Source organism: Suncus etruscus, chromosome 6 (assembly GCF_024139225.1).
Source record: "Suncus etruscus isolate mSunEtr1 chromosome 6, mSunEtr1.pri.cur, whole genome shotgun sequence".
Classification (NCBI taxonomy): Eukaryota; Metazoa; Chordata; class Mammalia; order Eulipotyphla; family Soricidae; genus Suncus; species Suncus etruscus.
Window position 1 is genome coordinate 81,110,884 of NC_064853.1, and position 144,179 is coordinate 81,255,062.

General features: G+C 38.8%; 1 protein-coding gene and 2 non-coding genes across 4 annotated transcripts; 1 reads left to right on the top strand and 2 right to left on the bottom strand.

Annotated features, from left to right (window-relative positions):
* Positions 1-17,437: 17,437 nt before the first annotated feature.
* On the bottom strand, positions 17,438-108,603 carry NCEH1 (neutral cholesterol ester hydrolase 1). 2 transcript variants are annotated; one of them, XM_049775242.1, is made up of 6 exons: positions 108,392-108,603; positions 46,164-46,415; positions 43,845-43,851; positions 42,964-43,033; positions 21,479-21,650; positions 17,438-18,209 (listed from the first exon to the last, which is right to left on the bottom strand). In XM_049775242.1, the coding sequence occupies exons 1-6, from the start codon at positions 108,527-108,529 to the stop codon at positions 17,592-17,594; spliced, it is 1,257 nt and encodes a 418-aa protein (XP_049631199.1). In that variant the 5' UTR covers positions 108,530-108,603; the 3' UTR covers positions 17,438-17,591. The 2 variants fall into 2 exon arrangements, with proteins under 2 accessions (XP_049631199.1, XP_049631198.1); XM_049775241.1 differs by lacking the exon at positions 43,845-43,851 and having other exon boundaries at positions 46,187-46,415.
* Positions 20,105-20,211, bottom strand: LOC126013172 (U6 spliceosomal RNA). Its single transcript, XR_007497500.1, has one exon. It is a non-coding gene; the product is annotated as a U6 spliceosomal RNA (small nuclear RNA).
* A 17,543-nt stretch (positions 108,604-126,146) lies between the features above and the next one.
* On the top strand, positions 126,147-126,335 carry LOC126012768 (U2 spliceosomal RNA). The gene has a single exon (XR_007497164.1). It is a non-coding gene; the product is annotated as a U2 spliceosomal RNA (small nuclear RNA).
* The last annotated feature ends 17,844 nt before the right edge of the window (positions 126,336-144,179 follow it).

Genomic DNA, 144,179 nt, shown 5'->3' on the forward strand with positions numbered 1-144,179 from the left:
AACTGTATGCAAGGCAAATGCCCTACCCTCTGAAATATTATTTGGGCTCTGGAGTTAAATCTTTATTTGGGCAAGAGTAAACAGCATTTCCATATTCTTCCTCTACAGTCTTCTGCTATATCAACTGTGCTATCAAAGGAATCACAACACACGTTCTATATTTAATTACCTTCTGCACTGTCCTAAATTAATGATATACTATTTTTAAATGTTCTAATTCCAATAAAAAGGGCCTACCATACAATAGATCAAAGGGACTAAGTTGGTTTTTCCTTAGAAGTTATCCTTTATAAGAGGAGACCTAGAGGCACAAATGAAAGTTGGGGCCGGTGAGGTGGCGCTAGAGGCAAGGTGTCTGCCTTGCAAGTGCTAGCCAAGGAACAGACCACTGTTCGATCCCTCGGCATCCTATATGGTCCCCCCAAGCCAGGGGCGATTTCTGAGGGCTTAGCCAGTGTGGCCTCATTCCCCCCATTCTTCCCAGGTAACTTGATTTTACCTGCAAGACCCCGCCCATTCCTGGGGGGAGTCTTGGAAAGGTTAGATAAGGCTTTGACCAGAGAGGAGTAAGGGCTTTTTGGGCCTTTTGGCTTTTGGTCTTTGGCCAGGATGGAGAGGAATAAGCATTTACCTGAAAGGAGAGCTATGGCTGAGGGAGCAAGAATGCAGGGCTGAATGCGGAAATGGTTAGCAGCCACATCTGTTGTCTAGGGCTGAATAAAGATGTTATCTCTCTGGAAGCCTTCCTGTAAGTGAGTTCAATACCCGTCGCTTTCCTGGACCCAGACCCGCTGGTTAATGGGGGATGGAGCCACGTGGCCAGGGCCTAAGAACAAAGGCCTCCATCCACCATCCAGCTTCATCTTAAGAACTGTTTTTGCAACAAGCCAGGAGTAACCCCTGAGCATCAAATGGGTGTGGCCCAAAACACCAAAAAAAAAAAAGTTAAAAATCAGAAGTTTTTGTTTGTTTGTTTGTTTGTTTTTGGACCACACCCGGTGACACTCCGGAGTTACTCCTGCTATTCTCTCAGAAATCACTCCTGGCTTGGGGGACCATATGGGATGCAGGGATCAACCAAGGTCCATCCTGGTTCAGCCACGTGCAAGGCAAACACCCTACTGCTGCACTATCGCTCTGGCCCCAGGGAATCAGAAGTTTCTTGGCACAATTTTCCGAATATTTTTTAGGGCATGATCAAATTTATCCTTTTTTATGAATTCCTTTTTACTTTTTTACAGTTGCTTTATTAGATGTGAGCATGCATAAGTATATCACATATTTTATACATACAGATACACACAGATTGATACAAGTTGTGAGAATATTAGAGCATGAACACAAGATCATCTGTGATCAAATCTAGGCATTGACACCTGTAAGTCATCTGCTCTACAAATTGAACCACATCCCTAGCCTCTTTCTCCTCCTCCTCCTCCTTCTCTCCTTCTTTCCTTCTTCTTCTTCTTCTTCTTCTTCTTCTTCTTCTTCTTCTTCTTCTTCTTCTTCTTCTTCTTCTTCTTCTTCTTCTTCTTCTTCTTCCTTTCTTTTATTCTACTTTTTCTTTTCTTCCTTCTTTTTCTTCATCTTCCTTTTCTTCTTCTTCCTACTCTTCTTTCCCTTCTCCTTCCTCTTCTTCTCTTTCTTCTTTTCCTTCCTCTTCTTCCTCCTCTTCCTCCAACTCCTCTTATTATTATTCTATTCCTGGATAACTGGGACTCCATTGATTCCTATGATGATTCTGTTGAGTTTATCAAAACTACTACTTTTACATGTTCACATTCTTTGACTATTTTATCCATTATCTGATCATTTGCTTTAAGGTTCTTTTCCAATATCTTCTGCTGTATTGAGTTGTTCTGCATCTCATGTTTCAGGTCATTGATTGTGTCCTCAGCTAATGTTACTCAGTTGGAGAGGCTTTCCATTGAGGTTTTAATTTTATCTGCTGAGTTTTTTAGACCTGTTATTTCAGTTTGAAGTTTTCTGATTTCTATCTTCATATTTTCTTGATTCTTATTTGTGTTCCATTCAACTCGATCTATGCTTTCTTTGAGTTCTATGAACATCCTCCTAGTTCTTCTATAAACACCTTATCTGAGAGAATACCTAGCTGGTTGGTACTTTTTGGGTCATCAGAGCCGTCATCTACATTCTCTATACATGGGATTATCCTGCATTGTTCTCCCATTGCCACACTTGTAGTGTGTTTTTTTTTTTTTTTTTTTTTTTACTATGTGTAGGTGTCGGGTCCTGAAGAGATTATGTTCTTTGTAGTCTTCTTGGCTGTCACATGCAGAAAAGCAGGAAGGGAGCAAAGCAACAGCCCTTCATAATGACACTTTTATGCCCAAACACACAGCAGGAATCAGCCCTCACCTTTATTGAGTGGGCACAGCTTACTGGGTGTTGGGCTCTGAAGAGATTATGTTCACTGTCATCCTCATGACTGCCTCACACAGAAAAGCCAAAATTTATCTATTTTTATAAGAGTGTGCATCTTGTTATTGATCAGGTTGTATTCATTGTTCTTTAGTAATGGGGAAACTTTTTTGAAATTTTTGTTTGTTTCATTACTGGATCAATGCAGGGCCTCACATATGCTGGAAATGTATTCTTACTTTGCATAAGGTCAACCTGTCTTCAAGCCCTGCGTAAGATATGGTCCCCTGAGCACCACCAAGTATGTTCCCATCCTAAAATGTCTGAATCTCTGTTTATGTTCTTCACTTTGCCTCAGTTGTCAGGATGTTCAGATCTAAAGCAAATGGTAAGCACAGTAACTGTTTTTTTTTTTTATTTCTGGTCATTACATTTTATTGTTGTTGTTTTTTTTCTTCTTTGCCTTGTTTTTGAGCTCCCTATTTCTATGTTGTTATTTCATTGTGATTTTGTTTTTTTCTAATTTTTATTATAGCACCATGATTTACAAATTTGTTCATAATACAGTCACTTCAGGCATTCAATATTAAAATTCCAATCACCCCACCAGTGTGATCTTCCCTCCACCACTGTCCCCAATTCCTCATCCACCACCCCCTTGTAGGCACAAAAAATTTACTTCATATTGTTTGTTATATAATACAAAGGTAGAAGGAATTATCAAAATTCCCAAGGGTCCACTTGAAATGATTGTTAGAGTCTCTATGGTGTTACTAAAGTCATTGTCTAGGGGATTTACTGGGTTGTGGTTGATACTAGTTGAGCCTTCTGTGTTTCTGTTTAGGTTCACTGAGCTTGGTGACTTTTCCATTATATTTGCCATTATCCTACTGGACTGAAACTATTATGAAATTTTGAAGTATAACCCAGCCTCCTAAATCAGGAACAAATTTGGTAGCTTGGCAGTTTGATAAGATTAAGCTGTAGAGCTGAACTGTTTCTGTTGGAGGGTGTCAAATGTGGCTGTGGGCTGTCTTCATGCAGAAAGGAAAATCTCTCCCCACCCTTCTGAAAAGGCTCTAGAGTTTTCAGCCCAGAACAGACTTAACTGGGAAGAGTCAGTGGCCATCATGTTCTTTTCTTTTCTTTTCTTCTCTTTTCTTTTTTTGTTTTGTTTTTGGGCTACACTAGTTAATGCTCCAGGGTTACTCCTGGCTTTGCACTCAGGAATTATTCCTGGCAGTGCTCAGGGGACCATAAGAATACCCGTCTGAACCTGAATTGGCTGCATGCAAGACAAATACTTTACCCACTGTATTATTGCTCTGGTCACGTCATTTTCTTTCAAAGCTGGGCTGTTTTTCTCACAGGAAGATGGCAGGTGTGGGCGGGGCTTCTGGATCCTCTGTTGTTAGAGGAATGTGGGGGGAGCAGGGGTTCTTGGTCCACCCCATTCAGAGAATTGGCCAGAGTCACACTTTCAAACAGGATATATGAATCCTATTTTGTTTTGTGAATGTAATCATTTTCTCTAAAATGAAAATTTTAAAGGTTGTTTTGTTTTGTTTTTTTCGGGCCACACCCGTTTGATGCTCAGGGATACTCCTGACTAAGTGCTCAGAAATTGGCTTGGGGGGGACCATATGGGACGCCGGGGGATCGAACTGCAGTCTTTCCTTGGCTAGTGCTTGCAAGGCAGACACCTTACCTCTAGCGCCACCTCGCCTGCCCCTAAAGTTTACTTTTTTAAATACAATTTATTTGTGTTGAAATATAACCTGGATTTTTACTTACCTTTTCTTATTGTTTTTGTTTCTATTTGTTTTGGAGCCAGGCCTAGAGGTGCTCAAGGGTTCTTTCTTAACACTGTGCTCAGGAGACATTTCTGGTGGTGCTTAAGGGGAATACGTGGAACTGTGGATTGAGCCCAAGTTTCTTGCGTGAAAAAATTTCTTTACCTTTTTACTAAAAGTAGCAGAAATTTTTGAGAAATCTATTATTTTTAATTTCTGGGTAAAACACAAACAACAGTCTATAGACTGTTCAGAAGTGCCCTCTGCTGGTCAATGCATTGACTTAAAAATATTTTATGTTTTCAGTAAAATATTACTGTAAAATATTTTATTTTATCGGCTCAGGATATAATTTGTTGGCTAAATTATATTTTAAATGCATTAAAAGAAATAAAACAAATGCAAGGAAGGGTGTGTGTCCCAAAGATTTAATATTAAAAACCATTTTCATAGTTGCACCAGGCCTAACTGTAAGTCATGGCCAGAATACTATGCTTGATGCTTGATGTGGCAACAGTAAAACACTTTTTCAGCAAAGGTTTATGGAACACTTTTTCTGTGAGCAGTACTGTGTCTCGGGCATATAACTATGTCACAAAAGTGATGATGACCTGACCCACTACAAGAATCTCACAGTCTTTTGGGAGAGTCTGGCTCACAGTGATCATGCCACCTATTGAATGCAAGGGTGAGAGCTCAGAAGGGTTGCTTAACTTGCCCTGAAAATGAAGGTGCATCCTGGGAGAAGCTAACAAAAGAAGTTAAGGAAGGACAAAACAAGGACATTCTAGAAAAATAATTAGGTAGGCAAAAACAGAAGCTTTCTCAGAACATATGCAGAATCATGATAGGCCAGTGTAGGTCAGATCTAATTAAGCAAAATAATCATGATGTCAGACACGATGACTTATTATGTGTTTAAGCTGTTCTCAAATGTTTTAGTCCCAGGTTCTTGCATTTTAAAAACTTTATTATTTCCTGAGCCAGACTCAAGGAGTGAGAACCTCCAGTTATGGTACAAACACCTCTCAATTATACTTCATTATTATTATTATTAACACAGTTAATTCTAAGCTGTGGTCAGGGGCCACCAGGGCCACATCCAGCAATGCTCAGAAGACCATGTGTGGCTGGGGATTAAACTCTGGCACTGTTTACACTAGGTATGTGTTTAAGTACACTAGGTAAGTACTTAAGCTATCAACCCAGCTCAGCCCTATATATTCCTAGAAATTTTGGGGATACTCAAAATGTTTTTTCACTTAGATCTTATTGGTTGAAGTTTACTACATGAAAAATGAGAACAGAGAAATTGTAGGCATAGTTATTAGCTCATGTAATATATCTTGTCCTATGTGATATTTTGATAGAAATAAAAGGAAACACCTGAAATTTCCTAAATATAAATGAGTGAGAAGTGTGGTATTGTTTTACAGTTTTGTAAAACCAACAGCATATGGCTTAAGACGCAGTTGATTCTCACATTAGCCTCTGGGTTTCATCTGATATATCATTACATGTCAAACCACAGCTGGAAAGCCCCATTATTCCTTCAGAGAAGAAAAACAATGACAAAGGAATATAATGTTGTAGTATTGTTAGGAAAGAGTTTTATTTTTGTGGGTCCCTCAGGGTATGAGTAAGACTTAGAGGGCTGCATGCAGGTGGATGTGTAGTAGGACAATGTACCAGGGAGAATTGTGCTTGTCATGTTAAATGCATTGGACTTACCAGAGGATTTTAAGTTTGTAAGTATAAGTTCAGGCTTGGTTACAAATCATCACTTTTTTTTTGTAGCTATGGGGGTGGATAGAGACTGGAAAGAATAAATGATAAGAAAGTTATTGCAATTCTTTGGGCAAAAAGTGGTGAGGAATTCTGAAAGGGCAGCATATCCAAGGAGTAAAAGAAGAAATTAATTTTCAAAAATAAGCAATAACTAGTACTGATTGTATTCATTTAGTACTTGAAAATTGAAAGACTAGTGGAAATAAGAGAAAACTGTCACATCTACCAGGGTAATGAAAAAATGTGATACGGTCAAGTAAAATAGCTTTTATATAAAGATTTACTATTAGAGAAGGTAAAATCATGAAGTTATAGAGTGGCCCAGGAGAAGTATGTAAAAGGAGGTTGAATGCACAAATCTGAATCTTGTGCAAGAAAGATTTCATAAAATTTCAGCCAAATATCCTCATATAGAAGCACCCCTTTCAAAAAACTGTAGGGATCTCTTTCATAAATGCTCATAACTGTTGCTTTTCTACAATACACAAAAGTTGACTTTATACAGATAGTGCAAGAGGCTATGGAACCATCCATGCTTTAGAGGCAGGAGATCTGAAGCTCTGAGTTTGATCACTGACACTGTATGGTCTCCTAAATTATAAGTGAAACCCAATCCAGTGGTCCCAAAGTACTGATAGGTATGACACACAAACATCAACACACAAGTTTAAAAAATTGTACCTTTTAAATGCATTTGCTTATTTCCATGAGCTGTCTAGTCATTTCTCCTCCACCGCAATTCCTCCTACTTTGTCATTTGGAATATAGCTGAAACTATTTTTAACTTTCTTTGGGTAAGGGTTGACACACTATTTAGGTGCTATTCAGGTGTTGTGTGCTCACTCAGTAGTGACATCTGGTGAAATAATGTTAGGAGACACTAGGCACCCCATTTTGCACATTCAGAATGCTCCATCTTAGATCCAGACAATGTTATTAAAGTTATTAAAATTCCATTAAAATTGTTATTAAAATTATAGTTCCAGACAAGGAAAGCTTATGTAGAGGAAAACTAAGTTATTTACCCAAGACTTGACCTCAACTGCCAGCTCCATAGTGAGCCTTCATGGTTGTCCCATTCTGCAGTATTCTGCTTATTGTGACCCAAATCAACATTACATTTAGCTGATAATCCTCTAAACTAAACTAAGTCAAAAATCACATAACCACTCAGGGCTCTTCTTTTCTTTTCATTTTTGGGCTTGGGGGTACATCCAGTGATGCTCAGATGTAAGTCCTGGCAGTGGTTGAGTGATTGATAATATGAGGTGGTGGGGATTGAACCAAGCTTGTTGCATGCTAGTTAAATAGTACAGCTCTATATACTGTGCTATTATTCCTGCCCTGGGCTATTGGTTTCAACTTAAGTTTCAGAATAATTGCTTGTCCTTATCAGCAATTACAAACCCAATCAACATTTCTGGGTTTTTTTTGGTGGGGGGGGTTTGATTTTGGTTTTTGGGTCACACCCATTAGTGCTCAGGGATTACTCCTGGCTCTGTGCTCAGAAATCACTCCTAGCAGGCTCAGGGTATGCTGGGAATCGAACCACCATTTGTCCTGCACTGACCAAGTGCAAGGCAGAAGCCCTACAGTTGTGCCCAGCAACATTTCTGTGTTTAGATCTGAACAAACATGACATATATTTATAGAATTAAAAGAGAGTTTCCTTTGGCAAAACATAGTTGACCATATCTTTAGAGTTAAGAAAAAGAAGCAGTGGAAGAATTAGAGGAAGAAGAGGAGGCTACATCAACATGTTGTTGAATGAGAGTAATGAAATGAGAATAAAAACACAGATTCAAGCACTAGCTTTATTCACATTAATTTACATTTACACTTTCTTCCATTAAGGGATGTACTTCTAGGAGAGTCGTAGAAAGAAAGTCAATAGAGGTAATGCTGTCTAGAGTAGAATAATTATCCTAAAGTAGAATATTAAAATAACAAATCTATGGTAACATTTAGAAGCATTATTTTTTTTAAAAAAGAATAAAAATTATCTCATGATTTATTTGGAATAAAGAATACAGAATTTGATCCCCTATTAAAGGAAACATAAAGGGAAGATAATTGTAAAAATGGTAAAATTGCTTGGCTGGTCTAACTAATTCTTTTGGTGGGGGGTTGGGCCACACCTGGCGACTCTCAGGGCTTACTCCTGGCTGTGTGTTAGAAATCACTCCTGGCAGGCTCAGGAAACCATATGGAATGCCGAGAACCGAACACAGGTTTGTCCCGGGTCAGCTGCATGCAAAGAAAATGCCCCACCACTGTGCTCTAGCCCCCTAACTCTAATTCTTTTTTTTGGGGGGGGGGCACATCCGGTGATGCTCAGGGGTTATTCCTGGCTATGCACTCAGAAATCGCTCCTGGCTTGGGAGACCATATGGGACATCGGAGATCGAACCTCGGTCTGTCCTAGGCTAGTGCGCACTAAGCAGATACCTTACAGCTTGCACCACTTGCTCTGGTCCCCCTAACTCTAATTTTTTAAATTGATTTCCACTGACCACTGATGGAATGTACTATATAGACCAGGGGTCTCAAACTCGCAGCCCGCGGGCAGTTTGCGGCCCTCCGTAAAACATTTTGTGGCCCGCAGCCGGCCTTCAAATATCGCAGTATTCGCGATTATTCTTTTACCAAATAATCGCAATAAAAATCGCATTAGTAAGAAAAAAATTGCATTAAACATTCGCATACCCCAAGCAGTTCCGTTCGGGGTATGCAAATGTTTAATGCGATTTTTTGCGATTTTTTCTTACTAACGTGATTTTTTATTGCAAATATTCGGTAAGCGAATAATCGCGAATACTTTACGCCTAGCGCAGATATCATTTCCACTGCTCCTGTCCGCTGTCGCTTTTTTTTGTTTGTTTGTTTTTGTTTTTGTGAAATCCCTATGTGGCCCTGCTTCACCCCGACTTTGCCTCCTGCGGCCCCCAGGTAAATTGAGAAATCCCTTATGCGGCCCTGCCTCACCCCGACTTTGCTTACTGCGGCCCCAGGTAAATTGAGTTTGAGACCCCTGATATAGACCATTATATTATGGCAGGGTGTAGTCATTTACTTAACAGAGCAAAACTTCAACACTGGTTAAGAAAAATGCAGATAGGATTTGAGTTCAGAAAACAGAAAAAAATTTTTTTGAGGTCTTTAAAAATAATTTTTTAATCAAGGAGATAAAATATTGACTTAATTATTTTTAAATAATTTTTATTGTGACCAAAGTGAATTATAAATCTTTCACAGTAACAGTAATATTTAAGGTACATGGTGATAATAAATCTGTACTTCTGGCTCTATGCTCAGAAGTCGCTCCTGGCAGGCTTGGGGGACCATTTGGGATGCTGGGATTCGAACCACGGTTCTTCTGCATGCAAGGTAAATGCCTTACCTCCATGCTATCTCTCCGGCCCCAGAGTCTGATCATTTTTTATTTCCATTCAATGTTCATACGACTCTTTGGTCTGCCCTCCATTCCCCCGTCCCTCAATTTATGATGCAGAGCAAGATGATTCATGTTATGTAGTTCTGTTGGAAGAAAACAAACAACAGCAACAACAACAACAACAACAAAAAACAACTGGGAGGATTGCTTCTAGAATTTATAAATATCTACTTAAAAAAAAGAAAGCAAAAAAGCAAACAAAACAAAACAAAACAAAACAAACAAAAAAAAAGACAACAACCCAAAACCAAAACAAAGACAAAGACGGGAAAAAAAAAAATCAGCATCGAATAAAAGGCACCCGGCTTCTAAAAACAATCACCATCATATAATAACCACAAGAACAAAAGTAAATAAAAAAATTGAAATAATAAGAAAAGAAGAAGAAAAAGAAAAAAAAATAGAAAAGAGAAGAAAAAAGAAAAAATGGTTTGACAAGGCTTGTGCTTTTTTTTTTTTTTTTTTTTTTTTTTTGGTAAAGGCACAATAAGTATTGGGGAAATTAGACAGGGAGTTTCCTTGGCCTAAGAGATACAGGATTTCTCCACCCTTGAAGCATACTGCCATGGGAACTATTAACAGAAAAAATAATTTATCTGTCCACTTAAAAACATATTTTCTGGTGCTAGAGAGATGGCACAGTGTTAGGGCATTTGCCTTGGATGCAGCAGACCAGGATGGACGGTGGTTTGAATCCTGGCATTCCATCAAGTCCCCAAGCCTGCCAGGGGTGATTTCTGAGCACAGAGGCTCTGAGCATTGCCGGGTGCGGCTCCCCCCGCAAAACAAAACAAACAAAAATATTTGCTGTAAAGTCTGATTAGTTAGAAATAAGGCCAGAGGACCAGAGAGATAGTGCAGTGGAATCAAAGTTAAGGCACTTGCCTTATTTGTGACTGAACCTGGTTTATCCCCTGTCACCACATATAGACCCTGAAGCACCACCAGAAATTATCCCAGAGTACACAGCCAAGAGGAAGCCTTGATCACCACCAGCTATGGCCCATACTTCAACCCATACTTCTAGGCCTAGAATTACTTTGACTATTTGACTAAAATATTCAGCCTTCTCTTAAGAAGCAAATTTATAGTTGACATAAATTATACACTTAAAAAATAACACCTAAATGCTTATGAACTCAAATTTTTGAAAAAAAAAATTGATTAAAAATTATATTTTTTTTAAAACTTTATTTATTGACTGGTTTGAGGGTCACATCTAGCAGCACTCAGGGGCACTCCTGGCTCTGCACTCAGAAATTGCCCCTGGCAGGCTGGGGAACAATATGGGATGCCGGGAGTCAAAACTTCTAGGTCGGCCAGATGTGCTATCTCTTTAGCCCCTGTGCTATCTCTCTAGCCCCCAAATTATTTGAAAAATTCACCATGTATTCAGTTCTAAATGCTGAGGAATGAGAAATGGGCATGACAAAGTCCCTGCCGTCACAGGAAAGCACATAATCAAATACTGAACATGAACTATGAAGATAGAAAGCAATGCCATCACAAGGAGTGGGTCTAGGGCTGGAGAGTGTTGACAGGATAGATTGAACAGACAATCTGAGGAGGGGGAGCTCTGGATTGGAAATGGCAGCAATGGGTCAATCTGGTGAAAGGCTAGAGGAGGAGTTTTCTAAACAGAAACCACAAAGTCACCAACCCATTCCACCTTCCTCATTCTTTTTCCCTCTCTCTTCCTGTCTTTCACAAAATGCTTGACTGGGTGGAAGGATTGAGCATTTCATGTATGTCTACTGGAAGTCATATTTACATTGACACTCTTCAAGGTTTGGAGAATCTTGTGCTAATATCATTATTTTCTAGATGTCTAAATTGAGGATCCATTGGCAAATATTAAAAATTATTTTAAAAGAGGGACTAAAGATCACTACTATAATATTAACATATATTTTGACTCAATAGCTAGTACAGGAATGAATGCCTAGCCTTATATTCTGCCAGCTCTGGTTCACATTTCTGGCTCCAGATTATATTTTAAACTACCTAAAGGAGAATTATGAAAATCATTATTGGATTTCTCTAGCAAAATATAAATAAATTTGTGAAGCACTGGTGAAGATGAAAGTAACTATAGCTGAATAGGAAAATCTCATGTACACAAGCATATGATCATGTGGCATCTAAACAAATGACTCACTTTTGAAGTTTTATAATTCTTACAATAGTAATATAAACTATAACAAACTCAAATATGAAATAATGCAAGTTGTGATGACAGTGTCAACTGGAGGACTTCCATTCAATAATGTTGATGCTCTTTTGCTATTCTGTTTATGACTGAAACCCAACTTCGAACATGCTTGTAATTATGGTACTTAAAGATTTATATTAAAAAAATCTAAAACTCATTTGCACTTAGATCATCCCTTTCAAATGTTTGCAGCTTACTAAAGTGCCAAACTAGTATCAGGGCCTAACTTTTTGTTTTTGTTTTTCAGTCACATCCGGTGATGCTCAGGGGTTACTCCTAGCTATATGCCCAGAAATCGCTCCTGTCTTGGGGGACCATATGGGATGCTGGTGATAGAACCAGGTCCATTCTGGGTCAGCCTGATGCAAGGCAAATGCCCTACCACTGTGCTGTTGCACTGGCTCCACAAGCCAGTGTTTTTGTTTGTTTGTTTGTTTTGGGTCACACCCAGCAGCTCTCAGGGGATACTCCTGGCTCTGTGCTCAGAAGTCAGTCCTGGCAGCCTTGGGGGTCCATATGGTGCTGATGCTTGCAAGGCAAACACCCTACTGCTATGCTATTATTGCTCTGGCCCCAGGGGCTTTTATAAAATATTTTAGTCAGTCCAATGTGTGCAACATACTAACATTGTATCCAGATGTGAATGCAGAACTCAAAGTCTATCCAGATGTAAATGAATATAGTGAGACCAAATAGAATAAATATATTTTATCACTCAGATGACCAAAATACTATTTCTCTTATATATAGAGATGAATAGACATCTGGTCTTCTTCTACAGTTCCTGACCCATAGCTCTCAGAGCATTGTAATTTCCTGTCTGGAAAATGATAAATTGTCTCTTAGTAATAAGATAATATCTTGGGAGCTCCTAAAGATGGAAGTTCTTTGACAGAAGAACCGACCTCCCTCTATTCCCACCCAGATCTGGGAAAAGTGGAGAGGGGCTAGCAACTGACTTCAATTGACTATACCAATGAGTTAATCAATCATGCCTATGTAATGAAACCACCGTTAAAGTAAAAAAGATGGAGCCTCAGAGAGCTTCTGGGTTTGTGAATACATGGAAACTTAAGAATGGTGTTCCATAATGACAGTTGGAACTGATCACCCTGGACAAGAACTGGATGCTGAAAGGGGATAAAGTGACATGCATACTACTCCTTTATTAGCAATAGTGCAAACCAGTGTCAAAAAAGAAAAGGACAGAGGGAGAGAGAGAGAGAGAGAGAGAGAGAGAGAGAGAGAGAGAGAGAGAGAAAGAGAGAGAAGGATGTAAAATGCCTGCCCCCAAGGGTAGGTTGGGAGGGTGGGTCTGAGGGAAATGTTCACAGGTGAAGGTAGTGTACCTTCTCTGACTGAAATTCAACTATGAACAGTGTTCTAACCACAGTGCTTAAATAACTCTTAAATAACTTATAAAATAAAAAATAGAATGGTGATCCTGGGAGGGCAAGAAAACTCTAATCTCCTCCTTTTGTTATAATACCCCCTACACAAGGACATATATGTGTGTGCATTTATCAGTATGTATATATTAGTGCTCTAATGAGTAAAAATGTTTTCTGAGGTTTTTGTCCTATTCTAGCCAATACATTAAATCTGGGAGGGAGTACTCAGAGTGATGGTACAGTAGGTAGAATAGTTAACTTGCATGCAAACAACCCAGGTTCAATCTTTTGGTATCACATCTGGTCTTCCGAGCCTGCCAGGAATAATTCCTGAGCATTTCCCAAAATTAAAAAAAAAATACATCTTAGGGGATGGAGAATAGTACAACAAGTAGGGTATTTACCTTGCATGTGGCTGACCCAGGTTTGATCCCCTGCATCCCATTTGTCCTCCAAGCACCACCAGGAATGATCTCTGAGTACAGAATCAGGAGTAACACCTGAGCACCACCAGTGTAGCACAAAAATAACTAAATCTGAGGGTGTTGTCTGTAAACCTTTGATCTGTAATAGGCCAATCAAGCTGAGTAACAATCTGGGTTTTCAATGGGTTGTTGGGAGTCTGAAGAAGGCTTTAAGGACACCTCCAATTTTCCATTTGTCTGAAGCACAGATTGCTTCTTGGATTTGTGGCTGGCATCTGGAATCAAAGGAAGTTTAGGGACAGTGATCTCTTTGCCTATGGAATCTGATGCCCTCTCCAGAGAGATAATATCAGAAAGTTGTTAAATTGCCAGTGTGGCTATGGAGAAGCCTCTAACTGCATTCATTTGAACTGGTTCCAATAAGGTAGCACCACTCATTCAAGAAACCACTTAACATGTAAAAGTCAGCAGAAGTGCTTCAGTGAGAAGAAAATTAAAAAAGAATTTAGCTAGGGGTCTGGGATACAGAAGAGTGAACAATGAGAATCAGATAATGAAACCAGGGAAAGCAAGAGACACATTTCCAGATTGAACCATTTTATTTTCAAACATGAAGCAAAATAGACATACATACTTAGCTACTTATTTCACCTTATAAAATATATTTGCTACTAAAATCCTTCATAAAATCTGCTTTCCCCTTTTGCTGTGGGAAATCAGCAAAAAAGGTAGAGGTTAGAATATCATGCACAAAACATTATTATTCACCAAGAATAATTATTATACAATGTTAAGTTCTTAATAAATCTCTCACAATGATAAAACATTAAAATTAATTTGATTTTCACTATATTTTGTAGCACTTGAAGAGTTTCTTCATATATTAATCAGTTCATAATAATTACAAAGACTAGATTTACTTTTCAAAAAATAAGAAAAACTAAACCAGAACACTAACTAAAATATATCAATCTGCAGAGCATAAAGTTCTTTTGTACATATCAAGCTAAAAAAAAGTCCCAAACCAAGATATCTTGAACATAAGTTCTGTCGACTTCCCAAAGGAGCACTTTAGTACTCAAGTTTTTGGTTGGTCTAAACTCTTTTAAACTTCATTTTGGTGATCTAAACTCAGACTTTTATGTACCAGGATTTTCAAGTGCTGTGATTCCAACAAGATTTTCATCCTAGCAGAGTGTGAGGTGAGATATAGTGCAGGTCATTAGACAATTTATTCATATATATAAAAATTTCCATGAAACTCAAGTATTTCATCAGAAACAGTGGTTGATCCCTCCCCCCCCTCTTTATTCCCCTTTTTGCTGGAGAGAGCCCTTTAGAGATCTGGATTCAATGTTTATATGTAACTGCCACACAATTTGGCTCACAATTCTAGGGCTTGGGATAACAGGGTGGGAAACACCTTAAAGAGCTGTGCATGTATAATCTTTGCTTTCTTAGATGTAGGTAACCTCAAAATGAGGCTCAAACATTGGTTTCTTCAAATGGTGTCAAAATAAATAGCACTAAATGAGTAGGGTAACTAACAGTAAGAACTAAAATTTCTGTTTTTAAGGAATCATCTTTGATGGTGCATGCTGTACAGATGGAATAAGGAGTTTTAAAAGACCATTCAGAGCTGGAGTGATAGCACAGTGGGTAAGGCACTTGCCTTGTATGCAGCCAACTCAGGTTTGATCCCTGGAATACCACTAGGTCTCCCCAACCATAGCCAGTAGTGATTCCTGTGCACAGATCCAGGAATAACCCCTAAGCACCACCAGGTGTAACCTCAAAAAAAACCAAAGGGGGAAAAAAAAAACAAAACAACAAAATGGTTGGAGTTTTTAAATAAAATAATTCAAGTGATTCTAGAAGAAGGGGGAAAAAAAAACAAACAAGAGATGAGAATGTGACTTGCCTAAATACATGATCAAGTTAATTTGCATGATTATATAAATACACAGCACACTCATTGCTGCATTTACTTTTGGTCTGTATGTACAATGTTCCTGGCTTTTACAGTAAATGAAAAATAAGTATGCCTATGTTTATTGTATCACCAAGAGCAGAAAGTATTCAGTTTTCAAATGAGAAAAAGGATCTACTTTCTCTTCACTGATGGCCTTCACCTTCCCGTCACTTTACTGGGCCCTATTACTGCTCTCTGCTATCCTTAAAAGTTGCATGGGTTTGGGCAGAAGTCAGAGCAGCAGGAAGGAGGGTAATTAACTCACATCAGACTTTAAGTTTTCACTCTGCCAAAAATATTCCCACTGGCAGTGAAGGCTGTCCTGAAGTGAAGCTTGGGTTATTATAACTTCTAAACCTGGCTGGAGAGTGATACGGAGAAATGAGAATGCCAGGGGACAGTATATGCCTGTAAGCCAGAGTAAAAGCTAGTATTTCTTCTAGTCAGAGAAAGCAGAAATAAGCAGATGTATTTCCTAAGATATTGAACTTAGATGTTTTTACTAAATATTGTTTTGTTTCTAGTTATTTCATCTGCATATTTATATAAGCATAAAAATATTTAGGGCTAGTATATAGTAGTATTAACACTATTTGATATTTTTATAAAATGATAATAGGATATAATTCTAAGATTATATTTTAAACCTAAGGTAGCTTTTTTTTTTTTTTTTTTTTGGTCTTTTGGACCATACCCAGCAATACTCAGGGGTTACTTCCTGGCTCTGCATCAGGAATCAGTACTGGCAGGCTTAGAAGATATAGATGCCAGGGATCAAACCTGAGTCAGCCACACTCAAGGCAAGCACCCTACCTGCTGTACTAGCACACAGCCCCTAATGTAATTATTTTTTTTAAAAATACCATTAATTTCAGTATTCATTACAGAATTACAGATACTATTCTGAAAAATTTTGTCTAGTGACATATGTTAATATTAAATAGCTTTTAAAAATAAACAACACATAATATATACCAAAATAGGTCCATTTTAAATCCAAGTAGGTGAAAAATTGTATTTTCAAGAACAAACTAGGCCCTTCAAAAGTAATTTATAATTTTATACTAGTATGAAGTGTACTTTATTTTTTGACTATGTTAAATATATTTATACTGCTCTTGATAATTTTATGTCAGAAGCGTTCATTATAAAACTATTAGCATTTAATTTATGTTTTTCTTATTCTGTAATGGAAGATTTACTCTAAATCTAAATAAACTTGCTCCCAAAAGATCTCCCTCAAGGAGACAGCATAACTAAGAAACGTAATAAGATATAGATATCCAGTGCATGCAAGCTCACATTTTCCTTTTTTTTTTTTTTTTTTTTTTTGGTTTTTGGGTCACACCTGGCAGCGCTCAGGGATTACTCCTGGCTCTATGCTCAGAAATCACCCCTGGCAGGCACGGGGGGACCATATGGGATGCCGGGATTCGAACCACCGACCTTCTGCATGAAAGGCAAACGCCTTACCTTTATGCTATCTCTCTGGCCCCAAGTTCACATTTTCTAATAATAGTGGTAGGAAGTAACTTTCAAGTATCATCATCATCTAGCTGGAGTTTATGATATTATGATAAGCCATCTCATAAACAATATAAAGGAAAGAAGTCCTTTGAGAAATATGACCTTGTTAGAAATGTCATTGCCAAAATTCCCATAGGAAACAAAACCATCCATCTGTAAATAACAGAGGACACATGGTACCCAACTCTGATCTTCAAGCGTACCCATTTAACACTGCTCTGAACTCCAAGTAAACTCTAGTAAATTGAAGAAGAGCCATTTGTTTTTTAAACTTCATAAAGTCACTATTTTGCCACCCACAGCTGGAAAGTTTTCTTCTGAAAAGAACTTCTTGACAAAGGAATGACCCAAAGCTTTTCCCAGTTCCCACTCACTCTCACTTTCTCTGACTGTGGGTATAAGTAGAAGTTTGGCTAAAACAAAAACAGAGACTGGCCCACTTTAAGAACCAGATTCAGTTGTTTCTGCACTTCTGTTAGTCAGATGCATTAAAAAAATTTTTTTTATTCAGGAAAAAGTCCTGAGGGAGTAGAGATTTCACAACTTCTAAATGACAAGAGGAAATTAGCTGACTGAAAAGTGCATGTGTTTCCAAAGCAAGTACAGGAGGTTCAGAGGGGCTCAAGAATTCTAGGCATGTTATTCCTTTACAGATTTTCTTTTAGCCATTTGAAAAAACTATTCCTAGTCCGAATTCCCACTGAGAAGTGTGTTGGCCATCTGGTGAAAATCATGCACCCGTGGAAAGCATCCTCAAAGTGATCAAGGGTGACCTCCACACCTGCACTCTCCAGGCGCTTTGCATACATGATTCCATCATCCCGTAGGACGTCATGCTCACATGTCAGAATGTAAGTTTTGGGGAGGTGCTGCAGAACTTCCTGCTCTGCGATGAGTGGGGAAGAACGGGCATCCAGCAGCTGAGGGATCTCCTTGATGATCCTGGCATTGCCAGTAGTTGGTAGCACTGGTTTGTAGTTCTTTTTAATGGACTCAGATAAGAGTGAGGTCCAGTTTAGCCGGGCACGGAGAGCAGCGACCTCATGCACATCAAGTGAAGTGTGATTGTTAGCTATCATCTCCTGGATAAAGTCGTAGTTGCCTTTGAAGTAGTCTATCCAGTACTTTACCATGATATATCGGGGTAGGATGGGGGTGTTCACATTTTGCTGGTAAGAGGGTGTGTTAAAGTCTAAAGCTTGAAGAACTGGGTAAATTAAAGCTTGCACTTTGAGCTTGTTTTTGAAGTTGGCATCTTGATTAAACTAAAAAAGAGGAAGCAAACATATCATTTCATTTTCTATGATCGTCTTTACTGAAACTTCACTTAATAAAGTTATGGAACAGCTCAATCTAAAGCAGTCAGTTAAAGGGGTAGAAGGTTGATTAAAGTTCTACCAGGCATAGCAGTTTTTAAAATAAATTAGCCACCTTCAGCCTATCAAGTTGCTGGTTACTTACTGAGAAAGGTGTGTTATGGCTCATGTGCTGCCTGGGTACGTGGTAACCCAGCACATGCCACCTGCACCCTTCCTCTTGAGATAAAAACTTTCATACTTTAACACTGGGATGTATCCCAAGGCTCCCTGTGCCTTTGGAGAAGCCCATATTCTTTCTTAAACACATTACTCTCTTTATTTCTCTCCTTTTCCCTACTTTTCCTCAGAATTTCTAAATAAAATCTCTCTCTCTTCCTCTTCTTTATTTTTTTTTCTGGGCCATACCTGACAGTGCTCAGGAGTTAGTCTTGGCTCTGCACTAAGAAAGTACTCCTGGAAGGCTCAAGGGACCATATAGGATGCCAGGGATCGAACCCTGTGTGGAAGGCAAACACTCTACTCATTGTGCTATGGCTCCAGCTCTAAAATAAAACCTTTTTACACACACACACACACACACACACACAGCTCTAATGTATAAAATTGGTGGTTTTGAGTGACTAACTCTCCTAGAACACTTCATTTGTATTTATCCTTTCGAACACCTCATTGGGCCTTATGAATGGAAAAATGTGAATTTTGTTTAGTTTTGCATCAAATCCTGGCCTGCACTGGCCCCCAAAGCATTGACTTGTGACCATTGCAGACAGGAGGGGAAGGAAAGCTAAGGACCTCAATCTGTCTTCTGTCAGTTTTGGTGCTTATGTTTGGTTCAACACTGAGGACACAAAGAGAGCTGACATTGTTCCTCCAGACTACTAAGTAGTATAGAGGAGTTGGTGGAGGGCCCCGTGATTTGGATTGTGAAGGTAAAGGAACCCCCACACCTTAATGGCTCTCATTTTCCCCAGGTCTCCCCAGTGGTTATATTACCTCACTTTGTAATTTTGTATATAAAGTGACTCATTTTTCTTTAACAACGAAGAGACAGCTAACTAGGTTACTAGGCAGCTAAAGGATCTTCAAATTAACTTTAGCTGCACACCCAGCCTTTATGAGCCCTTTCTTTAGAAAAGATGTCATGGTTTTATAAAAGTAAGAAAAAAAGATCATAAAACACACCATTAATATGTGCCAGGGGTTGTTTGTATATCATGGCACTAAGTTGGCCACAGCAGAACAAGCAGGTGATTAATCCTCATTTCTTCTGAGGCTCAGAAAGATAAAAAAGACTTATCCAAAGTCTGGTAGCTCACAAAGAAGAAATAGGGGTGGGGGTGGGGGGGGTAGGATCTCATTCCTGGTTTTGATTGGTTTTAAAGTCCCTGAGGCTTTTCACTGACCCATCACTTTCTTCTTACCACAAACATTTGAACATACCAGTAGCAAACTTTCCACTACCCAGTGAAGAACCACGCTCTTTAATTATTGTAGAGGAAAAGAAACCAAAATACGGGCCGGGAGAGATAGCACAGCGGTGTTTGCCTTGCAAGCAGCCAATCCAGGACCAAAAGTGGTTGGTTTGAATCCCGGTGTCCCATACGGTCCCCCGTGCCTGCCAGGAGCTAAGCTATTTCTAAGCAGACAGCCAGGAGTAACCCCTGAGCACCGCCGGGTGTGGCCCAAAAACAAACAAAAAAAATTAAAAAAAGAAAAGAAAAGAAAAGAAGTCAAAATACTCTACAAATACAAAGTTAGAGGCTATTTGAGAATACCAAAAGAAACTTAGAGACAAAAAGACAGAGATGTTCTTTTTTTTTATGAGTTTGTTTCTTTTATTTAAAAATATGGAACACTTCACGAATTTGCCTATCATCCTTGCGCAGGGCCCATTCTAATCTCCCCTGTATCGTTCCAATTTTAGTATATGTGCTGCCAAAGCAAGTACAACAGAGATGTTCTTTTTAAGTAAATTAATCGCTAAGAGGGCAAAAATGGACTTATCTTTAGTTTACACAGTTGGCAAATATTTAGGCATTGTTAGATTTAGAGACATTGTTTTCAAAGAACTTAGCCAGGTAAAGCTCAAATAAACTTAAAACATTTAAAGTGCTTGAGCTATTTAATTTTTTATATTAAAAACTTTATAAAACAATTTTTTATTTGGTTACAAGTTCTAAGGCAATCTTTTCAAGCAATTGATATTTTTTATTTTCTTTTTTTGAAGCAATTGATTTTTATTTGTATTTATTTATTTATTTATTTATTTATTTATTGTTTCTGTTTGGGGGGGATCATACCTAGTGGTACTCAAGGCTTACTCTTGGCTCTGTGCTTAGTCTTGGGCTTGCAGGCTTGGGGGACTACATGGTGTGCTATCGACTGAACCTAGGTTGACTACATGTAAAGCTAGTGCTTTATCTACTGTACCAATGGAATTGGTTTGTAAACAAGAAGATCCCAACTTATAAATCAAAAAAAAAAAAAAAAAAATAACAGGAGTAGGGCCCGGAGAGATAGCAAAGCGGTGTTTGCCTTGCAAGCAGCCGATCCAGGACCAAAGGTGGTTGGTTCGAATCCCGGTGTCCCATATGGTCCCCCGTGCCTGCCAGGAGCTATTTCTGAGCAGACAGCCAGGAGTAACCACTGAATATCGCTGGGTGTGGCCCAAAAACAAAAACAAAAACAAAAAAAATAACAGGAGTAGAGAATACTGAATTTCCCAGGCATCTCTAAAGTAAGAATAACCTCCTAAATGTTAGCTCTCCTATTACGCTGCCATCAGGGGCTTTCACAAAGATTCAGAGGGGACATTTACTTCAACAATTGCTCTTCCCACTTCAAAAAAGATCTATGACAACTATGAAAGTGTAGGCAACTATCAATGGCCATTAAGAGCCCAGTCCATTGGCTATTAAGTCTTTACTCTTTAAGTGGAGAATGAGTAAGTTTTTTTTCTTTGTTTGTTTTTGGGCTACACCCAGCGGCACTCAGGTTATTCTTGGCTCTGCACTCAGAAATCATTCCTTACATGCTTGGGGAATCATATGGGATGCTGGGGATTGAACCAGAGTCGACTGTGTGCAAGGCAAACACCCTACCCACTGTGCCATCGCTCAGGCCCCTGCAAAAGTTTTTTTGTATATGATCACATGCCCTGCCATCAGCTCCTAGACAGGGTAGAGGTAGGGGTGGAACAAATTTGGTTTTCTTACCTGTTGGGCCACGGCCGCAGCCAGATTTCCCCCAGCACTGTCACCAGAAATACCAACTCTGTTTGGGTCAGCTGAATACTTCTGTAAAACTTCTGGCTGCAGGAAATATTTTGTGGCTCGTTCAACGTCCTGGACTTGTGCAGGAAAATAAACCTTTGGAACTAGCCTGTAGCTGTGAAGACAGAAATTAGATACACTTAAGGACTCTACCAACTCTTTAATGTTAGGGGATGGGGCAAAACTGGCAATGCTTGGGACTTACTGTCATCTGTGTTTGGGAGATTGCTCTGCTCTGTCTCTTCCCTTACCAAGTTTTACCAATGCCATTTAAAGTTTAGAGGGGAAGTTCGGATTTATTTGTACCATAAATAAATAGCTCATTGAAAGTTAATATAAGCCATTCATTTTCTAGTAAATCAAATGCTTATTAAATCTAATGATTTTGTACTTTTGTATTAGCAATATGAATACTATTATGTATTATACTACATTTTCTTATTTTCCTTCTTTTTAATTTTTAATCATCAAAAAATGTAAAAACAAAATTTCAAAGGTGGGGCCGGAGAAATGGCATGGAGGTAGGGCATTTGCATGCAGGACAGTGGTTCGAATCCCAGCATTCCATATGGTTTCCCGACCCTGCCAGGAGCGATTTCTGAGCAGAGAGCCAGGAGTAACCCTTGAAGGCTGAAAGGTGTGACCCAAAAACCAAAAAAAATTTTTTTCACAAGTAAAAGTATCTTGCTAATGTATGGGTAAAGCCAGAATTTTGAAAATTGTTTCCAGTAGTCAGTGTTTCATGCACAAATACTGCTGGGTTAAAGGGTGACTTGGCAGTATTAACCATCTCACTGGTTTCATGTTTAAAGAATCTATTTAGCAGCTTGATAAACTAAGTAAAATTATGTTCCAAGAAAGAAGTCATACAATGATTTGAAACAAAAGCAACACTTCACTGGAGGCTGAACAGAAAGGCTAGTGGTCAATCAGAGAAAGGAAAACTCTTGCAGAAAGCTCTCTTCTGGCTTCTGATACACTCCTGGAGCTTTTTCTACTGCTGATTTCCACTGTAAGACCAGACTTCTTTTGGGATCTACTCTATATACTTATTAGTATTCATAATGTCCAAAGTGTTCTTCCAAACTGACTTTGTCAAATATCTTATCTAAATCCTGCCTTTAAAATGCACATACATGGTCTTATGCCAGGAAACTTCAGGGGTAGGGTCTCCTTGTATTTAGGCCAAGGCTTTTCCTTTCCATGTCCCCCATATTTTGGTGGGCCAATGCAAACAATATTTGCCACTCTAACACCACTTTTACTGTGTTTCTTTGACTCTAAACCTTAAAAAAAAAAAACCACTTAAACTTTTGATGTTAACTTAAACTAATATTCATGTGCATGAAAATGTAAAAATAATACTATGCCTTCAATATTTAAGGAGTCACATAAATTTCATGGCTTTATATTGCTTTGTGTACTGCTAAGAAAAGTTATAATGTACTACAATCTGGGGACTTGTGGACAAAGTAATTGTACATAGGTTCTGTTTTCTTTTTCTTTCTTTCTTTCTTCTTTCTTTCTTTCTTTCTTTCTTTCTTTCTTTCTTTCTTTCTTTCTTTCTTTCTTTCTTTCTTTCTTTCATTCTTTCTTTCTTTCTTTCTTTTTCTTTCTTTTCTTTCTTTTCTTTCTTTCTTTCTTTCTTTCTTTCTTTCCTTCTTTATTTCTTTCTTTCTTTATTTTTTTTTTTTTTTTTTTTTTGGTTTTTGGGCTACACCTGGCGGTGCTCAGGGGTTACTCCTGGCTATCTGCTCAGAAATAACTCCTGGCAGGCACGGGAGGCCATATGAGATGCCAGGATTCGAACCAACCACCTTAGGTCCTGGATCAGCTGCTTGCAAGGCAAATGCCACTGTGCTATCTCTCCAGTCCCTGTTTTATTTTTCTTAATGTTCTTTGACTGTAAATTCAAAATTTAGGCATCAGCAAGGGGATTTCTTCTGAGAACTCTGTTTATGGGTGATTGTCCTTCCACTGTAACTTTACCTTGTCCTCTTTCTTTGTATCATTGTTCTCATAATTAAAAATAAAAAATTAAAATATGAAAATATGAAAAAAAAGCACATACAGGGGCCAGAGCAATAATATCATGCGTAGGGCACCTGCCTGGTACCTTACAGCTGAATAGGTTTCAATCTTCAGCACCCCATATGGTCCCCTGAGCCACCTAGGATTGACTCCCAAGTATATAACCAGGAGAAACTCCTGAGCACTACCAGGTGTGGTCCCCAAACAAAAAAATTGCACATAGATCATCTGTTTGGAATACTATCTCAGCCACGATTCCCTTGCAAACCTAATTTTCATCTATCCTGTATGCCTTTAGAAGGGTTTGACCTTCTCCAGGCATTTGTTAACTAAAACTCCAGTTCCAGGAACTGAGTATTTTTTTAATATTATTTAGAGTATGCTGTACCTACATCCTAGTGTAGAAATTATTTCTTTTATGTTCTCCAAAGAGTGTATACTTTGATACCAGGGGCTTTGCTTCATCATTGTATTTCCTGTATCTGTCAATCTACTGAGCACATAATCATTCCTCTAGAATACCTTAGTAGAGTGTGGAGGGCACTTGCTTGCACACTGCTGACATGTGTTCAATCCCAAACACCCCATATAGTTTCTTGAGCACTGCCAGGAATGATCTCTGTGCACAGAGCCAGGAGTAAGCTCTGAGTACTGCCAGGTTTTCATCCCCCCCAAATAAACCCATAGAAGACCTTTGCGTAGTCTTAGCATGTCTTCATTTTGCAAAGAAGAAACCAAGGCATAAAAGTCTTATCTTATTTGTAGAATAATCCAAACAAATGAAACCAAGGTGGGAGAGAAACTACTTAATTAAAATCTAATAATATTTGAGGCCAAAGAGAATAGTAAAATACTTGCATTGCATATGGGGGGGGTCCCTCTGCTACAACTTTTGTTCAGATTCGGAGCACTGCAGATGGTCCCCTGGGCACCACGAGGGGGTAATTCCTGAGCACAGAGCTAGAGCAGTCCCTGATAACTATCAAGTAAATCCCTCCAAACAAAAAATTAAATCAGTATAGCAATATTTAAGACTCTTCCATCATTATTTTAATGATGATATTTATTTATATATAGATAACTATTTTCTAAACTATTCTATAGGAAGTCATTTATTTCCTCTACCTAAAATCTAACTAGTAAATTAAAAAAAAATTGGGGGGGGTTTGACTCCTGTGGTATTCAGGGTTTACTCCTTGCTCTATACTCAGGGATAACTCCAATCAGGCTTGAGGGACTTTATAGGGTACAGGGGATCAAACCCAGGATGGCTGCATGCAAGGCAAGTGCCTGAATCTCTATATAATCTGTACTATTGCTCAGGTCCCATCAAATATCTTTTTGGTATCATTAATACTGTATATTTTTGTTTGTTTTTTGATTTTTGGGTCACACCCGGCAGTGCTCAGGGGTTACTCCTGGCTCTATGCTCAGAAATCACTCCTGGCAGGCTCAAGGGACCATATGGGATGCTGGGATTCGAACCACCAACCTTCTGCATGCAAGGCAAATACCTTACCTCCATGCTATCTCTCTGATCCCAATAATACTGTATTTTAAACTTCAAAGTTGAAAAGACACCATAGCTGTTTTTACCACCAAAAGGAAATGATAATTCTTGGATGTGACAGAAATGCTAGCTAACACTGCAACACTGTAACATAGTATGACATACATGTGTGTGACATCAACAATTACATATGTAACTTTTTGAGGTATACTATATAAAACATTGTATTAGTTTCCCCTATAGAGCAGAGCATTTTTGATATATCTATAGTACAAGATGATCATAATATTCAGTGAACATCCTTCACTACAGTAACCTATTCTTCATGTCACATTAACCTTCAAGGTTTATTCTAGCAACTTTCAAATACGTACCATAGTATTTTGAACTACAGTCACCAGGATGCACATTATAGCCCATGACTTTTATTTATTTATTTATTTATTTATTTATTTATTTATTTATTTATTGCTTTGGTCCATATCCAGTGGCACTCAGGGGTTTATCCTGGCTCTGCACTCAGAAATTGCTCCTGGGAAGTTCGGGGTACTATAATGGGATGCCGGGGATTGAACCCAGGTTGGCTGTAGGCAAGGCAAATGTCCTACCTGCTGTGCTATTGTTCCTGTCCCATAAATTATTTATTTTATAACTGGATGTTTGTATCTATTGACTATTTACTCCATTTAATCTACCTTCTTTTCTAATCTACCTCCAGACAATAATAACAACAGCAGTAGCAGCAGCAAGCTATTCTCTAATGATCTTGGTTAATGTTTTTTCTTAGGTTCAACAGAATTGTGAAATCATTACTAATTACTGAGTGAGTTAAAACAGTGTATTATCCAGATTACCTGACAACTAAATATTTTTGCAATTATCATGGATATGATCAAGAAGAAATTATTTGTGAAATGCTTTGATAAGTATGAGTATTGATGGGAGCTGTTTCTTTTTAAAACTCTACAGTTTTTAAAATCCTATACTTGTTTTATAAGAAATAAGATATATTTTAAGGTTTTGTTCTTATTTTTACATTTGCAGAGATCAACTGATCATCCAAAGTGGTGTTTTCAGTTGATTTTCACTGTCTTCAAACTGAGGCTCTTCCATCGTTCTCAAAGAATGGGGGAACGAATCACAATTACAGGATGTTGTCCACTAGATGGAGGCATCGCACAAGATTCTACTTACCCCAGTTTTGGGACCAGATCTCAATTTTTTTTTTTTACAATTTCAGCATTACTGAGTTGATTTATTTTCTTTTTTAAAGAATTGTAGCTACTGTGATTTGCAATTTTATAATACTGTTAAAGGTAGGGTCCTTATGGATACAACATTCCAAACACACCCCACCACAGCTATGTCCTTTTCTCTTCCATTTATTGCATAAGTGGTCTGTTAGGGACCCCGTTTCACTTGCCCCCTTCCAGTCCTTCACAACTCACTGCCATGGTATGGTCAGTTCTATAGGCCAGTTCTTAGATCCTGCTATTTTCACTTACAATGCTTGTTCATATCTTTATAAGAGAAAGGCAGCTCTGTATTTGTCTCTCTCCTTCTGGCTGACTTCACTCACTATGCTGAATTCCTGAGTTTTTCAATGAAATAAAACAAATCCACTTCATGACACAAGCTGTAAAATGAACAACTTTTTTTTTGTTCAACAAGATTTTATATATAATAAACAATTTTCTCAATAACCCAGGAAGTCAAAACATATTCTAACTACATTTAACATTCTAAGTACATATGAATCAATTTAAATTTTCAAATCGTGTTTTACAATTTATGAAGAACAAGGTTAGTGATTTATGAAGCAAGAAAAGTTGGTAATATAATCAAATATTATTAGTAAATTAATATCTGAATTAGGGCATTTTATTTTGTTATTTTTTGGGGTCACATCCGGAGGCACTAAGGGGTTACTCCTGGCTCTATGCTCAGAAATCGCTCCTGGCAGGTATAGGGGACCATATGGGATGCCAGGATTTGAACCAACTTTTGTCATGAATCAGCTACGTGCAAGGCAAACATAGCTGTGCTTTCCTCTCTGGCCCCTGGCTTGGGTTATTTTAAACATGCTTAAAAACAGGTTATATAAAGTAAGATTGGTTCACCTAAAAATCTATCTTCTATCCTTTTCCTCTTACTTTGTTCAAGCTGGAAATGTCCTTTCATTGTAAGAAGAGGCAACGTTTTCAAAGGCCCAACAGATAGCACAGTGATAGGGCGTTTGCCTTGCACGCAGCCAATTGGAGCTGACCCAGGGTTGATTCCTGGCGTTCCATATGGTCCCCTGAGCCTGCCAGGAGCGATTTCTGAGCACAGAGTCAGGAGTAACTCCTGAGAGCCACCGGGTGTGACCCCAAACCAAAAGCCAAAAATAAATACATAAATAAATAAATGGCATAATTTTCATAGCTAAGAAAGTGATCCTAGATATCTCCTCCAAGTATAGATGAGCCTTAAAACTGACCTAAGAAATATGACAAAAGTTCTGTAAGCCCTTTTTATACAGAAATTTTAACCAGCAAGAATTTTTATAAGTTGTATTGCCAAAGAAATTATGCATCAGTGTATTTATTATCTGCTGCTTTTATTCAAAATTATGCCCCTAAAAAGAACTAAAAGAGAATGATGAGCATTTTCAAATAGAAAATGCAGCTTTTAAGGGAAAAAAAAATCTAACTGATATTATGTCAAAAATAATTCTGTTTGTTTAGCTATCTCTATCTATTCTTCAATATCCATTTTTCATTTGGTTGTTTCTGGCCAGGAATTCAGCTTATCTATATATTGAACAAAAATTCTAATTCCTAAGTAATTCTAATGTATAACCAGAGTTCAGAAATATCACTGATCCCAGCACATTTTTCTATCTCTTTGAACACAACTCTCCATTCCATTGCACTGTCCTCTCTATTTGCTTTTTCCTCATCAAATGTTCCCACCTTTTAGGTTCTATTGCAAATGCCACATCTTCCATGATAGCTTATAAGAGCTCAGTCCTTCCTTGGGGCTGTTAAATTCTCTTTGACAACAACAGATCTTTACACAGACATCTCAACCTCCTTTCCAGAAGCAGACTGAAAGCAATCATTATGTATTAAAAATTTTATGTAAAATTCTTGAAATAAGCAATGCCATTACTTTGATGTTGTTGTTTTGTTTGTTTTTGTCATTTCCAGAAATGTTTGTTTGGGTCATATCCAGAATTGCTCAGGAGTTATTCCTAGCTCTACATTCAGGAACCATTCCTGGAGGGTTCAGGGGACCATATGTAATCTCAGGGATTGAACCTGGTTGAGCCATGTGCAAGACAAATGCTCTCCCCACTGCACTAGTTCTGTGGTCCAGCAATGCTATTTCTGTGGTCCATTACCAACTTTATTAACAGTGACTAAGGAGATACAGGAATTCTTAGAGAGCCTGGCTTGCTACTTTAGCCAAAGGCAGATATCATGTAAAGCCCAAAAATGAAGAAAAGTGAGTTGCTCCAAGCCTATAAACACTGAAGTTTTGGTTAACACCAGTGCAGTATTTGACTAACATTAGAGTTAGAGTGGCACAATGTGCATTCGTCTTCCCAATAACCTAGTCTGGGAGCCAAGCATTTAGTATCGCACTGTGAGATGGATACTGAGTGGAACATCAGTGAAGTAAAAGGAAATATCGTATTTTGGAAGTTATATTCCTAGTAGAATCCAAAGGTGTGAGTTAGTATCTGTCCTTTTTGTAGACTCTTTTGCCTCTTTTTGACAGCTCCTTGCAAGAACTCAATAGATGGATCTTGACAACTTTCAGTCAGAGAAGCCTTATCTTCAGTAGGGATTATTTGAAACAAATCAGAAATTCTATCCAGACTGTGCTCTCTATTTGACAGGTAACTCCAAAGGAAAAATTTATGTATTGCTCTAGGAGGTAGAAGTTATAAACATGTAATAGAATCAGAGAGATAAGTACAAGGAATAAGGCACATGCCTGTGTACAGCTGACCTGGGTTTAATGCCTCTGGCACAGAATATGGTTCACTGAGTGAAAGGAAGAAAGGGAGGAAGGAGAAAAGGAGAGATGAAAAGAAGGAAGAAAGAAAAAAGGAAGGCAGACAGGAAGAAAGGAAGGAAAATAAGTGGCACAAAAGTGAAAGAATTGTAAGTGGAGACTTGTTTCATTTTATTTGTTCGGGGCTCATTCTGCAGTGCTCCAGGATCATGCCCAGTGGTGCTCTGGAAACCATGCAGTGCTAGGGATCAAACCTAGGTTTCTCCTTTGCATACACCAGTCCTTTGAGTCATCCCTCTGGCCCTCTTTTCATTGCTTTTTCCTCTCTTTATTGTTATTGTAATACCAAAAGGCTGCATAATTGTTTGGGTGCACCAGAAATCACACTCTAGAAACCAGGAATCCCAAAGTGGTGCTGGTGCTCATTTTTAGCAATAGGACATAGGACTACCTGATCAAGGTCAAAGATCTAGAAGGCAGATGCTCCATCCCTAAGCCAGTTGTTGTTTTGGGGTGGGGGCACACCTGACTTGGCATTTAGGGCTTACTCCTGGCTCTATATTCAGGAGTCATTTCTGGTGATTCTGAGGTTGAACCCAGGCATGTAAGTCAAGCACCCTACCCACTGTATTATCTCTCCATGTCTGCTCTCCACCTCTTCACATACCTAAAATGTGCTTTGTGTATGTATATTAAGAAAGGGTATCTCTTTATTTTTCCACTCTCCATCTGATACTTTGAGATAGTTCATAGCAGCCATCATTCAATGATATACAGGCAAAGCTGGTCTGATTGGATAAGAAGAACTTTACAAAGAATTTACAAGGGTCAGGATGATCCACCAAAATCCCAGGAAACTAAAACTACGATCTTTTTAAACACAGGTATGCAACAGAAAACTCCCCAGGTTTTCCATGCTTATCTAAATAGTCATCTCCCATCCAGGTGTAAATCCCAACTTTCCCCTCAAGAGTACATTCCTCCAGGTGGCTACAGAAGCTGGAGCAGGCTGTTCTGGAACTGTGGTCACTGCAGCACATGTAGCAGAACTGTGCTAGCAGAGGGGTTCTGTAGATTCTATACTCTTGGTAAAGCTCTAATTTTATCACCCACCCTCAACCTCAGAATTCCAAAATATTTACACCTCACAAGAGAAATTGGTAGAAAACTACTCAGAAACAAATATTTCATTAATTAAATGCCTGAAAAGTGAGAGCTTCATTCTTAATAATAGTGCAAAAACTAAAGCAACCTACTTCTTAAAAGATGGCATCATGTTTATCTTTTCTGCAGTATTAGATTACTGGAGGCTGCATTTTATGTCTTCTAAGTAAAAGAAAAGGAGCGAGTCAAAGGATGGCTTTGAGATAACTTGAGGGTCTTGGAGGGGACCCCTAGGAATGTGGTCTGTCCATTGTGCAAGGCTGCCAGAGGGGACTGTCAGAGGTTTCTCAGCTCACACGCAAAGGGAAGCTAAGCCACATCCCTGTCACCATGGCTCTGTGGTTTCCGAGGGAGCTCACGTCAATTTGCTGAGTTTCCTGAATGCACAGTTAGTCAGCTTGCACTCAGCTCACTTTAGGAGAAATTAAAAATGACAATGACAAAAGGTAGAGGCACATCCTATCCTATTGCTGAAAATGTTAGTGTCAGCGTGTACCACAAATGGCTCACACTCAGAGAGGGGTTGAATTAACACTAACTGCAGCATCAGCATCAAGGTGTAAATATCAATTTATTTCACTTAGAAATGGCAATCCCTTGATTAATATAGGAGGATTATTCAAATTTGCCTTGCACTATCACATCTTGTTGCACTCTCTCATTTTCTCACACCCAATTAATTAACTGGCTTTCTCCTTTCTTTCTTCCTCTTCCCTCCCTTTTCTTCTTTCTTTCCTTTCTTTCCCTATATTTCTTCCATCTTCCCCACCCCACCCCAACTCTCTCTCTCTCTTTCTCTCTTTCTCTCTCTCTCCCTCCCTCCCTCTCTCCCTCCCTCCCGTGTGCACAGTTTACTCAAGGCTGTGCTGCAGGACCATTCCTTCCAGAAATGCTTAGAGGACCATATGTGGTGACTGGGATCATGCTCAGGTCAAATGCATGTCCAGCAAGCAAGCATCTTATCTACTAAACTATCTCTCTAGCCCCTGCTTACTTTTTTCTGCCTGACACTGACTGTCCAATTACATGGTTATTTATCATTTTTACAAAGTATCATTTTATATATGCAAAATAATAAAATGGCTTTTGTATTTTTGGGGGGAATGCAGCTTGGTTGTGCTCAGGGGTGCTCCTGGTGGTGCTTAGGAAACCATGGTGATGCCAGGAACTGAATCATGTGCTCAGTCCATTGATCTATCTCTCTGACCTAATAAAACATACTTATTTTATTTATTGTTCTTGTTTTTGTTTGTTTTGGAGCCACACTAGGTTGTGCACAGGGTCTATTTCTGGGTCTGCACTCAAGGATTACTCCCAGAGAGCTTGGGGGGACCATGGAGTGCAGGGATTGAACCCAGGTCAGTTACTTCCAAGGCAAGCATCCTACCCTCTGTACTACCTCTGTAGCCCCAATAAAATAACTTGTTGAAGTCCCATTGCTTATACATTTGTTAGTGAAAACTAAGAAGTACTTCATCTTTCTTCATACTATGTTAGCAATGTTGTTCTGGCAACAATACAAATTGCCACTGATATTTAGGGGAATTAGAACTGGCTACTACCGAATACTGTGGAGTTTATCTGGCAACTACTATGGAGTTTTTAAGTGGAGAAAGTTAAAATTAAAAGTAAAACACAACTTAAGATGGTTCCTTACTTTCCAAAAACAGTAAAGCAAATCATTCGTGAAATTTAATACTGCCTAACTTGCCTTTTTTTTTTTTAACTAACTTACATTTTATTTTTGAAGAAAAGAAATTCAATCTGCCTTTTTCCCTTATGCTTTAGTTGTACTATTGCACTTTATTATGTAAAGTTCGGGTAATAAATGTATCATGGTATCACTAAACAACCCTGATATTTAAGAAGATAAATTAATCAATATAAAACAGGGCGTCTCTAAATTACACACACAAAAAAACATACAGGTATTTTATATTGTAAACAGTGCTTTTTCATGTATTTTATAAGCATTCATCATGCAATTAATAGGTAAAAGCAGCACTGTTGTTCAGAAGCTAATGAGTAGTGGGGGTGGAGCAATAGCACAGTGGGTAGGGTTTTTGCTTTGCATGTAGCTAGCCTACCCCCAGTATCTCTCATATTGTTTCCCGAGCCAGGAGTAATCTCTGAGTGCAGAGCCAGGTATAATCCCTTAGCACTGATGGGTATGGTGCAAAAATAAAGAATAAAAACAAAACCAACAAATTCAAAGAATTAAAAGAAAGGGCTGGAGAGATAGCATGTAGGTAAGGTGTTTGCCTTGCATACAGAAGGATGGTGGTTCGAATCCTGGCATCCCATATGGTCCCCCAAGCCTGCCAGGAGCAATTTCTGAGTGTAGAGCTGGAGTAGCACCTGAGCGCTGCAGGGTGTGACCCAAAAACCGAAAACCAAAAAAAAAAAAAAAAAAAAAAAAGAATTAGAAGCTAATTAGTAGAAAGTGTAGCTCATAGTATACTGTGAAATTTTGATCTATCTCAGTTTCTGGGTCTATCCCCAGAACCTTGAAACTGTACCAATAGCATAAGTTGAGAAGTCCCAACTTTTATTAGTGATTTCATTATCAGAACTGCCCCCAACTTTTGCCTACCAGCTTCATCAAGATCATACCCATCATCAATTTAAGCTCTAACACCATTACCTACTCCCATGGTCCTCAAGAATAAAGAACAGGTATTTCCTGCAGCCTCCTGACCAGAAAGAGTTGGAATTCCAGGAGGACTAAGGGTCCAGCATCTTCCTGAAAACTTCTGGTATCATCTTCCTTTATTTCCTCTTCACATTAATCACCACTAAAAGACTAAATTTCTTAATTTGTCTTTCATTCCCTAATGTTCTCTGTCCCCCAACCCCGATCTTTCTCATTAAACCACTTTGGCTTTCATTTCCAACTCACTTTGTCCAACTAAGGCTTTGGAGGCTCTACTCATAGATCACTTACCTTTTCTGTCCCATAAAGCTAGGCAAAATCTTACTTGCTAAATGCCTCCATTGATTATTTCATTTCACATCTCAGTATTACTTATTTAGTTTGTTTTCTCATCTATATTATAAATTCCATTGAGAGAGAAATTATGTCTGACCGACTCTGTTGACTGTCACCTGAATTTAACATAGTTACTGGCATGTAACAGGAATTAATAGATATTATGAAATAAAAGAAGAAAGAGATGAGTCATAAGGAAAATTAGTTCCTAAATTAGAACTTTGAACATGCTTTCTGAAAGAAACATTCTGATCATATGATATTGGCTATATTTCAACTAGAGCATAGGTTATGTGGCTCTGAGAACTGGGCTGAATCCCAACAAATGTCGGTCATAATTTTGTTCAAGAAAAGTATTTTGAGTTTTAAACACATGTTGATAAATAACTTTGATGTAAGTTGCACCCTTCTGTTCTATTAGGTAGGAGACCTAATACTTCAAACTTGATTATCCAAAGGGTTTTCATCTCAATTGCCTTTTCTAAAGAAAATTCTGCCATGTCATTTACCCAACTTAAAAGATAATAATTGGGGCCAAAGTAATAGTACAGTGGGTAGAGAGTTTGCCTTGAACATGGCTGACCAAGCTTGATTCCCAGCATTCCATCTGATTCCCTGAGCGATGACAGGAGTGATTCCTGACAGCATAGCCAGGAGTAACCCCTGAATACCTCTGGTGTGGCCCCAAAACAACAACAAAATGAAAGGACTTGTAGTGGCTACTGAAGATCCAAAAGAAAGATCATTTCTATTCCTATTATTTGTATACTTCACAATAGCAAGACATTCATTACCTCATTATCACAGGAGGCTGTAAACTATGAGCCTGAGATCACATATTAGTAATGGTATCTGATCCTTGATGCGATGTTTCCTAGTTGTTTAGCTTCTGGATGCTACATTGCATGAATTTGAGGCAACTGAAGATGAAGCTAAAAACAATCCCTTTTTCTGTTTTAGTGCTATTTTCTTTTTTAAAATAAATCTTTAAAAATGTATGATTCATCCTTTTCTGTATTCTTATAAGTCTAGATAGACTTAAGAGAAAATTTTGGGGCCGGGGAGATAGAACAGTGGGTAGGAATCTTTCTTTGCACATATCCAATCTGTTTAATACCTGATGCCCATATGGTCACCTCAGTCCCACCAGGAGTGATCCCTAGGCATAGAGCTAGAAGTAGAGCCCTGAGGACTGCCAGGTGTGGCCCCCCAAACCAAAAAAATATAAAAGAAATAAATAGAAGACCTATTTTACTTGATAGATGAAGGAAGGCATGTCAAAGAACTTAAGCATTTTTTTACAATTACTTACAAAGAAATGGTGGGAAGTGAGGCCTGTGCATAGAATCTTCATAGTGTCAAGTAAAGCGAGTCCTATTTCTCTTGGGCCTTTTGAAGAAAGCACAGAAGGGGCCTGAAGCAAATTTCTCAATACTAAGCTGTAAGGGCCTTGCTTCATAACGGTCATCAGCTTAAATAGTTCTTGCTTTTGTCTGGCCAAATCTTCCCAGATTGGTTAATATAAACACTTGAAGGTTCCTACAATACCAAACTTCTCTGTGAGCCTTTTTGTGGTTGGGGAAGCCTCAGTAAGGATCCAGTGTGGTGGATGATGTCTAGACCAACGCTGGGGAGGTAACGACAGCAGCCATCAGGGACACTCTACAGCTCCTGCTTAGGGGCTAAACGATGACAGCACATGGGAGAGTATTTACCTTGCATGAGGCTGACCCAGGTTCAATTCCTGCCACCCCAAATGGTCCCCTGAAACTGCCAGGAGTAACTTCTGAGTGCAAAGCCAGGAGTAACCTTTGAGTACTGCTGGGTGTGGCAGAGAAACCAGAATAATCATAATAGTAAATAAAGTTCCTGTTCACAGAACACAGTGTTGCCTTAACGTCTTTAGAGAACATCCAAGAACTGGTGTAGAAAGGATTATCTCATTGCTGAGATCAGGGGAATGACAGGAGTCAGGAGTGAGAAAGGAGCTGACTGAGAGGCTAAGATGGAAGGGAAAAACTGGGTAAGTTCAGTGGCATGGGAAGTGGCTGATGTTGTCGCTATGCTCCTATGCAGCACTGCCAGCTTCCTTCAGATTGGCCAGATAGTAGAAGAGGAAGTTTCATTGATGTCAGGAGCGCTTGGACCTTGGCTAACTCTGACACTCCTGTATGTGAACCATGCAGGTTGTTCACCTTTGTGGTCTTCACTTTCCTCATCTATGTGGAAGATATCAAATAATTTATCTTGGTGTTTTTTTGTGTGTGTGTTTGTTTGTGCTTTTTTGATTCATACCTAGTGATCCTCAGAATTGCACGCGGCTTAGGGAACCATATGTGATGCTATGGACTGAATGCAGGTTGTTTCAGTGCAAGGCAAGCTGTTTATCCCTCTAGATTCTAATTTAGCTGTTTCATATAAGAATTGGGACTGACTCGTTCATTCCATAAATATTTATGGGATATTTTCAGGTACTTGCAATGAATGCTAGTTTAAAATATATAAATTAGGGCCCGGAGAGATAGCACAGCGGCGTTTGCCTTGCAAGCAGCCGATCCAGCACCAAAGGTGGTTGGTTCGAATCCCGGTGTCCCATATGGTCCCCCGTGCCTGCCAGGAGCTATTAATGAGCAGACAGCCAGGAGTAACCCCTGAGCACCAGCGGGTGTGGCCCAAAAACAAACAAACAAACAAACAAAAATATATATATAAATTATACCAGAATACAATTTATACAACCTTGGGAAAACTACCAAATCTTTCGGGACCTTCATATTGTAAAGGAAAAATTTCCCCTGAGTTCCCTGACTGCCCTGATCACCTACCCCCTTCACAATTGTGGGAACTTGTAGACCCAGTTACAGTTCAACTTTCTTTCTGTTCTGACATGGTTCTAACCTGGTCATGTTAACCCTGTAAGCTTGCACCTGCACCTTGCAAAAATGTGATTGAGCAAGTGCCAGATGTCTTGTACTTCCTGAAGCAAATCAATCTACTGTACCTTTCTATTGTTTGAAATACTATATACAGCTAGTAAGCTCATGGCTCGGGGCTGGCAGTTTCTGGCTTATGCTGGATTCTAGCACAGCCCCTGCATATGCTTGTAAGAAAATAAACCCCCTGCTTTTGCATAAGACTGTGGTCTTGGTGTCTTTGAATGGCGCATCGTTCTCCTGGACTTAACATTGGAGGTTCCACCGAGATATTCACGCCTGTTCAGGGACATCAACGCCTCACCTCGGGGTTCTTAGAACACCGGCGCCTAGGAGGTAAAATTTGCATTTGGTGTGGGCATTGTGATTGCCGTAAGGGCCCGTGAGGGTTCTCGGTGGCGGCTGACAGACGTGTCTAGAGGGCCGCAGGTCACTGATCTGAGGGATGCCTCAGTGAGGTTTGGGGATTCCCAGGACGCTTGGAAGCCCCTTCTGTAAGTATACACCCTTCTGTAATTAAGTGTGGTATACATCTGTAAACTGCCCAAGAATTAGAAACTAGGTCAGACTTTGTCTGTCTGTTACTGTTTTGTGTGAGTTGTTTCTCCTTGTCTTGTGTGAGCCCTAGGGAGAAGTGGCCAGAGGGGTCCTTCTCATCAGGGAGGAGGTCGAGAATCTTGGCTCCAAAGGAGACTCCACGGAGCTCCAAGGATCAATGCAAGTCCCAGCCAGGCTTTCCAAATTGGGCATGAGCCCTTCGCAGAGCCTTTCAGGTTGGTTTGATTTCATTTTGATCTCATTTTTTAATTTTGGTTTTATTTTTTGGCTTTCCACTTCTCTGGTTCATTTTCTCCTGTCTCTTTCTCTTTAAAACTGGAAGTTACTCAGTGAGGGAAAAATCCCTCCCAGTCCTGGAGAGGTGTGGAGTTCATTGGGCATGGCCCAGAGAGCAAAAGAAATTTGTAAATTTTAAAGTGAGAGTGAAGACCGGTCAGTGTGAGTGGTAAAGTGCTTGGCAGAATGTGTGGGGAATTTGTGTGATAACTGATTTCTTGACTGTTATTATCTATTGCCTTTTCTCAGTCAACCATGGAGCAGGCTCAGACTGCTCAGTCCAAGGTCTCTTGCTGGCGAACTTCCCAGAGGTGCAAAAATTGGTGTTAAGTGGCAATTTCTATACTTCCTTGTTATTTTCTGTTTCATTGTGTTTTTGTATTTCAAGGCAGGCTCTGTTAGGGACAGGGCAAGGTGGTGGTCGCAAACTCTGCCTCTTTGCTGGCCAGCAGGACTTAAATTTGTCCTGGAGGGGCTGGACTTTGTGACTAAACACCTCAGCCAAAAGGTAAAAATCAGAAAAATCTTGAGAGCTGCCGTCTTGTTGCTTCTGACTGGGAAGCTAAGAAATTAGTCAGTTAAAAAAATTATTTACTGGAGCTTATCCAAGAAAGGGAAACTTACCCAACTGCCCCCCTGGTTTACATATCAAAAAAAAAAAAAAATTGGAAGTGGCTGGGAGTCCAGAAGGAAAAATTGGGTCTTTAAATCTCTTTTTGAGAAATTCCTCTGACTTAAAGGTTTCTTAAAATAAATAATTTGGTGGGAAATGTTGCAAATTATTGTAATTAACTTTTCTGATAAAACTGAGTTCTAATACAGACTGGAAAATGCCACCTGCCATAAGGAATTTCACCAATTCTAAAAAATTATCAATCAGTTCAGAAACAGGTTCCAACAGCATTGTAATGTGGAAATAATACACATTTTTATATTTCTATTTCTGTTTAAAATAATATTAATTTTAAGAGGCCAAAACTGTGTAAAAAATGTTGTGGTTAGCATTTTGATAATATTGTTAATCTTGTGAAAGCTTAATATTGTTGAAAAACCTACATCTAAATAACAATATGAAATTTAATGTGGTTTTAAGGTCTTAATGTAAAAATGCCTAAACTGTCTTTACTAAATGTAATAGAGAAAAACTTGGTCCTGTCAGATAAAAGTAATTCTAGCAATTTGTCTTTTAATTGGGAAAAATAAAAGTTTTAGGTATTTGTATAAAGTGCAGACCTTTTTAAAATTAAAGTAAAATTAGTCATATTTAATATCTCTAAGGTTTTTATAACTTAAGTTATACTGTAGTGCTTGAATGGTTACAATACCTACCTCTCATTTGCTGAAGTTGCATCTTGTAAAGCCTAAGTAACTTGGTAACTGGAATTTAAAATATAATATGTTCTGAACACTGTCATAAATTTGGCATTTTCATCAATAACAGGGTAAATTTGTAGTAAACTCATTTGGACCTGTAATTAGTTATAAAGCAGTAAGAAATTGTAAAATAAATTTTTAAAAACTGCAAAATGCTATGTTTAAAATAGTTAAAGAAAAAGAACCATTTTAAATAATGTACTAAGTTGTTCAGAAAAGCAAAGTAATTAAAATTAAGTAAAAAAATCAGACTTTAAGAACTATAACTTCTCTAGATTGTAAATTTAAAATACTTTTAAGAAAATTTATGTTTTGCTTTGGTCTAAAAATTTTGTCAAATCTGGCATATAGGAATTTTAACATGAAATACATATGAAAGCATAGCTTTTAAAAATTTGTTTAATGTTTTAATTAAAAGTCTTATCAAATATTATTTATGTAGAAAAAATATGTGGTTATGCAAAATAAAAAGATATAAATTTAATACTGGGAAAAAAAATAAAACTCTGAGAAAGAGTAGCCATTTGGTAAAACTGAAGAAAATTTGTAGAGTAAATTTAAAAAGGAAAAATTTAAAAATGTGTAAAAGGAACTAAGGAGGTGTACTAAGAAAAAAACTATCAGATTAAGTTGGATTATTATTATTATTATTATTACTATTATTATTATTATTATTATTAAAATGTCTCTAACTCAGGAATTAGCCAATGTTTTGTGCAAAAAAATTTTGAATGTTTTGAACCATGTTATAGTGTTCATATGTTGTTGGGTGAAAATAAAATAATAATGAGGTATTATAAACACCTAAAAATATATATAAAGGTTTTAAAAGGAAATAATCAAAAATTTAAAATACTGAATCAAGGGTAGCAGATGCGGTGACTGGAAGCCCCACACCTCTTCACCCAGTGTGGCCAGTCCACCGAGGCAAGTCTGTCCCTTCCATATTGTATACTAAACAGGGGGAGATGTGGGAGATCGAGCACCCCACATATCAAAGGAACTCTGAATGAATTTTCCACCGCCTGCCTGATTCAAGCCACAAAAGTTTGCATAGCCCCGAACCAACAGAAAACTCTGCAAATAAATTTAGCTCAGCACAAAGAATCTGGCTTAACCAGATGCCTTAACCTTTCCATGGAACCTGTTTTTGTAACTGCTCTCAAGCATGTAGTTATAGATATGTTTTTGTAAAGTTTAAATTATGATCCTTATTGCTTGCACAAAAGATAGATCTAAATGGAAAATAGGCTAAACAAATAAATGTATTTGCGTAAATATCAATTAGCTATTTGTTTAAGAATTTGCTTCCCCTCCCCCCATCCTGCCAGGTTCCTCTTTATCCTTCCCGCCATCAAAATGTGTTTATGCTCCCATTGGTTAAAATTGTTGTACTTGTACAAATCTGATTGGTTTATGTTTCAATCCTATGTTACTACTCCTCCCACTGAAGCAGGGCATAAAAACCCTGATCTCCCCTCAATAAACCTCTCGACTGGCAAAAAAAAAAGAAAAGAAAAAAAAAAAGTACTTTGCCTTCAATGTTTAAGGAGTTATGTAAGTTTTATGTCTTTAAATTGCTTTGTGTGCTGCTAAGAAATATGTACTACAATCTGGGGACTTGAGGGACAAAGTAATTGTACATGGATTCTGTTTTATTTTTCTTATTGTTCTTTGGCTGAAAGTTCAAAGTTAAATATAAGCTATGGGACTACTGAGAATTCTGTTTATGGATGATTGTCCTTCCACTGTAACTTTGCCTTGTCCTCTTTCTTTGTATATTTTTTCTCATAATTAAAAATAAAAAATTAATTAAAAAAATTTAAAATATTAAGGTTCAGTTTAAAGGTGTTTAAAAAAATATAGTGATTGTTAATTGTAAAATTTTTTAAAAGTCTAAAGCCTGCCAGAAAATTTTGTAAAATATAAATTGCTGGTGTCTAATATGTTTTCTTCTTTAAACTGGGTCCAGAAAAATAAGCAAACTTCTACTCTCTGTATGTAAAATTATTTGTTGCCAAGAATATTACTACGTGTATCACAAGAAGCTTTGTAAATATAGTCATGGTTTAAAGAATTAATAATATAAAAAATCTTAATGTAAAAGCCTCCAGACAATAATCAGGTTTAAAATTTTCTGTGCAAAATTAAGTAACATTTGCTTTTTCTCTCTTCCTAGCACCTTTTTATATCATTTTTATGTCATGGCATCAGTTTGCTTTGCATGAAATACAAACAGGTAAATTTCCTCTCTGCATGAGGAGTAATCCCCGTGCAAACAGGGAATCTTAAAATTAGTAAGGGACCCCAAAGCCCTCTTTTGGGAAATAATCAGGCTTGAGGTGGTGTGATGAGCAGGCACCTTTAGGCATCTGGCTAACAAAACCAGGAAGACATCAAAACGAATGGCCTGAAAAACGAAATGGGAAATTTCCTAGAAGTTTCTGGACCTGCACTAACTGGCCACGGCCACTCTCACCCTCCACCCTCAGTCTCAAGAAAAGAGGACTTGAGGTCAGAGTCTCTTCCAACCCTGAAGAGGAGTGGAACAGGCTACCTCTAGGAAAATCCTGCAGTGGGTGAGAAGACAACAGCCATCCGTGAACCAACTCATTCTTACATCAGCCTAGCCTAAGTGACTGTAACGTGACAAACCTGCTGTGTCCCCACCCTATCCTCAAAAATTCTCTGTGAGTATTGGGGGTGCCCCAAATGGAGATTTCTCCAGTAGTATTGTGTTTATGCAAAGGAAGGAGCCAAAATTTTTTCAAATATCTGGTAAGGTACAGGGTGGAGGTGGAAAGAAAAATAATTTTTATAATTAAAGTAAAGTAACCTATGTGTGAAAGCATTCTCATTAAATTGTACTGGAACAGATCATAAACTATAAATGCAAACATTAGTCTAACTAAAAATAATTCAGAGCTGTTTGTTAATAATGCTATGATGCTTTGATTTCTGTTGTTTAACTTGTGTTATCATTAATTGTTACACACTAGGTGTAAAAAACCTTAGATACAGAACAAGTGAGAACCCCCCCCCCCCCCCGGAACCTCTTCATAAGTCTTTTTCAGATACTTCTCAGAAGCCCGCAGCTCGGGTGGTCAGTGGCCTGGACAGACTATCTGGTAACCTCAAAGGACCCCCCCTGCATATCCATCTGACTCAACTTCCTGGACCGTTGCAAAATGAAGATCACCTAATGTACCAGATGACAGCATGGGACTGTAAAACCACCGGTCAGGCATACTGGAAGCTCACTTCCAGTTGGGACTGAATCGTAATCACCAGATTAGTAGTGAATCACACTTTTTGAAAAGTAGCTGGGGAAAGGGGCATAAAAAAAAATGCCTTGCATTGCCCTTGAAGTTTTTAATCTGGCCTCCCATTATTGTGTGCTAATTCAAAAGCTGCCCAGAGTGCTATATTATAATTCTGATTCCTTTAAGGCAAGGTTTAGTAGCTGCTCCACCCGGTACCCTCAAGAACTGGTTTCCCTCACCCTGGCAGTCATCCTAGGGATGGGGTTAGCTGCAGAAATTAAAACAGGAACAACTGCGCTCTTAAGGGGGGCCGATCAAATCAGTAAGCTTGAAACAGCCATCAGGCAAGACCTAAAAGAAATAAAAACCTCAGTTCAAACTCTCAAAGACTCGCTAACTTCCCTGTCAGAAGTTGTGCTCCAGAATAGAAGGGGGTTAAATCTCCTCTTTGAACAGGAAAATGGGCTATGCATGGCCCTCAAAGACACTGGGGTCGTACAGGCATCCATGGACATACTTAAAGAAAGGCTAGACAAAAGGGAACAGAATTCCCGGGTTCAAGACAATTGGTTTCAGTCCTGGTTCAAGCAGTTCCCCTGGCTAACAACTCTAATGTCTGCCATTACAGGCCCGCTTGTGCTCCTGCTGCTATTACTGACTATAGGACCTTGCATCATTAATCGTTTAGTTGCATTCATTCAAGAACAAGTGAAAGCAGTAAAATTAATGATTATTAGGCAGCAATATGAGGCACTTAATCAAATAGCCCAAGATCTCTAGGATTAGAGATCAAACAAAAGAAAAGGGGGGGATGTAAAGGAAAAATTTCCCCTGAGTTCCCTGACTGCCCTGATCACCTACCCCCCTTCACAATTGTGGGAACTTGTAGACCCAGTTACAGTTCAACTTTCTTTCTGTTCTGACATGGTTCTAACCTGGTCATGTTAACCCTGTAAGCTTGCACCTGCACCTTGCAAAAATGTGATTGAGCAAATGCCGGATGTCTTGTACTTCCTGAAGCAAATCAATCTACTGTACCTTTCTATTGTTTGAAATACTATATACAGCTAGTAAGCTCATGGCTCGGGGCTGGCAGTTTCTGGCTTATGCTGGATTCTAGCACAGCCCCTGCATATGCTTGTAAGAAAATAAACCCCCTGCTTTTGCATAAGACTGTGGTCTTGGTGTCTTTGAATGGCGCATCGTTCTCCTGGACTTAACAATATTATACTCTATTTTACCACTTGTAAAAGAAAGTAAATAATGGTTGTCAGGATCTTTACTTGAATGTTATCCCTGTCCTCCAGTTTGTATTAATTACTTACTCAACTGAGATGACAACAGCATTTAATTCCTCGGCCATTTCTGTACACAGTTCATCATAGTAGCTGACTTCTAAAAGAGACAATGGAGTAATTACTATAAAACAAGTTTGTCAATACTTTCTCTTTGTAAATTCTTCTGTGGATTGCTTTCAGACTTAGATTTAAATTACTAATAATAAAAATAAAAAGAAGTTAATGTGAGGGGCAAGTGCAATAGTATAGTAGGTAGGGCAATTGCCTCACACACAGCCTTCCTGAATTCAATTCCCTGTACCTCATAAGACCCCCAGCCATGCCAGGAGTGATTTTTGAGTGCAGAGCCAGCAATAAGCCCTGAGTACAACTGGGTGTGGCCAAAAACAAAAACAAAAATAGCTAGAGCTATAGCATACAACAAGGGTGTTTTGCCTTGCATGAGGCTGACCTGGGTTTGATCCTTGGCATACTGTTAGGGTCCCCTAAGCTTGCCAGGAGTGAGTTCTGAGTGCATAACCAGAAGTAAATCCTGAGTGCTGCTGGGTGTGGCCCAAAAACAAAATAAACAATAATAATATTAATAAAATAGATCCAAAACAAGAATTATTTCTCTTTTGTTCTTTGCAGTGAAGGGGGTTTGGGGCTACATTCATAGGTATTCAGGGCTTACTTTCTGGGGGAAAGGGGTTCTTCTGGGAACTTATTTAGTGCTGGGGGTTGAACCAGAGTCAGCTGCAAGGCAAAAGCCTTATTCCCAGAAGGTTAAAAATCCAAAGATATAAAAACAGAAGCAATTTCAACATGTAAAAATTTAATCCCCTGTTAAAAAATGTTAAATATAGTCTAAGAGCTGGGCTGTATCAAGAGAAAGATAATATTACCAATTTCCAAGGCAATCTCAAAACCAGAAGACTAATAACTAGGTAACCATTTATGAGCATTTCACAGCCCAAGGTCATCCTTTGACAGGAAATAAGAATGAAAGTTATATGAAAAGATAAGGCTCACTCATCTCTCACACCATTCCTGACACCTATATTTCCTGGCCTCCAGTGTAACTCCATGACTATAAGAAAGTATCAGTGCTCAGTCTCTATTAGGGAAGGGATTGATTTCATGTTTTAAAAATCTCAGTCATCTAGCATACTTCAGGATGATGAAAATAAAGTTCAAGTATTTGAAGTGTTTCACTGAAATTTTTGTAAAATTTCTGTAAATATTGAGAAACAGAATTTTCTTTATTCCAAGAGACATTTCAGTCCTGGGAAAACCTGTAAATATCTTCTACAACATAAACAAGCAGTAAATAAAAGAATTATAAGGAGGTTAGAAAATAATGCCACGTGCCTGGTTCAGTTTTGCTCACATTTTCCAGAGCATCTCAGGGTGATACCTGGAGGCCTCCAGCACTACCAGTGTGGTTTGTGTATCCTTAATACTGCAGGACATAAGCAGCACAGAATACTACAGCCCTTACATTGAATTACTGACCCAACAGTCGAGAATCACTTGTGGGGTTCCTGGACCTTCGGAGCACTTTGAGGGAGGACCCACACCACAAAAAAGAATGAAATCAAGTAAAACGAATTACAAGAAAAGTTAAATATTTTGGTCTGTACTGCGCTTTTTAAAAGGGGAGTGCGGGCCTGGAGAGATAGCACAGCGGCGTTTGCCTTGCAAGCAGCCGATCCAGGACCAAAGGTGGTTGGTTCGAATCCCGGTGTCCCATATGGTCCCCCGTGCCTGCCAGGAGCTGTTTCTGAGCAGATAGCCAGGAGTAACCCCTGAGCGCCGCCGGGTGTGGCCCAAAAACAAAAACAAAAAAAAAAAAAAAAAGGGGGAGTGGATTACAGGGATAGAGCTCAAGGTGCTGGGCACAAGTTTTGCATGTCAGAGGCCTGGATTTCATCCCTGACTCTGCATGGTCCCCAAGCATTGTTGGGTGTGATCCCTGAGTTTAGAGCTGGGAGTACCCCTCCCCCAGTACTACTGATCATGGCCACAAAATGAAACAAACTTGAAAAAAACATGCAATGTTATAAAATAAGTGAAGTTGCTTTTTTATTTTGGCTTGGGAATCACATAAAATAATGCTTAGTAGTTATTTCCTTTTTATGTTCAATGGATTATGTGGTGTTAGGGCTCAAACTCAAGCCTCTGGCAACTATCTTTCTGGCCCAGATACTGATTATAAATTTAGAGTCTGATAAAAGCTCTGGGCTGAAGATGCAGAAGGAGCTCAGGATAATGAGAGCAGAGAAAAAGTTCTGAGTTTTTTTTTCCCCTGGTTAGACTGTTCTACTTAGCTGATTGTCATTCTAAGTATGTTCTGCTCATGAAGGCTATCCAAATGCAATAAATAAATAAACAAATAAACAAAAAATCTGTTTAATTTTATAAGATCATTTCCTTTTTCAACAAAATACCTTTTTCTTTTTTTTTTTTCCCATTTTTCCATTTATAAGCTGAAGAAACAGTGATAAGTTAACAGGTCAACTTAGAAAATACTTGTTCTATTCCAATAAAGAAATATCTTCCAAATGCAAGCTGGCAAAAGAAATACATATAATTCTCTCATATTCTGGCCCAAGAGAACATCAGCTTACTTGGCATAGAAAAACTACTGTTTGTTTCATAATCAATGTAGGATTTAAGTCACTGGAGATATTTTCAAGCAGGCTGCTCAATTAACAAAATGAATAGGCTGAATTTTGCCAGGGGAACCAGGAGTCCCTATAGGCCCACTCCCTCTGATACTATGTTCAGAAATAAAAGTGTTTGGTGCGTGGGCCATCAATGTGGTGCTGTTTGGATAGGCAGTGTTGGGCCTGTATGGGCCACACTTGGCACTACTTGGGGGTTTCAGAAGGTACTGGGAATAGAACTCTAAGTGTATCACTTGCCCTCTGACCTATCTCTCTTGCCTTGCTCAGGGGTTACTCCTGGTTATCTGCTCAAAAATAGCTCCTGCTCAGAAATGGCTGGCACGGGGGACCATATGGGACATCGGGATTCAAACCAACCTTAGGTCCTGGGTCGGCTGCTTGCAAGGCAAACGTCGCTGTGCTATCTCTCCGGCCCCATCCTGCTCAATTTTTTATGGCAAGTGGATCATTTTGTAGGAATAACTTAGACAAATAGAAGAACAGTCAAATGACTTCCTCTCCTTTCCTTATACCTACAAAAAGCCAAAACCATTACCCCACTTCTGGCTCAACCATGACCTCAAACCATGGGAAGGACATACTTGCACTTGCCACGGCCCAGCCACCTCCATGCATAAAAATCATGCTGCGCTTCAGTGGCTCTTCTGGCTTTGCAGGGCCTTCAAACACTCTGACTTCTACACCATCAAATTCGGTATCTGTCACCTTCACTAGAGGACTTGACCATGCACTTTTCTTGACAGCAGAATGGATGATAAAATTCAACGCCAGCAGATGATGGCTCAGTCCCAGGTAGTGGATAATGTTACTCTGCGGGTGAAGGAGGATAAAAAGTGACACAGGGTCATCATCATTAGAGCTACACTCTTTAACTCTTAGTATGTAAATTCTGTTTGTTTGGTTTTTTTACTTGGGGGGGGAGTTTTACCCACTCCCTTCTGGTGTTTCCTCTTCAAGGACACACTCAGAGATAACCCAAGATACTCGAGTGAGAAAGGTAAGCACCTTACCCCTTGCACTACTAAGAATCTAAATTTTTGTTTTTGTTTTAAAACCACACCTGGCAGTCCTTAGAGACTCCTCCTGGCTCTGCAGCACTCAGAAATTATACCTGGCAGGCTCCGAAAACCATATGAGATGCTGGGGATAGAACCTGGGTCAATCACATGCAAGGTAAATGTCCTACCCACTGTGCCACCACACTCTGGTCCTAGAATCTGAATTCTTATAACTGCCACTGCACTTGAGCACTCAGTGGACATTGCAAAAACAAATTGTATTTATCTTTCACCTTTACAATTTATAAAATATTTTGATACATGAGATCCCTTTTGCTCTTTGGATCAGCTTGGAGAGGGGAATGGGACAGGTATTATAAATACCAGCTTTATACAGAGAAACTGTAGGAATTATACAATATTCCCATTTTCTGGAACTCAAAGTCCCTAAGTGGTAGCTATGATTCCCAGGAGTCAGCTCTTTTTTATTTTTTTTTCTAAAGCAGCATATCATGACTCCAATAATATATTTGGACAACTAAGGTCAAATCTCTATAACTTTTGTAAGTCTTTTTGCAATTGTTTTGATACTCGGGCTATTGATATATGCCTCATGGTAGACACATACTTTGCCTGTTTGTATAAGGTCCTAGATTTGGTCCCCAGCACTCAAAAAACAAATTTGCAAAAGCATTATTTTTGTCATATGATTTTTTTAAGTTTTATTTACTTTTTTTTTTCTAAATATTTTTTTTTTTTTTTTTTTTTTAGTTTTTGGGGTCACACCCGGCAGTGCTCAGGGGTTACTCCTGGCTCTATGCTCAGAAATCGCCCCTGGCAGGCACAGGGAACCATATGGGATGCCGGGATTCGAACCACCGTCCTTCTGCATGAAAGGCAAACGCCTTACTTTCATGCTATCTCTCCGGCCCCCTTATTTACCTTTTTTTTAATAGTATTTTTATTTAAGTACAATGGTTGCAAGCATGTTCATAACTGGGTTTCAGCCATAAAATGTATACCCACCTTCTTCATCAGTGCAACTTGCCTGCCACCATTGTCACCCCATTTTCTACCTCCCACCACCCCCTGCCTGTCTTCAAGTCAGACACTGTATTTCTTTCTCTATTGTGTCATAGTAGCTATTAGTGTAGTTATTTCTCTATCTACACCTACCACTCTTTGTGATAAGCATGTAATGCTCTTCCAGCTTTCATTTCTATTGTCTCTGGATGTTATTATTATACTGTCTTTTATTTTTCTTAAATCTCACATATGAATGAGACTATTCTGTGCTTATCTCTCTCCCTCTGACTTATTTCACTCAACATAATAGTCTTTATATCCACCTATGTATAAGCAAATTCTGTGACTTTATTTTTTTTTATAACAGCTGTATGGTATTCCATAATATATAGATGCACCACAGTTTCTTTAGCCACTCATCTGTTGTTGGGCATCTGAGTTGTTTCCAGATTCTGGCTGTTGTACAGAGTGCTGCTATGAACTTATGCATGCAGAGGGCATTATTGTATTGTGTTTTTGTTAAAGCTCAGATATTTAAGTGTGCAAGAAAGAAATGAGTATGAAGAAAAGAAGATGCATCCATGGCAGTCCTGCCATTCAGAAATAGATCAGCTTATACTAAACCAGGAAGATTTTTTGAAATTAGCAATAAATACAAAGCTTGCCACCTCTTCTTGCTCTTTGACCCTTAAAGGAATTAAAGTTTAGCACACACAATATTCTTTCACTGGAGAAGGTGATAAAAATGATCTACTTAGCAAAGTCTCTTCAAAGTTTATTTCTTCATTAAGAGTTTATTTCCTCATTCCATTTCTATGCAAACCCTTCTCATTGAATACTCTTGTAAAGCCAGCTTTTCTTCAGGATTTATTTATGTGTTCTGTTTATACTGAAACCCAACTACATTCATGCTTGAAATTTTGGTGCTTAAATAAAGCTTTTATATATACATAGGTATGTATATATATATATATATAAATAAATAAAAAAACAAAGAATTAAAACCAATGGCTTTAATATACATAGGTATGTATATATGTGTGTATATATATATATACCAAAGAATTAAAACCAATGCCAAAGAGATACTGGAAAAATTTTTAGCAATGGTATATAAACTTATATTTATATTTTCTGGCAGCTCTCAAAGCTTGAGCATGGAAACAAAACAATTGTAGATTAATCATACCCCTACGTAAAATATGAAGCAAAAGATATTATTAAAAAAATATAGGGGCAGGAAAGATAGCATGGAGGTAAGGCATTTGCCTTTCATGCAGAAGGACGGTGGTTTGAATCCCGGCATCCCATATGGTCCTCAGTGCCTGCCAGGGGTGATTTCTGAGCATAGAGCCAGGAGTAACCCCTGAGCGCTGCCAGGTGTGACCCCAAAACAACAACTACAACAACAACAATAAACGACATATTAACACCATCAGGAAATCAAGGGAATAGACTATATTAAGTATGCAACATGCCATATGATAACTTATCACAAGGACTCGAAGGGCAATGTGATCTTTGAAGAGCATGGAGATATGCTGTTATACTGATGCTCTCAGTGCCTGGACACCACAGCTCCTGAGTTGTTTCTCCTAATGTCAGTGAAGACGTTTCTACTGTAAACATGTGACCTATCACAAGAAAAGCTGGAAAGAAATCCTTTATAAAACCATTACTCCTTGGGCATGAGTACAGTGGTAGAGACCTGGGTCCAATCTCCAGCATCCTATATGATCCCTGAGTACTGACAGGAGTAATTCCTTAGTACAGAGCCTGGAGTCTTCCCTAAAAAAACCCCACAAACAAAAAATAACCACTAGTTCATGCTCTCTCTTTCTCTCTCTCTCACACACACATAACAAGAGGCAATCCATCTAATCATGAACAGTTATTGTAGTAATCCTATTAATGTTTGCTGATAATAAAGCAGCAGGGAAATGAGTATTAATAAAAGAATTCATTGACTATATTTACCAATTACCCAATTTACTGAAAAAAAAATCCCAACTGGTTAATGCTCTTAATATAAACAAATGAATACAATTATGTTAGGAACAGAAAGATCTAAACATTAAATGGTAAATATTGAAAAAACAATCATCACTCTAGTTTTGCTATAATGTATCAGTCTAAGGGGAGATATTAATGTCACCAGGGTAGAGCTAAGAATCACTTTGTAGCTAAGAATTCACTTCTTAGAATATTTTGTTTAGAACAAAGTTTGGTTTAGAATTAACTGATTATTCTGCTTCTGTAATCTAGCTTTGCTATAGACATAACCACAATCAGTTCCAGGAACTTCAAGGGCACATACCAGGACAGTTAGATAAAATAGCAACACCCAGGGAATAAACCTTATGTAACTGTACACCAAAATTATGGGCACCTGGTGGGTGCCCAAGCCCCTTTTCTACTACTTCAACCAACCAGGTTAAACCTGGTTGATGCAACATGTACTAAGAACCTATATTATTACCCTTAGCTTGAAGCCCCAGTATACCTAGAAAAAGGGCTTGCAAATCCCATCTGGGTCGATATTCATGAGAGGAACAGCCCAAACATACTGGTAATAAACTCCTTGCTCATTGCATTATTGCCATCTCTGCTGGTCTTTGTGGTCAGATTTTGAGTCTGGAGCTAACACACTTTTCAGAATTCATACACTAAATCCTTGACAACTGACATTAATTAATGGAGATCAGCATTCATTTTATTACTCACAGGAACAGTGGTTTGATGGGCATAAAATAATTAAAGAATGGGAAGTTGCATTTTGCACAATATATTTTTCAGTTAATTGCAAGGAAGATAGAATCCACCATGGTTTACTCTTAAGAACAGTGTGTTTTGCCACTGAGATTGGCACACATCACAAAAAAAGGAAAACAAGCAGTACTGGCAGGGATGTGGAGAGAAAGGAACTCTTTTTCACTGCTGGTGGGAATGCCGTCTAGTACAATCTTTATGGAAAGCGATATAGAGATTCCTTCACAAACTGAAAATTGAGCTTCCATACGATCCAGCTATACCACTCCTAGGAATATACCTGAGGAACACAAAAATACAATACAAAAATCCCTTCCTTACTCCTATATTCATTGCAGTGCTATTTACAATAGCCAGACTCTGGAAACAACCAAGATGCCCTTCAACAGATGAGTGGCTAAAAAAACTGTGGTACATGTACACAATGGAATACTATGCAGCCATCACGAGAGATGAAGTCATGAAATTTTCCTATACATGGATGTACATGGAATCTATTATGCTGAGTGAAGTAAGTCAGAGGGAGAGAGAAAGACGCAGAATGGTTTCACTCATCTATGGGCTTTAAGGAAAATGAAAGACATTCTTAATAGTATCTCAGAGACAAGAGAGATGAGGGCTGGTAGGTGCAGCTCATGACATGAAGCTCATCACATAGAGTGATGAGTGCAGTTGGAGAGATGACTACACAGAAAACTATCATAACAATGTGAATGAATGAGGGAAGTAGAAAGACTGTCTCAAGTACAGGTGTGAGGAGGTGAGGAGGAGGGAGATCTGGGAAATTGGTGGTGGGAATGTTGCACTGGTGAAGGGGGGTGTTCTTTACATGACTATAATCATACAGCTATAATCATGTTTGAATTCATGGTGTTTAAATAAAGATAATTATAAAAAAAGAACAGTGTGTTTGAAGTATTCAGACTTGCCTTAATTTTTCTCACACCTTTCCAAGAACACTATGTTCTGTGAGCTTATGATCATCTGTATTAATAGAATTTATAAATAGCTAACTATGTATTTTTTCATAATTACAGGGTAGGGCATTGTATGGGGAAGAAATGCTGATTAGGAAAAAACAGTTTGCTTATGAAGAAACAAAGAAGCAAAGAAGCAGAAGAAAGTATGAAAGACTGAACAGATGGGAAAATAACCTAAGGCACTAAAATAAACATTGGAATTAGATAATTTATCTAATGATAGGTCATAAAATGAAAAATAGTTATCTCCAAGCCAACATTTCAAATTTTGAAAATGGAACCAAACGATAGTGTCATTAACCACTTTCATCACTATTTGGAGTATCTATAATGCTATATATGTTGTGAACACTGGCTACAGTTTTATGATATTACTTATAACTAAACTTTCTGTAAGAAAAGAAGCTTATCAAATAAGTAGTCACTTCCCTAAAGCTGCCTAAAACTATAAGGACATATAGAACATTGACCTAGAGAAGATGATTTATATCCATTGGAGCCAGGAAATTTCTCTGAATACTATTTAGTAAGGGAGGATTTCACATGATTATGTGATGTCATAGGGCATAATAAAATTGTGAATTACCTAACTCGTTTCACTCCAATATATTGTTTCTCTTTGTTCTTCTCACTACTCCTATTTATTAACCACAGCAGCCAAGTGACTGTTATTTTAAGGAAGAGATAATTGACAGCAATTACACAATATTTATGAAGTTGTGGTAGGTGGAAATCTGGGACAATGGTGGAGGGAATGGTAGTATTGATGTTGGAACATGGAATATCAGGAACAAATGTATTAAGAGCAAATATGTAAATCACAGTGTTAAAGTCAAGTAATATTTTTTAAGTTGCTTGGGCAAAATATATATGTAAGCTTGGTAGTGAGAAAGAAAAATATGAAAAATGAAATAAATGAAAACAAGAAAGTATGAGTTTATATATGAAATCAATTTAAAAAAGGAAGAATCCTGGATTGCAGTCATGTAGGATTCTGTCTGTGGGATAATATCTAAGGGATCTGAGGCTGGAAAGATAGCTCAATGGTAGGGCATTTGCCTTACACGAGGCTGACCGAGGACAGATGGTGGTTTGAATCCCAGTATCCCATATGGTCCTCTGAGTCTACCAGGAGTAATTTCTGAGCACAGAGTCAGGAGTAAACCCTGAGTGCCGCTGGGTGTGAACTAAAAAAATGTGAGGGACCTGATAACTGTGGACATGTGTCCTATGTCCAGACAGACCTTGATTACAGGAAAAATTCTAGGGAAGTGTCTGCAAGGTATGTGTACGAAGGAGGTGCCTCAAATGGTCTGAAACTTCCTCAGGTTGCAACTGGTATTAGGACAGTTGAAATATTTGACATGTCAATAAAAGTAGCAAGGACTGGATGAAGTCTTGCTGATGAATCTGAGACAATCAGTCTTTAATTCATTATAACATTACAATATGTTGTAAGTACTCAAGGATTATAACAGGTATTAAAGAGAGCCCAAATAAACCCAAAGGGTTCTTAAAGGTAGGAAGAAGTTATATCACAAGTCACCTGGTTGGAATCAAACACCAAGTGCAACATGATGTAGACAGGGTGACCGTGCAGATGATTTCTCTCACTCATTTTGCCCTAGCAAAATAGAAGACACTTTCAGGGCTGGAGTGATAGTACAGCACGCAGGGTGCTAGACTTGCCCATGGCCAACCCAGGTTTGATCCGTGGCACTCCATATGGTCTCCTGAGCCCTGCCAGGAGTAATTCCTGAGCACAGAGTCAGGAGTAACCCCTGAATACACTGGGTTTGATTAAATAAAATCAATCCAACTTATATATACACATATACATACATATATTAAAGCAGACAATAATTTAAAATAAAATTTCTTATTCTTTTGAGCTTGAGAATGTAAGCCCTATTTAATAATTAATATTTATTTGTATTCTTTTTTAAAAGGATATAACATTGTTTCTCCCTAAGATGTGAATATTCGGGGCCAGAGAGATAGCATGAAGGTAAGGTGTTTTGCTTTGTATGCAGAAGGACAGTGGTTCAAATCCCAGCATCCCATATGGTCCCCTGAACCTTCCAGGAGCGATTTCTGAGCACAGAACCAGGAGTGCTGCTGGATGTGACCCCAAAACAAAAAAAGTTTAAAAAAAAGAAGTGAATATTCAAAAAAAATTTTTTTGGCTTTGGGCCACACCCAGCATTGTGACATGACACAAAGGGAAAATAATTATAACTGCGCCTGCCATATTTTAAGCCCTGTAAGATCTCTTTATATTATTATTATTATCCCTTTGAATAGAATAGCATTATACAAAGAAATGTAAGCCCAGTGAGAGACAAACCAATATTTCTCAGCATGTTATCATTTCTTTCCATGTTTACGTTACTTATTAGGTTCACATAGAATAAAAAGTCCTGTAGGGAACAGGTCAAAAAGAAATAAAATAATTTTCTCTATAAAGTCCAATTGTATGATCATGCCACAGGGGAGAGGGAGGCTGGGACAAAGTTACTGCACACTGATACTTCATTCACATAAATAACTTAGCATGTGGTCAGATTTCAGCACCAGCCAACCGCATTAAATACTTAGAGAGCAATCTATTGAGACTCACCACATGCTTCATTTCTCATGTTCAAAGGCTTTTATTCTAGGTTAGTGTAAAGTAGTGTACAGCTTCCTGGTGATTGTCATTTCTGTGTGTCAAATAACTTATGGGAGGGGAGAGGGGCAAAGACCACAGTTGTTAGTGCCCAAGGGCTAATCCCAGCTCAGTGCTCAGGGAGCCATGCAGTGCTAGGGATCAAACCTGGATCTCTAGTATGAAAAGCATATGTTCTATCATTCTGACCTACAAAAAACATTTTTTTTGATGGGGAAAGGTTTAGAGCCACACCCAGGGTTCATGAGCATTTACTCTGCTCAGAAGTCACTTCCAGCAATGCTTGAGGGACCACATGATGCTTAATTCTTTTACTATTTCTCAAGCCTTTAAGTAACTTTAAATCTGTTTAGATTCTGTTGTTTTCCTATCTCTTATCATTAAAAAAAAGTCATGGAATACTTACCTGCATAGAAATTTATGGTATTTTTTTCATATAAAATTTTAGAGTAATATAAATGTGGACACTTCTTTATTTCTATGGGCCACACCCTGAAGTGCTCAAGGGTTACTCCTGGCTCCTGGTTACTGAAGAATTACTCCTAGCAATGCTGGGGGACCATATGGAATGCCAGGGATCAAACCCAGATCAGCTGTGCGTAAGGCAAATGCCCTACCCTCTGTTATATCTCTCTGCCCCTCCTTTTTATTGTATATAAATGGTATGACTCACTTAAATTCAACACTGCAGTTCACCTAACTCAATAAGGTAGAATATTTACCCTATAAAAATACTTTCAGGCTGGACTAACTGTACAGTGAATAGGGCACTTCCCCTTGGACTCAGTGAACTCAGGTTTAATCCCTGATATTCCATAAGGTCCTCTGAGAAACACCAAGTATAATTTTTGAATGCAGAGCCAGGAATAACTCCAAAGTATCACTGGGTTTGGCCCCAAAACAAAAAACAAAAATCCTTCAATGATTTTTGCATGAACTTTCCAAAGGACATTCAACTACAATTCATAATTAAAGCATATATAAAATATATATTAATGTATATTATATATTAATATATATTAATTAACATATATAATAGATTATAATATATATAATATATAGTGTAATAATTATATGTTAGTGTATTTATATATTAATATATTAAATTAATATATTATATATTAAAACATATATAAATTATATCTATTAAAGATATATCTATTATATATACTCTGCTACATGTCATAGGAATATAAAAGAGTAAAAAAGGATGGAAGACTAAGAATTTAAATATCGTTTGATTTCCCCACCCCTACCCCCTTTCCCCAAACTGCTATCTCTCCTGAAGCTTGCAGTTCTCTGAGACTAATGTTCAATTGCAGGTTTGTTTTTTGGGCCACACCTGACATTGCTCTGGTGACTTGTGGTTCCAGGGGTGAAAAGAAGACTGGCTTCATGCAAAAGCCCAGTATTATCTTGCCAGCCCCTGAACACATTTTTTTTAAAGTGAATTTACACTTTGGAACGAGTTCTGCAGAACAGATGGCTAAGTGAAGAAATTAAACACAAAGGGAATGACTATAAACATTTGACAATTGTCCGTGGTAAAGAAAATGAAAGTCAGTCTTGGAAGAGTACAGTGGAGGCACCAAACAAGAGAAAAACCTGAGGCTGAGATCCTGGGACTATATACTTCCTCACAGTGTGGAGACTAGGAGATAGAGTGTTGGAAGAATGGATTCAAATATACTCTAGAGATGCCTTCCTTCAAGATGACACAGAAAGACCCCTTTTTTACTGGGGCCTATTCTTAGGCCTTTTGGCTTCGGCCTCTTCACGAAATAAAGAGCTGTAACTGAAAAAAAAAAAAAAGATGACACAGAAAGAACAGTCAGGGAGAGTAACAAGTTCCATTTTAGATCTGGTCCAATTAAAAAACTCTGGAACATCTAGGTCTATAAACACAGCAGCAGATTTAAGGCTGTCAATCTAGAGACACAGATCAGAGGTAAATGTTAATAATAATTGAGGAGATGCTGAATAGTAAGAGTAAAGGGAACATAGAGTCAAGGAAACAAAGCAGAGAATAAACAATCTTTGAAAGGTTGGGAAGATGATTCCAAAGGGAGAAATCCAAAGAGGCAAGAAAAAAAAAACCTAAGAGTATATCAGAGGACAGTAGACAGATTGGGAAGAATTTCTATAAAAAGACAGTTAGCAATTTAAGGAAGTTGAGGACTGAAAAAAGGCCATTAACAAAACCAGGAAATAATCAGTAATGGCCAAGAGAAGTTTTAGGTACATCATGGACCATAAGACAATTATTTCAATATCCCTGTACTCTGCAAAAAAAGCTCTGCACTCTGCTCTCCTAATACAGTGGCTACTGTGTGAAACTTTCATCAGAAAATGTCAAATTTTTCCCTTGGTCCTCATTCTAGCTGCAGAGTAAACAGTAAAGGTTGCTCTGGCCAAGTGATAAAAGTGTCAGTCCAGATGAAATGATACTTGGCGATGGCATATTAATCTTCCTCACCAATTAACAGAATCAGTCTAATTCTCAAGCTCTGTGTTCAAGAAAACAAAGAAAACTCGTTCAAAACTGGTTCAAAAAGCATACATATATTAGCAATCCAGACTGCTTAGATTTCTACGAAGAAGAATCTCATTTCTATTGCTCACTGGATGTGTCTTAGTTTATATTTATGTACCTTAATTTTCTCATCTGCAAAATGTGAATAATAGTATCTAAGTTTATAGAGTTGTTAGGAACACAGAAGTAATTAAAGTATAGAAAACATTTAGAATAGTGCCTGGTACAAACCAAGTTTGACTGCTGTTTATTTATTTTTTTATTTTATTTTATTTTGGTTTTTGGGTCCCACCCGGCAGTGCTGAGGGGTTACTCCTGGCTCTATACTCAGAAATCGCCCCTGGCAGACTCGGGGGACCATGTGAGATGCTGGGATTCGAACCACTGTCCTTCTGCATGCAAGGCAAACGTGCTACCTCCGTGCTATCTTTCCGGCCCTAATTGCTGTTTATTAAGGTCATCGCCAATCAATGTCCATCATAGAAAGAAAATGTTACTTCAGTTTATATCCCACAGAACAAGACTGATAATACTAATAATTTAATGAAATTAGGTTACTCAGAAAATGTTTGCTTAATTTATAAAAATTTAGCTTGTAACAATTTATCTGTGAGATTTGAGCATATACTCTTATGTATATTCCATATATATATATTTATATATATATACCATATATCAGAGCATTTATACTCTGATAACTATAAATTTCTCAAAAACCTCTTAGAGATTTTGTAGTCCTATTTTTTGGGGGGAGGGGTCACACCCGGCAGAGCTCAGGAGTTACTCCTGGCTCTATGCTCAGAAATTGCTCCTGGCAGGTTCAGGGGACCATATGGGATGCCGGGACTCGAACCACCAAACTTTTGCATGCAAGGCAAACACCTTTCCTCCATGCTATCTCTCTGGCCCCTGCAGTCCTATTTTTAATAAGAAAACAAATATAGGAGCCGGGAAGGTGGCGCTAGAGGTAAGGTGTCTGCCTTGCAAGCGCTAGCGTAGGACGGACCGGACTGCGGTTTGATCCCCCGGCGTCCCATATGGTCCCCCCAAGCCAGGGGCGATTTCTGAGCGCATAGCCAGGAGTAACCCCTGAGCGTCAAATGGGTGTGGCCCAGAAACCAAAAAAAAAAAACATATATATATTTATATATATATATATATATATATATATATATAAATATCATATAGAACTTGAAGAAGAAATTAGACCTCAGAGATGGCTGTTTTGCTTGCACAGGTTTCCCCTTGACCTCCTGCATAGAATGTGGCTATCAGAGGGGCCCTGCAGATCCCCAGCATGGCAGAGCCTAAGCAGCATTCTTGGGCCTGAACAGCAAACTGCTTGGCTTTATTGGCCCAGAATTTCTGAGCCCAGTTTTGTCCAGAAGTTCCCACCCAATATCCACCCTCATATATGAAGAAATAATGTTACAAACATCAGGTATTAGAAATTAAAACTTGGAAAGGAAATTGCAGGTATTTTTATCTGGAAAACAAAATTTGAAAATTAGAGGAGGGAGATAAGTATTGGCCAAAAAAGCACTGGAATGGCCATCTTGCATTAAAAGGAGAGAGGAGAGAGAGGAAAGAGAGAGGGAGAGAGGGAGAGAGAGAGAGAGAGAGAGAGAGAGAGAGAGAGAGAGAGAGAGAGAGAGAGAATTACTATGAGAAATCAGTGAAAACATCTTGCATAGAGTAGGCACTAGCAAATTTATTTTATTTCCTTAATGCAATGGATCTCAAAGCTAAAATATTAAAATCATCTAGAAGCCTTTAAAAATTAGAAGTGCCTGAATCCTGTTGCAGACCTATTAAATCTCTGAGTGTATGCTTGCATTGTCATTTATTTATACACTTTAACTGTTATGTAGATTTGATACATTTTGATATGTTGAGAGGACTATCAAGTCAATTAATTCACCCAGTATTCAACCTGTGGTCCAAATACTGGAGGTACTACCCTAGGATAAACAAATCTCAAGGGCCTAGCTTGAAATGAGATAGCCTCCCAGACACAAGAGGTGAGTATGATATCATAAATTTCAAAATCAGAGATGTACTTTAAACTAAAAATGTTTGCTCCACCCAGCCTAGGAGCGAAAAGATAGAGGTGGAAGAAGAACATCTTGGAAACAATATTAGCTGTGTTGAACTGCTTTGTAATGCATGACCAGCAATTTTAAAGGAGAGAAGTGTGGGGAGAGGCACAGAGATGTTTGCTGTTGTGGTACAAATGTTCCATACTTTAGTCTTTTGCCCACCATGACATACAGTTTTAGGAGTATCTAACATTGGTTCTCTTCAATAAGGATGGGAAGATCTCAAAATCTTATTCCTATTTACCTATATTACAAGAAAAAAATATCTCTTCCTTTACTGGGGCTTGGGTCTCTAACTCAATTCAAATCTGAGGAAAGGACAGAGTGGTTGGAACACCATTTGGGAAAAACTTGGGCATATGGTAAAAAAAAAAAAAAAAGATAAATGTCAACCTGCTTAGAGAAAGGAGTTAAAAAGATAAAAAGAAAAGGAAAGAAAGGAACCAATCTTGGTTCAGTGACAGAAAACCAATCTTGGTCAATGGCAGAAAAGAAGAAGCAGTTAGTAAGACTTTCTAACCTCCACCCCCAATAGAGAAATTAATTATTAATCTGGCAAGAGAAACAAGATCAGTAAGACTTGGAATAAAGAGCCAATTATTAAATGCCTGCAGAGGGGTCATAGATGAACCCATTAAAGACAGTTGTGTCAGAGATTTGTGCTTGAAAGCCAGATTATAATGGGCTGCAAAATGAGTGGGAATGAAGAAACAGTGAATATAGTGGATACATTCTCTTAGACCAAGTACTTTTACAGTTCATAGCCATAGGACGGCCTGAGGGAAAAAAAAGCAAACATGCTTTTTATGTTTATTTATTTATATTGATGAAAAATGTTTCTAGAAAAAAAAAAACAAGGACAGAGAAAGACTACAGAAGTGAAATAAAGAGTGAACCAAGTTTCTGGAACAAAGATAAGATCTGGGAAACAGATGGAAGGATTGGCCTTGGGAAAATTCTGCCAAAGTTCAAATTTTATTGAGATTAGATCTGTCTATATCCTAAAGAAGGCCAACTTTTCAAAGACTGCCATTTTGAAAACTACCTATTATAATCTGATTTCCAGCTCCCAAATTCTGACAAAAATGGCATTATTAGTTTCACCAAGAATCCTATGACCTGCTGCTATTTTCTAATTGGCCTCTCTGCAGGAATTTGATAAGTTGTTCTTTCTTCAAACTCTCTTCTCCTCTAATTTCAGCAGTTTCTTGTTTATAATGCTAAGATAACAATTCATCCCTTTCTATTGGGGGGGTAGAGAGTATTTCATTAATCATTACTTCTTCTGCTCAATGATTTTTTTGGCCACACCCAGTGATGCTCAGGGGTTACTCTTGGCTATGAGCTCAGAAATTGTTCCTGGCTTGGGGGACCATAGGGGACAGTGGGGATCATATCGCAGTCCATCTTAGGCTAGCGAATGCAAGGCAGACACCTTACCACTTGCGCCACGGCTCTGGCCCCATACTCACTGATTCTTTAAATGATGCTGTTCCTCAAGGTCCTTTTGGAAATTCTAATCAATTTTATAAGTCCTGTTTTACCAAACAAACCAATGTTTTACTTTGGCACAGTTCCAGGCAAAGAGGACAATGATTACTATTAAATTGGTAGCTCTGATTTCATTCACCTGCTAATGACTTGCACATTTTTATTCTAGCACCTTATTTGTTTTATGGTCCAGGTTCATGTTTCCAACTATCTTCAGAATCTAGTGTATAAACTCTTCAAAATGAACAAATTCTATTCTACATTCCCTGTTCTATTCTACATTCCCTGTTCCATTTTCCTCTTGGCAACTTAGTCTATTAAATTTTACATTAATGGCATGAACACAAATTTAGTTTCCAAGCAAGAAACATTGCTAATTTTTTCTTCCTAAAATACAGTCATCATCAATTTATCAATTCCTCCCATCAACATTTTCCAGTTTTATCCACTTTTCCCCTGCTGTCTTAATTACATGTTCCTTATTTTCTATATTTGTCTACAAACTTGACCTCTAGACACTTTCTCCATAACATCTAGCATATTACTGTCAATGCTCCTACTCTGAATGGTTGATAACATTACTGGAGTGCTTAAAAAAGAATCAACTTCTATTGATTTCAATTTTCTCTTTTTTTTTTTTTTTTGTCATACCTGGCAGTGCTCAGGGGTTACTCCTGGCTCTACGCTCAGAAATTGCTCCTGGCAGGCATGGGGGACCATATGGGATGCTGGGATTCAAACCACTATCCTTCTGTATGCAAGGCAAATTGCCTTACCTCCATGCTATCTCTCCGGCCCTGATTTCAATTTTCAAGAGAAAGAAAAGTTCTAAAGTTGGCATTCCAGTCTGATGCAACCCTATATTCCAACTTTATTTCTCAATACCCATTCCCTGTGGGTTCCCATTGTCTAGAGTTACAGAGGTTTATGTATAATTTGTATACCCATATACCCCCCATTTATTTTGTCAACTGTGCTAAAATCAGCTCTTTCCTGCTCACAAAAACCAACTGTTAACATTTGTATATCAGGAGGCTTTGGGTCAGTTGTCTGAAATTGGTCATGAATGGAATATTCGTGTTGAGAAAATCAGCAATCACACAAGTCAGGGGTTCTTCCCTTTCTGCTCCCAGAATGCATATCTCTACCTTTATTTCACCTTTCCATATCCCTGTTCTAGAGTGCAGCATGTTATGAAATCAGTTCAATACTGGTTTTTATGCTTAACTACATGAGTGGCTCCAGGCTCTTTCTCTCAAATTCTTCACTGCAATCATGTTATCATTATAGAATTTTTGCAAGGACATGTGTGTAGCACGTAAGTACTCATAATGTTGCCTCTTTTTATTTTCTTATGTTAGGTTTTCAAAACATTTCATTTCCAGTCCATCATATGATAAACTCTTGCCACCCAAGCTGAGTTCTGGTATCTCACAAGTCAATCTCACATTAGTTTAATGTTGGGCTGAATCATAGGCTGCATGCTCCTAAATCAAAAAAGCTATAAGAATTTCAGTGCAATAGATCCTTGGAGCGGAAAGGTAAGGCTTTCTAAAGTGGTTTGAAAAAAAGAAAAACACTTTTTGTTATATTGTGTTAACAGGTTAAGAACAATAATAAAGAAATTTTGTGGAAAGAGCACAGGCCATGGCCAAATCCAGCTTCTTCATTTAATATCTAGGTGACTTCGGCAAACTTCATAGGTTCTTTAGGCTTCAGTTATCCAAAGAAAAGCAGTTGGTAATGACTGTATAAGAAAAATAAACCACTCCCATTCTACCTACTGTTATCTCTTACCAAAATGCTCTAAACTGGCAAAAACCTTATTTGGATCTCTGGCCTATAATAGATCCCCACGTGATTAGGAGCACGTTTTATACTTGTTCTTTCCTCCCTTCTAATTTTTTTAATCCCTTATTTCTATTACTCAGCATTCTCTTCATAAAATAAACCTTTTGTCTCCCACTCTAAGAGTGGGCATAGAACAAAGAAGTTCTGTATGAGAGAAAGTTGTGTTCTCTGTACAACAAAGAACTGGAGGGAATGAATACACCAACCTGGGCAGCAGGGTCATGATGAAGTAACAGTCTGATATTTTTGCTTGTTTACCATCACACAGCACACATTTCCAATACTTCCTAAATAGCAGCTCAGCTCCCAAAACCTTCTCAATTCTATAAGTTTATAGCAAGGGGAATGAGAGCTCCAAAATAATGACATCTGCTCCCTCTTCTCAGGGTGTAGGTGTTTCAGACCGGCTTTGTCTAGCAACTCACCCAAAGTCTCACAGTCAAGAGGGATGGACTAGACTTATACTCATCTTCCTCCACTGCCACTCAGGAGGCAACCTATTCTCAAGTTGACATCAAAAGGGAAAGATTTTTTTTGTAATCTGGAACAAACATTTAGCTTGCCGAAAGGAAGAGACACTGAGGCTCTGAAGAACATGGTGATTTGCCCAGGGACAGCAATCTCTCCTTGAGCCCTCAAGCCTGAGGCACACTTCTACCTATTCCTTCAGCTCCTCCCTAGCATACTTCTTGTTCAAATCTTCTCCAGTCCTGCAATTCTCTTTTGTCTTCAATACATGTAGTACAGGACATTTGAAAATAGACTTGAAGAAACTGATTTCCTTTTACTCAAGTCTCTGTTGCTTACAGTACCAATCAGTAGACTATTAGCTCCTTAGAACAAAGTCTGAATCTTGGAGACCAAACTGTTTTTCTCAGAGCACCATGTAAAGCTGATCATAAAGAAATTTCCTAACATGCTTGTAATCATGGTACTTAAATATTTTATTAAAAAAATTTTCCTGGGGAGTCTAGCAGGAAGAGGTTTGGCAGGCCCACGCCATGCCGGAGGCCTGCTTGGCCAGGCCTGGGGGGGGTGCGGGATTTGGGTAACCCCAGCACCCCTCTGCCGCCTTGCTCCAGATCTCCAGGGCTTCCCCGGGCCACACCCCTGGGCAAGCCGGTGAGTTGGGTCCCTTGGTGGAGTTTGAAGGTACCCTAGGCCTTCCCCCACTATCCATGCGGCTCCTTAGGGAGGGTCTGGGTGGGGCTCTGAACTTCTGTTCTCCCAGCTTCTTGAAGGATCTCTCCTTCCTGGGAGCCGGGAGTCTAGCAGGAGGAGGTTTGGCTGGCACTGGTAATCTCTGTCCAGTCTACATTTTCAAAATCGCGCGGGGGCTATTGCCCCCGCGCGCACAAGAAACATTAATAGTACTCTCACAAGAAACATTAATAGTACTCACTATCATTGAATTATGTTTTTATGTATGCAGAATGTCCATTTTGTACTCTGCCCTTTTGCATACCCCTTCATAAGTTCATATTTCTCTTTAACTTCTTTAACTCCTATCATCATTACTCCTTTTTTACCCTTTCTAACTTAAGTACTGTTGAGTCCTAATTCACAGACCAAAGTGGTGCCCTAGAGTTAACACCCACCCAACTATTTTAAAAGGCATAAAAAGGACACATATCTTTTCAACATTTTATGGGTGTTTTCTTTGACGGCTATAACTTTTGCTAAATACTTTCTTATACAGTGATGATCCCCCCCCATGTTTTTTATCTTCTCTTTATGAACTGCTCAATATGGAATTTGGTGTGAAAGAATCCCTCAGTTTAATACTTATGTTTGAACCAAGTCATGGGTCTTGTTGGAAATGTTCTTATGCCCCCATATATCTGATAGCACCACGTGGCTTTATATCTTGTTTGCGTAGGCACACTAACATAGGAAAATACTATACATACCAATAAGTTCTTATCTAATAGAAATGGGAACTCACAAATCTTGTAGTGCAATGAGACCTTACACCCTGAACATTGACATAAAGACCTGGCACAGGCCTCAGAAGAATGGGCATTCTCCATTTATCCCTTGATCTACAGAAGACATTTACAAAACATCCAAGGTTGTATATAACATCACCCGGAGGCATTCCTGTACCAGGGACGACCCTACAGCTGCTCAGACATCGATCTACTCAAAAGAGACATCCCTGGGGGCCGGAGAGATAGCATGGAGGTAAGGCGTTTGCCTTTCATGCAGGAGGTCATCGGTTCGAATCCCGGCGTCCCATATGGTCCCCCGTGCCTGCCAGGAACAATTTCTGAGCCTGGAGCCAGGAATAATCCCTGAGCACTGCCGGGTGTGACCCAAAAACCACAAAAAAAAAAAAAAAAAAAAAAGAGACATCCCTTAACACTGAGAAGACAACAAGAACAATGACCTGTTTACTGGACAGGGCTTGCTGTATTGCCCCTTTATGGTGAGGTTTGTCTATAACATCACCTGGAAGCAATCCTCTACCATGGAAGACCCTACCACTGCTCAGACATCGTCCTGCTCAAAAGAGACTTCCCTTAACACTGAGAAGACTTAACAACAACAACCTGCTTACAGGACAGGGCTTCCTGCATTCCCCTTTCATGGTGAGGTGAAACGAAAAGGCACTCCACATCATGACTTCAATGTAGGACATGCAGATTCCAGAATCTTTAATACAGAAACATGAGACCAACAACAGAGACTGTGTGATAAGTGTGTTGGCGCTACGGACAATGTCTTGGAGCGAACGATAACTTTCCTGAGGCCTAGAGCTGGTCTTATGCCAGGAAACTTCAGGGGTAGGATCTCTTTGTATTTAGGCCAAGGCTATTCCTTTCCATGCCTCTCATATTTTGGTGGGTCTATGCAAACAACAATTGCCACTCTAACACCATTTTTACTGTGCTCCTTTGACTCTAATCCTTAAAACACACCCACTTAAAATTTGAGGTTAACTTAAGCTAATATGGATGTACATGGAAATGTAAAAAATACTATGCCTCTAATGTTTAAGGAGTTACGTAAGTTTGATGGCTTTAGATTGCCTTGTGTGCTGTTAAGAAATATTATAATGTGCTACAATCTGGGGACTTGAGGGAAAAAGTAATTGCACATGGATTCTGTTTTATTTATCTTAACTTTCTTTGGTGAAAATTCAAAGTTAAGATATCAGCAAGGGGACTTCTTCTGATAATTATGTTATGGGTGATTGTCCTTCCACTGTAACTTTACCTTATCCTCTTTCTTTGCATGTTTTGTTGTCATAATTCATAATAAAAAATTATAAAAAAAAATTTTCCTGAGGGCCAGAGAGATAGCATGGAGATAAGGCATTTACCTTTCATTCAGAAGGTCAGTGGTTTGAATCCTGGCATCCCATATGGTCCCCTGATCCTGCCAGGAGTGACTTCTGAGCATAGAGCCAGGAATAACCCCTGAGAGCTGCCCGGTGTGACCCAAGAACAAAAAAAATATATATTTTTCCTTCATGAGGCTACCAAAACTGCTAAATGCCTCCCTTGACTTCCAAGACAAATAGCTTTTTGTTTTCATTTGAGTATTTAAATAGTTTTTTAAGGCAGCACAAAAGGAATATAAACTTGTTTTTTTTAATAATAATTTTTATTTTGACCAAAGTGGATTACTATCTTTCACAGTAATATTTAAGTACATATTAACATTGAATCAGGGGAATTCCCATCACCAAAGTTGTCCTCCCTCCACCCCCATTCCTAGCTTGCATCCCATATCCCCCCTCCCCCACCCCTGGGCTGCTAGTATAAGTGGTCCCCTCTGTGTCTAGCTTACTACTTAGTGATCATACAACTGTTTGGGCTTGGTACCCTCCATTATTTCCCCCTCAATTTGAGAGGCGGAACTAGATGGTTCAAGTTATGTGGTTCTGTTTGAAGAAAAGAAAAGCAATAAAATGGGGTAAAAATCAAATAAGCCAAAAATGGGCAGAGTCCTTCTAGAGGCTCTCAACATTAGTTTGAGAGAAGAAAGGGAAAAAGGAAGAGAAACACCACAACAATACAAAAGAAAATATCAAACAAAAAATCCAATGAGCACTACAGCAATAAAGACAAGCACCACATAATAACCATGGTCCTAAAATAAAAAGAAAAAAATTGTCCTTCCTCCCCACCCCACACTGGCCTTGGACTGACACTTGGAATATTGGTGATGGGAATGTTGCACTGGTAAAGGAAAAAAAAATGGAAACAACAACAACAATATCAAATAAAAAATAGATAAATAAATAAAAAGATTACTTTGTGCTGTTTTTTGTTTGTTTGTTTATTTGTTTGTTTGTTTCCTGCATAGGCACAGTAAATATTGGGGACATTAGAAAGGGAATCCCCTTGGCCTAAGAGATACAGGGTTTCTCCCCCCTTAAAATATACTGTCATGGGAATAACTACAGACTCCTTGCATGTTTGTTTACTCTCCCCTAGGTGCTTTTGTGGTGTATGGAAGACTTCTGCTCCATCATGGGTGATAAAATCAGACCTCTGTATCTAGAGATCTTGGTATCTGCACAGGTCAAGGAATGGAGCTTATGATGAAGTCAAAAGGAATATAAAGTTCTAAACAAAACCTCCTAAACTCTCTTCTGCTTTACAAAAACTGTGAGCTTACCCACTCATGCCCTCAGCTGGAATTCACAAACATGTTACTCAAGATACTCTTGGGTAAATATTTTTTTTTAAAGACTTCAAATTTTATTTAAACATCTCGGTTTACAAAGTGGCTCATACTACAGTTGTTTCAGGCAGTCAATGTTCCAACACCAATTCCACCACCAGTGTAACTTTCCTTCTACCTATGTCTATCCCAGTTTCCTACCCAATCCCCAAGCCTGTCCCATTATTAGGCACAAAATAATTTATACTACTTGTTACAACAAAATTGAAAACAAAATAGACACAAAATAGTTCAGTGAAAGGAAATTTATTAAAATTGTTATATCTTACAATGGTGTTTGTTTTTAAAGTCATTGTCTGAGGAGCTGCTGAGCTGTTTGGTGTTAGTTGAGATTAATCTTTATATCAAAGATAGGCAGCAGCAAATTATACACACCTTTGGAAAAAAGGGTTTCTTAAATGGCATTTAAATTCAAAATATAGAAGGCAGGTAATTTTTACAGGTCTCTAGAGAGGTCTGAAGAGCAAAGTCAGATGATTATAGTAAGTTAAGAACCCCGTGTTCATTTAGAAAGTTATAATAAATGAATGTATGCTATATGAAGCACACGTACATTATAACAACTAAAAGAATTACTCATGTACAACATTTTACAGTTTATAAGCATATTAACTTTCACTTGCTTGAAACTCATAAGGACCTATCAAATAAGGAGAGTAGGTATTACAATCATTTGACACTCCTATGAGGGTCACAGAAGTTCAAAGCCTTGCCTGGCATCATAAAATGAGCCAAAAGCCCAACTGGCTGTCTCTTTAGTCAAGATGTTATTACTCAGAGCTCATAAGCAAATCAGTAACTAAACTACTATTTAAAAGTGAAGTCTCTGTCATTACACTGGTTTTGAATATGTTAAGAGTAAAAGCTTATAATCATTGTGGGTGGAGAGATATAGGTCATGAAATCTATCCCAAACTTGACCCAACTAGCAGCACATTCTCTCTGCCAGCAGTCTATGGCACTGCTTTCTAAGCTAAGTAATGCCTAAGAAAATTGGCATATGTACAAAGCTAATGCTATTCATAGCAGCTGTGATCTCTACAGTTAGGCATTTCAGGTTGACAAAGCTCAGTGCTTCCTTGACATGATGCATTAAGATAAGACAGCTCACCCACTGCCCATCCCTGAAGATCAAGATGGGCACAGACTGTTATGGTAATATTTGAAGTACTTAAAAGTAGCTGTTTTGGGGCCAGAATGATAGTACAGCGATCAGGGTTCTTCCTTTGCTTGGACAGACCTTCCTGAGTTTAAACATCAGTATTCCATATGGTGCCCTGAGTACTGCCAGAAGCTTAGAAGTCAGGGATTAATTACCTGAACACTTCTGGTGTGGCACCCAAACAAAAATAAAACAAAGAAAAATAATATTTGGGGGCTGAGTGACAGTATGGCAGGTAAGGCATTTGAACTCAATATGGTCCCCTGAGCACCACTAGGAGGTATTAAGACCTGAGCACTGTCTGGGTGAGGTTCCCAAACCAAACAAACCACAATGGGACACACTGCTGCCATCTTTAAGGCAGAAAAATGGCTTGGCTCCTCCACCAAGTCCTAAAAGAAAATAATGCCTACAGATACTTCCCAGGTAGTTCAATTCAGGCTTATCTCTGTGTCACTCTAATAAAGGTAGGGGTGTGTGTGTGTGTGTGTGTGTGTGTGTGTGTGTGTGTGTGTGTGTGTGTGTGTGTGATTCTCCTTTCCACATGAAATACAATAGCCCAGTTCCACTCCCTTTACCCTTTGACAATGGCTCAGCTCCACTCTAAAATCAAATAATATGAGCAACTAAATCTTCTCAGGTGAGATCTGACTACAGCACTGAAAACTCTGGGACTTTCCTTTTGTAATAGGATTGGGCTGAGACCCTCCAGACAAACCTAAACATCAGAAAATTCAAGAAACTCTGCCCAATATCACCATCTTTCTGGCAGAAATAAGTGGCCCAGATCCTGTATTAAGCTTCAAACAAAAATGATGGCCAGAAATTACTGATGGCAGGCTTGGAGGACCATATGGAACATCGGGGATCAACCCAGGTTGGCTGCATGCAAGGAAAATGCCTACCCACTGTGCTATTGATTTGGCCCCTCAAAATCAATCCTTAAACCATTATTTTTATTTGTCCATGATTCTGTACCAAGAGTTACCAGAAAACAGTAACAATGTTCAGCTCATCTTTCTCATAGAGTCCTCATCCATGATCTCCCTTTGTTGAGGTGTTTATTTAATCCTTTCCTTGGTTTCAGGGTCTAAGGTGGGAATGGTATCTTTGTGGACAGGAGTTGTACTGGATTTAATTAAAAATCCAGACTACAGGGGCCTGGAGCGGTGGCACAAGCAGTAAGGTATTTGCCTTGCACGCACTAACCTAGGACAGATGGCGGTTTGATCCCCTAATATCCCATATGGTTTCCCAAGCCAGGAGTAATTTTTGAGAATATAGCCAGGAGTAACCCCTGAGTGTCACCAAGTGTAGCCAAAAAACAAACAAACAAAAATTCAGACTGCATCCAGGGTCAACTATCTAGCTTAATCTGGGACTCAGTCCACTGGGAAGCCTTGGATGAATAGATAAAGGGTACTTCTAATGGGAGTGTTGGAAGCTAATATCACAAAATTGGTGGATACAGTTTGGACATTTAAAAACTATTACTAGGGCCAGAATGATAGCACAGCAGAAGGGCATTTGCCTTGCACGTGGCTGATCCAGGACAAATGTGGGTTTAATCCCGGCATCCCATATGGTCCCCTAGCAGGATCGATTTCTAAGTACATAGCCAGGAGTAACTCCTGAGTGTCACTAGGTGAACTCCATCCTTAAAAAAAAAAAAAAAAAAAAAAAAAAAAAAAAAACTATTACGAGTTCTAAGAAAACTTTCAGGTTAAGACAAGTTATTGGCAGTAGGTCAAAAATCTCAAAAAAAATTTCTACACATTGAGACACACTGCAAAATACTACACAATCCCCAACCCACGGTCTATCCCTCTTAGATCTTAGTTCAGTCAGTGTACACAAAGATTTAACTAAATAAGTGGGATACAGGGTCTCTGGGTTTAGATAAGTCAGTGCTTAAGTGTCTACTGTCCATGCATGAGGCCACACATTGATCTCTAGCATTACCCCAGATGCTGAATGTGAACCTACATCTATTTCTTGGTGCCACAATAATGTGTGCCATCTCCAGCATAGCAGTCAGGTATGTGTGACAACCACAACTACAGGCCTTATTTCCCTATGACTACCACAAAAAAATGTGTGAATCCTAGTCATTCAAATGACAAATGGAGGGAACAATGTTAGAAAAGGGACTTGTGGGGACATGGCTCAAATAGTAGCACAAGAATCCATATATATGTGATGTCCTGGTACTGCAGACAAACATGTCTGATGCAGCAACCACCACCAAGAACAACACAAAGAAACAGGACCATAAATTACATACAGTCAAGTGTGTCATCACCCATCCCACTTTTTCATTCTAAGAATTATGACCCTAGAAGTTATAAATTTCTATCTACAAAATTTTCTATTAAGAAAGATTACTATATGGGGCCGGGAAGGTGGCGCTAGAGGTAAGGTGTCTGCCTTACAAGCGCTAGCGTAGGAAGGACCGAGGTTCGATCCCCCGGTGTCCCATATGGTCTCCCCAAGCCAGGGGCGATTTCTGAGCTCATAGCCAGGAGTAACCCCTGAGTGTCAAACGGGTGTGGCCCAAAAAAAAAAAAAAAAGAAAGAAAGATTACTATAGAGGTTGGAGAGACAGCATGGAGGTAAGGTGTTTGCCTTTTATGCAGAAGAATGGTGGTTCGAATCCCGGCATCCCATATGGTCCCCTGTGCCTGCCTGGGGCGATTTCTGAGCACAGAGCCAGGAGTAACCCCTGAGCGCTGCCAGGTGTAACCCAAAAACCAAAAAAAAAAAAAAAGATTACTATAACTTTATGTGAACCTGGCTTGGGAGTCATCGTGTCAAACCAAAATATGCACCAAAGTCCATTTGTGGCTACTGACTATTTCCAGTTCTCAAGGAAATTGTGTAAACTAGAATAACAATGGTCACTGTGAAGAACATTCAACTTAAGAAGTATTCATAAAAAAAAGAAGTATTCATTAAGTGTACTCAAAAGCAAATGTTTCCAAATTTAAAAGAATAATAGATTTAGTTTAATTGGTATACAACTGCTTCCAAAATATTTCAAAATTCCAAAGCAGTGTCAAAATACATTACAAAAAAATTGAGCATATAATTAAAAATGAAACATAGAAGAAATATCCCAAAACATGTATTTCTTTGCATGTTTATATATGTCTTTGTCTATATTTTATATAGAGATAATTTTCTACTTTCAGATGGCATTGTCAAAATTACTTTATAAAAGAGTGCTATTAATTGGCTCAAAATTAACCAATTAAAATAGTTTGCCAAGTATATAAGTACAGAAACTAGCTTATATGCTTTTTAACTTTATATGATCTATGATTAATCTTTTATGAATAAAAGTTACTTTAGAGATCAGAGTGGTGGCACAATCGGTAGGGCATTTGCCTTGCTACGTGCTAACCTAGGATGGACCACAGATCAATCCCCCACATCTCATATGGCCCCCCAAATCAGGAGCAATTTCTGAGTGCATACCCAGGAATAACCCCTGAGCGTCATTGGATGTGACCCAAAAACCAAACCAAACCAAACAAACAAAAAACTACTTTATATTTATTAGTTTAATTAAAATAGAAAACAGCAAAGTTATTCCATGAATACAATAAACACAACTTTCATTTACCTGGGTTTCTTGCCAAATAAATTCATGCTCTCTCTTACAAGATTTACCAGCAAGAAAAAAAGCTTGGAATAATAGCTAAGAATAATTTTTAAGAACAAGCAAATGAAGGGAATATATAAAATTTTACAAATGAACTTTTGCACAATTGTACTTCATGATAAGTGAACTAAAATTAGTTTCCAGAGATTAGCGTGATGTGTTATTGGCAAAAGCACCTGCCTCGTAAGGGTGAGGTCATGAATTTGATTCCTGGTACTGCTCAACCTGTGACAACTGCTGTTCCAGTAATGTGGCTGTTTGGGATGCCTGGTACCACAAAAATTATTTGATCTCTGGCCTCCCAAGTCAAGTGAGCATATGAGCACTACCACGGAAGTATGAAATACCCAGAAAGCATGTGTGTTAGTATTACAAAAACCCCCTAGTGAGCATTAAAACCAACTAGAGTGATTTAGTATGAGATCTAACCTAGACAGCACTGAAACTAAAAGAATGAGTATGATCTTGGTGGGCACTAGAACCAAATATGCATGTGATTCTTGGTCACTGTAACAATTTTATAAAGTATAACTTTGCAAATATGAAATTTTTCTCCCTACCTGATCCTTCCAAAATTCATAACTTGTGAATATTCTTTTAATAACAAACAATGACTTGCATATTAAAAACTGTTCTCCTAGGGCTAAATAGAAAATATGGCAGATTGGGCACTTGCCTTACATGGGACTGATCCAGGTTTGATTCCAGGAAACGTAGTTTCCCCCAAGAACTGCCAGGAGTATTCTCTAAGTCCTGCCAAGTCTGGCCCAAAAACAAAACAAAACAAAAAAATTTTCTCCTTATAACTAAAATAAGTATTGGTTATATAAACAAGTTTTGATTAGAATATTATATTTGAAAGAAAAATTCACTCAAATATTAGGTACTGCCAGAAAACAATCTGATGGCAAAGTCTTGGCTTGGCTCCTAGATCTCAAAAGGGTATTCAAAGTTCAGACTTAATTTTTTAAATAAAAACTGCTAGCAAAGCAATCTTTGAAAAAAATTATTCCCATGAATATTATCAGGCCAAGTTTTATGCAGACAAAGTCATTTTACCATGATTTTTACCATTTTACGTAAGTAAAAACAAATGGGATGAGTGTAGAGGAAAAAAAATTGGTCTTACCTTTGTCTTAGGTTCTAATTCTGCAATTGTTTCTGAGACAGTTATAAGCCTGCAAACTGATCAAGACCCTGAATTTACTAATTTCCTCAAACACCTCATTTTATCTCTCTAAAACGTAGATTTCCGGGGGAAGCTGAATAATTTTTTCCTAAAAATTTGGTGATAGGCCAAATACTTTTGGAAACCTCTATTCTAAATTAACCTGTCAAATTTTCTTCCTTTTATCCTCCCAATTCTTAATCACTGAGATCAAAAACTGCCCTGTATCTCTTGAGAAGGGAACACACAAGGTCCTTCTTTCTAACTAATCAGCAACCAAATTTCAGATTCAGGCCTTGAAAAAATCTCATAGACATAGATGGCTACATCTATAGTCATGCAGCAATGCAGAATACCTGTAAGTCAAACTGGTGAGGTAGAGAAATAGCTGAAATTGATATAGACTGTTCCTACCCAAGACAGAAGATCAAGACTTTATACTGTGGCTAAATAGAACACTCTTCCTTCCTGAATATCCTTCACTCTGGCATTGACCAGGAAAGGTGGTAATACCACTGTTCCTATCTACCAGGTTATTGCTAATGCTAATGTGAAGAGGAAACCTTTGATATCTTAACTCTGGAATCCATTTCCCTATCTCTGGTTAATAGCCACAAACCCACGCTGTGACTTAAATCCAGGTTGGTGCAAAGAAAGTATTGTGAGGGAAGATTTACCCAAATAAAACCATCTATACAGAGGCTTAGAAAGATAGTACAGGGATTGAGGTACATGCCTTGCACATGGCTCACCAGTCCAATCTCAGGAACCATATATGGTCCCTCCAAGCACCTCCAAGAGTGATCACTGAGCACAAAGCAGGAGTAAGCCCTACCCACCACCAGGTGTGGTGTAAACATACCCACTCCCCCCCCAAAAAAAGAAAGAAAATATTCCATATCTGCAACTAAAGTAACAATTACCCCAAAAAAACCTTAACATCTTTAGTCAAAATTATTCTTAATAATAAGACAACTCTCCTGGGAAAATTGAAATTTAGTTACACAAGATTAAAGAACACTTAGTTCAAGGAAGTAACTACCGGTACTTCAAAGGGACCTTTCTTTGACTTCTTGGATCATTTGGGCCATGGCTCCAAAGAAGAGCCAAACACTGGGAATTATCCTGTTAATAATAACTATAATTGGACCCTGGTACACTGTGTTCCCAGAAAGTTTTAAAAGTGTATTTGTATCTGCTAACCACAAAGCAAATGGTCATTCAAAGACAGGAATATTAAACATAAATAAAGAGGGGTTGGAGTGGTAGCACAGTGGTAGGGTGTTCGCCTTGCATGTGGCTGACCCAGGACAGACACAGGTTTGATCCTAGACATCCCATATGGTCCCCTGAACCTGTCAGGACCAATTTGAATGCAGAGCCAGGAGTAACCCCTGAGCGCCACCAGGTGTGGTCCCCCCCCCCAAAAAAAAAAAAACCAAAAAAGAAAAAAATAAAGAGAATGAACACTGAAAAATGTAAGCCCGAGACCTAGGAAATAGCTCAAAGAACTAGAGCGAAGTACCAGACTTACTCACTGAGCCATAAGGTTCCAGGAGCCATTGGGAATAACTTCTAATTATTGCTAGGTAGGTACCCATTCTACCCAAATGTGAATCTAGAGTCATGACCTATGAATATCATAAATTTCCTATGGATAACATAAAGAGTCTGCAAAAACACTTCATGATTTATAAATCCATAGTGAGATCAGAAAGAATTATAGAGCTGTTGGACCTGTCAATATTCCCACCATCAGTGAATGAGAGTCGCTTTCTCCCTGCATTCCTGGTTGTTCTTGTTCTCCTTGATGTGTGCCAGTCTCTGTAACGTGAGATGAGATCTTGTTATTTTGATTTACATCTCCTGATGATTAGTGATGTGGAACACTTTTCATGTGTCTTGTGATTATCTGTATTTCTTTTTTGAGAAAGTTTCTATTCATATCTTCCTATTTTTAGATGGAGTTAGATGTATTTTTCTTATTAAGATCTTAGATATTAACCCCTTGTCAGATGGGTACTGAATGAAGAACTGGGTGATAAAAGTGATATTCATGATACCCTTTCACTAACAATATTGCAAACCACAGTGTCTAAAAGGGGAAAAAATGGAAAGAGAGAGGGGAAAGAAAGGGTGAGGGGAATATCTATCAGAGAGGATCCTAGCCAGGCCTTATAGTTTAGAATTTGATTTTCATTTTGAATAGGCAGAGGTATTGAGGAGAAAGAATTAGACATGAGAAGATTTATTTTGACTAATCTCTTCTGTGAGCATTGGGAATTGATACTTATCAAATTTATCCATAAAGTAGGGATGAATCATCTCATTTAAAATCATATGTACATAGTACAGTGGGTAGAGCATTTGATTTGCAGGCAGCTGACCCAGGTTTCATCCTCATTATCCCATCTGTTCCCCCAAGCCTGCCAAAAGTAGTAATTCCTGAGTGCAGAACCAGGAGTAACTACTGAGCATAACCAGGTGTCACCCAAAAACTAAAAAAATAAAAATAAATAAAATCATAAAAATATCCCCTTATACACGAAATACACAAGCTAAAAGTGAATATGTTATCAGTACTTCATTCCTCAACTCCTTTAGCCCTGAATTTTTCTAGTTTAGAGAAACAGAACCCCCCCAAAAAAGTCCTTTTGTAATCCAGGGCATATGGGCATTATATTTCGAAAGATAATGATGAAGTTCAGGAAATTACATTAGAGATCAGGAAAACCAGCATGGAATGTGTGTCTTTTACCCCAACTTAGAAGTAGAAGGGGTTAAGTTTGCTGGCATTAAACTGTGCCTTTCTATTTTATGTAAATATAAAATGCACCTTAATCAAATATTGTACTTAAGGATAGACATGTACAATAATTAAGGAATTCCAGAAAGGATACTTCCTTTCTCTGTAGGTTTTGAATAATTTTACCTAGCCAATTATAATGAAACACACATATAAAGTTATTCATCACTGTGGTATTAGTAAACAGCAATATCATCAAACATTTCCCTTCCCTCATAACATATATAGTGTAAATAAGGTTTTCTTTCTGTTAGATCTTTGTTGAAATTTTCCACATTATCATTGTTTTAAAATCGAAAATGAGTAGATTCAATGACTAACAGTGAGGGCATTAATGTTTACATAAGCAACAAATCTGTGTTTGAAGGGAGGTGCCCTCCACATGAGTAATAAGGATAATAGCCACTGCTTCATCCCTTCAACTTTAACACACTTCCTGGGACATAGAATTCATACAACCAATTCCTGTGGAATGAATGAGTGTCTAGAATCACATTTGGAAGCATATATTTAATGCTGAGAAAGGAACACATTGGTGCTTTCCATATATCAGAAATGTTTACTAAGACAAACATTACTGTGCCTTAGGTTATATATAGGAGATTACTAAAATTAATTTGAATTTAGAAAATACCCCAAATAATCAAATCTAGGAAATGTCTAGGAAATGATTAAATCTAGGAAATATTTGTTTTGTTTTGTTTTGTTTTGCTTTGGGGCCTCACCCAGAAGTCCTCTGCACACAGAAATCACTCCCAGTGGGCTCAGGGGACCATTTGGGATGCTGTGGATTGAACCTGGGTGAGCTATGTACAAGGCAAACATCCTACCTGTCAGGCCCAGAGTTGTAGGAGAGATAGCAAAAGGCAGCAAGAGCCTGAATCCAGCAAACAGTTTCTCTAGCAATTCAGCAGCGAACAGATACATACAAAAGAAGTAATCTGGCAGGGCAGGGGTGGTGGCGGCAGTTTCCTAGCCTCCCTAGCACTTCAGCCTGCCTCCAGACCAGGGGCCATAAGAGTCTCTGTTTCCTTGTATCACCCACTGACTGTAGTATGGCTCCAGTCCTGCTTTTTTTTTTTTAATTGAAAAAAAAATTTTTAATTGAATCACTGTGACATAGTTACAAAGTTGTTCATAATTTTCAGTCATACAATGTCCAATACTCATTCCTTCACCAGTGCACATTTCCTACCACCAAATCCCCAGTTTCCTCCTACCCTCTCCCCTGTCCTTCCTACTACCTGTAAAATGTCATTCTTACTTGTAGTTTTCTACAAAAAAAAAAAAAAAAAAAAAACCACAAAAATTGGAAATGGCACACTAAAATGAAATTAATTATCCAGGTACCATGCAACTGAGGAGGAAGATGCCTCCCAGTTCTCTGAGACACAAACACACACACACACACACACACACACACACACACACACACACACATACGCGCACGCACGCATGCATGCACGCACATACACATTCAGTTCCTTAGGAGAATCTCACTAGTGGAAACTCATTTTCCAAAAGGACTGTTAAAGAGGTCTTAGAGTTTAAAAAAAGATAACTTGACCTACTTATCTAAGTAACATGTTTATATTATATATGTAATATAGTATATATTATGTGTGTGGTATGTAGTAATATATGTTATATACCACATTGTATAAATAAAATATATATGTATTATTACTATTTGTATTTCTTCATAATATATGTGAAGATACTCATTTCTTTAGTTATATTTTCTCACCAAATTCTTTCCAAAGGACTCAATCCTTAATAAACTTAAGTTAGTTGCCAATACAGCATACAATTTGTAAATATTAAGAATCACATATACAGACTATCTTCTTTGGAAACTGAGAAACTAAGATGCCTAGAGAGACAAGCTCTAAATCATCTAGTTACTGACAAACTTAACAAGAAGTCAAAATTCCAATTTCAAGTTCTTTCACTATGTCTCTATATTTTAAAAAAGAATCATTATTTCTCAGATTTGCTATGAACTTGATTTTTCCTCTTCGTTGAAAAAACACATAGTGCTGTATGTATTTTTGCTGCTTTAATTCCACTTTATTATTTCCCCTGTTATCCAGACCTAGAACAATGTTTTCAACTGCACTTTTCTAAATATTCAATGTAATATTTTTAGAGGTAGCAAATGATAGGATCTGGAGCTTCTTTGAAAATCTCTGGCTTTCTAGGTTTCTGTTGCCTTTTCACATACTTAAGAATTATTAGAAAGAGAAAACTGGAATAAATATAAGAGGGAAGCTTTCCCTAAACTGAGTTCTATGGAGCAGTAGTTTGAAGAAAGAATTTTGCACTGACAACAGAGTTAAGGACACTCTATTCCCTTGCTTAACTTAGTTTGGGAAGGCAAGAGTGATAGTATGGTACAGTAGGTAGGGAGCTTGTCTTGTATGCCACTGAGCTGGGTTTGATCTCGGGCACTACATATGGGCCCCCAAGTTCTCCAAGAATGATTTCTAAGTGCAGAATCAGGTATAAATTCTGGGTATCATAGTACCCCACCCCCAAATCTTAGTTCAGGAAATGATAATATCAGTTCTCTGAGACTCACAATGTACAATAACTTTTTTTTTTTTGCTTTTTGCACCATACCCGGTGACACTCAGGGATTACTCCTAGCTATGTGTTCAAAAATCGCTCCTGGCCTGGGGGCCCATATGGAATGCAGGGGGATCAAATCACGGCCTGTCCTAGGTTAGTGCGTGCAAGGCAAACGTCCTACCACTTGCACCACTGCTCTGGCCCCAACAAAGTACAATAACTTTTTAAAGATAGTAACAGGACCCAATAGTAACAGAGAATTCTATTTCACTCTGCTTAGTCTTTAATCTTCTCATAATATTAATTTCCCTTAAATTGGTTGAGAAATCCCCTAGGTTTACAAACCAAACTAAATAGGTGTTAGAATGATTTAACCACATCCTACTCTATTTGGAGGCCAAAGGAAGTCCTAAGCTAGAACCAACTGTTAAGTATGATTTTTCTTTCACTGGACCCAGTTCTTTCTCTTCTTTAGCATACTATATATCTATCCCTTTACTCCTTGTGCTTTATTTTTATTAATATATTTATTTAAACACCTTGATTACAAACATGATTGTAGTTGGGTTTCAGTCATGTAAAGAACACCCCCTTCACCAGTATCCCTTTACTCCTGGACAGACTGTACATACTCACATGTATTACCAGGATGGAGGCTTGGTTTCATTCCAGCTTGTTCTTATTTGTCAGTCCAAAGGCCTGTACTAGATTTCCTCAGTAGTACAACTTTGATGCAACCCTACACATTGGGACATGATCATGGAAAATCATTCTAAAGGTCTTGCTTAGGGGTTCCTGGAAACTAAAGGAATATACTCAGAGTAAAGTATCCTGGATGTATTTGAGGGTAATAATATCCTTCAGATGGGGTCCAGTTTTCAGATGAAAGGGTTGAGTGAACCCAGGCCTCTCCAAAAATGTGATGATACATGACAACTGCCCTTCCTTCCTTTTTTGATCCAATTTCATATTCTTCTCACTTATAGTTGATTCTAGAGGTTAACCTGCCTAAAATCAAATTTTAATTTCTATTTTTCTATTTGGGATGCACAGATAGAACAAAGCAACACAAAGAAGTAGAAAGAAAGTGAGAAAACACACCTTACATTCTACATTTCTTATATTCTACATGCCTTACATCCTTACATTATGTTAGGAATATTCAAAACAATTGTAAAGTGATTGGACAGTGATGGTAAGAATTAAAGAATGGGCAGGAGAGAGAGAGTACAGTAGATAGGATGCTTGACTTGCCCCTGGCCAACTTGGGTTCAATTCCCCGTATTCCATGTACTCCTTTAGCAAAGCCAGAAGTAATTCCTTAGTGCAGAACCAGAAGTAATCCCTGAACACTGCCAGGTGAGGCCCAAAAAAAGAAAAAAAATTAAAGAATGATAGTCAGATGGCTTCATGATGAATGGTAGCTCTAAACAGTTTCTATTCTCCTCAATTCTCAAACATGAAAACTCCTACCACTTTGCTTTTGTCATATATTATGACCTCCTTTCCCCAACCACACCTCATCACCCTTCTAGATTCTGCTATGTAGACTCTGATTCATTCTGCAATGTACAACTCTGATCTTAACCATCCCACATCACTCTAAATCACAATTGTAGCACCTCTCTGACAGTGAGCCAAAATAAATAAGTCATTCAATACCATTTATTCAATGTCATTTGGTTAGCAAGTTGATGAAGAAATAAAATGTATGCCTGACTCCCAGGAGCACAGCACATTCCCCCCATGTCTGGAGTATCTGAGACATGCATTTTGGGATAATTAGTTTCTCTCAACTGTCCCAGTGTGAGTATGTAGGGGTGTGTGTGAGTGCACCCTGGAATGGGAATATTATCCTGTCTGTGGTTAGTTCCCAACTTTGCCCTATGTTGTTTACAACACTGCACTGAAATAAGAATGCTGATAAATGAATGAATACAACTTTTTGTTTAATATTAAGACATCTTTGGGATCTTAGACTGTTGATTATGTTTCTTTGATTACATTTATTCCATAGAAATTTAATTATTTAAAATTAAAATAGGGGTCAAAGTGTTGTCAGGGTCTTCCAGGGGTCAAGGTGTACTCTGTGGTGCTGGGGTGGAGGAAAATGTGAAATTGAGGCTTGAACTCAGGTTTTCACATAAACTAAGGGATATGTTCTACCACTTAATCTATTTAACTCCAGTTTGATCACTGAGCACCAGAATGATCCCTATATACAAAGCCAGTTGTGCACTAACTCCAAAACAAATATTTTACCCTCTGAAGGAAAATATCATACAAATAAAACTATTATCACAAACATATTCACTGTAAATTATGTATAATGCCAAACAAATAAGCAGTTGACATTTTGGTAATATAGAAATAGACTAAATTACCTACATAACTTTTCTGTTTGATTTTTGTTTTGGTTTGTTTTGATTTGGGGGCCACACTAGTTATTCTCTAGGGTTACTCTTGACTCTGTGCTCAGGAATTACTCTAGAAGGTACTTAGGGGATCATGGAGGATGCCATGGACAAAACCCAGGTCAATCACATGCAAGCCCATCGCCCTTCCTGTACTATCTGACAGCCTCAGATACAATTTTGATGCATCCATTACAATGGGGATGAAATATGTAAGAAAAAATACTAGGCAATAATCACGTGATAATTCTAATACAATAAAAAGTAAAGTAATTTTATGTAAATATAATATGAGCACATTTCACAAAAGAGAACAAATATGCAAATATGGGGACTACAGGACAGAGAGTAAAAGAGTGAATGGTGGCTATGTGTAACAAAACTAGGTAATTTTTCTATTTTCTGAGAAGTCCTATGGCATAATTAAATTTTTCTTAACATGCATACAACTAATTCAGTCTTCTAATAAAGTAATTAGGCTTCAATGGGAAAAACTTAAAAACAGTCATGACAGCCATGAATTATAACACTTGAAGAATGTTCTCCACCCCATAAAATCCATCTACTATCCAAACACACCCTTTACCTACTCTTGTTCCTATATCCACGTCCCTAGACACACCTTTGCAGCATAACTTGTCTGTCTTGCCTTGAAGTACATAGTTTGACTGCTTCAGAAAAAAAGCTAAACTGTAGTATTTTTTTCTCTTATGGGAAATTCTATGCAATTCCAGTTCACATTTTAGTCTCAACCTCAAATATATCTTCCTCTGTATCACCCTGTCTAACTCACTTTTTGACAGTCACTCCTACTTTGAATGCCCTCTAGTATTAGGTAAAAGCTTCTACTTTTAATGTGACTATTAAGTTGTTAGATATATCACTTGATCTCTATTGCCTTAAGTCTAATATAATACATGGTACATAAGTTCTTAATATGACTATTGAATAAATATATACATTGCTAACTATATTTCTTGTAATTGCTCTGAGTTAAAGTTTTCTTTTTAAAAAGCTAGCTGTTAGGGGCCAGAGAAATAGTATAATGAGTAGGGTACTTGATTTGCATATGGTGGACCTGGGCATCCCATAAGACCTCTGAGCACTGCCAGGAGTAATTCCTGAGTGCAGAGCCAGGAGTAACCCCTGAGCATTATTGGGTGTGACTCAAAACAAAACAAAACTAAAAGCTGGCAGTTTATGCCTTATCTTTCCTATTTGAACTCTTCAAAAAGAGGAACTAGGTATCCAGGGCAAGAGCAAGCACACATTTTTGCTGACTGGGTATACTAATAATGGCTTATCTAATAAAATGGAGTGTATGGAAAATATTTTATAATATTAGGAATAATATTACAAATAATATTAGAAATAATCATAGATTATGAATAATATTATTTATAACATATTATAAATACTATATTTATAAAAAGAAAAGCAATATTATAATTTATATTTTAATAAATCAAATAAATAAAACTATTAAAATAAATAAAATATTATGAATAATATTAGCGATAATATTAGGGATACTACCACTAACTCTCTTGCCTGCAGAAGCTATCCAGGGATGCTGGTTAGCTTATATTTACTCAGCAAAATAATATGCTTGCTTTTCCAAGTACAAGTAGAAACTGGGGACACCATCATTCTCCCCACTGTAAATAGTTTTCATTGACAAGCAGTCAAAATTACTTAGGCAAAAAAACTACTGAAGAAAAATCAAACAGACACTTATCAATTGGAGTCTGTTCTACAGATGGGTAGAGCAGGGCAAGGAAAGAGAAAAAATAGTGGTGAGCTAGAAACTAAACTTGGTAGTTAAAACAAAAAATTACATCTGAGCCCTGCGAAATATAACAGTAAGTAAAGTTCTTGTCTTGCACGTCACCAACCCTAGCATCTCTTGTGGACCATTAAATTGGGAGTGATGCCCGAGCAGAGGCATGCATAAGCCTTGAACATAGCTAGGTTTGATCCAAGACAAGGGAAAAAAAAAACTCATATTCTCTAAAAGACCCAAATCTCTTGAAGAATATACAAGAAGCTTTCATCTCTAGGAAGTAACCTATAGACACAAACTACAATATATACTGTAAACTTAAAAACAATAAAACTGACTTTAAAACGTTTTGTTTAAAATAAAATGATAGTATAAAAGCAAACTGTTCTCAAATTACTTCTTTGGCCAACCAAATTGTAAATGTCACTCTCTAAATTTTGTTAAGACTGAAACTAGTCCCAGTTGTTCAGTTATCAACAGAGTATATTGATAGATTTTAAAGTTGATTTGGACAAAAGTAGTACTTACTTCTGAAAAATCATATGTGGGTTATATGTTTTCATATTCCTACTTTACCTTACCTAATGTTTCTATGACTAAGACAATTAAATATGTGTTTCATTCAACTCTCAGGAGAGAGTTGACACAGACCAGTTCCACCAAGTTCAACAGCAGTTGGGGAAAGTATAAGTGGGACCAAATTCGGGGCCTCATGCATGCAAAGCAAGCATTGCCTCAGTTTTGTCATGGAACTATCCCAGGGTTTGGTACTTCAGAGAACCAGTTATGAGTATTTCTCCTCAAAGAGAAGAGTTCAATGAGCACTAAATATTTAAGTTTAATTATGTCTATTGAAAAACCCTCACTTACCAGTCTCTAAAAGCTAAAATCATGTGTGAGTAAAAAGGAAGGGAATGGATGGGAGAGTGGAATACAAACTTCTAAGTAAAGTGCAACTTTCTAAAAAGTTAAAGTTTTGATCTGTAGACCAAAGGAGTTCAAAAGCTGAGCACATAATTTTGCATGCAGGAGGCCCAGGTTAACACCTGGTCCTCAAGCTTTTCCCACCAGAACAAATTGAAGTATAGTTCCTCAGATACTGGATGTGGCCCAAAATCTTTTTTTTTTTTTTTTTTTTTAGTTTTTGGGCCACACCTGACGGTGCTCAGGGGTTACTTCTGGCTGTCTGCTCAGAAATCGCTCCTGGCAGGCACGGGGGACCATATGGGACACCGGGATTCGAACCAACCACCTTTGGTCCTGGATCGGCTGCTTGCAAGGCAAACGCCGCTGTGCTATCTCTCCGGGCCCAATGGCCCAAAATCTTTAACCTCCCTAATAAAAAAAAAAAAAAAATCAAAATTCTGATTTGTCAAAAATAAGATTTTTTGCATGGCTAGGGAGATAGCATGAAGGTAGGGCATTTGCTTTGCATGCAGGATGGTGGTTCGAATCCCAGCATCCCATATGGTCCCCCGAGTCTGCCAGGAGAGATTTCTGAGCATAGAGCACTGCCAGGGTGTGACTCAAAAACAAAAACAAACAAAAAAAGATTTTATGCAGTTAGTAAATTATGCTCCCTGTTTTTAGAGTAATTTGAAGACATTTTAAAACAGTTTTAAACAGTTGCTTTTATTACATAATGAATAATAATTTATTATAATAATATATTATTATGTTAATAATATATTATTAAATTTTATTTTCACTCAAGGTATACATATATACATACATACATATTATATATGGTTTACACTGCTCCACACCCAGTAGTGCTGAGGGCGTACTTTTGGCATTTTTGCTTAGGGATCCCTCCTGGCAGGGCTCAAGGGACTATATGGGGTTCCAGGAATTGGGCCTATGTTGAATGTATGTAAGATAAGTACCTTAACCCCTTTACTGTCTCCTAAACCTCTCAAGATATATATATATATATATATATATATATACATACATATATTTTTTATTATTTTTTTTTACAGAGGCCATATCTCATGGTCCTGTGGTGGTGGTGGGAACTTATGGTGACAGGGATCAAACCTAGGGCTCACACATGCTAAGCAGGAGCTTTACCACTTGGGCTTTAAATTCAGATTTAAACATGTTTCCACATGGACTGGAACAAGGAATATTTTTGCTTCCAACAGCCATTAGGATATTTATAACATCATTCATGTGCCCTGCAGAATAAGCAGATAGGCCATGGTAAGGAGCTAGTAAGGAGCATATATGTCTGTCTCACCAAGTACTAGGGCCAGACCACAGATTTCCAGGGCCTGATATGGTCCACAGTCAGATGCTGCCCAATATAAATTTACTTTTTTATTCTTGCATTTAATTTTTAATGAATATTTATTATACTAAATAATTCTATATAAGACTTTATATTTATATATAAAACCATCTGGTCCATGTAATATAGCTCTGTAGTTCCACTCAGATTTTAAGCACAGCATATTTTTCTATATTTCCTGCCATAAATGATGGCTCAGTATCAGCACTGACTGAGTCAAAATATGACTTTGGCAGACATCCTTGAAATTATTCCAACAAAGAGGCTACAGGTTGTCACAGTGGTCAAGGAGTATATCTTGTGGCTGAGATACTAAAAAATCAGGCAGAAGGTACAGAAGAACCCAGTCACTTAGAAAAATTCAACACAGGTAACCAGCCCATTCTGATTCGTCTCCTCTTTGGGGGTCTTTGATATTCTTTTCCTCCGGGATTTTTTTTGTTTGTTTTTATTTTATTTTGTTTTGTTTTATTTGTTTATTTCCTGACTACTCAGTCTCCAATGTTGGCTCCAGCTCTTTTGTCCAAACAACTCTTCTCATTTCACACTGCTTCCTTATGGGATTTCAAATGCTTTGGGGATTTCAACAAAGTATTGCTTTGTCAACAGATTTCTTCCTCTTTCCTTCATTTATTTTATGTAAGTATGTGTCACATGTTTGGTATAAGATTGTATTTCCAGGAGGGTCAGTAACTGCTTGTTCACAAAGTTCCAGTACCCAGTACACATTGCTCAATTAACAGATGATGAAGGCCATGAAAATCTCCCATTGGGATGAATAACTGAGGAGGACTCCTTCTCAAAACTGTAGAAGCCAGGAACTGAAAAGATAGCACAGCAGTAGGGAATTTGTCTTGCATATAATTGATACAGGACAGATGGTGGTTCAAATCCTGACATGCCATATGGTCCCCCAGGCCTGCCAGGAGCGATTTCTGAGCACAGAGCCAGGAGTAACCCCTGAGCGCCACCAGGTGTCCACCATCCCCTCAATTAAAAACCACAACAACTATAGAAGCCAATGTCCCTTTACCATAGTCAGAAGCCAGATCTCAGGACCCCAGAGTCTTTTGGGTAAATGCCAAGTCCTTTGTCAGGGAAATACCAACTCCATTTTTAAGTACTTTTTCAGTTACCTTGATTTGGTAGTGAACAGTCTTTTGGTGGAAAATCCAAGCAAATAACTCATATATAAAACCAAAAGTCATGACACCAAATATGCCTTATAACTCTTCAGGTGACATAGTTTTCTAGAAAAACTAATTTCTAAAACAAAATAATTTCTAGGAAAAAATGCTATCTTTCCAGTCCCTGGCTTTTACAGTTATGAGAAGGAGTCCTCCTCAGTTATTCATTCCAATGGGAGAATTTCGTGGCCTTCATCTTCTGTTAATTGAGCAATGTGTACTGGGTACTGGAACTTTGTGAACAAGCAGTTACTGACCCTCCTGGAGATACAAATAGCAAAATCTGGCTATATTTGTTATCTTTGTTATGTATGAATTTAAGGGATGTGTAATTTCATCAGCTTTTAGAGTAACTAGCTCCATGACTAGACCACCTGCATTTGAATTCTGGCCTGTATGCATAACTTAAACAAGTTATTTAACTCCTCAATGCTTCATTGTCTTCATTTATGATAAAAGAATTGTAGAAGTGCTTACCTTTTAGAGTTGTTAACAGATTAAGCTAAATATATGCAAAATGTAATGATAAAACTCAACTATATGATTCCAATATTAAGAAAACCATTAAAAAAAGTTAGGGACTCCAAAACATTTTAAACTACATTTTAAACTAGGATTTAATTCTTGCCATACATCAAACGTTGTGTTAACTATATATGTTATGTGTATATATTTACATCTAACCCATATAATAAGTCTATATAAGGCCTTAAACCCTATATAATAGCTGAAGCCAATAGGAGACCAGGAGTTCTGACACACATCTATATGAAAATTTTCAAGTGGCAGAGGAGTAGTAGATAGACAAGAGTAATGGTGAAAAGAAACAAATTAAATTATTATAAATGAAGTGTATTGTAGAAAATTGAAAAAATAAAAGCTAAAATCTTGGATGAAGCTCAAGGGGATTTTAGTAGATGAAATCAGTCTGAAGAAGGACAACTTCTTAAAGACCTCATTCATATGTTGTATAAAAAATAAAAAGAATGGACATTATCTAATGACAACAATCTATTGAAATTTAAATTCAGAACTCATGCTACAAAAGCAAATAGAGGGGCCGAAGAGATAGCATAGTAGCAGGACATTTACCTGGGACTAACCCGGGTTTAATTCTGGTCATCCATATGGTCCCCTGAGCCTGCCGGGAGCAATTTCTATGCACAGAGCCAGAAGTAACTCCTGAGCATTGCCCAGTGTGGCCCCCAAATAAAAACAAAAATAAGACAGGTAAAGTTTGAAGAGAAGGAAGAGACAGACTTGAAGTAACACTAGAAGAGTGGTGAAAGGTTTTGGGCATTCTGTAGTGATATATAGGCTAGGGTCTGAAAACAAGTCTCTTTGATTTCAAAATCCAGAATTGGAAGTATTATGAAAATATTTCCCTAATAGGAGGTATCATGAAACCTTTTTTGTAACATAGGATCTTGTGAGTCAATTCCATTTTAGTCTCATAGTAAATTTTCTCTTTCAGATTCAAAGTACAAATCAATATAGTAGGAATTCCAAAACATTTTATAGTAAAAACAAGTCACAGATGGAACTGAAAGGTATTATACTCAGTTAAACACTAACAAATATTGGATCATCTCACTCATCTGTGGTAAACAGAGAAACAGATGATAAAGAAATAGATCATATAGAATGATGACAGGTCAATGGCTCTGAATTACAAAATTGATATTACTAAACAGTAATCTAGTCAAGTAATCTTGACTAGAGGTCACAGAGGGTCAGTGATTGAGAGTCTCAGACACTATGGAGATGTTGAGTTACATTACTGAGTTCATCAAAACTATAAACTTTTAACTTTGTTGTAATCATATTCAACTGTATAATAGTACTTTTTAAAGGGGGAATTCCAGGACCTGAGAACTAGTACAAGAGATAATGTACTTCCTTGCATGTGGCCTCAGTAACTATACTTGGTTTGAATCCCTCATACCACATGTGGTTCCCCTGAGAATCTCCTACAGGTTATTCTTGAACACAGCCAGAAATCCCTGAGTACTGCCAGGTATGGCCTCCAAATCCCCCAGAATAAAAAGATAAGTTTAAAAAATTAATATTATTTTTTAATAGTGGGTTTCTAGGGTTGGGAATGTAGCTCAGTAGTAAGACACTTATTACTGGTTCCAGCATTGAAATAAAAATTCTGTTTAACTAATGAACTCAGCAACTCAGGATTTCCCACTCTTTTTAAACCACAGAAAAAAATGTAAGAAGTTAAACTAGGGTCCAGAGTGAAGGCACAGTGGGTAGGGTGTTTGCCTTGCACAGGGCTGACCCGGGTTCAATCCCTGACATTCCATATGGTCCCCAAGCTGGCTAGGAGAAATTTCTGAGTGCAGAGCCAGGAGTAGCCTGAGTACTGCTGGGTGCAGCCTAAAAACAAAAACAAAATTAAACTACTCATAATTTATAAATGTATAGTAAACTCCTTCACTGTAGTGATCTAGTATATACAACTAGCACAAAGTGTTTCTAAGTGGCAGGGATAGAATGGGAATGGAGTGGGGGAAGACTCAGAACTCAAATAGAAAGCTGTGGAATGGAGGTTGGAGTTCACAAAAACTCTTGGCCAGCCTCACTGGGCAATCATGTGGCTAAGGAACAATTTCTTAACTCTGCTGAGTTTCCATTTCCTTTCCTATAAAAAAAAAAAAGGAAGTGAACTACGATTTCAAAAGCTGGAGGTGAAATATTATTTAGTAAATGGAGTTGTTATTAGATAGAAAATTCTGCTATAATCAGTTTCTATCAAAAGAAGATAATATTTGAGTTAAGTATGTGGTTCATAATAGAGCACTTACCTATACCTGAGAGGCCTAGAGATGATCCCCAGAACTGCATGATCCCTAAATACCATACTAGGAATAGTGTCTAAGCATCATCCAAACACCAAATATATTTTTAAAAAATAATAAATAGGGGTGGAAAGATAATAGAATGGTTGAGATGAATGCCCAGCATGTCGCCAACTCTAGTTAAGTTCCTGATACCATATGATCCTCTGCTTACCATCAGGGGTGGCCCTCGAGCACTGCCAGATCTGTCATTTCCCAGCACACCTCTCAACAAAATAAAAGATCGTTTTGTTCCTTTTTATGGTGGGAGGATCCCCTAAAAAGTCTTCAGGGGGTCCAGGACTTGCCCTGGAGATATTCAGTCAACCTGGCTAGGTTTAATATGAGGATGAAATGCTAATCAAACTGAGCCAATTGCATAGAAACAAGTGTTTTAGTCCCTTATGGTGGTGGTGTTGGGCTTTTAAAAACAACTTCAAAAAGAACAACTAACTTATTTTACTTAGAAAATCACACAAAGTGCTTGGACCTATTTCTTACTTAACAAGGAAGAACTGAATCATAAAATAGCAGTCGCTGAAACCTTAAGACAAAGTGACCTTATCTTTGAGTTGATGCATAAACTAGGAATTAGTAAGATAAAATCTTACATGTTAGAAAAAGTAGACTGAAGAATGATCAAAAGAAAAATTACTTGCAACCCAGGATCAATATTAAGGGACAGGAGGTATAAAAAAATCTCTCAAATTAATTTCTCATAGAATTAAGCATACTAGAAGAAAAGGTAGAATAACATCAAATGAATGTGGGGGTTCAACTTTAAAGGAATTCTCCTTAAAAGGCTATCGTGGGCTCTCTTTAAAGAAGATACATTTAGCCAGAGAAAGAAATATAAATCATTACAAACTGAAACAAAAGAATAATTTGCAAAAATATTATGAGGAAGCTTTTAACGGCCTAGAAACCACTGAAGTCTGCATCCCCAAAACAGTTGGAAAGGAAAACAAAAGTCCATTTTGTATAAATTCAGTCTCCAAAGCAGATGGGAGCAAGTATGTTCCTTGGGACAAATAAGGCAATACAGCAGACTTAAAGGGAGATAAACCAAGAATTCCTATGTTCTTTATTATAAATGATCTCTAAACTCTCTAAACCCTATCTATCCAAAGTGATAGTATGCAAGTAGGCTGCTTTCCTTACACACAGTTGACCAGGGTTTGATTCCTTGCATCTTATATAGTCCCCTGAGCATGCTAGGAGTAATTCCTGAGGACAGAGCTAAAAGAAAATTCCAAGTACTACTGGGTGTGTGTGGCCCAATACCCTACACACACACACACACACACACACACACACACACACACACACACACACACACACACACACACACACACACACACATCAACTAAGGCCTCTATCCTGAGTTGTTATGGAATAAAACTGGATCAAAAGTGTTGTCTGGGAATTAGTAGGAAGTAAAGTGATATGCATGATACCCCTTCAGTTACAGTATTCCAAACCATGGTGCCTAAAAGAATAAAAGAGTAAGAGAGAAAAGAAAATTGCCTGCCACAGAGGCAAGCTGAGGGTAGGGGTGGAATGGATGAAGAGAGGGTAACTGGGGAAATCGGTGGTGGGAAATGAACACCAATAGGAACACTGTATGACCAAACTCAATCATCAAAAACTTGGTAACTATCTCAGTTATTTAATTTAAAAACACATTAATTAAATATTTGAGCTAAAAGGATAAAAAATATTATCAGCACCAGCAGTCTATTTAAAAATCATTTGTACCATTCTCGTTATAAATCTTGTCATCCTGTCCTTCAAATAAATCCATACAGATGCAGGCTCAGGGATGTGACTCAATGCTAAAGTGGCATGCCTTGGTTGCGTGAGAAGTCCTGGCACCACAAAAAAGTACAAGTGCATACAGATTTCTCTTTAATTCCCTCCAGTTTACCCTGGCATACTTTGCAAATGTCACTAAGCCTGTGCTGTTAAAAAAAAAAAAAGACTAAAAAAAATATTTACATAGTTTATATTGTGAGAGCACAGGAAAAAGATCAGTACGCACATGACAAAGAGAACATGAGACCTGCCTGGCTGCAGTTGTGATATGCATGTGAGATGGAACACCAGGGACAAACAAGGCAAATACTAGAATGAGTTTGCTATCAAGCAGGAGTGGTGATTGCATGAAACTAGGAGTCCTAGAATTTCTATTCCAATCCTTGTTTTGCTAGTAGAATTAATCATGTAATCTTGGGAAAGGTCATTGATCTTTCCAAAACCTGTTTCCTCCCTTGAGACATGCAGTGATTACTGCAAGATATGTTTCTGTGCAAGTGAAATCCTATGCAATGCCTGTATTGCTACATTCATGGGGGTCTACTTAAAGTCAGAATCTTTATAGCCTCATTTCTCTTTTTTCACTGTGTCCCTGGGGCCTTCTTAGTAGGACCCCCTAATCTTACTCTCATTCCTAACATACTGACTCTAATTCATTCTCTTCTCTTCCTCTCTGCTCTCCAATGCCCCAGTCACTGTTCACACTGTAACCTCTCAACAAGGTTACTGTTTCTCACATGGTCTCTTGCTTTTACTTAATTCTCAAAGTTTAGTCTCTACAGGGCAGTACAAAAACACAAATTTAACTGTGTCACCCCCCCTGCTAAAAATAGAATATTGCAGTACAATTTCTTTTCTTTTCTTTTCTTTATTCTTTAAGCAAAAATAAATTTTGTTTGAAGGTATTGAGGAAGGGGAGAGATATGAGTAAGGGAGAGTAAGAAGTAACACACTCAAGAGAGAGCAGGACTTCTCTAAAGATAAGAGAGATCCCTGGTACACAACCCATTGTGAAAGTAGGAAAGTGCACATCTCAAGAGGGGAGATGCAGGTGACATGTACCCAGGCAACACATCTACCTCTGTAGAATTTCTTGATCTACACACCTCCCTTCAGTATCTTGAACTCTGAGAAAAAAACCTATGCTTCCTTTCTCTGTCATCTGACAGTAGCCTAACTACTTTGAATTCTTTGGCCATACCTTCCTGTCCCACTGGAATGTTCCTTCTGGCTGAAACAAAACCCTTTCACCCTCTTTTCTCCCTTCTCTTCCTCACCTTTCATTTAGCTAGCACCAATGGAAGGGCAACCTAGCACAAAAGTTGTACTCTTGAGCTCGGAGTAAGACTTATGAGGATTAAGTTATGACTCCACTTTTTTGTTTGTTTGTTTTTAGGCCACACCTAGTGACACTCAGGGGTTACTCCTGGCTCTGCGCTCAGAAATCATTCCTGGCTCAGGACCCAGGTCCATCCAGGGTCAGCTTCGTGCAAGGCAAACACTGTACCACTGTGCTATCGCTACCGACTCCACCTTTTATAAGTAGTGCTATATTTATTTTTTAAATACTTATATATATTGTTTTATGACATTATATAGCTTCCAGGTGTGCAGCAGTATAACTTGACATCTAAAAATATTACATTAGGGGCCGGAGAGATAGCACAGTGGTGTTTGCCTTAGAAGCAGCCGACCCAGGACCCAAGGTGGTTGGTTCGAATCCTGGTGTCCCATATGGTCCCCCATGCCTGCCAGGAGCTATTTCTGAGCAGATAGCCAGGAGTAACCCCTGAATGCTGCTGGGTGTGGCCCAAAGCATAAATAAATAAATAAATATAATACATTAATGTTTGATAAGAGTATGAAAGCTAAGCTAGCTTGAAGAAGTTGCTTGTGAGTATGTGTGCTTGTGTGTGTGCTATAGTATACTTTGTAATTACAAAAGGAAACAAAGAACACCCACCTTCTAGAATTTTAACATGGAATATATATATATTTATATATATATATATATATATATATATATATATATATACATATTGTATTTGGTTTTGGTGTCATACCCGGCAGCACTCAGGGGTTACTCCTGGCTGTATGCTCAGAAATTGCTCCTGGCAGGCTTGGAGAACAAAATGAGATGCCAGGATTTGAGTCACCGTCCTTCTGCATACAAGGCAAACACCCTAACTCATGCTATCTCTCTGGCCCCTGGATTATATAAATTTAATGCATAACCCATAACAAAGTATATGATATAATGCTCACTATAGTACTCATCTGCATCATTTCATCACAAACTTCAGGAGAATAAAGCAATCCCAACTGACACAAAGTGAGGTCATTTGAGGACTTGCTTTCTTCGGCCTTATTTTGTTGAACAATTTGCAGTTTCAAGAGCCAATGGAAGATGACAAGGAGTCTCTGCACACACTTCCTATATGCGATCTTTCTAGAAATAATTAATTTTGAGAACTCATTGTGAAAGGGAAATAGGCCCTATATTAGGCTCAGGTCTGGATCAGATGTCCTTCCTAAGGCTCCTGCAATAGCTCACAAATGCTTCTATCATTCTTAATGCTTATTCTGTTATGCAGCTGTTTACTCAAACTGCCAGTAGTTACCCAGTAATCTTTTTTTCTTCTCCTCTCTCAATTATAACTCCTCCAAATTAGGTGTCTGTTTTTTGTTTCACTAGCTCCTAGTGCTGGTGCTCAGTTTTTATTTGAAGAATAAAGGCTTCCAAGAGTTTAATTTCCTTCTGGAAACGCTAAGAAACAGACTGCCAGATGACACATTTTAGATGAGGTACAGAACCTAGTATGCTTGTCACATGGAAATTCAACTACCTTTCTTGATAAATAAAAAGTGGGAGTTCCCATACGGTTGCAATTAGCAGTAAAAGTAAACATATGTTCACTATTTTAAAAGAAGTAATTGTGAATTAATAAAACACTTTACAATTAATACATTTTCCCCCCATCACAGAAATGTCTTCAGAGCAAGTTCAGGTCACATATTTAAAATAGGATGCCCCATTAATAAAGAAATAAGCAAGGAAAAGAATAAACACAGGATAATATCACTTATATGTGGTATTTAGGATAACTGAATGCTATCTATAGAGACCAGCTTAATTAAGTTCAACTGTCAGTATTAATTAAATACTAGCTCTGAAGCCCTTTGTTTTGTTTGTTTATGAACCACACCTGGCAGTTTTTCAGATATTATTCCTGGCTTTATACTCAGGAATTACTCCTAGAGGTGCTCAGGGGATCATATTAAATGCTAAAGATCAAACCTGGATCACTTTTTTTTTTTGTAAGGCAAGTGCCCTAGCTGTATTATCACTCCAGCCCTCCTACAATCTTTCTCTTGTTTTTGTTTTTTGCCAATCTCTCCCGCTGTATGGAATTGTTATTTATCTCATCTTACACAGCACCAAGTCTATTCTCAGCTTCTGATACCCTGTCCCAGAGCTTATCCATTTTGTCATTCACTTCGTTTACTGAGTTTTTCAGGCCTGTTAGTTGACATGTTATTTCAGTTTGGAGTTTTGTGATTTCTGTCTTCATATTTTCTTGGTTCTTATTAGTGTTCTGTTCAACTCGATCCATGGTTTCTTTGAGTTCGTTGAGCATCTTCCATATTGCTAGTCTAAAGTCCTAATCTGAGAGGTTGATTACTTGGTTGGTCATTATCTGGTCATCAGAATTGTCATCTTCATTCTCTATGTCTGATGCTGGCCTGCATTGTTTCCCCATTGTCACAATTGTATTGTGGGTTTTTCTACATGTTGTGGTGGTATTCATTGGCTAAATGATGCAGGCAGCCACACTCCTCTGGCTCCGCCCTTTCTGAATGGGTCGACTTGCCTCCAAGGGAGGGGATTGTTTTTGTTTTTTGGTTTTTGGGAGTCATTCCTAGCAGTGCTCAGAGTTTACTCTTGGCTCTGTATTCATGGATCACTTCTGGTGAGCTCAGAGGCCCATACGAGATGCTGGGGATGGAACTCTAATCAGCTGTGTGCAGGGCAAGCACCTTACCCTAGACTAACTCTGACCCCCTGAAGCTATTCTTAAAGGTCAATATTAGAGAGAGTACAGCAGGTAATGTGCTTTGTTGGCACACCACCAGCCAGAGTTTTATCTCAGTACTGCATGTACCACAATCTGGAGTGATCCCTGAACAAGAGGCAAGAAGTAAGGCCAGAATACAGATGGGTGTGGTCCAAAAACCTAGAAAAATTTAAAAAAAGTGTGTGGGGGGGGGGAATGAAAGAAAATTTGCCTTGCATGCTTGCTGCCAAGTCCCGTAAGGAATGGTCCATGAATACAGAAACAGGAAAAAGCCCTCAACACCATTGGGCATGACAAAAAAGTTAAAGAAATTTGAATAATTAGTGGGAATGTGGTTCTGCCAAAGAGCACTTGTCTGTGTGAGGTCTCTGTTTTGATTCCCTGCTACAAGAAAGAAAGAAAGAAAGAAAGAAAGAAAGAAAGAAAGAAAGAAAGAAAGAAAGAAAGAAAGAAAGAAAGAAAGAAAGAGAAAAGAAAGAAAGAAAGAAATATAGAAAAAAAGAAAGAAGAAAGAAAAAGAAAGAAGAAAGAAAGAAGAAAGAGAGAGAGAGAGAGAGAGAGAGAGAGAGAGAGAGAAAGAAAGAAAGAAAGAAAGAAAGAAAGAAAGAAAGAAAGAAAGAAAAAAAAGAAAGAAGAAAGAAAGAAAGAAAGAAAGAAGAGAAAGAGAAGAAAGAGAAAGAGAAGAGAGAGAGAGAGAGAAAGAGAGAAAGAAAGAAAGAAAGAAAGAAATGATGACATGACTGTAATCATACAACTATAATCATGTTTGTAATCACGGTGTTTAAATAAAGATAAAAAATAAAAAAAAAAAAAAAAAAAAAAAAAAAATAAAAAGACCAAAAAACCCCATGACATGGTTCAATCATAAGCATTAAACTGGGGAACTCTTTCACCAAAATTCCTTGTTGAACAGCTCATAAAGAGAATATAAAAAGTGGTTAGAATCATCACTGTATAAGGGAATATTTAGTAAGACTTATAGCTGTCAGAGAAAAAATACAAAATATTCTAAAGAAAAAAAAAAAAAAAAAAAAAAAAAAAAAAAAAAAAAGAAAGAAAGAAAGAAAGAAAGAAAGAAGAAAGGAAAAGAAGAAAGAAAGAGAGAGAAAAAGAGAGAGAGAGAGAAGAAAGAGAGAAAGAGAGAAAGAGAAAGAAAGAAAGAGAGAGAGAGAAAGAGAGAAGAGAGAAAGAGAGAGAAAGAAAAGAAAGAAAGAAAGAAAGAAAGAGAGAAAGAAGAAAGAAGAAGAGAAAGAAAGAAAGAAAGAAAGAAAGAAAGAAAGAAGAAAGAAAGAAAAAGAAAAGAAAGAAAGAAAGAAAGAAAGAAAGAAAGAAAGAAAGAAAGAAAGAAAGAAAGAAAGAAAGAAAGAAAGAGAAGGAAAAAAGGCGAGGGTGCTGGAGAGATAGTATAGAGGCAGAGTGCTTGCCTTGCAGGTGGCATAGAGCCAGTAGTAAGTCTTGAGCACCTCTGGGTATAGCCCCAAGAATCTCTTTCTCTCTCTCTTATCATTGCTTAAGTCTTTAATTTATAGCTAGAAATATGTATCACAGTAAGTCTGGAAGGCAACAGACATAATTAAATGCTTTAAAGTGAACTGACTTGGCAGTAGTGAGCATTCCAGGTCATGAATGTTTCTGCAAAAAAGGTTGGCAGGTTAAATTTCTGTGCAGTGCTCAGTAGAGCTTACACTAAGCCACTCCACATAGCCCTAAGGACTACTGTGCTTAGAGAATCCCACTGAGATCACTCTGACTAGTTTACCAGAAAAATTGTGTTCAGCTAGTCCGAGAGCACTGCCAAGCCACAGCATTAAACAGAAATATCCAGTTGAACTTCTCTTTCACAATTGCCATCAGAAAGTGGTATTGTACAAGGGATAGTAAACGAGTGACGTTCAAGACCTGGTAACCTTGCTCTGACTCCCCTTGATCTACCATTATTATTACCTTTAATTAGCATCTTTATCACCCTCTAAAATGTATGTAACCTCTCCCTCTCAGGAACTTCAGTAATTATACCTCATCTGTGAACTATTAACTTCCACTGTTTTTGTAGCTGTTATTTTCATATGGTTTCTTCATTCCGGTATGCTATATTTTCTTTTTAGCATCTCTTCAAACGTTAGATAGTAGGCTTTCAATCTGGATTACATATAAGTGATTTAGCATGTCACTGTAGTACCTATGTAAAGGGATACAATGTGCCTTTTCGATTTTTAGCTTTTTTTATTTAATTTTTTATTGACCTTTACTTACTTTGTATATATTTATAGAATCTTTTGTTTTAAAATTTTTAAAACATGCTTTTTGAGAGATCTACACTGGGCAATGCTCAGGGATCAATCCTGGTGATGCTCAGGGGACCATAGTGAATAGGGGATGACCACCTGCAAGGCAAGTGCCTTAACACCTGAAGTCCCTATCTCTGAGGACCCTAAATACATTTTAATCTGATTTTCTTTTTAGAATAATTATATTTTAAGAGTAAGTTAAAATATGAACCACATTGGTGTATATAATATATATGTGCTCACATCAATTTTATTAAAATCTATAAAAATCTATAAATTTATGTGCTTAAGGGGAGAGTCGCTTGAGAGGGACAAAGTCAGGGGCACATTATTCAGGGCTGGAGTCACATCTATTGAGTCTGAAAGAAGACTCCATTCTGACAGATTCTCTTACTTCTGGACATTTCAGAGGCTCCTCCAGCATGGTTTGGGAGTTGGTCCTAGGAGAAAGTATCCTTTCCTGGCTCGCTCATCTGTCCTGCATGACTGCCAATCTGCACTGTAGATGGGATGGAGGGGAAAGCTTAAACCAGTAGTCTGATCAGTTATGTGCTGATCAGTGGGTGCTGGTCAGTCATGACTTTGGATTTGCAAATCTGGTGGATATGACCATGGCTTTTACCATGGAGGTTTGGGAGAACCTGAGGCTGAACTGTGGGGACCTATTCTGGGAACATAACCTTGTACAACTACCAGAATGTCTTTTTGGTAAACCCTCTCAGAGTCAACCTGGTCATCCATCCACCTGATGGAAAAAAAGAACTGGAAGCCCTTAAAAGAGAAAGCCCAGAAGCAGCAGGCGTGAAGTCAAGAATTTTCCTCCACTACAGGACTCCTTGGAAAATGGACACTCCCAGAAGATTGTGGAGACATTTTCCAAGGACAGCCTCAGGGATGTCAAGTGAGAGATACTTAGAGGATTTGCTAGAGTCAGAAATTCTTATAAGGTCTGACATTGTCACCACCAAAAAAAAAAATCCTATAGATCACAATCAGCACAAATCCAGAAGAGTCCTCAGTCCTGACCCACTGGTTTTCATGAGGAAGAAGTTTCTCATTCATGATCTTTCCAAAAAGAACCTGCCATCAACTAAGAGTCAGGTCTGGGAAAGCGAGGACTTTGGTTGCCACATAGAGCAAAACCAGCAGGGTGGTAGCATTCAGAAATAATAATAATAAATGCTATTAATAATACAATATTTTATTATATATGTAATATTATATATTGTAATACTTAATAAATAATAATAGTAAATGTGAGAAGAGCTTCTGCTGGAGTTACCTTCTTATCCACCACAGGATTATTCATGCCAGGGAGAAGTTTACTGTCCAACATGAGGATGGGATAGATTACAACTAGAATTCTTCCCTTCTTACATCTCCAGTACCTCATCCTGACTACAGTTCCTGTGTGTATAACAAAATCAATTAAACTCTGAGTCAGAATACACACCTTCTGTGGCAACAGAAAATAGACACTGTAGATAAAAGAAAGTCCAGAAAGTTGCTGTGAGAGATGCTCACAACCTGGTGAGCATCAGGAAACCCATTTAGGTGATCAGTCCTATGAATGTAGTGAGCATCACATTTTATCTTACTCAGCCTCCGAAGTTTCAGCCTCAAAAGTCCCAGAAACATTACAAATGTACCAAATGCAAGGCAACCTTTAACCTGAACAAACCACTTCCTCCGCCAACAGAAAAACCATTCAGCAAAAGCTACACCTGAGTGTCAGGAATATGCAAAGACCCATAAGTAGATCTTGTTACTTGTCAGAACCAGCCTGTTCATACTCGAGAGAAACCTTATCAGTGTGATGAGTGTGGGAAACACTTCAGGCACATCTCACACTCAAAATCCATCATCAGACTCACATTGGAAAGAAGCCTTTCCAATGCAGCAAATGTGGGAAATCCTTTTCCAGGAGCACTCACAATAATGAGCACAAGAACATTAACACAGGTTATCAGTTCCACGAATATCCCAGATGCATTAAGAGCTTCAACTGACCTTCCCACTTTATTCAAACCAGTCCATTCATGCCACAGAAAAACCCTACAATTGTGCTGTGAGAAACTTGCAGCCATAATGAACACTTTGATCAGCACCAGATCATACATACCCTGGAAGTCTCCAATGAATGTCAGAAGTGTGGCAAGCACTTTGTATATCACTCAATACTCATTTACCACCAGAAGATTCATACTGGAGACAAATGGGGATTTGAGGAAGACAAAAAGTCTTGAATCAGAAGCCAAGAAGCAGAAGACTTTCAAGTGTGGGTGAGAAATGCTTTAACTGTAATACCTATGAGAAAAACCTTCAGCAGTAGGAATCTATTAACTAAATGTAAGGACTCACTCCAAAATAGAATACTTTGAGTATCAATAGAGTAGAAGAACTTTTGGCCAAAATGCACAGCTTCTTCGTCACCCACTCTGGAGTGAAGCTGTATGAAATTTGAGGACTGTGGGAAAACCTGTATCTGCAAAACCTTCCTCACAAAACACAAGTCCAGCCTCATAAGGAGGAGACCGCTCTGTGGAAGGAAAATGAAATGGCCTTTGAGAAAAGGGCAAATCTCACAGAACCACAATTAACTAAGACTTTAGAGAAAACCTTTTAGTGTACCAAATCTAATAGGGCCTTTACTTACACTAACTGCTTTAATCAGCATCATAGAATTCATGCTGAAAAGCAGTCTTTCAAATGCAAGAAATGTGGGAAAACATTCCATCAGAAATACTACTTCTATAAGCATCAGAAAATCTACATGGGTGAGAAGCCCTATGTCTCCAATAAGTGTGGGAAGACCTTTAGCTTGGGGACCCAGCTCATTCGACACCAGCCAGGTCATACCAGGGTGAAGCCTTACATTTTTTCAGGAATGCAAGAAAGCTTTTATCCAGAGCTCATGTTTTTCTATTCACCAGAGGGTGCATACCACGGAGAAGCCCTTTGTCTGTGCCGAATGTTGAAAAGTCTTTGTGCAGAAGACCAATCTGACCCAGCACACAATCATACACTCTGAGGAGAAGCCAGACACTTGTGATATGATATATGCAACAAAGCCTTTGGCTTCAGTGCGTATCTCATGCAACTCTGCCGAATTCATACCCAAGAGAAGACTTATCAGTGTCAGCTCTGTCAGATGCAAATTCACATTCAGAAGTAAAGGACCACAGGGTTCCAGGCAACTGCTAAGGTATTTAGAGACAGAAGTTGAGACCATCATACTCTTAATTACTTTTATTTAAGAAAGAGGACAGGGTAAAGTTAAAGTGGAAGCCCAATCACCCATAAGCAGAATTCTCGGTAGACCCATCGATGATATCCCAGCCTTGATCTTTCAACCAAAGAAAATTAAGAAAAACAAAACTGAACCCATGTACAATACAATTAATTTGTCCCTCAAATCCCCAGTTGTATTACATACTATTTCTTAGCAGCACACAATATAATCCAAAGAGATTAGACTTATGTAACTCCTTAAACATTGAGGGCAAAGTACATTTATCTAGTTCCATGCACATGCTTACTAGTTTAAGTTAACCTCAAAAGTTTTATGGGTTGTTTTTCTTAAGGATTGGAGTCAAGGGAAAATAGTAAAAAATGGTGTTAGAGTGGCATTTGTTTGCATAGGCCCACCAAAATATAAGGGACATGGAAAGAAAAATTATGGTCTAAATACAAGGAGACCCTACCCCTGAAGTTTCCTGGCACAGGACTGACTCTAGGCTCCAGGCAAAGTAGTTTGTCCAATTCAAGTCATCGTCTGTAGTGGCAATACACTTCCATTCCTTACATAGTCTCTGTTGTTGGTATCATGCTTCTGTATTAAAGGTCCTGGAGTCTGCATATCCCATATTGCAGTCAGGATGGTGCAGAGCATCCTCTCGTTTCACCTCACACTTAAGGGGCACTAGAGAGAACCATGTCCTGTAGAGCAGGTCATTGTTGTTGTCAAGTCTTCTCAGTGTAAACGGAGGTCTCTTTTTAGGAGGTCGATGTCAAACCCTTGGTAGTGTCTTTCCTGGTAGAGGACTGCTTCCAGCTGTTGCTATAAAAGACCTTGGATGTTTCGTAGATAGCTTGCCTGGTTCTGGGAGACCATCATACTCTTAAGCTTCCTGCCAAATGGATTTCTCTCACTATTGATTAGAAAATTGGCCTTTCAGTTCCAGTAGTACTGTGAAAATTGAGACACTAGCAGGACTTGGATGTAGACATCTAAAGTGTGAAATCCTAGTTCTGCTGTGACCTGAGTGACCTAAAGAAGGCTCATGGGCCCTCTCAGAGCCTTAGTGTCCTCATCTGTGAAATGGGTATCATCATAAACTACCCCAGAAAGCTGCTGTGTTAAGTCAGTAACTGAAAAACACATTATAGAAATTTACCTAGTATGGGCCATAAATCTGACATTAGATATAACAAAACAGCTTTTAAAGATAAGAGAAGTAACCACCTTTCTTATTGCAATTAATGTTCTGATTTGTATTGTGGCTTCAATATTTTTAGATTTTTCTCCAAAATGCATTGGGCTTAATTTTGTTTCCAAGATGTACCATCTTGCTCTATTTGTTGTATTGATTACTGTTTGGTGGTCACATCTGGTTGGGCTCAAGGCTTACTCCTGATTCTCCATTCAGAAATCACTCCTGACTGAGCTCAGTGGCTTTATAGGAATCGAGCCCTGGACAGCGATATGTAAAACAAGTGCAACACACCTTGTCTCCAGAAATTTGGTTTCAGTTTGGAAAGCTGCAGTGATTTTGCAGCATAGAAATAAAACTACACACTATGTGCTTCATAAAAATGGGAATGCTTGCTGGAATGGTCTTTCATTCATCCAGCTGTTCACCAGCTGATCTGCAGAACTCGAGGATGGAAAATAGTAGTGGTGACATTGGTGGTGGGAGATATGCAATGGTAAAGGGATGGGTGTTGGACACTGTATGACTAAAATTCAATCATGAACATCTTTCTAACTGTGTTTCTCATAGTGATTCAATTTAAAAAACTATTTGAATAATGGGGCCAGAGTGATGACTCAGTGGTAGGACATTTTCTTGCACATGGCCAGCATCCCATATGGTTCCCCCAAGCCAGGAGTGATTTCTAAGCATATAGCCAGTAGTAACCCCTGGGAGTCACCAGGTGTGGCCCAAGAAAACAAAAATAAAATAAAATAGGGGCCGGGCGGTGGCGCTAGAGGTAAGGTGCCTGCCTTGCCTGCGCTAGCCTAGGACGGACCGGCGTCCCATATGGTTCCCCAAGCCAGGAGCAACTTCTGAGCGCATAGCCAGGAGTAACCCCTGAGCGTCACCGGGTGTGGCCCAAAACCAAATAAAATAAAATAAAATAAAATAAAATAAAAAATACCCCAAAATTTATTTGAATAAAAAAATTTTGTACTTTTTTTTTTTTTTGGTTTTTGGGTCACACCCGGCGGTGCTCAGGGGTTACTCCTGGCTGTCTGCTCAGAAATAGCTCCTGGCAGGTATGGGGGACCAATTGGGACACCGGGATTTGAACCAACCACCTGTGGTCCTGGAGCCGCTGCTTGCAAGGCAAACACCTCTGTGCTATCTCTCCGGGCCCGAATAAAAAAATTTAATTAAAAATATTTTCCAGGGGCTGGAGAGATAGCACAGTGGTAGGGCATTTGCCTTGCACGCAGCTAACCCAGGACAGAAGGTGGTTTGAATCCATATGGTCCTCTGAGCCTGCCAGGAACGATTTCTGAGTGCAGATCCAGGAGTAACCCCTGAACACTGCCAGGTGTGACCCAAAAGCCAAAAAAAAAATTCTTCCCTCTATCCTAATGATGAGCATATTGTTGAAATTAGATATCAGTTAATCTAAATAAAGATTTAAAAAATCCAACAGATCTAGAGAAAGAGCAGTTCTATTACAATTATGTGAACATATTTTGTTTAAGAGATGTTAATAACATGGCATCTATATAATCATCTGCTTTTAGCAAGTGTCTGAACAGAAAACAACATTTGTATTTGAATGTTAGAAATTTAAATATGTAACTAATCTGATTTAAAAATTGAACATTTTATTGATTATAAGAATTTGCTTATTTAATTCTGCTATAAAAAGGCATAATCTACTCCAGTATAAAAATTCTTAACTAATTTCAAAATAAAGTATACATAGTGATAAACTACTAAAAATTGTAAACTAATCTTGACAATTTAAGGTTAGCATTATTATTATTATTTAACCTTTATTTCTTTCAAAAACTAAAGTCTGACAGATATGTGCATTATCCCAACTTTTCAGGATTTTTATTTCTTTTTAATTTGGGACAACATGCAGTGATACCAAGGGTTTATCAGTGGTGTTCAAGGGCTCATATTGTGCTAGAGAACAAGCTCAAATATCCTACTCTTTCCCTTTGAGCTATCCCTCCAGTATACAAATTTTTAAACAACAAATGATTGGTTTGGGAATTATCTGACCTGCAAGAATACAGATCAAATTGATATTATGGGAGGCAAAGGGTTGTTAAATTTTGTGTTTGTTATTGAGCCACACTCGGCTGTACTCTGGACTTAATCCTGGCTTTGCATTCTGGGGTCACTCCAATTGTAGCTTTTAAAAGTATATGGGATGCTGAGTACCAAACCTGAGTTGGATGAATGCAAAGCAAGTACTCTACCTGTTGTACTACTTCTGGCTGCCAAGAAAAAGCATGTTTTGGGGGAGGGATTGGGCCACACCCAGTGATGCTTCAGAGTTACTCCTGGATATGCACTCAGAAATTGGTCCTGGGGAACATATGGGACCTGAGAATCGAACTAGGTCCATCCTGGATGGGCTGCGTGCAAGGCAAATTCCCTAATGATGTGCCACTGCTCTGGCCCTGAAAAAGTACTTTTAAAAATAATGTTAAATTTAATATTTATTTTAAAATTGCATTTTAGGACATGTATAACATAAGTAAGAAACTAATGACTATCTTTTTGAAAAATACAGTATTATATTCTTGTCTTTGGCTTCTGTGAGAGATGCTTTTTCCTTTGTCAGTATATTGTCTTAATCATGTATTTTTCCTTTTAGTTAATAAAAAAAACTTAAAAAAAAGATATCAATTAATCTAATTTTATTAGATTAATAAAATTAGCAGTATTTAAATCACAGGATCTCAGTCAATAAAAATATTGTTTAAATAATTAAAATAGGGGCCAGAGGATAGCTCTGCAAGTAGGGCAATTGCCTTGCACACAATGGACCCAGGTTCAATCCCCAGCATCCCATATGGGCCCCTAAGCACCACTAGGAATGACTTCTGAGTGCAGAGCCAAGCGTAACCCCTGAGCACTGTTAGATGTGGGTCCAAAACAAACAATAATAAATAAATAAATAAAACTAAAATAAAATATTGTTTTACCTTATCCTAGTTTCTTACTGTTCTTATGTTTTCACTCTTTTAAACAGTGCTTAAAAAAAAGGAAAAGAAAAAGAAAAATGCTTGCTGATTGTCCCCTTTATTTCTCACAAGTGGCAAGGTCTCTGAACTATTTAAAAAGGATTTCTGGTGCTATATAAAGATGTTATTATGCTTCTGTTCATGATTACTAAAAGTAAATTCAACCAGAAGGACTACTGGATCAAAGAATAAACTTGCTTCTATGACTTCTGATGGGCACTGCCACTGTCTTCAAAAGAGATTATGCCAGAGAGATTATGCAAAAGATCAGTAGCCTTGCCTGTATCCTAAGTATGGCTGGATGTACTCCACCCACACAAAAGAGAAACAAGCAACAGTTATAATTTACACGTTCTTTTATAAGTCACACATTTCTCTGTATGTTGCCCTTCCCTGAAAATATTTTTGTTTTGCTTTGTTTTGTTTTGAGGCCACATCCTATATTATTCAGAGGCTGTTACTGGCTCAGTTCTCAGGATTGAACTCTGACAGTGCTCAGGAAACTTATGTGGTACTGGGGATTTAAATCTGGGTTGTGGTACCTCAATTGCATAAGAAGGAAGCACCCTGCCTCCTCCATTAGCTCTCTAAACCCTGTAAATCCTATTTAATTTTTTTTAATCACATAGTATTTTGAAACTCATCTTCAAAATTTCCCTAAATTCCCTTTATTTTTCTTTAGTTTCCTGCAACCTTTCTCCTAAATCTAAACCTCTCTCGACTTGCTGGCTGTCCCCAGACAACTTTTCATTTGTGCTTTTCCACTGCTCAAGTCTTGTGATAGCTTTTATATGACAGTGAAAAGTATCCCTTTAGTCTTTTAGGGACAAAGTATCTATCGCCTAACCTGATAATTAACCCATGCTGATATAAAAGGGGTCCTCTTTACCAACAGGTAAACAAAGTAATTTGTGCAATTGAAGGAAAATATAAAATCTATGATCTGTAATGTGTTTTGTTTAACAAAACACAGTGATTCTTCGATTGTTGTCTGCACATGAAATCACCTGGGAAGGCTTTAAAAACATTAATGCCTTTGGGAAGTGGGTCTCAAAGTTGATTGGGCAAAGAAACATCTTGAACAGAATGTAAAATACTGAAGCCTGAGATTCCACCCACAAGAATTATTCTGATTTAATATTAGAAAAGCATTAAGAATTTTTATTTTGGTTTTTGGGCCATACCCAATGATGCTCAGAGCTTACTCCTGCCTGGTTGTGTGCTCAGGAATCACTCCTGGCAGGCCACATATGCTGGGATGAACCTGGGTCTGCCATGAACAAAGCAAACACCCTACCAGCTGTATATCATTCAGCCCCAGTATTAAGAACTTTTAAGTATCTCCAAGTGGCGGGGCTGGAGTGATAGCACAGCAATAGGGCTTTTGCCTTGCATGCAGCCAACCTGGGACGACCCAAGTTCAATTCTCAGCATCCCATATGGTCCCCAGAAGTAACCCTTGAATGCTGCCAGGTGTGGCCAAAAACAAAACAAAACAAAACAAAGTTTCAGATGACTTGTTAAGACCAAAAGTTTGAGAATGTCTGCCTTAGAAGGCCAAAGATAGCTCAGTGGTAGAATAAAAGTTCTTAACTTTTTTATTCATGAACTCTTTCCTACTTAAAATATATTTTTATTAAGTGATTTATAAAGTTATGATAACAAAGTTGTTTCATGCACACAATGTTCTTAAACCAATCCCTCCACCAGTGTATCCTTCCCTTCAGAGTTCCCAGGTTCCCTCCCCCTTCAGCAAGCACATAACAAATTTCTTGCATATTGGTTACCTCAACAAAACTTAAAGAAATGTCACATAAATCAATAAAAATTATGACCTCTTTTCATCTAAAAAAAATTGTGTGCTACCATAGGCATGCAGGTATCTAAATACAGATATACAAATCAAACATTTATTGACAATAAATTATGAAACAATTTATTTTTAAATGTACACACACATTCAGTATGATCCCATCAGGGATTATAACTCACAGTTTATGGATCTGGCTGATGGAGTGCCATCTGCCTTGCAGGCATGAGGCCCTGAGTTTGAGACCCAACAACGAGTCAAATGCCATTGAGTTGTCACCTCAATGCACAACTAAGTGTACAATCTCCAGCTAACATTGCAACAAAGTGTATGAGTATCAGCCTACAATGACAACCACAGCAATGGGTACAGAAATGGGTGGAAAAAAAAAAAAAAAAAAAAGCAATGCCTGAAACAAGAGATAGTATTGCAAGGAAGATATTTGCCTTCAATCTCCAGCATCCCAAAAGGTTCCTTGAGCCCATCAGGAATGAGCCCTGAGCACAGAGCCAGAAGTAATCTCTGAGCACTGCCAGTATGACCTCCCCAAATCAAGCAAACAAAAGTCCATGAGGCCAAAGGGATAGCTCAATGGGAGGAGCAAACACTTTATATATCAGAGGCCTGCACTTCATCCCTGGCACCACATGGTCCCTTGACCACTGCAGGTCACAATGGTAGAAGGCTACTGACCCCACCTAGATAAATACTATCATGGCCCAGAATCTCACTGCCTTTCTTGGGACCAATGTTAGAGAGGGGGAAGGTTATAGTAAGGGATAGAGGGAAGGATCTGTAGCTTCAATAGACATCTCCTGAAAGGCAACCAGAACTCAGATGAAGGAGGACCATGCATAGCTAGGCTTCAGAAAAGAACATCTCTACTAGAAACACGCTATAATATCCGATTTAAAGAGTTGTGTGACAGGGGCCGGAGAGATAACATGGAGGTAGGGTGTTTGCCTTGCATGCAGAAGGTCGGTGGTTCGAATCCTGGCATACCATATGGTCCTCCGAGCCTGCCAGGAGCAATTTCTGAGCATAGAGCCAAGAGTAACCCCTGAGTGCCACAGGGTGTGACCCAAAAACCAAATAAAAATAAAAATAAAAAGAGTTGTGTGACAACACAAAGCCTCAAAGACTGTGTCCCTACACACAATTCAAATGAATAGGGAAGCACAAACCTCAACCTTCTGAAGGGCATTGTCAACCATCTCAAAAACTTATGGGTCATTATTTTTTTTTATCTTTCTCTAATCATTTCTGACAGGGGTGTTAACAAAAATGACAGATTAGAGTGCAAGGTTAAAGGAAGGACGGTAAGCTGTTTTGGAAGAAGATTCGGTGTTTGAATAGAGAAATACTGCTAAATCTTAAGGGCTCAGCCTTGGCTGTCGGTGGTATTTTAGATTTTCAATTCTTTTCCGGCCGCTAGAAATAATCTCTCTACCTATAGAACAAAACCAGAGTTCCATCTTCCTGTCCAGGAAGGACAAGAAACACACCAGCAAGAGAGAAGAGTCGAAAATGTTACGTGCCAGGGCAGAGTATCCAGATTCAGGAAAGGCAGCCAAGGACATAAAATAAAGGCTGCAGGGCAGACAGCAAATAAACACATCATGTGAGCACTGGCCTCCACTACCTCCACTGCTTCGGCTCCAGCCTGCCAGGCTTGCAGGCCTTCTTAAGGAGAGCTGTTTGTTGGGTGTCAAGCCAGCCCCGAAACAGCAGGTCGGTGCAGCTTCCAGAGGGCCCTGCAGCAGCCCCCGGGAGTGGAAAAGCACCAGTCCCAGGGCTTTGGGAGGCCGCCTGTGCCACCTATGCTGGTAAGGTGGCTGAAATGCCCAAACAACCTACTACAGAGGTTTGGGTTAGTTTTTTTTTTTTTTTTTTTTTTCCCCACTCCCCAACATCTTCCTAAAACATTTAACTCATTAGCTGCCGGCTCCCCCAGGAAGAAGGATACAGAGAGGGGGGAGATTCATAAAAAGCGGAAGGTGAGTTTCCTGGTTGGTTTGCTAGACGTTACTACCGAGAAAAGAGGATAAGGCGAGCGGGTGAACGGGGGGGGGGGGGAGAGAAACTACAGGTTTGAGGGACGATTAAGCTGTGGTCAAATTGCATGCATGGGCTACACCTTCTCCGTCGCCAATGCACACCCCGAGACACAGCTGACAGCTTTCAGAGGCGAAAGCAACCTCCCAACCCCCCCCCCCCAAAAAAAAAAACACAATGCCAGGCTGGGCCATCTTAAAAAGTGCCAACCTCCTTGCATTCGGAAAATAGGCTTTGTCGCCAGTCGCGGTCCTGAAATTGGGGTTTGTCCCCCTCCCCAACCCCTTCACTCACCACTTGCTGTGCGCCCCGGAAAACGCTGTCGACCAACATGAGCTTCCAGGGGTCCGACACAGAGCTGGGCAGGGGGATGTAGACGTAGTAGGCGGCGAGCGCCACCAGAGCGGTGAGGAGCACGCAGGACGACCTCATCCTCCCGGGGCCCCGCCGAGCGACTGGCAGGGCAGGGCGATGCCACCCGGAGACCTCCAGCAAGTTGCTGCCACTGACGGCTGGCTGCTCATTCACCGGTTTCTTATAAGCCCCGTAGCCAATCAGCGGCGGCGTCGGGAGGAAGTCGGAGCGAGGACGCGCCCCTTCGCCTGTGTCCTTCGCAGTGTCGCCAGGTTTGGAGAACGCGCCCGGGCGCAGCACAGCGGACTCTGGAGGACTCGGATCTGTATTGCACGCCTAGGACCAGGACCAGGACCAGGCGTTGGCCTAGCTGGAGGGCTCTAGCTTAGGAGAGGAAACCTGCTTAGTTTTTGCCTGTGATCACTCAGTCCCAAGTAGGTAGGCCCTGCTGAAGGAAAATGGAGATTGTCAGCGAGAGAGAGAAAAACCCACTGTCTTTTAAAGCTCCTTTTGCAATGGAATTCGATCTAATAGATGGTCAAGATAACAGACACTGATAGCTGCGAATGCAGGACAGCCCAGTAGGTTTTATCTGTTCCCCTAGACTTGGTTTCCATGATCTGTTCTCAAAGGAAAAAAAAAACTATGGTTTTAGGCTACAGATTCTTGGTGAGGGAGAGGCCAGGAAGAACAGTTAAGTACTCAATGAAACTGTTGTGCTAAGATTTAAAAAAAAAAAAAAAAAAGGTTGCCTTTCCAAAGGACGCTGGCAGCAATTACAGTCTCTCATCGGCTATTGGAAGATAATGTTAGCATCAAAATAAATAAATAATAGGGTTGGAGAGTAGCTCAGTCGGCTGAGGTCATGCTTCATTGCAAGAAGCTCGGGCTAGATATCTCCTGGGCACTTCAAGGGCAAAGGACACTGTGATTCCAAATTAAAAATAATAAATAATAGTGAATATGAATGAACATATAAGACAAAAAGCCCCCACAAGCTATATTGTTATAAATGAATAAGTTAATGGAGAAATGGCATCTGAAAATATATGCAGTGGCTCAATATTAATAGAAAAGCATTTAAATTCACATTTCCAGTTAAAACTGTGGTCAGGGGATTCTGGTTAGATAATTTGACCGATCAATTCATTTGTTCTATAGCCAGAATGGACTAGTACATACTGATTTGAAAAGATTGAAGTTGTAGTATATGGTTTAAGAAACAGAATAAGTGGAAGTTGGAGCATTAGCACAGTGTTAGGGCGTTTGCTTTCCACGCTTAGGACCCAGGATAGATCCGAGTTCCATTCGATTCCTGGCATTCCATATGGTCCCCCAAGTCTGCCAGGGGTGAGTTTTGAGCGCAAAGCCAGGAATAATCCCAAAGTGTCACCGGGCACGCTCTAGAAGCAAAACAAAATGTGGGGGAAATTTTATTGTTATCCTAGTACCACACTGTTTTGATTATATTATAGCTTTATAATATAAGGTTTTGAAGCAAAAAGATTTGCTTCTTTTTTTTCTAGGATTGCTAAGAGGGTTCACTGATTAAAAAAAAAAAATCAAGTGTGGTACCAGAATGATAGTACTGCAGTCAGGGTGCCTGCAGAAAGAAGTCCTGACCGCCACCAGGTGTGGCCCCCAAAGCAAACAAACAAAACACACAGAATTACAAAAGTGTTAGGTGGCTTTTGTTTGTTTGTTTTGGGGCCACACCCGGTGATGCTCAGGGGTCACTCCTGGCTCTGTGCTCAGAAATCGCTTCTGGCTTGGGGGACCATATGGGACTCCAGGCAATCGAACTGCGATGGTCCTAGGTCAGAGGCGTGCAAAGCAAACACCCCATGGCTTTGGCCCCAGGTCTTTTTTTTTTTTAATGTTGGTTTTTCCAGCCGGCAAAATGGCATTTGCCTTGCACATGGGATTTCATCCCCATAACCTCATACAATACCTTGAGTCAAGCCAGCTAGATGTGACTTGTGAGTCCAGACTCAGAAATAACTCTTGAATATCTCTATGCATGGCCCCAAAGCAATAGAGAACAAAGCAAAATGCTCGGGGCCGGGAAGGTGGCGCTAGAGGTAAGGTGTCTGCCTTGCAAGCGCTAGTGTAGGACGGACCGCGGTTCGATCCCCCGGCGTCCCATATGGTCCCCCCAAGCCAGGGGCGATTTCTGAGCGCATAGCCAGGAGTAACCCCTGAGTGTTAAACGGGTGTGGCCCAAAAACCAAAAAAAAAAAAAACAAAAAACAAAAAAAAATAAACAAAAAAAAACAAAAACAAAAAAAAACAAAGCAAAATGCTCACTCTATTTCTAGGGACTGTATTACATATGTACAGTGTGTTTGGGTAGGGCTGTCATTTTTACCCCATTAGTCCTTCCAATCAATGAGCTGAGAATCTGTTTTTATTTCCTTAAGTCTTCTTTTATTTGTTTTAGCAAATATACATAATTTTCTATATAAAAGACTTTTGCCTCTTTGTTAAGTTGATTCCCAAGTATTTGGCAGGTATTTGTTTTTGCAGTGCAATTATGAATGATATTTTTAATTTTTTCTTTTATTGTTTGTATATAGGAATGAAAACACAAACAATATAGGATTTTTGCCTGTTGATAATCTAATCTGTTATTTTTCTATATGTGTTTATTTTAGCATTCTTACAGTTTTCTTAGAATAGTATCAAGTCATTTGTGAATAGTGATCAATTGAATGTGCATGTGTGTGTGTGTGTGTGTGTCTCTGTGTGTGTGTGTGTGTGTGTGTGTGTGAGACTGTTGGTCTCTACCCAGTAGTATTTAGGATCTGGATCTGAATGCAAGGATTACTGCTGGTGGATCTCGGTGAATTTAGGTTGACTGCAAGCAAGCAAGTTCCCTACCTGATGTACTCTCTCTTCACTCCCTAATTTGACATTTTTCTCAATGTGAATGCCTTTGCTACCTTTTTTTTTTTTTTTTTTTGGTTTTTGGGCCACACCCTGTGACGCTCAGGGGTTACTCCTGGCTATGCACTCAGAAGTTGCTCCTGGCTTCTTGGGGGACCATATGGGACGCCAGGGGATCAAACCGCGGTCCGTCCTAGGCTAGCGCAGGCAAGGCAGGCACCTTACCTCCAGCGCCACCGCCCGGCCCCCTTTGCTACCTTTTACTTGCTTGACTGTTGCTATGCAGAGATATTCAATACTATATTAAATTATAGTGGTGAGAGTAGACAATTTTGTTTTGTGTGTAATCTTAATAGGAAGACTTTTCCAGCTTTCATTATTTACTCTTATGTTTGCTGTGAGTTAATGGTAAATGGCTTTAACTATCTTTAGGAAGGCTCTTGTCAATTGCTCTCTATCCATCTATTGATATGATCACATAATTTTTCTTGTATTTATATGGTATATTACATTCAATGACTTGTATAAATACATTATGCATAAATACATTTTATCCTGTAGCTCTAGGATAAATTCTACTTGGTCATGGTGAATGATACTTCTGGTATTTTGAGATTCAACTTAATATTTTGTTGATTATTTTTGCATCTACATACATCAGGGATATAGGGCTTAAAGTTTCATTTTTTAGTGATGTTTCTGTCTGCTTATGATATCAAGGCAGATAATGGTGGAAGAAAATGTGCGCTATGGGGGAGGGTCTGGTCAACAAGTGTTATATACATAAAATACTATTCATTGACACTATTGTAAAAATTATAAATTATGTAGCTAATTTTTAAAATGATTTTAGTTGCTCCTTGCCTCAGAAAAAGTGTTTTGACAAATGGGCTATCTTTTTTCCCCTAAAACCAAAACCAAAAACATTGTGTGGCAAGAAGACACAAATTGGGAGAGCTACAATCAAAGACCAGCAAAACTACAACTAGAGATTTTGAAAGAAAAAATTGAAAAAACTGTTTCTAGGATATGCTAAGAACTCTGACTGGTTAGAATATTTTGTTCATGTAATTTTGCACATTACTATGATCACTTAACTTTATTCCAAAGAACCATTATAATTATAAATTGGGGACTGACATATAATAGGAAAAGTTGGGTGAGCTGTTCAAAGTTGAAGGAAAACATTTATAGGACGATCACATGTTAATGATGTTGTAATCACATTTGAGATCATTGCTTTATATTTATTTTTAAAAAACTTCTTGGGGCTGGAGCGGTAGTGCAAACAATAGGGCTTTTGCCTTGCACACACTAATCTAGGATGGGTCGTGGTTTGATCCCCTGATGTACCATTTGGTCCCCCAAGTCAGGAGCGATTTCTGAGCACATAGCCAAGAGTAACCCTTGAGCATCAACGAGTGTGACCCAAAACCAATAAAAAGAGGAAGAAAGAAAGAAGAAGAAGAAGAAGAAGAAGAAGAAGAAGAAGAAGAAGAAGAAGAAGAAGAAGAAGAAGAAGAAGAAGAAGAAGAAGAAGAAGAAGAAGAAGAAGGAAGAAGGAAGAAGAAGAAGAAGAAGAAGAAGAAGAAGAAAAGAAGAAGAAGAAGAAGAAGAAGAAGAAGAAGAAGAAGAAGAAGAAGAAGAAGAAGAAGAAGAAGAAGAAGCTTTTTTTCCCCTTTACAACTGGCTGTGGTCAGGGGTTTCTCCTGGCTCTGCACTCAGATATCACTTCTGGCAGGCTCGGGGGTTATATGGGGTGCCAGGATTTGAACCGCCGGCTGTCCTGGGTTGGCTGCGTGCAAAGCAAATGCCCTACCACTGTGCTATTGCTCCAGCCCCTAAGAAGCTTTATTTTTATCCTCCTTCCATTTCCTATTTGTTTCAGTGACCAGGAGAGGTCACACACTTGGTTACAGTATTCAAACGTGCGTATTTTACACTGGAGATCACACATTTGTAGTACCAAGGATCCCAAACAGCAGAGTTGCTGGAATCACACATGGACATGGAGGTCCATCTGGGGGAATGAAACTCATTGGTCTTTCTAGGCACTTTTGCTACTGAGCTTTTCCTGGACTCCCTATCTACATCTATTTCTATTTCTATATCTGTACCTATACTTATTCTATCTTTGTCTATTTCTATACACATATCTATGTTTGGTTTTAATGTAACTCTAAATAGATAAAGGCATATAGTGATAAATTAAAAGCTAATCTTTATGCTTAGTTAAAAATAATTCAGGAGATATATACCATGCTTACTACAGATTGCTTAAGTACAAGTTGCTTTCAGGTAATCTATTTTTGTTTGTTTGGGTTTGGTTTGAGATATACCTGGTGATGCTCAGGGGTTGGTTACTCCTGGTTATGCACTCAGAAATCGCTCCTGGCTTGAGGGGCCATATGGGATGCCAGGGTATCGAACCAAGGTCCGTCCTAGGTTAGCATGTGCAAGACAGATGCCCTATCACTTGCGCCACTGCTCTGGCCACTCTTGTATCTTAAAATAATTCTGTTTTACCTTATAGATGTTGATATTTAATTTTTTTTATTTAGTAAAATAATAAACTTTAGAGGTGACAAAATGGTGGCATTTGACCCATCCTAACAATCTGTTTCAGACATTAACCTCTTGAAGCTCAGCTGGTTTATCTCATTAATTCAACATTCTTTGACCTTATTAAATCCACAGAGCAGCACCAACCTTCAAACTGGTGGTTAAATAATGCTATCCCAAATTGTAAGTGATGAAACCAAGATATGTCTCTCCTGCCTCTCATCATAATACAGTGTCTGTTACTCACTGCACTATGAAATAGAAACTAAAAAAGAAATAAAATATTGTAATAATTCTCAGTGCATCTTCTGTAGACCTGAGATTTTTTTTGTCATGATATCTATTTGACAAAAATGTAAGCACCTCTATTCCTTGTTTATAATACTTCCTTAATTCCACACATATATATGCCTGGTCCACAATAGAAAATAAAGTAGTGGAAGCAGGGTATTATACTGTCTTTGTTTCTAGATATTAATCCCATTGATTTATTTGATTTTACACAGTTGGTGGTGGTGATGGTAGGGTAAGGAAGTCACAGAGGAAGAACCAAAGAATGAAGCAAAAATAATACTGGTAACAGGAAATGAACACTTATAAAACCAATCTCTGTAGTTAGCACTCTGAATCTACTTCATTTAGTATTCACAATACAATAAAGTAGATACTATTACTTGATACTATATATGGTATTAGTGAATCAGAGGTAATGTAGTATTGCATGTATTGTAGTAAGCCTGTATATGTAATATTGTAGTGCATGAAGTGCTTTGCACTAAGTTACTAAGCTAGTGAAAGGTATAATTGGGTCACAGAACCTAGTTCTCATTCTCAGTACTCTGCCACTTAACTCTGCTACTCGGAGATTAGAACTATAAAGGAAATAGAAAAATAGTGTGACACCTCCTGACTGATTGCCTCTAAGGAAATGCGGCATAAACTGAAATGTGAACAATTGTTGAGAGAGCCATGCTGGAATCCAGAATCTAAAAGAACAAATGCAAAGATGATAAGGTGTTAAGAAAGTAGCCCTGTTAACAGTCTGGGCATCACTCCCAGAAGTACTTGAAAGGTCATAGTGTGGTGTGAGGAATTAGATCAGACCTCTTTCATGCAAATCATGTGCTCCAGTTTTTTGAGTTGTCTTTCTGGTCTTGTGGTCAGATGTTATAGGACTACGCAAGCCTGGCAAAAAGAACATTCTGATACAGTTTCTCAATTAGAAGCTTTACAATAACAACAGGATCTGATCTGTATTTGCAAAGAAGCACTGTAGCAGCTGTGTAAAGAAGAGGCAAAGAGGCTTCTCCAGTGATTCTGCTCAGAATTGTAGCAACACCTGGTCTCTGCCTCTGTCTTCATGTGGCTATTTCCCTGATGTTTCAGTCTTTGTGTCTGATCACATTGGTTTAGGGTCTCAGCCTATGATTTCATCTAAACTAATTATTATACCTGCAATGGCCCCATTTTCTAACTAAGATCATGTTCTGAGGTCCTGGGAAGAAAGTACCTTTGAATTTGCAGTATTTGGCACTGTTAAATGTTGACCAGCACCCAACAGTTAAATTAGTAATTGAGGCACTTCAGTTGGGCATCTGTTTTTAGCCTGTAGTAGATGAATCCAGATGTTCATGATTCTCAGACCTCCTAGGATAGTTTAGGTCACTTCTGTAGGGATGATATTCCCATAGAAATTTTTCTGAAGCTCAGTTTTTGTCTTTGGATAGAAACCTAATTTAAGAACTAATTCATGCTAGGGGAGTATAAGGTGCAGTGAGGAGGGGAGATTTATATTAATTTCCCTTAACTTGTAATTATTTCCTCTTGAAAATAATTCTTATGGAACTCAAAATAATGGCTATACTCATTGAATTTCAGCCTGATAGGAGTGTATTCACAGCAAATTATGACTTGTGTTGGTGGTTCTCTATTCTGCACAAATCTGGCACTACCCAAAATTTCTAAGTCTTATGTAGAAAGTGAAAAAAGATCTGAAATAAACTTTTGCCACTGATTTGTCATTGGTTCTCATATCATGAAATTTTAAAGATTTTGACTATGAGGCCTTTGTGTTTTTTCTCACCAATGTGTTCCATAAAGTTTCAGAGTTACTCTACCACATATCTTTCCACCTTTCCTCCTACCCTCTGGTATCCACCATAGCATTTTTTTCCACCCATAGCCAGTGGTGTCAAGGTTTACTCCTAGCTCTGTACCGAAGGATCACTCCTGGCAGGCTCAGGAAACCACAGGTGGTACTGGGAATTGAACCCACTATCCTTTGATCTATTTTTTTCTCCAATCCCACATGCATAGTTTCAACAAGTACAGGAGTCAGTAATTCTTTCACCAGTTCATTTGCTTAAATTATTCACTTTCTCTAAAAGTGCCATTAGTCCATAATTGTCTTTACTTTCTTACATCTCACTTGGCACAATTACCTCAAGATTCATTAATTTTTTTGTGAAAAGCATAATTTAATCATTACTGATAGCAGACTACTATATAATTTAAGCTTCTTTATTCAGTCATCTATCAATGAGCATTTAAGTTAATTCCATGTTTTCGCTATTGTAAATAGTTCTATATGAGAATAGAGATGCAAATAGCTCTTAAATTTAGTGTTTCATAGCCCTCATATGGAAAAATAATAAATGCATATGAATGATATTTCTAGATCACATGAAATTTTTATTTATGTTTTAATTTATATTTATATTTATACTTTTAATTCTAGTTGACCATTCTTACAATTTAGGTATATGGGGGCCCGAGCAATAGCGCAGTGGTAGTGTGTTTGCCTTACACACGGCTGACCTAGGACAGACAGCTGTTTGATCCCCCAGTGTCCCATATCATCCACCAAGCCAGGAGCGGTTTCTGAGTGCATAGCCAGGAGTAAACCCTGAGCGTCACAGGGTATGCCCCCCCCCAAAAAAAAAAACCCCAATTTAAGTGTATGATTAACTGTCACTTTTTGGAGTGACAATATTTTATAAAAGTTAGTATGTATGGGGCCGGGCGGTGGCACTGAAGGTAAGTTGCCTGCCTTGCCTGCGCTAGCCTTGGACGGACTGCGATTCGATCCCCAGGTGTCCCATATGGTCCCCCAAGCCAGGAGCAACTTCTGAGCACATAGCCAGGAGTAACCCCTGAGCGTTACCGGGTGTGGCCCAAAAACCCAAAAAAAAAAAAAAAGTTAGTATGTAATACATTTATATCTTGAAGTTTTGCTAGAAACACCTTCTGTAATTGACAACTGATTAACTATCAGTAAGTCTCTTATCTTTCTCACAAAACTAAATTAAATGACTTATTACCTCTGGTTTAAGATGATGTTGACATAGATGAAAAGAAAGTTGTAGTGGTAGATATTTATATATTAAAAGAACCATTATTGAAGTAAGTTTAATATCCCTGAAAATACTAACATGATTTTCTTAGTTTATAATCTTATTTCATAAATATTATTAAACATTTGCTTGCAGGTCAGAGTGATAGCATGACAATAGGGTGTTTGCTTTGCATGCTACCAATTGGGAACAGACCCAGGTTCAATCCCTAGCATCCCATATGGTCCTCCAAGCCTGCAGGAACCAGGAGTAACCCCTGAGCACTGCTGGGTGTGGCCCCCAAACAAACAAACAAACAAAAATAATATAAAAATTTGCTTGCTTAAAAGTAGATACTCTTTTTTTGGTCAAGTTCTGGTTAAATATATATTTCTCCATTCCCAACATTTTGTTCAAATATTCAGGCAATCTGAACAATTCGGGCAGCATATTTCTATTTTATATTTCAATAATCCCTGAGAAAATTATTTCATCATTTTATCTCCCAGGAACCAAATGCACTTCTTTGAAACCAGGAGACGGATTAAACAGCATGAATAACATCATCTCATTAGTCTTCTTATTTTTACCAAACCAGGCTTTGTGTTTGCAGTTCTTGCAATCTGTTCCACGGTTTTTGTCTTTATTTTTCTTTCTTCTTAATTGGTCAGTAAAAGTGTCACATATCTTGGATATTATATCAGAATCTGCTTTTGCATAGTGGAGTCACATTGTTTTATCATAAAATGGAAATGAGTCAATTTTTTTAACTATAATAAAAGCTTGGGGCCGGAGAAATAACACAGTGCCTGACACACAGCCGATCCAGAATGGATGGCAATTCAAATCCTGACGTCCCATATGGTCCCCTGTGCCTGCCAGGAGCAATTTCTGAGCACAGAGCCAGGAGTAACCCCTGAGCGCTTCCAGATATGACCCAAAAACCAATATATTTATATAAATTTGGTAGATTATATATATATATATATATATATATATATCTACCACATGACCAAAGTGAGAAAAAACAGGTCATATAGTGATCTCTTTAGTTCTTCTTTTTTAATTTTGTCATTTATATGATTGATATAAAATGTTTCTTTTGGTCTAATATCCAGGTTTTAAATTAACTATTTTTGTTTAAAACATTGTGACCTACAAAGTTATTCATAGTTAAGTATTAGATGTACAATGTCTCAACACCAGTTTCACCATCAGTGGCAATATCTCTCCAGCAATATTCCCAAAGCCCATCCCATACTACCCTACACCCATCTGTGCCACCCCAACCTACCATCATAACAGGTAGCTTTTACAGCTTGGTTGTTAAAATTTGGATCTCATGCTTTCATTGTTGTTGACTGTGTGGTTTGGATATTTAGTTATGTTTTTTTGGGGGGGCGGGGTCACACCCGGCAGTGCTCAGGGGTTACTCCTGGCTGTCTGCTCAGAAATAGCTCCTGGCAGGCACAGGGGACCCTATGGGACACCGGGATTCGAACCAACCACCTTTGGTCCTGGATCAGCTGCTTTGCAAGGCAAACACCACTGTGCTATCTCTCCGGTCCCCAATTAGTTATGTATTTTTTTTTAACATCACCAATGCACCAGAGTCCTGTTAGCCCCTGTGCCTCATTATTTTACATATGTCTTTCTCCTTCACTCAGTTTCCTTCCTTTCCATTATACTCTAGTGTTTGAATTGAACTTTTCAAGCAACCAAAGAGAACATGGTCAAAACCTTATTTTTTTTTTTCAAAAAAGTCTTTAAAATTGTAACTTAAAAAATTAAAATGAGGGCCCGGAGAGATTAGACAGCGGTGTTTGCTTTGCAATCAGCCGATCCAGGAACTAAGGTGGTTGGTTCGAATCCTGGTGTCCCATATGGTCTCCCGTGCCTGCCAGGAGCTATTTCTGAGTAGACAGCCAGGAGTAACCCCTGAGCACCGCCGGGTGTGGCCCAAAAACCCCCCAAAAATAAATAAAATAAATAAAATGTAGTATTCTTGTGTTTGATTATGTTGTTTGCTTGGGGTTTTGTCTGTTTTGTTATTGAACCATATACTGCAATATTTTTGGAATTAATCCTGGCTCTGTATTCAACGATTGCTCCTGAGGAGTTCAGGAGATTTCATATGTTGCAGCTGATTGAATCCAGATTGGTCAAGGGAAGTACCTTATTTTCTGTACTATTTCTCCAGCCTTGTGAATTTATTATTATTTTTTTTTTTTGGCCACACCTGGCTGCACTCAGGGGTTACTCCTGGCTCTGCACTGAGAAATCACTCCTGGCAAGCTTGAGGGACCATATGAGATGCCAGGGACACAACCCGGGTCCATCTTGGGTCAGCAGCATACAAGGCAAATGCCCTTCCACTGTGCTATCACTCTGGTCCCTATGAATTTATTATTTTATTAAGATAACTGTACCTATTTGGGAGAAACAATTTCATGCCTTTTCAAAGTATATGTTACTGACCCTGGGATCTGCCTATAGAGTTGAGATTACTGAACTTGCTAAAGAGGATCAGAAGTGGATAGGCTTAATGTAGTCCCATTTGTTTATCTCTGCTTCTACTTGCTTGGACACTGATGTATCCTCCTTGAAGATACTTTAGTCTCAACATCATGGAGTGTTTTGTCTATGTTTTCCTTTATGTACCTATGGTTTCAGGTTTGATATCTAGGTCTTTCATCCATTTTTATTTGACCTTTGTGAATGTTGTTAAAGAGAGGTCTCAGTTCACTTTTTTGCATGTAATTGACCAATTTTCCCAATATCACTTGTTGAAGAGGCTTTCCTTCTACCACTTCATACTTCTTGCCTCTTTATCAAAGACTAGTTGATTGTATACCTGGGGTCAGTCTCAGAATACTCAAGTTCATTCCATTGATCTGAGGCTCTGTCTTTGTTCCAATACCATGATGTTTTATTGACTATTGCTTTATAGTGTTGCAATTCAGCCTTTGAAGGGCCTGGAAGGTGATGGGGTGGAGGGTGAGGCCTTTCTCCTCCAGCTCGTACCACTAGTCTGCCACCCTGTTCAGCCGGCGGGTCTAAGGGTTCAGGATATTGGCGGGTAGAAAACTCACAGGCAGTCAGGCTTCAGGTGATATCAGCTTTATTCAGTGGATAAGGCTGAGGAATCTGCCCTGAATGACCCCACCCTCTACCACCTTCCTCAGACCCTTGCTTTATTTGGGGGGGGGGTTGGGGTCACACCCGGCAGCGCTCAGAGGTTACTCCTGGCTCTATGCTCATAAATCACCCCTGACAGGCACGGGGGACCATATGGGATGCCGGGATTCGAACCACCGTCCTTCTGCATGAAAGGCAAACGCCTTACCTCCATGATATCTCTCCGGCCCCAGACCCTTGCTTTTATACACAAGAATCAGGTACCACCCTAGGTTGGGAGCAGAATACCAAGTAAGGAATAATCCAATATACTATCACCAGGTCACACCCTAGGGTGGGGCACAATTATTGATTAGGGTAGGATCAGTAACCCAACATAGTAAAATTAAAAGTTGGGGAAAGTGATGCCTCTAATCTTCTTAATCCCAAGGATTTCTTTAGCTATTCATAGACATTTATTGTTTCAGGCATGTTTGATCCACTTCTTTGAAAATTTCATGACTGTCTTAAAGAGATTGCATTAAATCTGTACAATGCTTTCAGAAATATTGCCATTTTAATTATGTTAGTTCTCCCAATCCATGAGCAGGGTATATATTTCTATTTCCTTGTGTTCTCTTATTTATTGAATCAGTGTTTTGTAGTTTGCTTTGTATATGTCTTTCCCCTCTTTACTTAAGTTGACTACATGGTACTTGATTTTATGTAGCACAATAGTGTTTTATTTTGTTTTGGTTTTGGTTTTTTAGGCCATACACGTTTGATGCTCAGGATTTACTCCTGGATAAGCACTCAGAAATTGCCCCTGGCTTGGGGGGACCATATGGGACACCGGGGAATCGAACCATGGTCCTTCCTTGGCAAGCCCTTGCAAGGCAGACACCTTACCTCTAGCGCCACCTTGCCAGCCCCTATGTGGCACAATAGTGAATGGTATTGTTTTTTAATATCTCTTTCTTCTCTTTCATTATTTATGTATAAGAACACCATGGATTTTTGTATGTTAATTTTGTAACCTGCTTTACTATACTTTACTGTAAAAAATCTATTGTTTCTATAAGCTTTTTGGTAGAGTCTTTAGGATTTTCTAAATATAGTATTGTTTTATTGCAAACAATGAAAGCTTGGTTTCTTCCTACCTGTATGCCCTTGATATCTTTTTTATTTTTTGCCTGATTGCTATATTAAGTACTTCTAGTAATATTTTGAATAGAAGTAGCAAAAGGAGGTAAACTTGTCTTATGCAAGATCTTAGAAGAAAGATTTAGTTTTTCCCCATTGAGTTTAATATTGCCATGGGCTTATAGTAAATATCCTTGACTATATTGAGAAAAGTTTCTTCCATTTTGTTGAGAGTATTTTATCATGAACAGTATTGGACTTTATCAAATGCATTCTCTGCATTGATATGATCATATCATTTTAGTTTTCCTTTCGCTGGTGGGGATACCATCTACTCCAGCCTTTCTGGAAAACAATATGGATATTCCTCAAAAAACTGGAAATTGAGCTTCCTTTTGATTCAACAATACCACTCCTAGAGCTATACCCTAGAAACACAAAAACAGAATACAAAAATGTCCTCTTCATCCCTATGTTAATCACAGTACTATTTATAATAGCCAGAATTTGGAAGCAATCCAGGTGCATGGCAAAAGCTAAGTGGCTAAGGAAACTATGGTACATATACACAATGAAATACTATGCATGCAGCTATTAGGAAAAATGAAGTCATAAAACTTGTTTATACATGGATGGACATGGAGATTATTATGCTGAGTGAAATGAGCCAGAAGGAGAGGGATAAACATAGAATAATCTTGCTCATCCATAGAATATAAGGAAAAATAAAAAACAGTCTGGGGATGATATCCAGATACAATAGAGATAAGGATTAGAAGGACCAGTTCATGGTGGGAAGCTTGCCACAAAGAGTGGAGAGTGCATTTAGGAAAGTGTCTACTGTAAAAAATGACATGCCTGGCACACCTTCACTAACAGTAGTGCAAACTATAGTGTTGAGGTTTTAAGAAACAGTAAGAGTGAGCCCTGCAACCATCAGGCCTGTCAGGCCATAGGGGCTGCAGGAGCCAGGCCTAGCAGAGAAAGGCCTCACCATTCCCTCTACATACAGACGTGGACTGTCTCTTATATTAAAATAACTCCAATTTCCCAGTTTCTCTCTCACTCTCCCTGATTCCTCTTCCCTCACATTGCAAAACTGTAACTCAATCATAAACAACTCTATCTGTGGTATGAGCAACCTTGTAACCATGGTGATTAAAAAAAGAAGTGGATGGGGGGCTATACAATGAGAAGAAATGAGGCAATAGGATGGGGGATGAAGGTGATGGGTGTGGTGTTGGGATAATATTATAACTGTGGATCCTTTTATTTTTGTTCTATTTATTTGAATTTAAATGCATTGTTTTCAATAATGATATTTTTAAAATTCAAAATTTATTGGGGTTAGAGCAGTAGTAAAGTGGGTAGGGTGCTTGTCTTGCACACGGCTGACCCAGTATCCTAGGCACCAGATATGATCCCCTGAGCCCTCCAGGACTTATTCCTGAGTACAGGGAGCCAGCAATAAGCCCGGAGCACTACCTGATGTGGCAAAAACAAAACAAAATAAAACAAACAAATAAAAAACTTCCAATGAATTAAATGCCAAATATACAGGTATCAACATATTTCAGGCAGACCTGGACTTTACTTGAAAGTAACATTTGTTTATCTAATTTAAAATTTGTAGGTTTTTTTTTTTTTAATTTTCTGAGACTCCCAGACACGACTTTCTTTGTTTTTTTTTTTTTTTGTTTGTTTGTTTTGTTTGGGGGGTGGGGAGGGCTGGGTGTTTGGATCACACCAGCATTGCTCAGGGGTTATTTCTGGCTCCATGCTCAGAAATTGCTCCTGGCAGACTCGGGAAGCCATATGGGATACCGGGATTTGAACCTCCGTCCTCTGCATGCAAGGCAAACGCTTTACCACCATGCTATCTCTCTGGCCCCTTTCTTTAATGTTAAAAATTCAATATTGTAATCCCAGCATCACATATGGTCCCCTGAGCCTGCCAGGAGCTATTTCTGAGTGTTGAGCCAGGAGTAACCCCTGAGCACTGCCAGGTGTGACCCAAAAACAAAAACAAAACAACAAAAAATATTCAGTATTGTACTGCTCTGACACCAACATGTGCCAGTTTTGATATGATTCATGACAATGACGAAATGGGAACAACTTAATCTAAGAGCAGGTTGTCTTACGTCACCACCTAACAATAAGATGAAATCAGAAATCAGAAGAAATGTGGCTGGAGGGATAGCATGGAGGTAAGGCGTTTGCCTTTCATGCAGGAAGTCATCGGTTCGAATCCCAGTGTCCCATATGGTCCCACCCCCGTCCCCCACCCGTGCCTGCCAGGAGCAATTTCTGAGCCTGGAGCCAGGAATAACCCCTGAGCACTGCCGGGTGTAACCCAAAAACCACAAAAAAAAAAAAAAATCAGAAGAAATGTCATCCTTTGATCTGTGCAAAAGCCTAGATAAGCTAACTATGGAAGACTGACTGTGACAACCATGACTGGACAGAATTTATCCTGAAACCAATAAAAAAGATCCTAGTCTAGGCCTATGATCTGTACAACAATCAAGATATCTAATTCCAGAGGTCTAACTGAGACAACTGCAACTGAGCAGATCTTCTGAACACTGAGGTTTGCAAAATTTCCTTTATGACACCGTGGTTTGCAATATTGTTAATTAAAGGGTATCATGCATATCATTTATCCATTTTCAGCATCTAGTTCTTGTCCAGAGTGATAAGTTCCAACTATCAATGTCATAATGTTCTTTTCTGTATTCTAACTGATCTCACCATTTTTTATGGCAAACTTCCTATCATGGACTAGTCCTCCTGTCCCTCATCTCTATTTTCTCTAGATATTATAACCATATTGCCATTTATTATTCTTATATGCCACAGATGATTATTCTGTGTCTACACCTCTCCTTCTGACTCATTTCACTCAGAATAATAATCTGATGTGTTGATGTATGTACAGATAATGCACTGTGCATGGCTCAGTGTTTTTGTGTAGTCACAAAAAACAGAAGTCGCACACCCGTACATTGTATCCACTCATTGTATGATAGACTGGATTTAAAAAAAACAAAAACAAAAACAAAAAAAACCTCCCTGCTGAACTAAACTCTGTGACAGATGACACAGTAAAGGTAATTTGTGAAATTCACAATTGTGATCAAATCCATGCTATTCACCACCCTGGGTGAGAGTATGGATGCCCACTACTAGCATCTTCTCCATGAGGAAGTGAAGTGGCTGTTCAGGGGAAGGGTGCTCTCTCACCTTGTTGGCAAGAGGGAAGAAGCAGTGCAGTTCCTGTGAGAGCAGAACTCTGATTTTGTACAGCCCCAGTTGGACAAGAAATGGGTAGCTAAGCTTGTGTATTTGGCAGACATTGTTCATTTTCTCTATAAACTTAATATTTCTCTGCAGGGGAGTTTCACAAATAGTTTTTACAGTGAGACATAAGATGGATGTGTTCAAAAAAGAATCTGATTCTGGGATAGCTGTGTCTGAGAAGGAGATATTGAAATGTTTCCACTCTTGCAAAAAATTTCTGATTGGCACTTATATTATGCAGAAAGTCATAATCAATATGAAAAACAGCATTTAAGGGCATTAGCTCACAACTTAATCATGAGTACTCTGAACATGAGAATCCACGGAAAAGAAAACTCTGGGTTGAGAATCCCTTCATGGAAGAAGCTCACTCTTGTGCAAAATAAAATATATGTTTTAAGATCACTCCAGCCACTGTATCTCTAAACCCCACCCAACCTGGTCTGAAAAAGCAGGGTAGCAGGAAAGAAATAATAAACCAAGCGAGCCAGGACTCTCTGCCTGGAGCCCAAAAAGCTCTTTCTTTATTAAAACCAATTCCCAATACCAGGAGGCTTCAGGTCAAGAGAGAGAGAGAGAGAGACAAAAGTACATTTCAGTGGGCTTTTACATATCAAAGGAAGAGTTTAAGAAAGGATGACTTTGGGGGAACACCTTTGTTTGGGGATGATACTGGGTATCATCTTACACTCTTGGAGCCGGCCACCGGGGCTGCACATGGGGCGCGCACTGACAGAGGCTAGGAGCTGAGTCCTGACTCCTGGAGTGGCCGCCCGGCGCACAGAAGAGGCACATTAAAAGTGTAAAGAGTCGCATGTGGCTCGCGAGCCGCAGGTTGCCAACCACTGCTCTAGGGCATTAAGATTTGAGATAAATTTTAGGCCCTTAAGTCTTCAATGTAATAAGCAAATTTTCTGGTTCATAAATGATAGTCCTCAACATTCTCCCCCAAAAGTAATAGAAACAATTTATTCTATTTCTCAGAACCTAAACTTACAGGTTTAAGATTGACACAAAATACAATTATTAATATTTTAATTCTCGCTGTTACCTCCCATTGTATCAGTGCACAAGTAAAGTTATTTTCTACATTAATCAGATTTTTAGGTTAATTCCCAAGTGAATGTTTCTGACTAACTTACCCTTAAATATAATTGATATTGAACATCAGTTCTATTATACCTGTACTTTAGGTAAAGTTTTAAGTTGAAATGTCATTATTTTCTTCTCAGAAGGATTAAAGGAAACAGAAGTCAGTGGCTTGGGGTTTAGGAAGAACCCTTGGTGATGGTGGTTCACTAAATTTGGCTCCAGCATAGTTTTGGCTAGTTTGAGATTAAAAAGTAAGGTGGATTGTTTCTTGGCCTTTTAACTAAGATCAAATATAGTATTTGTTCTGATCAGTTTAATACCTGATATGTCCTTTATCCGAGGACAACATATTAAATGGCTTTTTGAAGCAGGGAGTTGGAATAGAACTTGCTTTATCCACTCCACGCATCCGCCTAGTATTGCAGTATTCCCAGGAGCATGCGCACACATGCGCACACATGCACACACAAACACACACACACACACACACAAACACACACACACACACAGTAAGGAGGGACTTGATAAGCTAGAGTTCCAATTCTGATTATTTGAAAAGTTTTTGTTCTTTTCTCCATTTTGCATAGCCCGTCATGCAGCTGCCAAGAATTTTAAGTATGTCCTCTTTCTTTTTTCCTTATGAGCAATCTTCATCTAAAATTTTTTATTTTTCTTTGTCTATTAAACTGTTGTTGATTCTTACTAATTTTCTACAATGAGGGCTTGGAATGTTATTACCTCCCTCCATCACCCATCTTCAGCTTTTTTGTCACCTTCCAGTCTGCTTCTTAGATTGCAGGATTTCCACTACCTGTCCTCTTCCTTGCTTCCAAGCCCAGGGATAATAGTTGTTTTCTCATGACTTCTTTTCTTTGTCTCAATACATTAGTTTTCAGGGGGCCAGCTTGCTGAGTTCAGCTTAGGAACTGAGGTCAACATCTGAGTCTCCTCAGCATTCAAACTGGAGAGAAATCCTGGCGACTTGAAGCTTAGGCCCCAGGCAGTGGCAACTCCTGCTTAACATTGAAGCTGCTCTACCCTTCCAGGGAAAGACGAGGTACTGGATGAGCACAGGTCAGGAATACCCAAGTTTCTTACCACCTCAGCTCATTAGGACCAGAAAAGAGAGTTTAATGGGCTGAGTGCATGCTTTGCACACTCAGATCCATGGTCAATTTCTGGCACTTCATGGTTCCCCAAGAACCTTTGGGAGCTACCAAAGCACAGAAATAGGATCAGCCCCTGACCACCACTGGGTATGACGCCTAAGCTAGAAATAAATGAGTAACAAGAGAACTTTAAAAATGTTAATATTTCTTGACTCTTAGCTTCTTATTAGTGATAAAATAATAGCTAAATAATGATATATAGTAAAATAACAGATTGGAGCCTAAAGTTTTTCTCTTTCTCTTTCTCTCTCCCTCCCTCCCTCCCTTCCTTCCTTCCTTCCTCCCTCCCTCTCTTTCCTTCCTTCCTTCCTTCCTTCCTTCCTTCCTTCCTTCCTTCCTTCCTTCCTTCCTTCCTTCCTTCCTTCCTCCCTTCCTTCCCTCTCTCTTTCCTTTCTTCCTTCCTTCCTTCCTTCCTTCCTTCCTTCCTTCCTTCCTTCCTTCCTTCCTTCCTCCCTCTCTCCCTCCCTCCCTCCCTCCCTCTCTCTTCCTTCCTTCCTTCCTTCCTTCCTTCCTTCCTTCCTTCCTTCCTTCCTTCCTTCCTTCCTTCCTTCCTTCCTTCCTTCCTTCCTTCCTACCTTCCTTCCTTCCTTCCTTCCTTCCTTCCTTCCTTCCTTCCTTCCTTCCTTCCTTCCTCCCTCTCTCCCTCCCTCTCTCCCTCCCTCTCTCTCTCACTCTTCCTTCCTTCTTTCTTCTTTCTTTCTTCTTTCTTCTTTCTTTCTTTCTTTCTTTCTTTCTTTCTTTCTTTCTTTCTTTCTTTCTTTCTTTCTTTCTTTCTTTCTTTCTTTCTTTCTTTCTTTCTTTCTTTCTTTCTTTCTTTCTTTGTTTCTCTCTCTCTCTCTCTTTCTTTCTTTCTTTGTCTCTCTCTTTCTCTTTCTTTCTTTCTTTCTTTCTTTCTTTCTTTCTTTCTTTCTTTCTTTCTTTCTTTCTTTCTTTCTTTCTTTCTTTCTTTCTTTCTTTCTTTCTTTCTTTCTTTCTTTCTTTCTTTCTTTCTTTCTTTCTTTCTTTCTTTCTTTCTTTCTTTCTTTCTTTCTTTCTTTCTTTCTTTCTTTCTTTTTTCGGCCACCCCCGGTGATGCTCAGGGGTTACTCCTGGCTATGTGCTCAGAAATAGCTCCTAGCCCATCCTAGGCTAGCACATGCAAGGCAGACTCCTTATTGCTTGCACCACCGTTCCGGCCCCTGGAGCCTAAATTTCTAACATTCTAACTCCAAGGGCTATATATTAGAACATAGGGTCTTTTTCACCTTCTTTGTAATTTTGGGCCACACCCGCTGACGCTAAGACCTTATTCTTGACTCCTTGCTCAGGGATCATTTCCTAGTGGTGCTCAGAAGACTATATGTGGTGCTTGGGATCAAACCCAGGTCAGCAGTGTGCAATACAAGCATCCTATCCAGTAATCTTATTCAGTCTCTAAAATTTTCTAAGGCCCTCAAAATGTCCTTTTATAAGAAAAACATACATTATCATGGAAATATAATCATAATTTTGTTAAAAGTAAACAGGTATGATCAAAAAGTAGTATTCAATTAAATCACAGTAACAGAAAGGCAGGCAGGAAGATTGGGGCAGGCAATATCTCTGGCAACTAATTCTGGGGACATAATAAAAGTTCTTAGAGAATTTACCTTGCAATCAGTTGACCTGGGTTTGATCCACAGCTCTCTATACCCAGGTTCTCTGAGCCTGTCAGGAGTTATTTCTGGGCACAGAGCCAGGAGTAACATTTGAATGCCCTGGGTGTGCTACCCCCCCCCCCCAGGTGTGCTCCCAAATCCCCTCCCCAAAAATAAAAAGATCATTTACTTAAAGGACATAATTTCAAGATTAATTTTATAACCAATAGTAGGGATCTTAATAGCCAACAAGTTGTATGGTGGTGAAGGCCCATACCAAGCAGTGTTCAGGGTTTACTCCTAAATCTGGTTAATAATCACTCTTGGTGGTGCTCAAGCAGACAATATGGGATGCCAGGACTTGAACCTGGGTTTGTACCTCTCCTATTCAGATGCATTTGTGTTTTATATTGATGGATCATCCTCAGGGAAACGTGGAAATATTAGTTCATCCCTGACCACAACAGTGTGTACAATTACAACTCTGCATAACAAGTAGAACTTGCTACCTTAATCTACCTATTATCACATGTGTCAGGTCCCTGTAATATTGTAAGCAACTCAGCATATGTATTTGGCCTCTTTCTGGGTATTGTTACCGCATCTGTAAATTCTCACAACCCTGTGGAACTGTTGGGTTCGTGCTAGCAGTCCAGTGATCAGACAAAGAGACTGCGTGGCAATGCAAGTTGCAAAGTGGGGTTTTTAAAGCCAGCATGCTGGGTCTAAACCGATCCTGTCACAGCAGGTTTGGGTTTGACCCAGAGTCTAAGGAAATCAGAGTTTATATAGCCAACTTTGTTATGTTCAGGGCTGGACATGTGGGCCAGGAAACAGATAACAAGGGATACATAATTCAAGTAACACAAGTAATATAATTAAAAATGGTACAAGGCTGGACTTTTAAGGCTTATCCTGAGTGAATAGACGTGGGTGCCGTGTTCTGGGTTTTGTGTCTCCCTTTGTCTCCAAGTCTTATCTCAAGGCCACATTTCCACAAGCTACAAGCTAACAAGGGAGTATACAGAAGCAGTTTTAGCAAAAGCAGAAACTTTTTAGTTGTCATTTGTAGTAGTTAGTGGTAAATAAGAAAAACTCTGACATTACAATGCTCCTATATCAACAGGAAGTAGCAAAAAAAAAAATAGTTCAGGTTGTCCCTATTCTCTGACAACAGAGCTTACATTTCAATGTAGTTACTGGTTCAGAATTTAATTTTATAAAATTTTAATATTTCCCATTGTTGTAAATAGTTTGTTTCATATAGTTCTTATGCCCACATTCAACTTAGAAATAGGAATCTAATTATAGGTAAATAAACTCTTGTTGATATTTTATGTTTACCACACGAAGTTTTTATTTTTCCCTTTCTGCTTGACAATAGAAGTGACCCGTCTCCCTGGAATAAAAACTGAAACTTAACACATGACCTGCAAAGGTATCCTGAAATCTACTAGTTCCTGATTCTACTGTGCAGATCTGATGATGTTATCAGCTGAAGCATTAAACTATGAAAAACCAGCCATCCCCTAATTACATGGCACAGATCTGAAGACATCATCAAACTACAAGCCCTTTGGATCTGACCTAACTGGAACTAACTACCCTTAAAAGTTTTGTTTTGTTTTGTTTTGTTTTAGGATCACACCAGGAGGCGGCGCTCAGGGCTTACTCCTGGCTCTGCGCTCAGAAATTGCTCCTGGCAGGCTCCGGAGACTTGAGGGATGCTGGGAACCGAACCAAGGTCCGCTCTGGCTCTAAAAACTTTTTTTTTTGAGGGGGGGGGGTCACACCCGTCAGCGCTCAGGGATTGCTCCTGGCTACATGCTCAGAAATTGCTCCTGGCAGGCTCAGGGGACCATATGGGATGCCAGGATTCGAACCAATGATCTGCATGAAAGGCAAACGCCTTACCTCCATGCTATCTCTCCGGCCCCAGCTCTAAAAACTTTTAAATACAAAAAAGAAATGGGGATATGGGGCACGAGAGATAGCACAGCGGTAGGGTTTTTGCCCTGCACATGGCTGACCAGGGACAGACCAGGATTCGATTCTCAGCATCCCATATGGTCCCCCGAGTCTGCCGGGAGCAATTTCTGAGCTCATAGCCAGAAGTAACCCCTGAACGCTGCCCCGGGTGTGGCCCCAAAACAAAAATAAATAAATGAAAGGGGAATATCTTACATTAATATTACCTTACATTGTCTTACATTAATATTACCCCAACAACAGTCCAGCACCAGCCAACCATAAAAGGAGTCCACCCTTTAAGAGTTGGCGTGGAAAGGTCCTGGCAGATAAAAAAGGCAGATAAAGCAGCAATAGGACTGAACTGTTTCTGCTTTTGGCTATGGCTTTTCTCCCTGATTTTGACAGACCTTTGGCTACCTACCGCTGTATCCTTTTGACTATTTTCCCTCTTTACATTGTATATCTGGCCCTCAATCTGACCTTTCCCTGATCCTAAGCCCATCTCTCGCTCCCTCTTTCTCTCCTGGCCTAGGGGTTTGTCACAGCCCCTGGGTTTCTCTAAAGAGGATTGAAAAATTTTGTCAAGGGTCTCGCCTGCAAAACCCCTGCGGACACCAGCTACACAGGGCTCATCTCCAGCAGCTAGGCTCTGACACTAACAATAACCAATACAGCTTTTTGAGCTATCCCCACAGCCCTAAAACCTTCTCCTAAATTAAATTTCTCCATGACTTCCCAGTAACTGTATGATTTCTATACTTACATACCCATTCACATAGGGTCATATAAAAAATTCTCTGATGGGTCGGAGAGATAGACCAGAGAAAGGCTAAGGTAGTTGCTTAGTATGCAGCTAACTCCTCTTTGACCCCCAACACTGCAGATGGTTTCCCCAGAACACAGGAGTGATTGCTGAGGTCAAAGCCAGGAATAAGCTCAGGTGTGGCCCCACACATACAAAAATTTTTTCTCAAAGAAAGAGACCCAAGCAGAAAAATATAAGAATCCTGGTCTAGGGCCCGTGCGGTGGCGCTAGAGGTAAGGTGCCTGCCTTGCCAGCGCTAGCCTAGGACGAACCGCGGTTCGATCCCCCGGCGTCCCATATGGTCCCCCAAGCCAGGAGCGATTTCTGAGTGCATAGCCAGGAGTAACCCCTCAGCGTCACCGGGTGTGGCCCAAAAATCAAAATGTGTGGCTGACAGGAACTGCATCCAGACTCCCAGGGCTGTCAGCATCGCTGAGAGTATCGGAAGCATATCGTTTATCTGGGGAGCAAAAGCATTTCAAAAGTCCCAGGCATACTTTCTATTGAATTTAGTAAAAAAATGTCATGAATTAGAAAGAAACTCCAGGGGCCCGGAGAGATAGCACAGTGGCATTTGCCTTGCAAGCAGCCGATCCAGGACCAAAGGTGGTTGGTTCGAATCCCGGTGACCCATATGGTCCCCCGTGCCTGCCAGGAGATATTTCTGAGCAGACAGCCAGGAGTAACCCCTGAGCAACACTGGGTGTGGCCCAAAAAACCAAATAATAATAATAATAAACAACTCCACTGAATTTTGTATTGTACACAACAGTCTAATGAATGTCTTATTTTTAATCAAAATTACTTGATCAATTTACAAATCAAATTACTTAATTTTAGAAATTACATAATTCACAATAACTTTTTACTAGAATTTTTTGTTTTGGGCTAATTTCATATTGTTTATAACATAAATATAATCTGTTTTGTTTTGTTCTGGGGTCACACTCAGCTGTGTTCACGGCTTACTACTAGTTTTGGGATCAGGGCTGGGGGAGTGCATTTATGGTCCAGGATCAAATGGGAGCCATCATATGCATGACAAATACCTTCACACTTTTACTCCATTTCTAGAACTGCAATAATTTTAATGTAAAATATTATTTTCTATAAAATAAAAAATATTTTTGGTTTTTGGGTCATACCGGCAGTGCTCAGGGGTTAGTTACTCCTGGCTCTGTGCTCAGAAATCACTCCTAGCAGGCTTGGGGACCATATAGGATGTCAGGAATCAAACCATGGTACATCCTGGGTTGGCCACATGCAAGGCAAATGCCCTATTTCTGTGCTATAGATTTGGCCTCTAAAATGAATTATAGTATACTATTTATAATAATTTATTTATAATAAATAATTATTTTATGTAAAATGTTACTTTCTATAAAGTTTTATCAATTATTTCTGAATCCAGTTATTGTGCTCTCCTAGAACCCAAGCTGAATTGATAGATGCCAGCTAATTGTCACATCAAATTTTGTCAGGAGGAACTCTTCATGCCAGAAAGAATTTTTTTCCTGCACATTCCGTGCTGAGCAAAACAACTTCTTACTTTTTAGGCTAGCCTATCATTTTATCTAGAACATGGATTAAAACTTGGGAATTTGTAGAAAGTTAAGAAATAAAGCACTGAAACTCTCCTTCCTCTCATTATTGCTGGGATGCCTGGGGAGGCCACACATTTACCTGCTGTGGTACTTGAACAAAGGTCATACACCAGGTTGTGGTTCATGCATTAGAGTGTGATGCTGGCCAAGGATCTCCCTCCTGTTAGGTGTGATTTCTATGCACTACCTGGGTGGTGCTCATTGGACTTTACCAAGATTCTCTCAAATGTACTTACCAGAGATCACAGTTCCAGGCTGTGGTGCTCACATATGTTTTTAAGTTGTATTTGCTGAGAATTACACACTTTTAAATGTTGGTGCTTATGTATATCTAGTTATAATATTACTGGAAATATTGTGTTGAGAGCCAGAGAGATCAGAACTATCAAGATGGTGCTCAGCACTAGGCACTGCCTTATGCTTGCAAGCGCCAGGATTGAAATCCAATGTTTAGTTTTCTGTACAAGGTAATTGATTAGTAGTTCTTGTTTGTTATAATTGTTGTTTCATAGTGCCAGAGACGAAATCTAAAGTAATATTCATGATACCCCTTCAGTAACAATATTGCAAACCACAGTATTTGCCCTGTGAGAGAGGAGAGGAGAGGAGAGGAGAGGAGAGGAGAGGAGAGGAGAGGAGAGGAGAGGAGAGGAGAGGAGAGGAGAGGAGAGGAGAGGAGAGGAGAGAGGAGAGGAGAGGAGAGGAGAGGAGAGGAGAGGAGAGGAGAGGAGAGGAGAGGAGAGGAGAGGAGAGGAGAGGAGAGGGAGGGGAGGAGAGGAGAGGGGAGGGGAGGAGAGGAGAGGGGAGGGGAGGGGAGGGGAGGGGAGGGGAGGGGAGGGGAGGGGAGGGGAGGGGAGGGGAGGAGAGGGGAGGGGAGGGGAGGGGAGGAGAGGGGAGGGGAGGGGAAAAGAGGGGAGGGGAGGAGAGGGGAGGGGAGGGGAGGAGAGGGGAGGGGAGGGGAGGGGAGGGGAGGGGAGGGGAGGGGAGGGGAGAGGAGAGGAGAGGAGAGGAGAGGAGAGGAGAGGAGAGGAGAGGAGAGAGGAGAGAGGAGAGGAGAGGAGAGGAGAGGAGAGGAGAGGAGAGGAGAGGAGAGGAGAGGAGAGGAGAGGAGAGGAGAGGAGAGGAGAGGAGAGAGGAGAGAGGAGAGGAGAGGAGAGGAGAGGAGAGGAGAGGAGAGAGGAAAGGAGAGGAGAGGAGAGGAGAGAACAGAAGAGATAGAAATGTGCCAAAAAGGCAGGCAGGGAAGAGGACAGGAGGGAAATTGGAAATATTGGTAGTAAGAAATGTGCACTGCTGAAAGATGTTGGACACTATTGTGGAAAAAAAAATAAACCCACAACTCATTATGGACAACCTTGTAAACTACAGAGTTTAATTTTTTTAAATAAAAAAATAATAGAATGTACTTAGCTTTTTTTTTTTTTTTTTTTTTTGGTTTTTTGGGCCACACCCAGTAATGCTCAGGGGTTACTCCTGGCTATGTGCTCAGAAGTTGCTCCTGGCTTGTGGGACCATATGGGACACCGGGGATCGAACCGCGGTCCGTCCAAGGCTAGCGCAGGCAAGGCAGGCACCTTACCTTTAGCGCCACCGCCTGGCCCCAGCTTTTTTTTTTTTTAAGTGAAGTTTCTTTGTATAATTTTTGTGATGTTGCTAATTACACAGCTATTATTCTTAGATATAACTTTTGCTTGTTCTCATTTATCTTAATTATTCCATTAATTAAGCAATATTGAGCTTGTATTACTTTACTATACTCTGAGAGATAAAGGCAAAAAGAAAAAAATTACAGAATAAGGACTATAGCTCTGAGATCAAGTACATGCCCTGAATGCCTAAGGCCTGAATATAATCCCCTTGACCATATGCACACACACAAACTTGCAAATTAGTGATCAAAAGCATAATTTTTTCATTCAACATAAAATAAAATTCATAATATATATAGCCATTCTCTTTCTTGGGGGGCACACTCAGCATTACTCAAGGGTTACTCTTGGTTTTGCACTCAGGAATTACTACTGGTGGTGCTAGGAGGACCATACGGGATATTGGGAATTGAACCCATATCAGGAGCCTCTAAGGAAGCACCCAGGTTATTATACTATTGCTCTGGCAATATATATATATATATATATATATATATATTTTTTTTTTTTGTAGTTTTTGGGTCACACCCGGCAATGCTCAGGGGTTTTTCCTGGCTCCGTGCTCAGAAATTGCTCCTGGCATGCACGGGGGACCATATGGGACGCCGGGATTCGAACTGATGACCTTCTGCATAAAAGGTAAACACCTTACCTCCATGCTATCTCTCCGGCCCTGCTCTGGCAATATATTAAGGTCAATTCTCTTAGGCATTAATTTTTATAACATTATTTTCTCTGTGTGGAGGATTCGTCAACCACTATATACTCAAAGAATATTTACTCACTAAATCAAAACTATGCCAACTTTAGATTATAAGGTCTTATTTGAGATGCTTGTGACCAAAGAATTTAATAAAAACTTTAAATGTTCCAGTCTTTTTCACAATAGTTTATATTAGAGTCATGCTTCTTAAAAAAATTTCAGGACATAAATATTTAACGTTGGATGACTATACAGTTTAGTTTTTGTGGTATTTCTAAGAAGTTGTAGTCACATGTAGATAGTATGGCTATAAAGAAATATTATTGATTCCACGTATATTAATCATGTATTCTTGTCACCTTCATATATTCTTCTCTATTGCTGTGTTCTGCAAACATTTAAAAGCATAATATCTTAAAGACACTAAAGATACTTAAAACACTAAAGTATCTTAAATACTTGCAATACAGGGGCTGGAGAGATAGCATGGAGATAGGGTATTTGCCTTGTATGCAGAAGGATGGTGGCTCAAATCCCAGCATCCCATCTGGTCCCAAGCCTGCCAGGAGAAATTTCTGAGTGTAGAGCCAGGAGTAACCCTGAGCACTGCTGGGTGTGACCAAAAAACAAACAAACAACAAACAAGCAAACAAAAAAGACTTGCAATACCATTTAATCCAGCAAAATGTATTAATATATTTTGGATTAATAGTAGAGGCAGGGGTAGTAAGTTTACGAAATGTGACTCTCTTGCTTTTAAAGAAGGGGAAGACTCATACACTTCAGAATTATGAACCTTTGGAAGCAAAAAACAGGATGAATACTGTAAGAGAAGCTTCATTATCCATTGTGATTTGAGTCAAGCACTGTTGGAATAAAGATTAGTGATCAATTAATTTATTCAGCTAAAGATTAAGTGGAAAAAGTTCATAGAAGTTTCAATAGTTGTTTTGAACCCTAAGAAGCAAAAAAATATTTAACTAGGAGCAATAGTGCGGTATATAAATGATCTTTGGTTGTTTGCTTGTTTAGGGCCAGACTCAGTAACACTCAGGGGTCACTCCTGGCTCTGTTGCTCAGAAATCACTCCTTACAGGCTTGGGGGGACCATATGGGATACTGGGGATTAAACTCAGGTCGGCCACATAGAAGACAAATGCCTTACCTGCTGTGCTATTACTCTGGCCCTAGAAGAAATCTATCTCAAAAGTACTCAGGGCTCTTGTCTTGCACATGGCCGGCCTGGGTTTGATCCATGGCACCCCCATATGATCCCCCTTAGCCTGCCAGTAGTGATCTCTGGACACAGAGTCAAAAGTAAGCTGTGCAGGGCTCAAAATAAAATCATAGAATTATAAGATTTTATAAAAGTGTTATTTCCAGGAATGGAGAGATAGTACAGGGGCAGGGCATTTGCCTTGCATGTGACAGACCTGGTTCAATCACTGGCATCCTATATGGTCCCCTGAGCACCACCCACCATCAATTTCTGAGTCAGGAGTAACCACTGAGCATAGCTGTGTGAATCCCCCAAACAAACCAACAAACAAACAGATCCAAACAAACCAACAAACAAACAGATATCTATTTCTTTGGTCAGAGATATAGTAGAGAGGTTAAGGTACTTGCTTTGCATGTGTCCTGTCAAAAGCTAGAAGGAAATGTAAATTTGCTTCTGTAATCCTAGCTTTGCTTTAGACACAAAGACTGCCATGACAGGGCTCAGATATGTGGCAGAAGGTACTAGGTCAGAACAGCCAGTTTTCAGAACTTTGGGGGGCATGTACCAAACTGTTAAGTAAACTAGCAACATCTGGGGGCCTGAGGGTAGACTAGATCAAAGGAATCTAGTAGGCACCGAACACTTCCTCTACTATTTCAGCTGATGCAGAACCCAAAGCTCTAGATATCTAGCCATAAAATCTAGCCCTAGACAACATCTAAAGGCTAACAACAACCTAGACAACCCTAGACAAAACCTAAAGGTTAACTGTAATGGTTTGAAACCTTTGTGAATCCTATGAAAGTATTTGGAAATATGCCTAAGGGGTAGTTGCCTAACAAGGGGTGACCCCAGCATGCTGGTAAATAAACGCCCTTGCATAAATAAACTCCTTATTGCAGTGCTGTCTCCATAGTGGTCTTTGTGGAATGGATCTCGAATTTCAAACCAACAGTCCAACTAAGGTTAGATCCCTAGCACCAATAAGGAGTGAATCCTGAGTATAGAGCCAAGGGCAAATTCTGAGAATGTGAGTAACCCATCCCACCCCCCAAAAAAAAAAACAGTCAAATATAAAATTCTTTCTTGGGATGGAAGAGATAGCTCAAAATGCTGGAGCACATGTTTTACATGCAGGAGAACCAGGGATGACCCCAGAACAGAATGATCCCATGAACACCACTGAAAGTAACACCCCTCCACACCTCCAAAAGGATCAGGGAATGGCCCTAAATACCACAAGTTATATCTCCAAAATAATTAAAAAATTTATTTCTCATAACAACATGCTTCCTGGTAGGTTAACATTTAGTTTTCCAAAATAAAGTTTAGTTATTCAAAATAAGGTTTTTATTAAAATAATATAACATTTAGTTATTTCAAATATAAATTTCAAAGTCAGAAATTTAACTTGCTTTTAACTTAACAGAAATCCCTATCTTTTTTTTTTTTTTTTGTCACACCCATCAGAACTCAGGGATTACTCCTGGCTCTGTTTTCAGAAATTACTCCTAGCAATCTCAAGGGCTGTATGGAATTCTGAGAATGGAACCCTGGTAGGCTGTGTGTAAGACAAATGCCCTATCCACTGTGCTATGGCTTTGGCCCTTAAATCCTATCTCTTAAGACTTAGACAAATCTTCTGGTTCAAATGAATCAAGCACTCCATTGACCTTCTAAATGTATCATTTATTAAGTTGAGAAAACTAGATTGGGGAACTCTAAAGTTATCACTAGTGATACCCTACAAAAAAAATAACCCAGCTTCATGACTGAAATCAAGTAATATGAGCAGCTAAAATCTTCTCAGGTGAGATAGGACTACAAAGCTGAAAACTCTGGAACTTTCTTTTCAGAAGCGGATTAGGCCAAGGCCCACCTCTTCACATCCAGCCCACCACCAAAAACCCCAGAAGCCCATCCTTCACCCCCACAGCTACCATCTTCCCAGCAGAAAACAGCTAGGCCCCTCCAACAAGTTCCAAAAGAAAATAATGGCTGCCTATTCCTCTCAGGTAGCTGGGTCAAGACTGATACTTCTGTGGCATTTTTCAGAAAGGGGAAGGTTGTGTGTGTGTGTGTGTGTGTGTGTGTGTGTGTGTGTGTGTGTGTGTATGTAGACTCCTTTTTCTGCACGAACTACAACAGCCCAATGCTACCCATGCACCCTCCAACAGAAATGGCCCCGCTCCTAGACTTAACATTATCAAACTTCCAAGCTACCAAATTAATTTTAGTTCTATAAATTCTGGACTACATGGCTACCTGTGACTGCACAACACCTCAATCCCTTATAGTATTGTCAACCCAGTAGTATCATTGGAAATCTGATGGGAACATTACACAATAATCTACCAATCACAGTGAGTTTAAACAATATAACACAGAAGACTCAATCATCACCAACAACAGCCTGGTAAATGCTTTGACACTGACTCTAATTATACCACAGAGAGATAAAACAATCATTTCAAATTGACCTGTGTTGATCTAAGATTTGGTAATTCTATTTGCCTTTGTGTTGAAACAAGCAGTATGAAGTAAATTTGTTCCTGGATGGAGACAGGCTATGGTGGTGGGTGGGAGATTGGGAACACTGGTGAAGGGAAGATCACACTAGTGGTGTTTAAGCATATAATGCCTAAAATGACTGTATTATTAACCACTTGGTAAATTTCAGTGTTATAATAAAAATTAGAAGAAAAAGTTGGTTCAAAGCCAGCACTAATATTCAGTTCTCACTTGAGCACTGACCTACATTCCAGGCAAGTCTTGTCCTTTGGCAAAGGAAGAGAGTAATAAATGGCATTTTATCTTATTTGTCAAGATCTGTTTGTAGTTTAAACTTGATCCTGACCTGAGGGTTAGGAAAATTGAAATAGCCTAGTGATGGTGTGTAACATTAATCAGATTTATGTTTTTATCATTCTGAATGTGTATGCCTGATGAAATCAGGAACAAGATAAATTAAAGATATCAGATTAGAAGTAATATGTTAACTTGGGTGATAAGAGCAAAGGTACAGAATAAGATAGAAGAGTGCAGGAACTGAAATGATAGTACAGAGGGTAAGTCTTTTGTCTTGCATATAGTGGACCTATGCTTGATCCCTGGCATCCCGTAATCCCATATGTTCCCCCAAGCACTACCAGGAGTAGTTTTTGAGAGCAAGGTCAGGAATAACTTCTGAACAGCACTGGTGAAGTCCCAAAACAAAAACAAACAAAAATTAAATATAGGATGTATTGGAAAGCTTTTAGAAAAGGATAATATACAGATGGTTGGACTATTACAATTTGGAGAAAGAGAAGAGGAAAGATGATATGGTTTCTGGAGTCATGGGTAATTGAAGAACACTTTAAATAGCAAATATTGCAGCTTTACCTAGAAAATACATTAGAAATTTTATGAAAGAAAATGCTTGCTTAATTTTGAACTTCTTGAACTTCAAGAACCTGTGAGAGTTAAAAAGGCTTTTTCTGGTAAGTAGAGTCATAAGTATAAACACAGCTCTCAGTTGAGAAATCTTAACTGGAAATGTGTACTTGAATATTTAAGACGTTAACTGAGCCCGGAGAGATAGCACAGCAGTGTTTGCCTTGCAAGCAGCCAATCCAGGACCTAAGGTGGTTGGTTCGAATCCCGGTGTCCCATATGGTCCCCCATGCCTGCCAGGAACTATTTCTGAGCAGACAGCAGGAGTAACCCCTGAGCAACGCCCAAAAACAAAAACAAAACAAAACAAAAAAAAAAAAAAAAAAAAAAGACGTTAACTGTATGAAGAATGGAAAGGACAAAAAGATCAGGCACACAAAATATCATTTAAATAGTAGACATGAGAAGAGGAAGTCATGTAAAAGTTTCAACTACATTGTGTACACTACTCTTTATACCTGTGATTATATCTCAATATAATAATAATTTGAAAAAGAAATGCACAGAACATTAATGACTCACATAGGATAACAACTGCCAGATGTTTTATTTATTTATTTTTTTACTCTTCTGGGGGAGGGTTTGGGCCAAACCCAGAGGTGCTCAAGGATTACTCCTGACACTGCACTAAGGAATTACTCTGGCAGGCTCAGAGGATGCCAAGGATCATACTTAGGTCAGCTGCATGCAAGACAATTGCCCTATTCACTGTGATATTACTCCAGCCACATATTTTGTTTACTTTAAAAAATATTTGGAGGAGGGGCCGGGCGGTGGCGCTGGAGGTAAGGTGCCTGCCTTGCCTGCACTAGCCTAGGACGGACCGCGGTTCAATCCCCCTGCGTCCCATATGGTCCCCCAAGCCAGGAGCGACTTCTGAGCGCATAGCCAGGAGTAACCCCTGAGCGTTACCGGGTGTGGCCCAAAAACCAAAAAAAAAAAAAAAAAAAAAAAAAAAAAACCGAAAAACAAAACAAAACAAAAATATTTGGAGGGAATGAAAAGGCATTTTCCTTGCATGCAGCTGGCTTGGATTTGATCTCTGACTTCCCATATGGCTGCCAGAATACCTAGTAGGAATGATTCCTGAGTACAGAGCCAGAAGTTACCCCTGAGCATCACTGGTTATGGCACCAAAACAACAGAACTATTTGTAGAATTCTTAATTTAGAGCTCTATTGCTATTGTTACTGGAAATTGAATTATGTATTATACATATGCTTATTTGAGTAAATTTGATCCTATATTTATTTTTTGTTAAGGTGTAAAACATTTTATTTACTTATTTATTAAAGTAAATTCAGGATTTTGTTGTTTTGGTTTTTGTTGTTGTTTTTGAATTCTCAGGAAAAGGAGGGAGGAAAGAAAAAGAGAGAGTAAAGCACTTCACTTTTGCAAAGGCAGAGAGAGCCCCACTATATACTCCATGGTGAAAGTAGAAAGTATAAAAGTCCACATCTCAAGAGAAGTGATGTGGGTGACATGTGAGCATGGGTATCATGTGTATGGCCCAGCACTATATGGTACCACACCATTATATGGGCCCAGAGAACACGTGTTGGTATCACATATTTTAAGCCATAAAATGTTAATACCATTAACTATAGACACAAGAATATTTTATACACCGTTATATCTCTGTTGTCTAGAACAGTGGTTGCCACATATTCTGAGATTTGTTCCAGTGATGTTTTGGAGGCCCATGCAATACAGGAGATTAAACCCAGATCTTTGAACTATACTGGTTTGAAGAGATAGCATTTATATGAGGTCATTCAGAGGTTTTTGTTGTTGTTTGTTTGCTTTTTTTTGGGGGGGGGTCACACCTGGCAGCGCTCAGGGGTTTCTCCTGGCTGTAGGCTCAGAAGTCGCTCCTGGCAGGCTTGGGGGACCATATGGGATGCCGGGATTCGAACCACCATCCTTCTGCAAGCAAGGCAAATGCCTTACCTTATCTCTCCGGTCCCTTGCTTTGCTTTTTGTATCATACCCAGTGGTGATACTGGTCCAGTCTCAGTAATCAATCCTAGCCTCATCCCTTTGGCCCTCAAACCTGGTTTTGATGCAACAAATCTTTTTAGTTCTTGTTTGTCTGAACATGTTTTTATCCCTCCTTCAAATATGAATGGCAACCCTTGAGAAATAAAGGACTTCAGGCTAAAGATTTTCTTCATTTAGTACATTTACACACATTCTTTCTCTCAAAGATGTAAGAGATCTGGGGCCAGAGATCATACAATCAGTATGGCACTTGACTTGCCCATGTTTACCCAGATTTGATCCCTTATATCACATATGGTCTCTTGAACCCTCCAAGAGTGAACTCTGAGCACAGAGCCAGTAGTAAGCTCTGGGTGGGGCCTAAACACAAACAAAGAACAACAACAACAACAACAACAAAACACAAAGAAACTCACCAAATTAACAGGGAGATCTCTTGTGAACTTACAATGTTTCCCTTTGTACTTAGCTTTTGCTTTTCTTTTGCTGCTTTAAGTAATGTTTCTCTCTTTGATTGATTCTTTGTTTGTTTGTTTTCTTAGGGGGGCACACCCGGTGATGCTCAGGGGTTACTCCTGAATATGAGCTCAGAAATTGCTCCTGGCTTGGGGGAACCATATGGGATGCTGGGGGATAGAACCGCGGTCTGTCCTAGGCTAGCACTGGCAAGGCAGACACCTTACGGCTCAGCGCCACTGCTTCAGCCCTTATCTTTTTGATTCTTGTAGTTCTTATCAAAACATGTCTTGATGGTTTCTGTTTGGGTTTATTTTGTTTGGAATGCTACGTTCCTACTGAATCTATGCCCTGGTCTCTTCCAATAATTGGGGAAGCTTTCTGCTTTGGTATCTCTTCCATTAGTCTTTCTTCCTTTCTCTTATTTTCCTTTCCCTTTTGTGTGTCTATGATTTGGAAATTATTCCTTCTGCATTATGTAACTGTGTATCATTTACAACATTTTACCTCGAAAAATATCTTCTCCAATTTATTTCTATTAGATTTACATGAAATATTTACTTCATTATGAAATTCAGTTAATTTCTTTATGCCTAACAGACACACAATTAAGGTCAAATGGCCATTTTCTTAATCAGTGTTCTGCAATTTTTGTTTCTGATTTCTGGACCATAACCCAGAAGTGATTGTAATCTATTTTAGCTCAATACTCATGGATTGCTCCTGAAAGCACACAGGGAACCATGTAGTCTCAGGGCTTCAACCTGTACCACGCATATGTAAAGCATGTGCTCAGTTCTTTGAGCTATCTCACTAGTTTCCATGTCCTACTTTTATTTCAATTGCATTAGCAATTTTATTTTCCATTTACTAAACAGCAAGAATAATAATACTGAAAAATACAACGAAGGCATTAAAACTAATGTCATATTAGGCGGGGATGTAGTTCAGTAGTAGACGTCTTGATGTATTCGATTTCCATATCACAAATAAGGATTAAAACATTAAAAATTATAATTGGTCTTATAATAAATACTGTTCTACAGAGATAAGGTTGCTATCAAAATTATAGCAGCATACAATATTATTTTGGAATACCTCAGAGGTTTGTGAGTTAGTTGTGTGAAAAGAGCAATTGGTGTGTGTGTGTGGGAGGGAATGGGGGTTTTGAATCACACAGATGATACTCAGGGGTTACTCCTGGCTTTGCACTCAGGAATTAATCCAGGCTAGATTAGGAGACCATCTGGGATGCCAGAGATCCAAGTTAGTCTGCTATGTGCAAGGCAAATCCCTTACCCATTGTACTATCACTCCAACCTCTAAAGAAAGTATTTTTGACACTTAACATATAATATATGAAAACATAGATTATAGGAAAACAAATATGAATAATCATCTATGCTTATAATTACTAGCAAGTTTTGATTAAATCAGTTTAACACTATTTGTATTAACTCTGAACTACTTATAGCTGGAATATCTATACTCAAATTCTTCAATTATTTACACAAATATTAATGATATGTCATCCCAATTGTGATGTATAATTATTGATTTATTTGAAATATAAATTAAATTTACCCAAATTATCATAAATATTAAAGTAAAAATAATAGAAGCTTTATGTCTTTGGACAAAGGACTACTGAAACTATATTAA

What these genes read in the sequence shown, in the direction of transcription:
- NCEH1 (XM_049775242.1), bottom strand. Translation starts at nt 108,529, where the DNA reads ATGAGGTCGTCCTGCGTGCTCCTCACCGCTCTGGTGGCGCTCGCCGCC. An exon ending in GCTGTTGTCATCTCAGTTGA is followed by an intron (nt 21,651 to 42,963) that starts GTAAGTAATTAA and finishes CTGTCTTCACAG; the next exon opens with CTACAGGCTAGTTCCAAAGG. An exon ending in CTGCGGCCGTGGCCCAACAG is followed by an intron (nt 18,210 to 21,478) that starts GTAAGAAAACCA and finishes CCTCTTTTTTAG; the next exon opens with TTTAATCAAGATGCCAACTT.